General features: G+C 35.6%; 3 protein-coding genes and 1 long non-coding RNA gene across 8 annotated transcripts in view; 2 read left to right on the forward strand and 2 right to left on the reverse strand.

Moving 5' to 3' along the window:
• LOC127842390 (uncharacterized) overlaps positions 1-1,653 on the reverse strand; it is a 48,900-nt gene extending 47,247 nt beyond the window's left edge. For 2 of the 3 annotated variants that reach the window (XR_008031593.1, XM_052371875.1), the window contains exons 1-3: positions 1,328-1,653; positions 542-670; positions 1-104 (exon numbers count right to left, since the gene is read on the reverse strand). The exon at positions 1-104 is cut by the window's left edge and continues 19 nt beyond it. Coding sequence is in view for 2 of the 3 variants with exons in the window: in XM_052371875.1 (XP_052227835.1) it covers positions 1-104; positions 542-670; positions 1,328-1,628 (534 nt within the window). In the remaining variant the exon portion in view is untranslated. The remainder of the gene's footprint in view (positions 105-541; positions 671-1,327) is intronic. The other variant, XM_052371873.1, reaches the window with a different exon arrangement.
• Positions 1,654-32,075: 30,422 nt separating this feature from the next.
• LOC127841777 (poly(A) RNA polymerase, mitochondrial-like) lies at positions 32,076-90,396 on the reverse strand. 3 transcript variants are annotated; one of them, XM_052370845.1, is made up of 10 exons: positions 90,232-90,396; positions 79,818-80,128; positions 70,680-70,850; positions 66,311-66,415; positions 63,921-64,079; positions 47,630-47,763; positions 42,723-42,776; positions 40,844-41,004; positions 34,038-34,124; positions 32,076-32,805 (listed from the first exon to the last, which is right to left on the reverse strand). In XM_052370845.1, exons 1-10 carry the CDS (start codon positions 90,356-90,358, stop codon positions 32,450-32,452), a joined length of 1,665 nt encoding a protein of 554 aa, XP_052226805.1. In that variant the 5' UTR covers positions 90,359-90,396; the 3' UTR covers positions 32,076-32,449. The 3 variants fall into 3 exon arrangements, with proteins under 3 accessions (XP_052226805.1, XP_052226807.1, XP_052226808.1); XM_052370847.1 differs by having other exon boundaries at positions 79,818-80,125; positions 90,232-90,391; XM_052370848.1 differs by lacking the exon at positions 63,921-64,079.
• Positions 90,397-104,078: 13,682 nt separating this feature from the next.
• LOC127842980 (uncharacterized) lies at positions 104,079-107,831 on the forward strand. Its single transcript, XR_008032013.1, has 3 exons — positions 104,079-104,280; positions 105,647-105,775; positions 107,715-107,831. It is a non-coding gene; the product is annotated as an uncharacterized LOC127842980 (long non-coding RNA).
• A 20,328-nt stretch (positions 107,832-128,159) lies between these two features.
• On the forward strand, positions 128,160-130,858 carry LOC127843250 (uncharacterized). Its single transcript, XM_052373114.1, has 4 exons — positions 128,160-129,579; positions 129,805-129,840; positions 130,075-130,177; positions 130,686-130,858. Exons 1-4 carry the CDS (start codon positions 128,166-128,168, stop codon positions 130,816-130,818), a joined length of 1,686 nt encoding a protein of 561 aa, XP_052229074.1. The 5' UTR covers positions 128,160-128,165; the 3' UTR covers positions 130,819-130,858.
• The last annotated feature ends 13,321 nt before the right edge of the window (positions 130,859-144,179 follow it).

Consider the following 144,179-nt stretch of genomic DNA (forward strand, 5'->3'; position numbering starts at 1 on the left):
AGAATTCAATACATATCCATTTGGGCATGTACATCTATATGACCCAGCCGTATTTTCACAGCCATGACTACATCCTGTAGTACCGTCGCGGCATTCGTCGACATCTGTTTAAAATAAGTGTATGTCTAGTGTAAATACATACAAATAGGTACATTTCCGCATTATTTCCTCAGCTCCAATAACGATAATATACGGATGGGTATGATTGAGTTTGTTTGTGCAAAGAAAATTGACCATGAATTATTATTTATGTATTTATAATGTAGATGAAAGTAACAATTTTGAGTTGATGTTCATACTTGTAAATGTCTTAATGCATTTATGTTTGAATTATTCTATGCCTTTCACAAAATCGTGAAATACCTTATCTTGCTATATTGCACACAATTTCCGTATCGGTCGCCAATGTGGCTAGACAATTATATTTCATTTACGCTTTTAGAAAACGTGCCTTTGTACTTGTCCAATGACCATCACATGATGCCAAAAATAAATAAATGTTACGTCAGTAAACATCAAACAATTGCAATCTCAACAATACCTATACAGCCTTTTCCGTAGCCACCAGATGTGTAGCCGTTTTCACACTGTGTGCACCTGACTCCATCTGGGGAACCACCACATTCCTGTCTGCCTGGTAGACACTTTGCGATGTTAATCTGTCTGCATTCTGAAATCATACATGTACAGTTAAGCAATTGTCAGTGAGCGACATATGCTCTTATACTATATATTTAAGCCTTCAATACGTTAGTTTAAATGTGTATTATTTATTCTCTTAAATCTATCATATTTAAATGTCGTGATAAGCTAAAACAGTGTGACACTAATCATTTTTATGAATATCCCTACAACTGAGCGACGTTCAATTATATATTCAAAATAATTCATATATGACATACATTGATTAAACTGTCAAAAAAACACACACACAAAATTTTGCCCGTTGACTGAAATATAGATCTATACATTAATATACATTAAAGATACCACAAAAGTAAACGATTTACTTAAGAATAACATGCGCAAGGGAACGATCATTTATAAGAGCCTTATTATAGCCGCCACGTTAAGGACTATTGTTCAATTCGTCAACTGTTGCTCCTCAAATCGGAAAATGCCTTAAGTGTTCAGATATATTGCAGTACTACATGATCATTATTGTCTAACTTTGTCCGTCCCTAATCGTCACAAATTTCCCAATAGTTTTAATTTAAGAATCCTTTCTAAATACGAAGACAGAAACAGATCATTTTGTTTAATTTATTCATTGCGCTACGCTTATGTTTAAAAAAAACGTTATGCTTAGCCGATGCTGAGTACTCACGCTCACAGCAATCTCCCGATCTCCAAGCTTGGCATTGACAGGATCCGCTTTGATACACGCCATCATTAAAACAAAACTCATTGCACGTTTCGCAGAAAGTTTTGTCAATTTTAAAGACGCACGACTCGCATGTCCTGCACCTTGAACCACCACCACAGCTCTTAGAACAGCTAGGCCAGGACGGACAATCGTCATACTCTCCCCATATACAGGCATCTGTCAGTTCAAAATAATTCTCACAAATTAAATTCGAAATAGAAGCTTCATGGTAAAATGTATGTGAAACCATATGCAGAAACATGAAATTTAAATTACCTTTAACAAAATAATACTCTAACGGTTTACAAGTTTCATCTTTTATGTTACAGTTTATGTTTCTCAGATAGTGACCCGCAAGAAGAGTAAGAAAGCATGTGTCGAACCCATTAACACATAATAAGGACATTGACCTTTGAAGCCAGATTGATAACACGTGTAAAATAATATTGAAAGAACAAGCAATGTATTTAATATCTTACATCTTTTTATTTTAATAAATTCAAATCATTTATTTTTTAAAGGAATATTGAATAGTATAAAAATGAACTTAAATTTCTTTTTGTTCTAATAAAAATATAAACTCGGTCAAAACATACATCCAGATTCCAACAAATTTAAATAACTAAAGTGTAACGTAAGATCATGTTTGTTAATTGATAAATACAACTTATACCAACTTTGTTTCACTTTTTGGAAAAACAAGTTGTGTCAAATTATTAATTTATTATTAAGATAAATTTATTGTTTTCACTTAGAAAAGTCTGCATTGTTTGGAATTTATTGTCTTAAGAATGTTACAATAAAGTATTATATTTCTAATTCTAATCAAATGTTAACACTGCATTTCTAACCCAATAAGATATATGGTTATATTTGAAATAACGACCTAATAAAGATATAAGCTGAAACTTGATATATTATTTTAGTTTTGAGGACTAAATCAGATTTATGGTGCTGTGTAAGATATATATTCTGCTTTGATTCAAAGGCTTTTCTTGTTCTTGTCTACATAAACGCTTTTCTACAAGTGCCATTGTTGTTGTTTGATCGTCTGTCAAATATGACAGGTGGCGCGAGATTCAGCAGGTGCCCGTTTTTGACGTCATTTTGATAGTAGACTGTGAGCGATTATCGCTCATAGCACTAAACTACCGGCAAACTACCGGAAAGAATCTGCGATATGTTTGATGAAACGCTATTTAAAAAATATCGCAATCGCAGGTAAAATATCAGCAATCGGCGATGAGGAAAACGACCGCCATTTACGTTTGTTTACGTTAATTTACGGTTGCCCTTACCCAGTCGTATATTTATGTATCAAATTTATGTAAGATGAATTTACGATTTGCTTGATGAAACGCTATTTCACTGAAACGTCGTAATTTATGTAAATCGTAATATACAAACGTGTGTGAAGTTAGCCTATTTAGCACATTTAGCCTATTTAGCCTATTTAGTACATAGGTTGAAATATACATCCTATTTAGCCTACTTAGCCTATTTAACAGCCTCTTCAGCCTTTCTAACCTATTTAGAAATTTTAGTACATAGGTCAAAACATACATCCTATTTAGCCTATTTAACAGCCTTTTTAGCCTATTTAGCAAGTTTAGTACATACGTAGACATAAACATCCTATTTAGCCTATTTATCCCCTGGAAGCGACGTTGTGCACGTTGACCAGCCGTCGACGGCCTATCGGGCTGAACTAGTTTCGGTCGGGACTTTTAATTAGGGTCGGCCCCGTGCATGCAGCCTATTTATCTATTTCTCGTATGCGTCATTTCCCAGTGAACGGGCATGTCCCTTTAAGGGCCCTTTTCGGACGAACAAGAGTTATCCCCCGGAAGCGACCTAGTGCACGCTGACCAGCCGTCGACTGCTTATCGAACCGAAATAGATTCGATCGGGACTTTGCATTAGGATCGGAGTCAGGTGCAGCCTATTTAGCGTATAACGCGACATTTTGCCTGTGAGTGGGCATGCCCCTTTAAGGGCCCCTTTCGGACGAACAAGAGTTATCCCCCGGAAGCGAGCTAGTGCACGCTGACCAGCCGTCGACTGCCTATCGGGCTGAACTAGTTTCGGCAAGGACTTTTAAATTAGGATCGGAGTCAGGTTCAGCCAATTTAGCGTATTACGCGACATTTTGCTTGTGAGTGGGCATGCCCCTTTAAGGGCCCCTTTTGGACGAACAAGAGTTATCCCCCGGAAGCGACCTAGTGCACATTGACCAGCCGTCGACTGCCTATCTGGCTGAACTAGTTTCGGCCGGGACTTTTAATTAGGATCGGAGTCAGGTGCAGCCTATTTAGCGTATTACGCGACATTTTGCCTTTGAGTGGGCATGCCCCTTTAAGGGTCCCTTTCGGACGAACAAGAGTTATCCCCCGGAAGCGACCTAGTGCACGCTGACTAGGCGTCGACTGCCTATCGGGCTGAACTAGTTTCGGCCGGGACTTTTAATTAGGATCGGAGTCAGGTGCAGCCTATTTAGCGAATTACGCGACATTTTGCCTGTGAGTGGGCATGCCACTTTAAGGGCCCCTTTCGGACAATCAAGAGTTATCCCCCGGAAGCGACCTAGTGCACGCTGACCAGCCGTCGAATGCATATCGGGCTGAACTAGTTTCGGCATGGACTTTTAATTAGGATCGGAGTCAGGTGCAGCCTATTTAGCGTATTACGCGACATTTTGCATGTGAGCGGGCATGCCCCTTTAAGGGCCCCTTTCAGACGAACAAGAGTTATCCCCCGGAAGCGAGCTAGTGCACGCTGACCAGCCGTCGACTGCCTATCGGGCTAAACTAGTTTCGGCCGGGACTTTTGATTAGGATCGGAGTCAGGTGCAGCCTATTTAGCGTATTACGCGACATTTTGCCTGTGAGTGGGCATGCACCTTTAAGGGCCCCTTTCGGACGAACAAGAGTTATTCCCCGAAAGCGACCTAGTGCACGCTGACCAGCCGTCGACTGCATATCGGGCTGAACTAGTTTCGGCCGGGTATTTTAATTAGGATCGGAGTCAGGTGCAGCCTATTTAGCGTATTACGCGACATTTTGCCTGTGAGTGGGAATGCCCCTTTAAGGGCCCCTTTCGGACGAACAAGCCCCCGGAAGCGACCTAGTGCATGCTGACCAGCCGTCGACTGCCTATCGGGCTGAACTAGTTTCGGCCGGGACTTTTAATTAGGATCGGAGTCAGGTGCAGCCTATTTAGCGTATTACGCGACATTTTGCCTCTGAGTGGGCATGCCCCTTTAAGGGTCCCTTTCGGACGAACAAGAGTTATCCCCCGGAAGCGACCTAGTGCACGCTGACCAGCCGTCGACTGCCTATCGGGCTGAAACGTGTGTGAAGTAAGCCTATTTAGCCTATTTATCAAGTTTAGTTCATTGGTTAAAACTGTCATCCTACTTAGCCTATTTAGCCTATTTAACACCCTTTTCAGCATATTTGGACTAATTAACAAGTTAAGTACATACGTTGACACATGCACCCTATTTAGCCTATTTAGCAAGGTCAATACATATGTTATAACATACATCATATTAAGCCTATTTAGCCTATTTAGCACCCTGTTCAGCCTATTTAGCCTATTTAACAAGTTAAGTTCATAGGTTGACACATGAATCCTATTTAGCCTATTTAGCACCCTCTTCAGCATATTTAGCACGTTTAGTACATGGGTTGAAAAATGCATCCTATTTAGCTTATTTAGGACCCTTTTCAGCCTATTTAGCCTAGTTAACAAGTTTAGTACATGTACATAGGTTGACACATGCATCCTATTTAGCCCAATTAGTACCCTTTTCAGCCTTTTTAGCCTATTTAACAAGTTAAGTACATAGGTTGACACATGCATCCTATTTAGCATATTTAGCCTATTTAGCACCCTATTTAGCAAATTAAAAGCCTATTTAGCAAGTTTAGTACATAGGTTAAAACAAACATTCTATTTAGCCTATTAAGCTTATTAAGCACCTTTTTCAGCATATATAGCCTATTTAACAAGTTAAGTAAATAGGTTGACACATGCATCATATTTAGCCTATTTAACACCCTCTCCAGCCTATTTAGCCTATTTAGCAAGTTTAGAACATGGGTTGAACCATGCATCCTATTTAGCCTACATAGCCTATTTAACACCCTTTTCAGCCTATTAAGCCTATTTAACAAGTTAAGTACATAGCATGACACATGCATCCTATTTAGCCTATTTAGCATCCTTTTCTGCCTATTTAGCATATTTAACAAGTTTAGTACATAGATTGACACATGCATCCTATTCAGCCTATCTAGCGTATTTAGCACCCTTTTCAGCCTATTTAGCCTATTTAAAAATTTCAGTACATAGATTTACATATGCATCCTATTTAGGTTTTTTAGCATATTTAGCAGCCTTTTCTTCCTATTCAGCCCTTTTACAAGTCTATTACATAGGTTTAAAACATGCATCCTATTTAGCCTGTTTAGCCTATTTAGCACTATTTTCTGCCTATTTAGTCTTTTTAACAAAACTAGTACATAGCTTGACACAGGCATCCTATTTAGCCTATTTAGTACCATTTTCAGCCTATATAGCCTATTTAGCAAGTTAAGTGCAAAAAAGGTTGACACATGCACCATATTGAGCCTATTTAGCTTATTTGGCATCCTTTTCAGCCTATTTAGCCTATTTAACAAGTTAAGTACATACCGGTAGGTTGGAACATGCATCCTATTTAGCCTATTTAGTGCCCTTTTCAGCATATTTAGCCTATCTAGCAAGTTAAGTACAAAGGTTGACACATGCATCATAATGAGTCTATTTAGCTTATTTGGCACCCTATTCAGCCTATTTAGCCTATTTAACAAGTTTAATACATAGGTTAAAACATGAATCCTATTTAGCCTTTTTAGCCTATTTAACACCATATTCAGCCTATTTGCCTATTTAACAAGTCTAGTACATAGGTTTAAACATGCATCCTATTTAGTCTATATAGCAAATTAAGAGGCGTTCTCAGCCTATATAGACTATTTAACAAGTTCAGTACATTGGTTGGAAAATACATCATACTAAGCATATTTAGCACATTAAGCAGCCTTTTCAGCCTATTAAGCCTATTTAGCAAGTTTGGTACATATAATGAAAAATACGTTCTTATTAGCATATTTAGCAGTATGTTCCGCCTATAAAGCCAATATTGCAAGTTAAGTACATGTATTTATACATACATCCTTTTTAGCCTCTTAAGCCTATTAAGCAGCCTTTCCTGCTAATTTAGTCTATTTAACAATTATATGAAATAGGTTGAAACATACCTCATATTTAGGCTATTTAGAAAACCTATTCAGTCTATTTAGCTTTAAAGAACTTTTATAAAATAGGTGGAGACAAACATCCTATTATTCACTTAAAGCCTATTGAGCAGCCCATTCAGTCTACCTAGCGAGTTAATTAAATAGGTTGAAACATAATTATTTAGCCTTATAAGAAGCCTATTCGCCTTAATACGCCTTTTTCGAAAGTTTATTAAATAGGTTGAAACATATATAAGAGTAAGCCTTTTCAGGCTAAATAGCATCATACTAAATGCTCAACCTATTTTGCATTTTTAGCAAAATTTAAAAAGGATAAAATATACAGCCGAACTTGTTAAAGCTGACCTCCCGTCGGCTGCCTTTCGGACTGATCTAATTTCGGCCCGGGGTTTTAATAAGGGTCGGTGTCATTAGACTATTTAGCGTATTATGCGCTATTTATATAAAGAGTGGGCATGCTCATTTAAGGGCCCTTTGCGGACAAACAAGAGTTTTCCCATGGAAGCGAACTAGCGCACGCTTAACTCACGTCGGCTGCCTTTCTGTCGGGCTGATCTAGTTTCGGCCCGGGGTTTAAATGAGGCGTCACCTGCGGCCAGTTTAGCGTATGTATTATGCTCTAGTTACTTGGCAAGTGGGTATATACCTATAATGGTTCCTTTTGGACAAACAAGAGTTATCCCCCGAAAGCGACCTTGTGCACGCTGAACTCCCGTCGGCTGTCTATGGGGCTGATCTAGTTGCAGCCCGAGGTTTCAGTTAGGGTTTGCGTCACCTTCAGTCTATTTAGTGAATTAGACGCTATTTACATGGAGAGTGGGTATGCACCTAAGCTGAACTCCCGTCGGCTGCATGTCGGGCTGATCTAGTTTCGGCCCTTGATTTTAATTAGGGTCGACGTCACCTGCAGCCTATTTCGCGTATTATGCATTATTTACACGGCGAGTGGGTATGCACCTTTAAGGGCTCCGTTTGGACAAACAAGAGTTATTCCCCGAAAGCGACCTAGTGCTCGCTAAACTCCCGTCGGCTGCCTGTCGGGCTGATCTAGTTTCGGCCCGGGATTTTATTTAGGGACGGCCTCATCTGCAGCCTTTTAGCGTATTTGTTATGCTCTTTTTACATGGCGAGTGGGTATGCACCTTTAAGGGCCCCTTTCGGACAAAAAAGACTTATTTCCCTGAATCGACCTAATGTAAGCTAAACTTCGGTCGGCTGCCTGTGTAGCTGACCTTGTTTTGGCCCGTGGTCTTAATAGGGTCGGCGTCACAAACTGCATATTTAGCGTATTATGCGCTACTTTCATGACGAGTTGTCATGAACCTTTAAGGGCCTTTTTTCGGACAAACATGAGTTATACCCCGGAAGTGACCTAGTGCATGCTGAACTCACGTCGGCTGCCTGTCGGGCTGATCCAGTTTTATAAGAGTCGGCGTCACATACAGGCTTTTTAGCCTATAAGACGTAATTAACATGGCGAGTGGGTATGCACCTTTACGGGCCGCTTTCGGACAAACAAGAGTAATCTCCTGGAGGCGACCTAGTGCCCGGTAAACTCCCGTCGGCTTCCTGTCGGGCTGATCCAGTTTCGGCCCCGGGTTTTAATAAGGGTTGGCGTCGTATAAAATCTACAACGTATACAACGTCGTATTTAGCGCATGAGGCGCTATTTACATGGCGAGTTGGTATGCACCTTTTAAGGGCTGCTTTCGGACAAACAAGAGTTATCCCACCGGAAGCTACCTAGTGCACGCTGAACTCACTTCGGCTGCATGTCGGGCTGATCTATTTTCGGCCCGGGTTTTAATTAAGGTCGGCGTCACAAACAGCCTATTTTGCGGGTTAGGCGCTATGTACATGGTGAGTGTGTATAAGAGCCGCTTTCGGACAAACAAGAGTTATCCCCGGAAAGCGACATAGTGCACGCTGAACTGGCGTCGGCTGCCTGTCGGGCTAACCTAGTTTTGACCCGGGGGTTTAAATAGGGTCGGCGACACATACAGCCTATTTAGCGTATAAGGAGCTATTGAGATGGCGAGCGAATATGAACCTTTAAGGGCCGCTTTCGGACAAAAAAAGAGATATTCACCGGAAACGACCTATTGCACGCTGAACTCTCGACGGCTGCATGTCGGGCCAATGTAGTTGCGGCCGGGGGTTTAATTAGGTCCCGCGTCATCTATAGCCTATTTAGCATATTGTGCGCTATTTACATTGCGAGTGGGTATACAGCTTTAAAGTCAGTGTTCGGACAAGTTATCCCCCGGAAGCGACATAGTGCACGCTGAACTTATGTCGGCTGCCTGTCGGGATAACCTAGTTTCGATCCGAGGTTTTAATTATGGTGTGCGTCACATACAGTCTATTTAGCGTAATAGTCGCTATTTACATTACGAGGTTTAGGGCCGCTTTCGGACTTGGAAGTGTTATCACCCGGAAGCGACATAGTGCACGCTGAACTCCCGTCGGCTGCCTGTCGGGTTGATCTGGTTTCGGCCCGGGGTTTGAGGTTGACTCTTCTTCACATAAGCCTACTTCGCGTAGTATGCTCTATTTACATTTCGAATGGTAATGCACTTTTAAGGGGCGCTTTCGGACAAACAAGAGTTATCCCGAGGAAGCGACCTAGTGCACACTGAAATCCATACGGCTGCCTTCCGGGCTGATCTAGTTTCGGCCCGGGGTTTTAATTATGGTCCGCGTCACCTACAGCCTATATAATGCGCAATTTACATTGCGAGTTGTTTTGCACCTTAAAGGGCCGCTTTAGGACTAACAAGATTTTATATTATCTAAAGGGACTAGCAATCATGATACATCAACTATCTCCGGAATCCACCGTGAGATTAAAGCAATAAATCGTCTTCTGATCCAGAGTGCGGGACTAGTTAGCATATTAACATTTTGACAATAGTCCGAACGCGTGTCACACATTTGAATGGAATGAAAAAAAAAACACAGTGTAAATAAAGAAGAGGATAAAAAACTATCGAAAATAAGTGACAGATAAATGTGGTCATGATTATTCTTATTAATCGTGGCAACACCTTATTCATATAAGACTTTAATTGACTTTTATCATTATAATTGGTGCCACTTGTGGTATTTGGTTACCTATGTTAAGGGTAACTTACTGATGCTCGATTGGTTATTGTCGACTCGGGAACTACTTAAATGTACCCCGGGTACTCTTAAATAAACTTAAATGTATCTCTGGTACGAAAAATATACTGAAAGTAACCCGGAAATTTTTACGCGAAATTGGCCGTTGTCGGAGAATTATTTTGAAATTAAGTATGTTTATATTTATGTCAATATTCTGTAAAATTGCCGCTATATTATCGCAACCCTCACTTAAAAAAGCATGATGAGGCAGGCTTTATTCAAAGAGAATTTTGTTTTGTTTTCCGTAGCGCGTTTTACGTCATCGGATTTTGGGCGGGAATAAAACTCGGTTAAAGTCTAAATTGGCTGGGTACGTAAGTTAATTTTCTGTACCCGGAGTACATTAAGGTTTAAATGTTTTGTTGCGTGATATCTTGTTAAATAGTTAATTAGTTTTTTTTAGTTGAGGCATGCACCGTGTTTGGATCGTGTGCTGTATGTATAATACCTTTAGGGATTGAATCTTGAGTATTGTAAGCAATTAAAAGCAATGAAAAGCAACGGAGATGAAAGATTACATACATAGTGCGGATAAATATGACACGTTTGTTCAGGGTTATGAATGCAAAAGATATAATTCAATACCGTTTCAATTATTCGTAATTCTAAAGACTTCGTGCAATCATGACAAACGTTTTGGTCTTTATTTATGAATCTCAAAATAGTTTTTTGCAAGGCTATTGCAGTCGTAAATAAATACTATACGCAGATCGTTTGTCAATAAGAACGATTAAAAGCTTTATTTGGTTATGATTCTGAGTGCAATTCTATCTGTAGTCGTCTTTATTCAGTGTCAATATTGAGTGGTTGCTAAAAAGCACATAATAGGTCCAATAGAAATACTTTGGTACATTTGATCATTAAATTGAAATGAAATGAAACACTCGTCGCGTTTTAAACAACTTTAACACAAAATTGCAAAACAATATCTGTTCATACAGTACTCGAGCACATGCCGTGTATGACAGTAATTTGGAGAGAACGCCATATCGCTTTGTACTCTTGCTTTTGTGCTTGTTACAATGTTTGGAAATATGTTCAATGTTTTTTTGCCATAGAAGACATATTAAAACCGGGTTTCCCCCTTACTGAATTAAACTGGTTTAAGTAAACCTAGTAACCCATATACCCGAGGGCTTATTGATTTAACTTAAACTGATAAACTTAAACCGCAATGCACATGACTTACACATTTAGTATATAGAATATTAAAAAAAATCTACCGAACTATTTAACATTATGCCCCAGATGTCAAAACTTGCCTAACGCTGGAGGTCACTTGCTTTACATAAACATATAAGGATGATAACCCTTTGTTCTGTCCTGTAAATAACCAATACAAATGAATACAAAATCTGCAATATTCAGATTCAGTAAGACAACCATGTCATATAATTATAAAATGTTGGGTATTTTTAACTGAAATGGAAAGGATTGTAAATCTTCGTATATTGAAAGGCTCCGAAGACGGGAGTTAAGCTTGCACTGGGTCGCTTCTAGGGGATAACTCTTGTTTGTCCGAAAAGGGCCCTTAAAGGTGCATACCAACTTGCAATGTAAATAAAGCCCCATTCGCTAAATAGGCTGTAGATGACGCAGACCCTAATTAAAACACCGGGCCGAAACTACATCAGCCCGACAGAAAGCCAACGGGAGTTCAGCTTGCGCTAGGTCGCTTCCGGGGGATAACTCTTGTTTGTCCAAAAAGGACCCTTTAAGGTGCATACACACTCGCCATGTAAATAAAGCCTAATATATACGCTTGAAAGGCTGAAGGTGACGCCGACCCTAATTAAAACCCAGGGTCGAAACTAGATCAGCCCGATAGGCAGCCAACGGGAGTTCAGCGTGCACTAGCTCACTTCTGGGGGGAAACTCATTGTCCGAAAGAGGTTGCATACCCGCTCGCCATGTAAATAGAGCCTAATTCGCTTAAAAGGCTGTAGGTGACGACGACCCTAATTTAAACCCCGGGCCGAAACAAGATCAGCCCAGCAGGCAGCCAACTGGAGTTTAGCTTGCACTAGGTCGCCTCCGGGCATTACTCTTTTTGTACGAAAGGGGCCCGAAAAGGTGCATACACAGTCGCCATGTAAATAGAGCATAATACATACGCTAAATAGGCTGTATGTGACCCCGACCCTAATGAAAACCCCGGGCCGAAACTAGATAAGCCCGACAGGAAGCTGACTGGAGTTCAGCGTGCACTAGGCCGCTACAGGGGGATAACTCTTGTTTGTCCAAAAGGGCCCTTAAAAGTGCATACCCACTCGCCATGTACATAGAGCCTTATTCGCGAAATAGGCTGTAGGTTACGCAGACCCTAATTAAAACCCCGGGCCGAAGCTAGATAAGCCCGACAGGCAGCCAACGGGAGTTTAGCTTGCACTACGTCGCTTCCGGGGGATAACTCTTGGTTTTCCGTAAAGGGCCCTTAAAGATGCATTCCCACTCGACATTTAATAGAGCATAATACATACGCTTAATAGGCTGTAGGTGACGCCGACCCTAATAAAAAAACCTGGGCCGAATCTAGATCAGCCCGACAGGCACACGACGGGATTCCAGTGTGCACTAAGTCGGGAATAACTCTTAATTGTCCGGAAGGGGCCCTTAAAAGTGCATTCCCACTCGCATGTAAAGAAAGCCTAATTCGCTAAATAGAGCATAATTCATACGCAAAAATAGGCTGTAAGTGATGCCGACCCAAATTAAAACCCCGGGTCGAAACTAGATCAGCCCGACAAGCAGCTGACGGGAGTTCAGCATGCACTAGGTCGTTTCCGGAGGATAACTCTTGTTTGTCCCAAATGGGCCCTTAAAGGTGCATACCCACTCTTTATGACAATAGAGCATAATACGCTAAATAGGCAGTACGTGACGCCGACCCAAATTAAAACCCTGGGCCTAAACTAGATCAGCCCGACAGGCAACCGACGGCAGTTCAGCGTGCACTAGGTCGCTTACGGGGGATTACTCTTGTTTGTTCGAAATGGGCCCTTAAAGGTGCATACCCATTCTATATGACAATAGAATATAATACGCTAAATAGGCTGTACGTGACGCCGACCCAAATAAAAAAAAAACGGGCCGAAACTAGATCAGCACGACAGGCAGCCGACGGGAGTTCAGCGTGCACTAGGTCGCTTCCGGGGGATAACTATTGTTTGTCCGAAATGGGCCCTTAAAGGTGCATACCCAGTGCCCACTCTATATGACAATAGAGCATAATAAGTTAAATAGGCTGTACGTGACGCCTACCCTAATTAAAATCCCGGGCCGAAACTAGTTCAGCCCGACAGGCAGCCGACGGGATTTCAGCGTGCGCTAGGTCGTTTCCGGGGGGATAACTCTTGTTTGTCCGAAATGGGCCCTTAAAGGTGCATACCCACTTTATATGACAATAGAGCATAATACGCTAAATAGGCTGTACGTGACGTCGACCCAAATGAAAACCCCGGGCCGAAACTAGATCAGCCCGAGAGGCAGCCGACGGGAGTTTAGCGTGCACTAGGTCGCTTTCGGGGGATAACTCTTGTTTGTACAAAATGGGCCCTTGAAGGTGCAAACCCACTCTATATGACAATAAAGCATAATACGCTAAATAGGCAGTACGTGACGCCTACCCTTATTAAAACCCCTAGCCGAAACTAGATCAGCCCGACAGGCATCCGACGAGAGTTCAGCGTGCACTAGGTCGTTTCCGGGGGATAGCTCTTGTTTGTCCGAAATGGGCCCTTAAATGTGCATATCCACTCTATATTACAATAGAGCATACAACGCTAAATAGGCTGTACGTGACGCTGACCAAAATTAAAACCCCGGGCCAAAACTAGATCAGACCGACAGGCAGCCGACGGGAGTTCAGCGTGCACTAGGTCGTTTCAGGGGGGATAACTCTTGTTTGTCCGAAATGTGCCCTTAAATGTGCATACCCACTCTTAATGACAATAGAGTATAATACGCTAAATAGACTGTACGTGACGCCTACACTTATTAAAACCCCGGGCCGAAACTGGATCAGCCCGACAAACAGCCGACGGGAGTTCAACGTGCACTATGTCCTTTCCGAGGGATAACTCTTGTTTGTCCGAAATGGGCCCTTAAAGGTGCATACCGACTCTATATGACAATAGAGCATAATACGCTAAGTAGGCTGTACCTGACGCCGACCCACATTAAAAACCTTGGCCGAAACTAGATCAGCCCGACAGGCAGCCGACGGGAGTTCAGCGTGCACTAGGTCGCTTCCGGGGGATAACTCTTGTTTGTCCGAAATGGGCCCTTAAAGGTTCATACTCACTCTATATGACAATTGAGCATAATACGCTAAATAGGCTGCACGTTACGCCGACCCAAATGAAAACCCCGGGCCGAAACAAGATCAGCCCGACAGGCAGCCGACGGGAGTTCAGCGTGCACTATGTCCTTTCCGGGGGATAACTCTTGTTTGTCCGAAATGGGCCCTTAAAGGTGCATACCCACTCTATAAGACAATAAAGCATATTACCCTAAATAGGCTGTACGTGACGCCTACCCTAATTAAAACCCCGGGCCGAAACTAGATCAGCCCGACAGGAACACGACGGGAGTTTAGTGTGCACTAGGTCGTTTCCGGGGCATAACTTTTGTTTGTCCGAAATGGGCCCTTAAAGGTGCATACCCACTCTTTATGATAATAGAACATAATACGCTAAATAGGCTGTACGTGACGCCTACTCTAATTAAAACCCCGGGCCGTAAATAGATCGGCCCGACAGGCAGCCGACGGGAGTTCAGCGTGCACTAGGTCGCTTCCGGGGGATAACTCTTGTTAGTCCGAAATGTGCCCTTAAAGGTGCATACCCACTCAAAATGACAATATAGCATAATACGCTAAATAGGCTGTACGTGACGCCTACCCTAATTAAAACCCCGGGCCGAAGCTAGATCAGCCCGACAGGCAGCCGACAGGAGTTCAGCGTGCACTAGGTCGCTTATGGGGATAACTCTTGTTTGTCCGAAACGGGCCCTTAAAGGTGCATACCCACTTTATATGACAATAGAGCATAATACGCTAAATAGGCTGTACGTGACTCCGACCCAAATTAAAACCCCGGGCCGAAACTAGATCAGCCCTACATGCAACCGACGGGAGTTCAGCGTGCACTTGACCGCTTCCGGGGGATAACTCTTGTTTGTCCGAAATGTGCCCTTAAAGGTGCATACCCACTTTATATGACAATAGAGCACAATACGCTAAATAGACTGTACGTGACGCCTACCCTAATTAAAACCCCGGGCCGAAGCTAGATCAGCCCGACTGGCAGCCGACGGGAGTTCAGCGTGCACTAGGTCGTTTCCGGGGGAAAACTCTTTTTTGTCCGAAATGGGCCCTTAAAGGTGCATACCCACTCGCCATGGGAATAATTCACAATCATATTCATTTTGTGTAATATATTCTGAAAGTATGTACCAAACCTGCTAAATAGGCTTACAAAACTTAATATGTCAGCTTAATAGGCTAAATTGTCTAAAAATGATGTATGTATCAACCTTTTTTACTTTACCGGCTAAATAGGCTAAATAGGCTGAATAGGTTAAATTGGCTAACTTCACACACGTTATGAATATTCGCTAATCAAATTTAGCCCAGTTGTTGTAAACGCAACATAATGAATATTTCGTTAAAGCGTATATATTTAAGATTCCACATACGTGCCATTTTATATTAAAAATGTTCTGAATTAGTTAAAGAACGCTACGGTTTTTTATCCACTAAATAAATCGCTCGGCATGGTTTACAGGCGCTCGAGCGGTTCAAAATTATGTTTCTGTCCAATACATTTTAGTTAACCGTCCCGTTACTAAAATTATCGTAATATAACATGTTTACAAGGTCAGCCTTTTAAAAAATATATAGAAAGATACAGGTTATCTATACTATACGAGTGATGATGACGATGACGATGACGATGACGGTGATGGTGACGGTGATGATGATGATGATGATGATGATGATGATGATGATGATGATGATGATGATGATGATGATGATGATGATGATGATGATGATCATGATCATGATGATCATGATGATGATGATGATCATGATGATGATCATGATGATGAAGATCATGATGATGATGAGGAGGAGGAGAAGGAGGAGGAGGAGTATTTGGATGATGAGGAGGATTTAGTATATTAGAGTAATATGATCGTATTCTGAAGTAACTTACAATTGTAGATTAATACGGGTGACAAATCGGTTATATATAAACGTTATGTAGATATGTTGTTATTAACGGGACCTTGGTTCTCCTTTATTTTTAAATGGTATTGATGGCATACTGAGATAAACAGATTTGTGATTTGTGGTTGTGTGTGATACCCAGACAGGTTTATGTAGCACGTTGTATGGTATATAACGTTAATTTTGTATAAGTGTATAATTATATAAATTAAGTTATTAAACTAATTGGAAACCGATTTTGGATCTTATTCGGCATACAGACTAATAGCGTTCGAATTGATCCAATAATTTCTTTTTTCAAAGTCTCAATACAATTTTGTATTTACAATTACGGGCTTCACTAAAAAAATTATAATGTAATGATTGTGTATTATGTGTTTGTCATAAGGCACTAGTGAATTAGCAAAAATTGTATTTCGTAATATAATGACACAGTTTCAACTGTAATAAACTCGCCTTGAGAGATTTACACTGAGTTGTAATAGGGCTTACTCTCATTATTATCCCAATTTATGAAAATAACTTGTTTATTTCAAAACACATTTCAAACGCTTTTCACAGCGCCAATAAATCAGATAATCAAAAAAACCGATCAACATCTCCCAACAAATTGCGGGTTCATCGGTTTTTAATAGTACATATCTTTAGTAAAAGAAATAATCGAGCCGGCACGTCGATAATGCATTTAACGCAATGATGTTGGTGACACTTAGTTTACAAAGTTACGATGTGTTGGTCACATGGTAAACAACTATGTAACTTTTGCTGTTTGGAGATTAAATTTTTGAAAAATATGGTCTTTTATGTTTAGTTGATTTCCGATGATAATGTAAATTGTAAGAACCATGTGATTGATTGCATACTTAACATGAACAATTTAACGACACTTTATTGATAACGATATTATAATGTATAAATACGTGTAAAGTATATTGTATAGTGTTATATTTATACAATACATAGAATAAAGTGAGATTAAGATTTTCGGTAATGAATTGTTTTTCGTACCCAACTATTGTATCATCAAGAAGGGGCTTCCTACAATTGGCGTTTTCGGCGCATCCCACAACGTGCACTAGGTTTCTTCCGGGGGATAACTCTTGTTCGTCCGAAAGGCATACCCGCTCACTGGGAAATGACGCATACGAGAAATAGGCTAAATAGGCTGCATGCACAGGGCCGACCGTAATTAAAACTCCCGGCCGAAACTAGTTTAGCCCGATAGACAGTCGACGGCTGGTCAGCGTGCACTAGGTCTCTTCCGGGGGATAACTCTTGTTCGTCCGAAAGGGGCCCTTAATAGGGCATACCCACTCACAGGCAAAAATGGCGCGTAATTGGCTAAATAGGTTGCACCTGGCTCCGATACTTATTAAAACTCCCGGCCGAAACTAGGTCAGCCCGACAGGCAGTCGACGGCTGGTCAGCGTGCACTAGGTCTCTTCCGGGGGATAACTCTTGTTCGTTGTATGTTTCAACCTATGTATTAAATAGGCTAAATAGGCTAAATAGGCTGAAAATGTTGTTAAATATGCTAAATAGGCTAATTAGGATGTACCGTATGTTTCAACCTATGTTCTAAACTTTCTAAATAGGCTGAAAAGGCTGTTAAATAGGATAAATAGGCTAAATACGAGGTATGTTTCAAGCTATGGCTAAATAGGCTGAAAAGGCTGTTAAATAGGCTAAGCAGGCTAAATACGATGTATGTTTCAACCTATGTTCTAAACTTTCTAAATAGGTTGAAAAGGCTGTTAAATATGCTAAATAGGCTAAATAGGATGTATGTTTCAACCTATATACTAAATAGGCTAAATAGGCTGAAAAGGCTGTTAAATATGCTGAATAGGCTAAATAAGATGTATGTTTCAGCCTATATACTAAATAGGCTAAATAGGCTGTTAAATAGGCTAAATCGGCTAAATAGGATGCATGTTTCAACCTATGTACTAAATAGGCTAAATAGGCTTAATAGGCTGTTAAATAGGCTAAATAGGCTAAATAGGCTGAAAATGCTGTTAACTATGTACTTAATATGCTAAATAGGCTGAAAATGCTGTTAAATAGGCTAAATAGGCTAAATAGGATGTATGTTTCAACCTTTGTACTAAATAGTCTAAATAGGCTTAATAGGCTGAAAAGGCTGTTAAATAGGCTAAATAGGCTAAATAGGATGTAGTACTTAATAGGCTAAATAGGCTGAAAATGCTGTTAAATAGGCTAAATAGGCAAAATAGGATTATCTTTCAACCTATATACTAAATAGGCTAAATAGGCTGTTAAATAGGTTAAATCGGCTAAATAGGATGCATGTTTCAACCTATGTACTAAATAGGCTAAATAGGCTTTAATGCTTTTAAATAGGCTAAATAGGCTAAATAGAATGTATGTTACAACCTATATACTGAATAGGCTAAATCGGCTGAAAATGCTGTTAAATAGGCTAAATAGGATGTATGTTTCAACCTATTTACTAAATAGGCTAAATAGGCTGAAATAGGCTAAAAAGGCTGAAGAGGCTGTAAAATTGGCTAAATAGGCTAAATAGGATGTTTGTTTCAACCTATGTACTAAATAGGCTAAATAGGCTAAATAGGCTAACTTCACACACGTAATATACAACTAGTCGTAAATCGTTGATGAAACGGCCTCCAGAAACGAAAAGAATCTGACTCGTATCTTAAGTTTAAAATGGAGACATATTTTTTTGTTCTTTTTATATTTTTTAATTGATTGGCAACTGGGACACTTCGGTAAGTTTAGATAAAATATATATATGACAAAGAAATTAATAAGAAAACAATATTTTATATAACATTTGGGTATTTAAATATGAGATATTCCTAAATGGTATTCCTGTTCAATTTACCAAAAAAATAAGTCACCAAAGTGCATCTGCTTGCAATGATGGGCAGCCGAACGTTTGTCATACCAGTAAATCTATTGAGCGAAATATAGTTTTCAACCGTTTTAACACATTTTGTAATTAAGTGGAATATTTTATGTCTCCCAAACATCGAATATTTAGTGTTTTGTCAATGCCTATAACAGCACAGCCATGCATTGTATTTCATTTACTTCTTAGCCAAAGATGGCCTTATAAAACTAGTATTAAGTTCAATTCTTTTGTATAATTTAAACGTAATTGAATACATGTCAAGGAATGTATATTTGAAGACTATTAATATAATTTTATTTTATACAGTAACATGAAAATGTAAATAAACACCACTGGTGACCTATTTGTGTTTCTCTTCTTTTTATTATTATATTTTAACTTTATAGAACATGTGGGTTAGTTTTGATAAAAAACATGTATGAAAAGGAAAGCCATAGAATATATTGTTTAATATGAATTGCATTAATATTGCTATAAGTAATTCAGAAATTGTATATGTGTTGATTTTCACACAAAGTAATCAGTCAATTTTATCGATATGATATGCTCATGATATAAGGTTTAATGTTAATCCAACAAGTAAATAATATAGAGAGAGATATAGATTGTTTTCAAAACTGTGTTGTGTTTGATAAATGTTTATTGAATTGGCATATGCTTGGGGTTTATTAAATGTAGAAATAGTAATGCTGTTCATGGCACAATAATAAGATTCATATAAGTAACACTTTTTTCTTACAATGAAATATGGCCAAAATATACTCTCAACACATTTCCAATTAAGTGTATGCACAATACAACCACAACAATTAAATGCCATAAACACATGTCGATTACTGTAACCTTTAAGACACCGCATTGGTCTGTATAACCTTAATTTGATTAATATTCAAATTTAAGTTCAGCAGTTATTTTAAATGACAAATACTAAAAAATGAAATAAAGATATGTATTGACTAGCAATATTGAACTTTTGGAAAAACTTTTAAAAGTATGAATAACCTAACTCCTTTGATAACATTTTAAATGTAATTTGTTTCACGGGAAATATATAAGATATTCATAACGTTCATTTATATACAGCCCTGCCGTAACGACTGTCTGATGACATGCCACGATTTACAAAAAACGATTCCCATTGTCAATGTCGATTATAATATGGCTGAAGAACCTTATATCTTGTACATCATGCCAAACATGCTTATTCAATACACTTTGAAAGAACGCCTTATGGCCATTGTGTTAATAAATGATATCGCACATTGTAGGTTTGCTAATATCAATTACTAGTATCCATATGAAAAGACTTTGTGTAGGTTTGTAACATTCAATATGACTTAAACCTATTCAAAATATTACCCAACCAATTCAATTCTACCGAAAGACAAATAATGTTGCGTCCTACGCTGTCAGCTTACAATAGTCAAGTGTTAAATCATCCGTTTTGCTTCGATAGAGTTTATATATATATATATATATATATATATATATATATATATATATATATATATATATATATATATATATATATATATAGTATCTGTCTCTAAAAACCGTTCGACTAATTTTTAATTTCGCAATACATCGTGTAACTAGTTACTTTTAACAGACAGACCGACAGTTTATTCAGACTTATGCAGAAGTACATCGTCTATATACTAAAGTATACACATTATTGTAACGCATAAACACTAATGCATATTTCGAATGTAGCATATACTTACGTGATAAGATAGGTAACGTAAATATGAGTCCGATTTTTAAGAACTTAAACGGTTCTTTATTACGCTTTAACATTTTGACAGCTATATAGATATATATATATATATAGATTTGTATTTATTAGCTATGGTAAATGTAAGTATTAAAATATGTGATCCACCTTAAACCAGCTACGTCCGTATTAATGAAATATCAATAAATTAAATTTCAAACGGAACAAGCAGGTATAACCGTAATCTGATACCCACCGCAGTATTTTGAATGTGTATCGACAACTGTGTGTTTTAAACTATTCATTTATTTCCCCTTCCTTTAAGTTACCCTAAAAATAAAAAAACTTTCTGTACAATCTATTTATTTCTACGACACTGCGTTGGATGTATATTAAAACTACGATAATATCGTTGAATATAATATTTAATCAAACGCAAATGTCTAGTGAACATCTTATATACTGATTATACAATTGTTAGCAATAAACTCACACCAACAGATTTCCTAAACGTCCGTTTAATAAAATTTGATAGCGGGGTACCTATTGTAAATTTCTGTCTGAAATGTAAGCATGTAGTGTTTAACATCTTTATCGTTAGATTCAATTATGATAATATGCTATTAACGGCAAGGGTAGGGAAAGAGGCACGAAACACACGTGCACAGAATTAACAACGTTCAATTGCATTTGTTATTACAATATGTTGTTTATAGGCTAGGTTGAATGTAAAGTAAAAAAGAAACGGCGAGAATGAGCAGAACGAATAACAGGTAGGCTTTCGGAATGCCTGAATTTTGGACTTCCGGTCGCAAGGAGTATTATAACTATTTTAAAGATCCTATGTTAGCTAAGAGTCTTCTATGTATGAAACTTGTCTGCATTTAATTATCATTCATTATTATTGTATCGGTTTTGTCAAGTCAACATAAGAAGGCTTTATTCTGAGTAAAATATTGCGGAATTCACGCGAAGTAGCGTTTGGATGTGTATAATTGACCTATAAAGAAGCCTTTATCCCAGTGGAAAACCATTATAGGTGGATTACATCACCGCTTACTTCACTTACTCAAAATTAGTCAAACAAATCAATGAAATAAGCTTATCGTATATTGCATTACAATGTATTGATATTTTACACATGTTTTCTGGGACAACAGAATAGGCAAAAGCTATATATTTACCATATAAATATAATTTGTAGCAGTACAGTTCACCATTTACATAAGAAATACATTTTAATGTCACAATATGTTGCGTACAGACTATTTGTTCACTTTACAAATGAAGAAGTGTTCACAAGCAATTTATTTGATGCCCGTGGTTGTCGAAATCGGCATAAGGCGCTTTTGTCCACAACAAATAAATTTAACAGCATTTCTGTTCAAAGAGAGTCTGGGAGAACACGCTACTGACGGAGAAGACCAAGACCTGTATCCTCAGCACCCTGCGGTTCGCTAGCGAAACTTATACGACCAATATGAGACATGAACGCCGCCCAAACACCTTACACGTGAGACGCCTGAAGCGCATTCAGTAGATTACATTGGAAGATCTTGTCTTGCAGAACGCGCTGGGATCCAAAACATGTTCGCCCTTCTCACCTTACGTCGCCTCCGCTGGTATGTTTCGTGAGCCAAGTCAAGTCAAGTAAATTTTATTTACAAAGTCGGATACACAAACAGGTAACATGAGCTCTAATGAGCTTTTTAAACCGACTTACGGGTACATCTAAATTCATACACATAAAGCATGTTAAGATCACTGTTAAGATTATGTAAAGACAAACAAACTAATTTATGCATGCATTATTACATACGCTATTATATATATATATGTTAATATAATGCTATTGTAGTACATCAAAGACGTAAGGTACTAGGTAGGATATAGATACATTTAACATATATAACCTGACCTATAAACACTATACAAGTATTACAGAGTTAAAGTTTGTGATGTAGCTGCTGATCTTGACTAAATGTTTAAAAACCGCCATAAACAAAGAGAGTTAAAACACTGATAGACGAATATGGACACAATAGTGCGACAAGTAAAAAATGTAGACTATCCCCTCAAATTAGATTTGTGAGTAACTAATCAGCAGGTACCTCACAAGACAGAGAATACATATAATTAAATGTATGCACTTTAAGCAAGGATAGCACATTGTTAAAACCGGACATTCAAAATAGACACAGACTAGTACAAGTATGACTTAGCGCATATGTTAGACTAGTATTTAGCACATGTAATCAAGCACATGTAAAGCATTTAAAGCATTTCCGACTAATAAAGCTATTATGAGCATGCAACTAATCGTTCTAGACTTTGCTAAGCTATCTATGAACTATAAACTAGAGCAGCAGAGAACAATATACAAAATAACGAAATGACAGAAGTCCAGGTATATCGCTGCCAAGGCTATTGAACAGACAATTATGTGACATCGCACGAGGAACAAGAGCAGTTTTCTCCATGCCAAGTATTTACTAGAGATCGGAAATGGTTAAAAGGGGAGACGGAAAACTACAACGGGCGAGGCATGGTATGGTATTGCGCAAGGGGGGGTTAGAGGGTTAGGGTTTGGGTTAGTGTTAGGGGTCGGGTTAGGGTTTGGGTTAGCCTAAACCCAACCCTAACCCTAACCCGACCCCTAACCCTTACCCTTTTTTGGGGTTATCACCCCTGACCATGCCTCGCCCGTTGTAGTTTTCCGTCTCCCGGTTAAAAGAGGATGCTTTCCTGAAGTTTTCCGGAAGGTCATTCCATAGTTTTGCAGCAGCATACATAAACTATTTCTTACCATATCTTTCTGTCCTTGGTAGGGGTATCTCAACAGTATTAGAGTGCCTAAAATTATAATTAACGTTTTTTTGATGCAGTAAATCATGCAAATACTCTGGGGAAATTTTATTAAGAATTCTGTATGTTTCTAAGGCAATAGATCTTAACCTTCTAACTTTCAGTGAGATAAGACCAGATTTTTCAAGTAATTCCTCACAGAAATCATCATTTATGAATCTCAGAGCTCTTTCCTGTGTTTTCTCTATCTTTCTAGTATTATATTCGTTGGTAAAGTGCCAAGTCAGAGGATAATTGTTAAAGTTTGACTTAACAAATAAGTAGTAATATATAGTGAGTCTGTTTAATCTATTCAGATGTCTTCCAATCCGTGTCAATACATTCAGCTGTCTAGAAGCTTTTCTTACAAATACTTGATACATGACAATTGAAATTTAACATAAAATCTAGATTTACACCAAGTTATTTCACATGAACTTCACATTTTATTTCTATATTATTAAATTTTAAGTTAATTTTCTGCTGGTGGGTTTTCTCCCAAGGGCTATTGCCTGAAATTTCTCTGGGTCTGCGAGCATATGATTTTTTGAGAACCTGTTTCTAATGTACTAATTAAATCTGTAACACAGGAGCTAGAGTAAGAAAGAGTATTGTCATCTGCATAGTTGTATAATTGGCTTTTGTTAATAAAATAAAACATGTCATTAATGAATATGTTGAAAAGAATAGGTCCAAGTATGGAACCTTGTGGAACACCTTTTATGATACCTTGATAGTTACTACATATATTTCCTATCTTAACACAATGTTTCCTATCAGATATCGTCTGTTTTAATAAATGATAAGTCTAAATTTGTAAAATCATTAAAAAAATTGTCTACATCAAATTTCTTAAAACTTCTATAGCTAATCCACCTATCTTTATATGTTGGGACAGTTAAATTTAAAATAAAACCAATCATATTGTGGCAGTCACTAATACTGCAATTAAAATTCAATATGTTTGAACATTTATTCGGCAAGTTAGTAAGTATAACATCAAGAAGACTAGGCTCATGATTTGAAGTATAACATGTAGGTGATTTCACTATATTTGTAAGGTCAAAACTGTCACATAGTTCAGTAATATGTGTACATTTCTCTTTAATAAGGCAATAATAGTTCAGATCTCAAAGAAAGATATAGTTATCATAGTGTGTAGTGATTTTATCTATACACGTATAGAGGTCTTCAAATGAGTCAGTGTCTTTCAAGCTGGGCGGGCGATACAAGCCCGATATCAGCCATTTTGAACGTTCGAGTATTACTTCAATGCAGATGGATTCTACGGCCTTGAATTCAAAGGGTTGCTTTCTTTCCTACAGCCAGGTCTGATCTGAGATAGGCTGCTACACCTCCACCATGTGCATTTCTGTCCGCCCTCCAGAAGTGGTAGTTATCAACTTGAAACTGTGCATCAACAAAACTATCGTCAAGTTTGGTTTAAGATATAAACAATAGAGTCAACAGTATTTTTCAATAGAAGTTCTTTTATGTGACAAAATTTGTTCCGCAAACTGTAAATGTTCAAATATGTTGACAGAAATGTGTTTGGCTGTTTCATTCGGAAATGTCATTCACGTTAAGATCATCGTCAGGGGTCGCATCAGAGGTAAAAGAAACCGACGACCCTGTAGATATGCTGAAGTTACTTGTATCTAGAAAAAAGGAGTCCGAGAAATGACAATTGTCACATGTATTACACGTCCAATGTTCAGGGCTGTTCCCAAGCCTTTTATACTCTTTAATGGTAACGTTAGCACAGCGGATGTGAATCCATTTGTAGCAAGCCTCACATTGTAGCGCTCTTGCGTTAGAAGCCACTATTTTGTTGCATTGACCACATAAGTCTTTTGTGGGACCCGGGTTGAGTGCAATATCCCCACTTAACCAAGAAGATTGGATGAGCGTTGAAGGTAACAATAAATTAATGTCAACAAAGTCCACAAATTTTTATCCTCTAAAATGTAAACAAGCCTATCCTGTTTTCAACGCCGCGACACAGTTATGATCAAAGTTAAAGAAAATTCTCGGTAAAAAGTATCCAGTTCACACCACACGCGGATACTACAGCTTTTAGTTATGATTTCAATTAAAATTTCCTTTTAAAAACACTTTAAAAATTTATAAAACATAAATTTTTTATCCCTTTGAAATATGTAAGGTGTGCTCCTTGACGCATGCGCACGATATCCGAATAGAGAATCTACGCCTACCAAAAGACGTAATGTACGACCAGCTTGCCACTGACCCAGCTCTGATGTACACGGATGCCTGCAAGTGATACTCGAAAACATAAAGATTCGCTAAAGACAACTGGGAGACTGCAAGCGTCTAATTGTGCGTTGCGTGCAACAAGAGCTGCCATTCCCGCATTGGCCTGCTTAGCCACAGAAGCCGTTTCACCCAGAAGTGACAACTCAAGAGCGCATCAGCATACCTCCGACACTCTGCCAACAACAATATTATGTGCATATATAACGATCGTCAACGTCAATAAGGGTGAAATAAGATACAGTTATACATTTTAAAATTAAAATGATGTTTTAAGACAAGACAAGACAAGAAAAGCGTTTAATTCGAGATCAGCACACATTACATAATATAAAAACTAATGTGATAAAATAAAACAAATCAGTGGTCAGTTTTTTTCAGAAGTAAGAAGTAAGCAGCTTTACACACTTTTGAAAAAATATTATTGTTAAAAAAAATTCAATTTATTGCATGATAATTTAATGACTTTTATACATGCATTCAAGGCATTATACCATCTACTATTTAAACAAGGGCTGTTTGTAAAACATGCATGCCCCCCTATATGGGCTGTCCGTTGTACTGGCAGCCATTGTGTGAATACGACTTTTGTCATTGTGACCTTGACCTTTGACCTAGTGACCTGAAAATCAATAGGGGTCATCTGCAAGTCACGATCAATGTACCTATGAAGTGTCATGATCCTAGGCAAAAGCGTTCTTGAGTTATCATCCGAAAATCATTTTACTATTTCGGGTCACCGTGACCTTGACCTTTGACCTTGTGACCTCAAAATCAATAGGGGTCATCTGCGAGTCATGATCAATCTACCTATGAAGTTTCATGATCCTAGGCATATGCGTTCTTGAGTTATCATCCGAAAATCATTTTACTATTTCGGGTCACCGTGACCTTGACCTTTGACCTAGTGACCTGAAAATCAATAGGGGTCATCTGCGAGTCATGATCAATCTACCTATAAAGTTTCATGATCCTAGGCATATGCGTTCTTGAATTATCATCCGAAAATCATTTTACTATTTCGGGTCACCGTGACCTTGACCTTTGACCTAGTGACCTCAAAATCAAAAGGGGTCATCTGCGAGTCATGATCAATCTACCCATGAAGTTTCATGATCCTAGGCCCAAGCGTTCTTGAGTTATCGTCTGACAACCACCTGGTGGACGGACGGACGGACCGACCGACCGACCGACCGACATGAGCAAAGCAATATACCCCCTCTTTTTCGAAGGGGGCATAAATATTTTTGAAGGTTTTCATACACACAGATGGGTTAAAATGTTGTGTTTAATTATAATTGTTGTTGTTTTTTCTTGGATTTAATTTAAATGAATATCGATTATCATTTATTTTTTTCAAAAGGTACAGTTGAGAATGCTGCTTAAATTAGGCAGGGTGAACATTTAAAGCATGCAAAAATAAGCTAAAACAACAAACAGTTGAAACAAAGTAATTTAGAAAATTAATTCAAGAAGGAATGTTAGCGGCAAAATGATTAGTACGGTAAAGACGTGTGCAAGAAAAAGCAAGTATCAGAAAAGATACGTCAATGCCAACTATTGCGATCATGTGACATAGGTTTTCAATATTTCGCAAAACAATTCGAAAATAACAAACGTTAATACTTATCAGACGAGTGAAAAAAAAACTTATCTGTTTTTGAAATTGTGTATGAATAAAAAACTGATATATTTGAGCTTCACTATGTTTTTGATATATATCATTATTCGCACCATTGTCTTACTAACAGTAAGGCAATGCCAACACAATTTACGAATAAGCAGGTTTTGTATAAACAAGACCTCCAACCACTGAGAAAATATGAAACTGATTTTTAAAATGCAACAAAATAATAGTTGTTTTTCGGAGCTAAAAATAAACAATAACTCTTCGATACGCGTGTCTAATTTTCCTTTCGCAATAATTTGTTTCCGCTAAAGCCTAAACATGAAATAGTTGTTGACCGGAATAAACTTGCAACGCGGTCTCGTTTATGGTACCATAATATTGTCCCGTATATAACCTTTCACAAAAACTTGCTTATCGAGAAAACAGCGTTCTTCTTTTGGCAAAATTAGGGCAATTGCAATATTGCGAAATGTACAAATGATATAAATTATTATTGCTCATATTCAAACAATAAATCACTCTGTGTTATATTTTAAATCATACATATATTTCAATTGATAAATATATATGTAGTTTTCATGTACATATAATTTTTATGAATGTCAATTTAGACCGATTTTCGCACGAATTATTTCAATCAATAAAACAAAATAGAACAGTAATACAAACACTGTACAATATTGAACAATATGAAACATTTAACATGTTGAAATAAATATATACTGGGATTTTCATATCACTTTAAAAGCAGTTCGTTTTACAAAAAGTAGGGATTATATATTATATTAACAGAATTGCCGCAATATTTTTAGGAAAGACTAGTGAAGAACATGCCAAGTATAAACCAAAGTAATGCACACAAATTGTTAATCAAAGCGCTGAAGGCACTGACGTTGTTCGCTATTGCATAATTTAAGACGCAACTCATTTTTTCAAAATTAATCTCAAGTTTGAAATGAACACACGCTTTTCAAATTTATAAAGAGTGTTTCATAACGCACGGGTCGAGATGTGTGTGCACTTTCTTTTTATCATCCTATTTATTTCATAGAGATAACTTAGACAAAATAACAACGTCCTTTTTGGACGTTCTGAAAGCATAAAAAGTAATATTATGAAAATGGTAATGAACACAGAATATAAAGACAATTTGCAATCGCCGTCATATTAAATGAATATTGTTGGAATATCGAATACCTGTCTCACTAAGAATATAATTTCATGATGAAAATACGCTGAACAAAACTATTGATTTTTGTTACCATATGCGAATTCAAAATATACAATAAGATAATTGATGACAATTAATAAAAACTAATCTGCGATTAATACTTTTTACTCACGAATGAGGTAGTCATAAAGACAGCCCTGTTGACCCGTACTTTGTTGTTTATGTATTACCTGTTACCCTAGCAGTTCGCACGGTGTCAACAACTCTGACCTAAACATAGGTATAAAGCACTAATGCGCTTTTTCGCCGTAGCTGTAGTACCCAGCTTTTCACCTTTAATGACTTTAACATAACGCCAGCAGACAAGCATGACTATTTTCGAATATGTCATAGGCTCAAACCTCTGAACCTTGGCTACATCATTGTGTCTGTGCTCAGCGCAAAGGATTTTGCACTGTTCAGTGTAAGGAATTCCAGAGTACTCTCTGTATGTTCAAACGACACAAATTGTGACCCAGTTACAATTAAGCGTTACAATCCATCTCAAAGAATTTCAGGGTCAGTACTCGTTCACTAAATCGTTCGGGGAATATATAATTAACTATATATAAACACAGTTTTTGCTTTCAAGATGAGAAAACAAACATTACCGAAATAGTATAGTGACACGATAAGAGGAAAATCGTTCAATTATCCAACCACAATGTTTGCCGTACTCGGTCAGCCCGTCTGGAAATCGATCCTGAACGCCTGGATAGGCTGCCCTTATTTACAAATTTGCTATTTTGAATTCAATTTTGTATCGAAACCCATTGTGCTAAAATGTGCCGTTAACAATTCGCAACGAGATTTTTAATGAACCTCGTCATGCGAAAATGGGTCTTATTCCATATGTGCCATCATATTTATAGCCCACTAAGCCTGCACATTGCTCAGTCTGGTCAGGAGATACATAATAAAACCAAAACACATCGAGTGATTTTATAGCAAACAGCATCGTCTCTGACCAGACTACGCAAATGCACATGTTGGGTTTAAGATACGCTAGCCGAAACGCATAAGACCCATTTTCGCATGACGAGGCTATGAAAGTGTGATTTAAATGTGTCGAAAGAAAACTGCGTTCAAATGAAATATAAATGATTATTTAAATATTTAGTCAAAAGGCATTAAAATGCAGTGAACATATAATTTCCATTGTTTTGATAAAGGCATTATGCCGAAACGTCAATTAAAGGAGTATAGTCAGAGACAAATATTAACATACGATATATTTTGATAGTGAAGAAATATACTCATAATAAAAAATGTGATGACACATATGATGTGCACTCCCTTATTATTTTTTTTATCTACTTACACTTCTGTGTGGTTTGACAATGCTAACACACATTTCATGTGGTGAATATGCGACACAGATGTTTAATACCATCTTGAAAATTAAAATTATTTGCTGTTTAGCATTTCGTTAAGATGAGTTTCTGGTTCAACCATTAGTATAAGCAACGCATGCCTACTATCTATACATGCAACAAGTATAGCAAATTGTAGTTGTCCACATTAACTCATATTGTAACGCACTCTAGTACAGTTTGGCGTAATCTGCAGTTTAGCTTACAATTTGATAGTGCTGAACGGTGCATGTGTTGTAATCAGTGAACAATCATACGCTATGCGAAATCATAATTCTGGGAAACTGGGTCTTACAATTATATTGCATATTCATCAGTGCAGAATTGCTGTGTGCTTGGCAGATTAAATGAAGTGGATTTGCGTAATGAATGGGTGAATTGATGCATTAGAGGGGTAGGGGTTCTTTGCAGCAGTTAATCGAAAAAAGAATCACATTGGGTCATAATCAAGTGGTTACCAAACAAACGGGATAAATTGGTCAAGCTCATCGCATCGGTCACCCATTTACCAGATAACGGTGTGTTGGAAGGTAATAATCGCTTAGCTTACACATTTATCAGACAAATGTCTGATGGAGTGTAATAGTCGCTTAGCTTACACATTTATCAGACAAATGTCTGATGGAGTGTAATAGTCGCTTAGCTTACACATTTATCAGATAACGGTGGGATGGATGGTAATAGTTGCTATGAGATAACGGTTGAATTGACGTGGTAAAGTCGCAATGGTTACAGATTTATACGGTGGTATGTTCGGTGAAAGTCGCATCTGTTACCATCGGCTACACTTTATCAAATAACGATGGTATTAATGGTGATAGTCGTATTGGTTAACAAGAGCTGTCAGAGGACAGCGCGCTCAACTATTCGAGTGATTGACTGTATAACGTAAGCCATCATGGGGAAATTGTTCATATTCAATAATTTATTAGACGATCTTTCAAAAATAAAAAAAGGAAAAAACAAAATTTTTTTTTGGGGGGGGGGAAGGGGGGGGGGTAGGGGGGTGAGAGGGGGTATAATGTGGGGTGTGGTAATTTATTAGATGATGTTTAAAAAAAAAATTGGGGGGGGGGTGAGGTTGGGGGGGGGGGGGAAGGGATTCTGGTAGGGGCGTGGGGTATTGTTTGGGTGGAATCCATTGTGGTATTCAGGTAAGTGTTGTTTTGTCAAAGTTATAATAAAATGTGATCATAAATAAAGAAGTTATGGCAATTTAAGCAAAATGTTCAATTATCTAAAGTGTAAAAGGGGCCATAATTATGTAAAAATGCTTGATACAGTGGTCTGCTCTTGTTTATAGGTTGGGGTCATGTTGGTAAACAAGTATGCAACATATAAAATCAATATGTCAAAGGATATAGGAAATATTTGGGGTAGTACGCAAACTTTAACATAGATTTATCAATAATATGCATATTCTAAGTATAAAAGGGGCAATAATTATGACAAAATGCTTGATAGAGTTGTCTGCTCTTGTTTATAGGTTGGGGTGATGTTGGTAAACAAGTATGCAAAATATAAAAGCAATATGTCAAGGGACAATGAAAATAAATGGGGTAGTACAAAAACTTAAACATTTGCTGCATATTCTAAGTGGAAAAGGGGCCAAAATTATGACAAAATGCTTGATAGAGTTGTCTGCTCTTGTTTATAGGTTGGGGTCATGTTGGTAAACAAGTATGCAAAATATGAAAGCAATATTAGAAGGGAGAAAGAAAATATTTGGGGTAGTACGAAAACTTTAACATTTGCACGCAGACGCTAACGCTAACACAGACGTGAGTAGGATAGCTTCACTATATATATTTCATATATAATAGTCGTGCTAAAAATGTATCAAATAACAGAGGTATGTAGGGTGATTATTGTTTGTTTACTCAGTAATCAGATAATGGTGTTATTGAGGGCGATAGTCACATTGGTCACCCTTAATCAGATATTGCTGGGATGGGGGGTCATTGTAGCTTAGGTTACCCATTTAAAATATAATGTTTAGATGAAGGGGGATATTCGCTTTTGATGCCCATTTATCAGATCATTCTGGAATGGAGTGTGTCAGTCGAATTGGTTATACATTTATTTATACATTTATTAGATAATGGTGGGGTTATGCATGGTATAAAATTCTGCCCAGCGCTTGTATCTTGATCGGATATAACGGGTACGGGGATAAAAGTCAAACTAATGCTTATAAATCTATCTGACAAGTGTAAAACTATATAAATAATGGCATTTTGCTAATTGTTAGATAATGTCTCTAAACTTGTCTGGCTTTACAAAATGTCCTTGTTTAGCAGCGCCAAGCACCTTCACGCATTAATTACTTACTTAACAGCTTACCAATGTTTGGGTCATAAGTTATAATAACTGACACTTTCCAGTAGGCTATTTGATGTGCATGCATGGATTCCTTAATAGTTTTAATAACTGCCGTCAATTCTTGATAGCCTTAGAATTCTCAACTGGACTATGAACTGGCAGATTAACTTCCGTGTTTAACAGTGGTAACAAGGTCTGTATTCCCCAGTGCTTATCCTGTATCACCAGTTTATTTTGCGTCAATGCCATGTGACTAAGCTTACACAGATTTTGCAAGCGTTCTAGGCCGTCTTGTGTCACGTACATGCACACATTGTGGAGTTCCTTGTGCGGGTTGCACACGCAGATGAAGAAGGTGTGCGTCTGACTAACAGTGACGCCGTTGTGAACGTCTATCACATGAGACCGGAAGTCGAACTCACCATAGTATTTGAAGAAACTACAGAGTATGTCGAACATGCTGGTCGAATCTGGAAAAGCAGGGATGTATATCTAACAGAGATTATAATTGAGCCGCCTTCTGAGAAAACTGGGCTTAATGCATGTGCATAAAGTGTCACTCAGATTAGCACAGGCTAATCAGGGACGACACTTTCCGCTTTTATGACATTTTTCGTTAAAATGAAGACTCTTCTCAGCAAAAATCCAATTTAGGCGGAAAGTGTCATCCCTAATTAGCCTGTGCGGACTGCACAGGCTAATCTGGGACGACACTTAACGCACATGCATCAAGCCCAGTTTTCTCAGAACGCGGCTCAATTGTTCTTACATTGATAGCATGTCAATATTTCTTTACATTGTATATACATGTATATGATATAGCTTGCCAACTTAAATACAAAACAGTTTGTTATGCATGATGGTTTAAAAATTGTTTTGTGGTTAAAGTATTAGCAAAGTAAACTAAAATAAAAAATTCCCCACTGATTAACTGTCATGGCGTTCTTTTACTAGTGAAACATGTGGGTAAATTAAACTCAGTGTGCATACGGGATACAAGTCAATTGTGTAATTTATTATAAGACAGTTCACGAGTATCATTAAATGTTCGCAATCATCGATCCTAAAATTGAATGTCCCAAACCACATACAATGACACTGATCAAAACAAAAATAATAATTACACGCGAGTCCATATTCACCAACCCATTCTTAGACCTAAGATTCAAGAATAGACTTAGAACCAAGAAAAGTACATCCAGCATTTATATATATGAGCCTTGTTTTGAGAAAACTGGGCTTAATGCATGTGCGTAAAGTGTCGTCCCAGATTAGCCTGTGCAGTCCGCACAGGCTTATCAGGGACGACACTTTCCGCTGTTATGGTAATTTTAGTTTCAAGGAAGTTTCTCCTTACTGAAAATCAAGTTTAGGTGGAAAGTGTCGTCCCTGATTAGCCTGTGCGGACTGCACAGGCTAATCTGGGATGACACTTTACTCACATGCATTAAACCCAGTTTTCTCAGAACAAGGCTCATATAATATATAATATATATATATATATATATATATATATATATACAGGCTACCACAGGTGATAATGTCTGTAACAGAATGTTCTACCTATGATGTAAACTGAGGCATTGAATGCAAAGTTAGACTTAAATTACAGCAATTCTTGAATATCCAAGTTGAAAGAACATTCTTCATTTGTAGACCTTATTCTAAGAATTGTTTGGTAGATACGGGCCAGCAAACATACCCTGCCAGTTCTTAGAGATTGTGGGTAGCGGCTTGAACCGAATCTTCTCCAGACTGTCGAAATCACCCGAAGCACTTCCCGGTTCAACTGGACAACAAACAACAGGTGTATTTATAAGCTGGCAGACTATAACATTCACTAAATAAAGACATTAACAAGCAAATTCGTTGAATCGATATCCCCCGCAAATATGCTTCTGGACACAAAAGTGTTATATTTGACACTCAAAAAAGCATTTTCTTCAAGATACAACGGGCCATAACTCCGTTATTAACAGATGGTGTACAATGCCATTTGGCGTGCATCATCCTTTTATTGATATACATACCCATACCAAGTTTTAATGAAATCCGCCAAAGCACTTCCAAGATATGGCTCCGGACACACAAAAAAGCATTTTTTCAAGATACAAAGGGCCATAACTCCGTTATTAACAGATGGTGTACAATGCCATTTGGCGTTCATTATTCTCTTATCCATATATATACTTATACCAAGTTTCAATGAAATCCGCCAAAGCACTTCCAAGATATGGCTCCGGACGGACGGACGGACGGACAGACGGACAGAAAGACGGACAACGCCAAAACAATATCCCTACGCCTATGGCGGAGGATAATAACTAGAGCTTTGTCATAGACGTGACGTATACACCCACATGATGCATTGACACACACTATTTTGCGTGCTGTCTTCACAAAACAAGAGAATCTAATTTATGGCGATATTTAAGAATTATTATGCCATTATCATTTATGGCCATTTTTGACCTTTGAACTCAAAGTGTGACTTTGACCTCGGAGATATCAAAATAATTCTTTCGTGCGACACACCGTCCAATGATAGTGAACAAATGATTTTAAAATCTCACAATAAACGACATAGTTATGGCCCGGACAAGCTCATTTATGGCCATTTTTGACCTTTGAACTCAAAGTGTGACCTTGACCTTGGAGATATCAACGTAATTCTTTCGCGCAACACACTGTCCAGTGATGGTGAACAAATGTGCCATATGATTTGAAAATCTCACAATGAACGACATATTTATGGCCCAGACATGCTAATTTATGGCCATTTTTTATCTTTGAACTCAAAGTGTGACCTTAACCTTGGAGATATCGACATAACTCTTTTTGAGCGACACACCGGACAATGATGGTGAACAAATGTGCCAAACGATTTTAAAATCTCACAATGAACGACATAGTTATTGCCACGACAAACTCATGTATGGCCATGTTTTACCTTTGAACTCAAAGTGTGACCTTGACTTTGGAGATATCGACATGATTCTTTCGCGCAACACGTCGTAAAATTATGGTGAACAAATGTGCCAAATGATTTTAAAATTTCACAATAAATAACAAAGTTATGGCCCGGACAAGCTCATTTATGGACATTTTTTACCTTTGAACTCAAAGTGTGACCTTTGAGATATCGACGTAATTCTTTCGCACAACACACCTTCAAATGATGGTGAACAAATGTGTCAAATGATATTAAAATCTCACAATGAACAACAAAGTTATTGCCCAGACAAGATTTCGGAATAGACCGACAGACCTACCGACCGACAGTCAGAGCGACAAAGTGACTCCTATATAGCCCCCAAATACCAATGGTAATGGGGGTATAATAATTGTATAAGAATGTATGTGAATGAACAATTGAACTAATTTGAACTTCCTATCTTTCAAGTGATGTTGTGATTAGTTGGCACTCCCTCTCAATTTGTTACAAGAGCACAATCGCATATATATATAAATATATATATATATATATATATATATATATATATATATATATATATATTATTAATCATATTTAAACAATTGTCATAAGTTTTAAAATGGACGATTCTTAAGAAATATTCAACGTTGGATACTGTACATGCAAATACTTAAAGGATACATGCATGCAATATGAAGATTTTACATTGAAAAGCCTAGATATACTTTTTCGGACAAGTTGTTGACTACAGACAAACAGTCACACAAACAGTAAGACAACCATGGTGAATCCTATATACTTCCGTCGCCTTAGTTGCAAAGTTGTAGGTATGGGCACCACCAAAAAGGTCAAAGACATAACATTCACTTGTTATAGTATAGCTTGGTTTTTAAAGGCATATATGATATATACACTTGTTCTTCTAAAGCTTGTTTTTTTAAAGGCACAAAGGTTACATACATTTGGTCTTGTATAGTTTGGTTTATAAAGGCACAAAGGTTATGTACATTTGGTCTTGTAAAATTGGGTTTCTAAAGGCACACTGGTTACATATACTTGGTCTTGTATAGCTTGGTTTATAAGGGCACAAAGGTTACATATATTTGGTATTGTATAATTTGGCTTATAAAGGCACACAGATTACATATGTTTGATATTGTATAGTTTTGTATTTAAAAGCACACAAGTTACATACAGTTGGTCTTGTATATTTTGTTTTATAAAGACACACAGGTTACATACATTTGGTCTTGTATATTTTGTTTTATAAAGACACACAGGTTACATAGATTTGGTCTTGTATATTTTGTTTTATAAAGACACACAGGTTACATACATTTGGTCTTGTATATTTTGTTTTATAAAGACACACAGGTTACATAGATTTGGTCTTGTATATTTTGTTTTATAAAGACACACAGGTTACATACATTTGGTCTTGTATAGTTTGGTTCATAAAGGCACACAGGTTACATACATTTGGTCTTGTATAGTTTGGTTCATAAAGGCACATAGGTAACATAGATTTGGTCTTGTATAGTTTGGTTCATAAAGGCACATAGGTTACATATTTTGGTCTTGTATAGTTTGGTTCATAAAGGCACATAGGTTACATATTTTGGTCTTGTATAGTTTGGTTCATAAAGGCACACAGGTAACATAGATTTGGTCTTGTATAGTTTGGTTCATAAAGGCACATAGGTTACATATTTTGGTCTTGTATAGTTTGGTTCATAAAGGCACACAGGTTACATACATTTGGTCTTGTATAGTTTGGTTCATAAAGGCACATAGGTAACATAGATTTGGTCTTGTATAGTTTGGTTCATAAAGGCACATAGGTTACATATTTTGGTCTTGTATAGTTTGGTTCATAAAGGCACATAGGTTACATATTTTGGTCTTGTATAGTTTGGTTCATATACGCACAAACGTTACACACATTTGGAATTATATAGTTTGGTTTATAAAGGCACAGGGGGTTACATACATTTAGTCTTGTACAGTTAGGTTAATAAAGGCACACAGGTTACATAGATTTGGTCTTGTATAGTTTGATCTAAAAAGGCACAAAGATAACATACATTTAGTCTTATATAGTTTGGTTTATAAAGGCACAAAGATAACATACATTTGATCTTGTATAGTTTGGTTTATATAGGCTCAAAAATTACACACATTTGGTCTTGTATAGTTTGGTTTATAAAGGTTCAAATGTTACATACAATTGGTCTTTCATGGTTTATAAAGACACAGTGATTACATAGATTTGAGCGTGTATAGTTTGGTTTATAAAGGCTCAAATGTTACATACAATTGGTCTTGCATGGTTTATAAAGACACAGTGATTACATAGATTTGAGCGTGTATAGTTTGGTTTATAAAGGCTCAAATGTTACATACAATTGGTCTTGCATGGTTTATAAAGACACAGTGATTACATAGATTTGAGCGTGTATAGTTTGGTTTATAAAGGCTCAAATGTTACATACAATTGGTCTTGCATGGTTTATAAAGACACAGTGATTACATAGATTTGAGCGTGTATAGTTTGGTTTATAAAGGCTCAAATGTTACATACAATTGGTCTTGCATGGTTTATAAAGACACAGTGATTACATAGATTTGAGCGTGTATAGTTTGGTTTATAAAGGCTCAAATGTTACATACAATTGGTCTTTCATGGTTTATAAAGACACAGTGATTACATAGATTTGAGCGTGTATAGTTTGGTTTATAAAGGCTCAAATGTTACATACAATTGGTCTTGCATGGTTTATAAAGACACAGTGATTACATAGATTTGAGCGTGTATAGTTTGGTTTATAAAGGCTCAAATGTTACATACAATTGGTCTTGCATGGTTTATAAAGACACAGTGATTACATAGATTTGAGCGTGTATAGTTTGGTTTATAAAGGCTCAAATGTTACATACAATTGGTCTTGCATGGTTTATAAAGACACAGTGATTACATAGATTTGAGCGTGTATAGTTTGGTTTATAAAGGCTCAAATGTTACATACAATTGGTCTTGCATGGTTTATAAAGACACAGTGATTACATAGATTTGAGCGTGTATAGTTTGGTTTATAAAGGCTCAAATGTTACATACAATTGGTCTTGCATGGTTTATAAAGACACAGTGATTACATAGATTTGAGCGTGTATAGTTCGGTTTATAAAGGCTCAAATGTTACATACAATTGGTCTTGCATGGTTTATAAAGACACAGTGATTACATAGATTTGAGCGTGTATAGTTTGGTTTATAAAGGCTCAAATGTTACATACAATTGGTCTTGCATGGTTTATAAAGACACAGTGATTACATAGATTTGAGCGTGTATAGTTTGGTTTATAAAGGTTCAAATGTTACATACAATTGGTCTTGCATGGTTTATAAAGACACAGTGATTACATAGATTTGAGCGTGTATAGTTTGGTTTATAAAGGTTCAAATGTTACATACAATTGGTCTTGCATGGTTTATAAAGACACAGTGATTACATAGATTTGAGCGTGTATAGTTTGGTTTATAAAGGCACAAACATTACATACATTTTGTCTTGTATGGTTTCTAAAGGCAAAAAGGTTACATACACTTGGTTTTTAATACTTTTGTTTATTAAGGCACACTGGTTACATATATTTGGTATTGTTTAGTTTTGTTTCTAAAGGCACACAGATTACATACAGTTGGCCTTGTGTAATTTTGTTTATAAAGGCACACAGATTACATACACTTGGTTTTGTATAGTTTAGTTTATAAAGGCACACAGGTTACATAGATTTGGTCATGTGTAGTTTAGTTTATTATGGCACACATATTAAATACACTTGGTATTGTATAATTTGGTTTATAAAGGCACACAAGTTACATACATTTGGTCGTGTATACTTTGGTTTATAATGGCACACACAAGGTACATACATTTGGTCGTGTATACTTTGGTTTATAATGGCACACACAAGATACATACATTTGGTCGTGTATACTTTGGTTTATAAAGGCACACACAAGGTACATACATTTGGTCTTGTATACTTTGGTTAATAATGGCACACACAAGTTACATACATTTGGTCGTGTATACTTTGGTTAATAACGGCACACACAAGTTACATACATTTGGTCGTGTATACTTTGGTTAATAATGGCACACACAAGTTACATACATTTGGTCGTGTATACTTTGGTTAATAAAATCACACACAAGTTACATACATTTGGTCGTGTATACTTTGGTTTATAATGGCACACACAAGTTACATGTACATACATTTGGTCTTGTATACTTTGGTTTATAATGGCACACACAAGTTACCTACATTTGGTCGTGTATACTTTGGTTTATAAAGGCACACACAAGGTACATACATTTGGTCTTGTATACTTTGGTTTATAATGGCACACACAAGTTACATACATTTGGTTGTGTATACTTTGGTTTATAAAGGCACACACAAGGTACATACATTTGGCAGGGGTGGCGAAATCAAATGTCCGAGTTGCCCGAGTCGTACATTTGCTTGTCTGGGCAACTGATTTTTTTCAATTAAGTTGTCCGTGGACAACAAGTTTTTTAAAAGTCGGGTCCAGGTATACAAAAAAATACATTGTATTAAAGCCGTAATTAAGTTTTACAAAACCGGATGTTGACATGCGATTATATTGCCAGTGCTATTTACGGAGCAATCAAGCTAAAATACGGGCACTCTCCTACGCAGTGATCTCCCTTATTCTATAAGAGACCAGGAGCATGCCACATTTTAAACATTTGGCCCGACTGTTAGACAGTGTACAGACTGGTTTCTTTTTTTTTACAATCAGACGGAAATAAAAAGTACCAAAGTAAGATAATCAAAACACGGTCTACCTTGTTATTTAAGACGACTTTAATGGTAAAAATGGAATACTTAATTTGTTTAAATCTTCAACAACGGAGCAGAAACCCGAAGCTTTGAGCAGTCCACCTCCAAAAAAATTAGGAAAGATTATGATAAAAAATATGATCTAAGTAAACGCACCAGAACTTTTCAAGAAACTTGGCTCACAGATTTTCAATGGTTACCAGTTGATGATAATCAAATTGCTACCAGTAGCGGCGCAGAGCCTCAGTCTGATGAGGTCGACATATTGGACTAGTTTAATTTGTTAAGATTACAATGTACTTATGTTCAACACATGTTTTAATAACACTAGCATTGCAAGATCTAAAGTTTTAGAAAGTCTTTTTATTGTTTATAATATACTGCTATAATGAATGTACTATTGAAATACAACTATAAACAAAACTAGCAAATCATACTCATTTTGGTATATTCCACATTGTTTTACATTAATCAATAAATGCGTTAATAATTTATATAAACATTAACGGACGGACAAGTGTAGTTCAGCAACGGACAAGTTAAATTTCCTAAATGGTTGTCCGTGGACAAGTATAGTTTTTTGAGATTTCTCCACCCCTGCATTTGGTCGTGTATACTTTGGTTAATAAAGGCACACACAAGGTACATACATTTGGTCTTGTATACTTTGGTTTATAATGGCACACACAAGTTACATACATTTTGTTTCGTACAGGTCCTTCAGTGGAGGAAGCTGCCTAAGCTGCTGAAGGTGAGATATGAGAAGCATGGACAGCTGGTAGCTGGAGACATACTTGTAACCCTGGGCCAGGTCATTCACAAGGGCCCAGTGCTTGAGGAATACAACCAAGGGCAGGAAACTGCAATGGGAAACTAGAGTTTTGTCACAGACGTGACGAATACCCCCACATGCCGCATTGACACAGAATATTATGCATGTTGTCTTAAAAAAAAACAGCGGACACCATGCTCAATGTTAAATACGCACTAAGTGACCCCGTGACCGAGTTTTTGACCGGGCATTGCCCATCTTCCAACCTGGCCTAGACATCATCTAGATACAACTTCTGACCAAGTTTGGTGAAGCTTGGATGAAAACTACTTGAATTAGAGAGCAGACACCATGCTAAATGTTTAAATAGCACATAGTGACCCCGTGAACTAGTTTTTGACCCGGCATGACACATATTTGAACTTGACCTAGATGTCATCTAGATACAACATCTGACTAAGTTTGGTGAAGATCGGATGAAAACAATTTGAAATAGAGAGCGGACACTTCATACGGACCGACAGACAGACAAGCTCACTACTATATACCCCCTTAAACTTCGTTTGTGGGGGTATAATAAAGAAATATTTCAAGTCAATTACAAAATAAACAAGATGTGTTTGTGAAACACTGTGTCACCCACATATATTTGACCTTTGACCTTGAAGGATGACCTTGACCTTTCACCACTCAAAATTTGCAGCTCCATGAGATACACATGCATGCCAATTATCAAGCTGCTATCTTCAATATTGCAAAAGATATGGCCAATGTTAAAGTTTGACACAAACAAACCGACAGAAACAGCAGAAACCAATATGTTCCCCAGTGTAGACTGGGGGACATAAACATAATCACGGTCTTTATATTTGCTTTCAATGAAAAGTTTCATTCCAGATGCTAACTTTTTAACATGTTTTTGATCGGAAACAATTTTACTACATTTATTGTGACCTTTATTACCAAATCAACCCAATTGGTAAAGTTAAATATGGTCTTTGCATAAGGTTTCTATAAATAAAGTTTCATTATTATAGCTCATGTTTTACAGATTTATTGCGCAGAAACCATTTTGCTATTTCCAGTAACAGTGCCCTTTACCCAACCCCTCCAACATATATTTCCAAGCAAGGTCTTGATATAATTGACTTTCACCAAACATAAGCATTTAATTGTTGACCCTTACCTTCCTAACTTCCTACTCTAATGAAATTAACAGCTCAACAACAATGACATTTTAACGTTCTGAGAGGCGTACTTTAATATAATATTTGGGAATGAAATGGCATGGCAGGCAAGACCGCAGGGGTAATAATGTGCAATATTACCTGTTATAAATTGTACATGATATAAATGCGTGGTTACAAGTTTGAAGCTTAAATATTTTTATAAAGTAAAGTCATCTGTTAAATCCAGGCAAATAAGTAGATATTGTCATATAACAAAAATTAAGATGGTAGTTTAAGTTTATATGATGCCACTTGTGTCCACCTTATAAATAACATAGAGGGAAGTAATGTTTTCCTGCACAAACTTATTTTCAAATGTGTCTAAAATTAGAAACAAACATAATTAGATTTTTGCCCAGTCTGTACACAGCAAATGGAAAGAGATGTGGATCTATGATTGTATAAGATGTGGATCTATGATTGTATATCATGTAGATATATGATTGTATAGTGGATCTATGATTGTATAGTGGATCTATGATTGTATAGTGGATCTATGATTGTATATGATGTGGATCTATGATTGTATACCATGTGGATCTATGATTGTATACGATGTGGAGCTATGATTGTATACCTGGCGTGAAGCTTCCCAAGCAGAAAAAACATATTGCTCATCAGTACACCACTTCTGAAATGCAAGAAGAAAAGAATGTAAGATGACCACATTGCTGTTGAGTATATCACTTGTGAAATGCAAGAAGCATTGGATATTAGATGACCACATTGCTCATCAGAAAACCACTTCTTAAATACAAGAAGCATAGGATGTTAGATGACCACATTGCTGTTGAGTATATCACTGGTGGAATGCAAGAAGCATTGGATGTTAGAGGACCACATTGCTGTTGAGTATATCACTTTTGAAATGCAAGAAGCATTGGATGTTAGATGACCACATTGCTCTTGAGTATATAACTTCTGAAAATGCAAGAAGCATTGGATGTTAGATGACCACATTGCTGTAAGTATATCACGTGTGAAATGCAAGAAACACTGTATGTAAGATGACCACAATGCTGTTGAGTATACAACATCTGAAATGCAATAAGCATAGAATGTTAGATGACCACAGTGCTGTTGAGTATATCACTTCTGAAATGCAAGAAGCAAAGAATGTTAGATGACCACAGTGCTGTTGAGTATATAACTTCTGAAATGCAAGAAGCATAGAATGTTAGATGACAACAGTTATGTTGAGTATATCACGTCTGAAATACAAGAAGCATAGAATGTTAGATGACCACATTGCTGTTGAGTATACCACTTCTGAAATGCAAGAAGAATAGAATGTTAGATGACCACATTGCTGTTGAGTATATCACTTGTGAAATGCAAGAAGCATTGGATGTGAGATGACCACATTGCTCATCAGAACACCACTTCTAAAATACAAGAAGCATAGGATGTTAGATGACAACATTGCTGTTGAGAATATCACTTGTGGAATGCAAGAAGCATTGGATGTTAGAGGACCACATTGCTGTTGAGTATATCACTTTTGAAATGCAAGAAGCATTGGATGTTAGATGACCACATTGCTGTTGAGTATAAAACTTCTGAAATACAAGAAGCATTGGATGTTAGATAACCACATTGCTGTTGAGTAGATCACTTCTGAAATGCAAGAAGCATTGGATGTTAGATGACCACATTGCTGTTGAATATATCACTTGTGAAATGAAAAAAACATAGAATGTTAGATGACCACATTGCTGTTGAGTATATGGCTTCTGAAAGCAGTCTGCGAAATAAGCGCACGCCTGTTGGCCTGGGCGTGTAAATTATAGCTCGGGCCTATTAAAATTGCCATATTGTACGCCCGTCGGGCCAGTAGAAATTCCGTGTATCAATATTGTTTCATTTTTAAGTGTGATAAAAGTCATTATTTTGTGAGTACTTCGCGAAGCTTTCCGACAGAACTTCGTTCAACTTCGCCTAAAATACAAGATTTAAACGCGTTCCGATTGGTCCATACATTCAACGGTCATTTTCGAGTCGTAACACAGGCCACGTGGTGAACAATTTATACTGGTTATTCACTATTGGCACACTTCATGCTGATGTGTTTTCTGCTGAAGTAAACTTATAGACGTACCCGGCTTGCATTTCCGGAATAAACATCGTTTTACTTTGTAACCTTGTTTGTGTGTTTATTTTCAAAGTTGTAAGTCCCTACGCGCATAAGGCTGCATAATGCTTAAATACGTAGCTGGAGCGAAGCCTGGCAAGAAACTGCCCACTTCTGATCGTAAGTCAACAAATGACTATGAAAAATCACGGAAACGTGAATTTCAAGAAAAGTGGTAAAAAATCAGTGATGAAGGAGAAGCTACTTCTGTAAGACAGAGTTTAATAACCTACGCTTAAAAACACAGCATAAGAAAAAAGTCAACGTGTATGATAAAAGTATGCCATCTATGCCTTCACTTGTCAAGTAAACTTCTGGAAAATAACTATCAGGTTGCTTGTTTTACAGGATATGGTTTCTGACTAAGAGGATCTCCAGGATTGCAGTGATGATTAGATGAATAAAGAAGTTGTTTATCACATGTTAAATACTTATAATTAATAAAGGACATAATTACATTGACTTGATATATTGTGTTGCAATTGTTTTTGCAATAGGCTTTACAGTTAACATACCCTGGATACAATTTTACTTTTAATAGATTAACTGCTATAGAAAGATGAAACCCTTTAACAGGGTGTATATTTTAACAAATTTACTTTGGGCTAGTAACTTTGCTGCTGGGCTACTTGTCTTTACCATTCCAGTAGCCCGAATGGCTAGTGGATAAAATGAACTATCGTGAAGACTGTGAAATGCAAGAAGCATTGGATGTTAGATGACCACATTGCTGTTGAGTATATCACTTCTGAAATGCAAGAAGCATTGGATGTTAGATAACCACATTGCTGTCCAGTACAACACATCTGAAATAGAAGAAGCATTGGATGTTAGATGACCACATTGCTGTTTAGTTTATCACTTCCGAAATGCAAGAAGCATTGAATGTTAGATAACCACATTGCTGTTGAGTATATCACTTGCAAAATGCAAAAAGAATAGAATGTAAGATGACCACATTGCTGTTGAGTATATCACTTGTGACATGCAAGAAGCATAGAATGTTAGATGACCACATTGCTGTTGAGTATATCACTTCTGAAGTGCAAGAAGCACTGGATGTTAGATGACCACATTGCTGTTGAGTATATCAGTTGTGAAATGCAAGAAGCATAGAATGTTAGATGACCACATTGCTGTTGAGAATATCACTTGTGGAATGCAAGAAGCATTGGATGTTAGATGACCACATTGCCGTTGAGTATACCACTTCTAAAATGCAAGAAGCATAGAATGTTAGATGACCATATTGCAGTTGAGTATATCACTTCTGAAATACAAGAAGCATAGAATGTTAGTTGACCACATTGCTGTTGAGTATATCACTTCTGAAAATGGAAAAAGCATTGAATGTAAGATGACAACATTGCTGTTCAGTAGAACACTTCTGAAATGCAAGAAGCATAGAATGTTAGATGAACACAGTGCTGTTGAGTATATCACTTCTGAAATGCAAGAAGCATAGAATATTAGATGACCACATTGCTGTTGAGTATACCACTTCTGAAATGCAAGAAGCATTGGATGTTAGATGACCACATTGCTGTTGAGTATATAACTTCTAAAATGCAAGAAGCATTGGATGTTAGATGACCATAGTGCTGTTGAGTATACCACTTCTGAAACGCAAGAAGCATAGAATGTTAGATGACCACATTGCTGTTGAGTATATCACTTGTGATATGCAAGAAGCATTGGATGTTAGATGACCACATTGCTGTTGAGTATATCACTTCTGAAATACAAGAAGCATAGAATGTTAAATGACCACAGTGCTGTTGAGTATATTACTTCTGAAATGCAAGAAGTAGAGAATGTTAGATGACCACATTGCTGTTGAGTATATCACTTGTGATATGCAAGAAGCATAGAATGTTAGATGCCCACAATGCTGTTAAGTATACCACTTCTGAAATGCAAGAAGCATAGAATGTTAGATGACCACATTGCTATTGAATATATCACTTGTGAAATGCAAGAAGCATTGGATGTTAGATGATCACCATGCTGTTGAGTATATCACTTATGGAATGCAAGAAGCATAGAATGTTAGATGACCACAGTTCTGTTGAGTATATCACTTCGGAAATACAAGAAGCATTGAATGTTAGATGACTACAATTCTGTTGAGTATAACACTTCTGAAATGCAAGAAGCATAAAATGTGAAGATCACATTACTATTCAGCATTCAACTTCTGAAATGCAAAAATCATAAGACATTAAATCAACCCATAATTTTGTAATATTTACATTATATTATTCTTCACCTTTAAGCATTAGGCAATGCTGCAGTTTGTGTTGAAAGTGTATAATCATATGACATTTACATTCTTATGAAATGGTTTTAATCCCATGAATAAATTTAAATGTTTTTTCATTTTTTTTTTCAAACACTGTTCTACTATAATCCTGATTAAATCAATTTAATATAAAATGGCAGCCTTGTCTTTTTTAAAACATGAGTGTACGCCTGCTATTGAAGAAAAATTACCTGTCTACATAAATTGTTGCCATATAACTTATTGTTGAGAAAAATTATATAATGATTCTAATATGATCTAAGTCTGTATTCGTCAAAACTTATCAACGCAAACTACATTTAGCTAAATATGTACTACATACAAAATTGAATGATTACGAAGTGTCATATCAACATATAACTTATTGGAGGTCAACAGTTATATTGATGAGCCACAAAATACCATAAGACATCCTTCATAATACGTGGTTTGTCAAGGACAATGCAAGGATCTGGCCTTTCCTTCGCAGGTTTGAAACATAAAAACAATCCCAATATGACTGAATTTTCGGCTCTGAGGTGACACAGTACTACCAAATTGATACAGAAACAAGAGATGTGTTTTTCAGAAACACAATGCCCGCTACTGTGCCGCTTTGATACGTTTTCTTGATATTTGACCTTGAAGGAAGACCTTGACCTTTCACCACTCAAAATGTGCAGCTCCATGAGATACACATGCATGCCAAATATCAAGTTGCTATGTGAAGGGACATAGAAGTTATGAGCATTTTTGAAACCTAAACGCGAAACCTAAACGCAAAGTGACGGAAAGACAGACAGATGAACGGACAGTCCAATCACTATGCCCTCCTTCGGGGGCATAAAAATATGCCCTCCTTTGGAGGCATTAAAACAAGACTAAGACAGCTTTTTTGTTATTGACCTTTTTTTATACTAATCTCTTATTAGCTGCAGACATACTATCATAAATATCCTCACTACAATCATGAGCATACTTTCTGCAAAGTACGACAAATAGGATACTTTTTGGACCATTTCAACATTACCACTTACAGGTTCTTGACTGTTATGTCTAAATTACCACCCACTTGTTATTCACTGAGATGTCCAAGGGAAGATTGAGTAATTCTGAATCCATATGGGCAATGGAGCTGCGAACGTGCGGTGATTTTTTTTTGGCAAAGGGGGTTTTCCGCAGTCTGCGTTTCACTATCTTCCGTAACTGAAAAATTGAAGATATTAAACAAACTCCATTATTATATTCAAAGGGGAATATCAAGCTATGCATGTTCAGTTTAAACTTATGTATCTTAGCTTTACAAAATTGAAAGATTATTATCTTTTAAAAGCTTCTCTCAAGTCCATTTTCTGGAACAAACCAGTACTTTGTGTCTTTGGAAGCCTTGAAAATGCTCCACAAATGATGATTGAAACCTGAACCTATCTGTCAATAGGCAGACATTATATCCATCACACCAATTGGAGTGGGATATAAGAGTGCTCAAAAAAAGAAAGACAAAAAAGAAAGTAAGGATAGGGTTCTTCAACCCTCCATTTCATGATGCTAGTTAAAGAGTTGTAGAAAAATTGGCTGAAAATAACACTATTATGGATGTGCTCAAGGCTTTCAAACTCCTTCATATTTTGTTAAGACCTGTGATTGCGAGCAAAAGAACCTGCATTAAATACTTAAAACAGTTGCAGACCCATGATTTTCTGAAACTGTGTTCATTGTTGAAATCAAAATTAAAACAAGAGGTTGGCGATCGGAGATATATGCTCCCCACCAAACAGGGCTTTTAACAAGTGACCCCAATTTCAATAGCGGTCATCTACTATCCAAGGCCAATGGGCATGTGAAGTATCAAGCCAATCAGTCAATTTGTAGACGAGTTATTGATCGGAAACAATTTTCACACTTATTGTGCCAGTGACCATGACTTTTGACCCAGTGACCCAAATTTAAATAGAGGTCATCTACTGTCCAAGGCCAATGCACATGAGAAGTTTAGGAATATCCGTGAATCATTTGACAAGTTATTGATCGGAATCGATTTCATCCTTAGTGTATAACAGTGACCTTGACCATTGACTTAATGACCCCGATTTCAAGAGTGGTCATCAACTGTCCCAAGGCCAATACACATGGGAAGTATCAAGCCAAATGGTGAGTTATTGATTGGAAACGATTTCACACTTAGTGTGTTACAGTGACCTTGACCTTTGACCTAGTGACCCCAATTTAAATAGGGGTCATCTTCTGCCCAAGGCCAATGCTTATGGAAAGTATCAAGTCAATCGGTGAATCAGTTGAAGAGTTATTGATCACAAACAATTTTACTCTTAATGTGTAACAGTGACCTTGACCTTTGACATTCACATACCAATTTCAATAGGGGTAATCTACTGTCCAAGGCCAATGCACATGTGAAGTATCAAGCCAATCGGTCCATTCATTGACGAGTTATTGATCGGAAATGATTTTCACTCTTAGTGTGATAGTGACCTTGACCTTTGACCTACGTGTAGTGACCCCAATTTCAATAGGGATCATCTACTGTCCAAGGCCAATGCACGTGTGATATATTAAGCTAATCGGTCAATTAATTGACAAGTTATTGATCGGAAACGATTTTCACACTTATTGTGATAGTGACCTTTGACCTAGTGACCCTTATTTCAATTAATGTCATCTACTGTCCAAGGCCAATGCACATGTAAAGTATCAAGCCGATTGGTCAATTGGTTGACTTGTGATTGATCGGAAACAATTTTCACACTTAGTGATAGTGACCTTGCCCTTTGACCTAGTGACCCCAATTTCAATAGGGGTCATCTACTATCCAAGGCCAATGCACATGTGAATTGTCAAGCCAATAGGTCAATTCATTTACGGGTTTTTGATCGGAAACAAACTGGTCTACAGACACTGACAGACAGACAGACTGACAGACAGACAGACTGACAGACATCCAGCAAAACAATATACCCCTTCTACTTCGAAGAGGGGCATAATAATAAAAAAACAGTGGACACCATGCTCAATATTTAAAACGCACTAAGTGACCCCGTTACCTAGTTTTTGACCCGGCATGGCCCATGTTCGAACTTGACCTACACATCATCTAGATACAACTTCTGACCAGGTGTGGTGAAGATCAGATGAAAACTACTTGAATTAGAGAGCGGACACCGTGCGCAATGTTTAAAACGCACTAATTGACCCCGTGACCTAGTTTTTGACCTGCCATGACCCATGTTCGAACTTGCCCTAGACATCATCTAGATCAAACATCTGACAAAGTTTGGTGAAACTCGGATGAAAACTACATTAATTATAGAGCGGACAGCATGCTCAACGTTTATAACACATTAAGTGACCCCGTGACCTAGTTTTTGACCCGGCATGACCCATATTCGAACTTGACCTAGACATCATATAGATACAACATCTGACCAAGTTTGGTGAAGATCGGATGAAAACAACTTGAATTAGAGAGCAGACACTTAAAACGGACCGACCCACCGACAAGCTCACTCCTATATACCCCCCTAAACTTTGTTTGTGGGGGTATAATTAATATTCACTAGCTGGCCTTGAATTTTTTCCAGAGCCACTCACCCTGTAGGGCAAGTAGGCATGACAATCCACTCGCCCTTCACTTTAATCTTCTTTCCCTGCAGATATTTTAAAATAGAACCCTTTTCCATGCTGAGTGTTAATACAGGCAAAAGCCCGCCACGCAGCGTGCATTGACCGCTATTTGTTTTCTGGTAAAACTATATAGCCATAAGATCAGGGGATCAGACTCGAAAATTTACTTCCCGCGTCTTATATTTTTGGCGATGCAATCCATTTGAGCTAAAAAGACACTTCGACAAATGCTATATCACACGCATCTGCAAACCTCTGGAAAAATACGCGATGAGTCACTTTTTTGTAGCGCATTGTTCTTGATGTTCTTGCATTATAGGTTTTTCAGCCCCAAAATATAGCTTTTTGCTCTTATTTGATTTGCTTCCTGTTTTCTGTATCCCAGCCTTAAGGGACTGAGCCATAGTTCCAGACTGGTTTACCACAAATCGTAATAACTTTTTTGAAACACAATTTTGGTAAATATAACCCGCCTAAAATGTATAGCACGAGTTTTTGCTTCAATAAATTCGAGATTGATTTTTTTATTATTCTCATAAATAAGTTAACGCTTGAGAAATGTGAATGCTAGAGTGTTTACGGACGGCGGAAAAAGACCAATCCTAAAACCTCACCTGAGCAATCAGGTGAGCTAAAAAGTGTGTTCCACCGCTCTGAGCAATTTTCCAACTTGTCCGAGAAATAAAACAAAAGTGTTCAATCACAAGGTTTCTCTCTAGTCACATAAGGAAAACTGCCCCACCCCCTGGCGGCCATGTTTTTTTATCGGGACCATTTGCGAACTCATCTGAGATATATATAAAACCAATCTTTTCACCAAGTTTCATGATGATTGGGCAAATAATGTGAGTTCTAGGGTGTTCACAAGCATTTTTTACTATATAAATATAAGAAAACTGCCCACCCCCCCTACTCCCCCCAGCAGCAATGTTATTCAACTGACCGGAACCATTTTCAAACTCAACTCTTGTATCAACGAAACAAATGTTCTGACCAAATTTCATTAAAATTGGGCCAAAAATGTGACTTCTAGAGTTTTCACATGTTTTCACTAAATACATATAGAGAAAAATGCCCCGACCACTGGCGGCCATGTTTTATCACCAATCTGGACCATTTTCGAACTCGTCCGAGATATCAATAAAACCAATGTTTTAACCAACTTTCATGATGATTGGGAAAAAATTGTGACTTCTAGTGTGTTAACAAGGTTTCTCTATAGCCAAATAAGGAAAACTGCCCCACCCACTGGCGGCCATGTTTTTCAATGGACCTGAACCACTTTTTAACTCAACCAACATATCATTAAGGCAAACATTTTGTCACAGTTACATGTACATGAAGATTGGGCATGAAATGTGATTTCTACAGTGTTTACAATGTTTTTCTTTTTTTGACCTAGTGACCTAGTTTTTGACCCAGCATGACCCAGTTTCGAACTCGATCCCAAGTTTCATGAAGATCGGACAATAAATGTGGCCTCTAGAGTGTTTACGAACAAATGTGGACGGACGACAGACAAAGACCGGTCACAAAAGCTCACCTGAGCAATCAGGTGAGCTAAAAATGATCTGAAAAAACATTAAAGTTTGCATCTGCATTCGCGGGTATCGCACTTCATGCGGTTTTGCAATTATGCCACCCTACTGTACGGGCTGTTTACATGTCAGGTTATGTGACCCAAATTCAATTCGCTCTAAGATCATGAGCGATTTAATAATTTGTGGTTTAAATCCATCAGAAACACGTTTATTCACAAAATTTATCGTTATTCCGAATTAATTTTTCAGTATTTTAGCTTATTTTTAACTTGTTTACACTTCGTCTGCTCGCATATTGCCGATTTGCTGTGATGTTAAATATCACTATACAAAGATTAAGCCTTTAAAACAGCTAAATTCAATACTTTTGGATTTTCGTACCAAAATCTTCCAGACTGTTCAAAATCAACAAAAAACAGTACATTTACAAAACTAATTCATCATTTATCGAATTTTAAATTTTTTGTTTGTTTTCCTTGTTAAGAAGCTGCTCTGCATAGTGCTGGGCACCATATCGAGACTGCTCTGCATAGTGCTGGGCACCATACCAAGACTGCTCTGCATAGTGCTGGGCACTATACCGAGACTGCTCTGCATAGTGCTGGGCACCATACCGAGACTGCTCTGCATAGTGCTGGGCACCATACCGAGATTGCTCTGCATAGTGCTGGGCACCATACCGAGACTGCTCTGCATAGTGCTGGGCACCATACCGAGACTGCTCTGCATAGTGCTGGGCACCATATCGAGACTGCTCTGCATAGTGCTGGGCACCATACAGAGACTGCTCTGCATAGTGCTGGGCACCATACCAAGACTGCTCTGCATAGTGCTGGGCACCATACCGAGACTGCTCTGCATAGTGCTGGGCATCACACAAGCCATACCGAGACTCTTGAGCAAAACCGACCGATTTGGTTTCCATAAACCAACAAAGGAGGGATTCCTTAACTATCAAAGTTTCCAAGGAATAAAGATATTAGCCATGGTAATCTTAATTATTGGTTCTGTTGGTAAACTTTGATGGAATATTTGTGAACTTGCATGGATTTTTAGAGAGCGTATATGTGTCTGCCTGTCAACAAAATCAGCTATGGAATTATAAAGATCAGATGTTTAAACATTGTCAACGGGTTGTTTAATTAACGATTTGGGGGACAAAAAAACGATTGTTCCCATGCAAAATTTTGTTTGAATGTCTACCAGTGCCTGCAAATTAATGAACTGTTTAAAGACTATTGTCAAGCAATATCGTCCCCTACCGGTGAACCACCACCATTTTCAGCAATATTTCTAGTCTATTTGTTGTCATAGCAACCAGAATTCTTGCTATGGGCTGTCAGTTGTAGTGGCAGCCATTGTGTGAATACGTTTTTTGTCACTGTGACCTTGACCTTTGACCTAGTGACCTGAAAATCAATAAGGGTCATCTGCCAGTCATGATCAATGTACCTATGAAGTTTCATGATCTTAGGCTTAAGAATTATTGAGTTATCATCCGGAAACCATTTTCTTTTTCGAGTCACTGTGACCTTGACTTTTAACCTAGTGACCTGAAAATCATTAGGGGTCTTCTGACAGTCATGATCAATGTACCTATGAAGTTTCATGATCCTAGGCGTAAGCATTCTTGAGTTATCATCCGGAAACCATTTTACTATTTCGAGTTTCTGTGACCTTGACCTTTGACCTAGTGACCTGAAAATCAATAGGGGTCATCTGCCAGTCATGATCAATGTACCTATGAAGTTTCATGATCATAGGCCCAAGCACTCTTGATTTATCATCCGGAAACCATTTTACTACCGGTATTTTTAGTCACTGTGACCTTGACCTTTGACCTAGTGACCTGAAAATCAAAAGGGGTCATCTGCCAGTCATGATCAATGTACCTATGAAGTTTCATGATCATAGGCCCAAGCATTCTTGATTTATCGTCCGGAAACCATTTTACTACCGGTATTTCGAGTCACTGTGACCTTGACCTTTGACCTAGTGACCTGAAAATCAAAAGGGGTCATCTGCCAGTCATGATCAATGTACCTATGAAGTTTCATGATCCTAGGCCTAAGTGTTATTGAGTTATCATCCGGAAACCATCTGATGGACGGACCGACCAACATTTGCAAAACAATATACCCCCTCTTCTTCGAAGGGGGGCATAAAAATATATGGAAGTTATTGTAAACAAAACATTACAAAACTTTTAATAAACAAGGGCTGTTTGTAAACCATGCATGCCCCCAATATGGACTGTCAGTTGTTGTGGCAGCCATTAAGTGAATACGTTTTGTGTCACTGTGACCTTGATCTTTGACCTAGTGACCTGAAAATCATTAGGGGACATCTGCCAGTCATATTCAATGTACCTATGAAGTTTCATGATCCTTGGCATAATTATTTTTGAGTAATCATTTGGAAACCATTTTACTGTTTTGAGTCACTGTGAACTTGACCTTTGACTTAGTGACCGGAAAATTAATAGGGGTCATCTGCCAGTCATGATCAATGTACCCATGAAGTTTCATAATCCTAGCCGTAAGCATTCTTGGGCTATCATCCGGAAACCATTTTACTATTTCAAGTCACTGTGACCTTGACCTTTGACCTAGTGACCTGAAAATCAATAGGGGTCATCTGCCAGTCATTATCAATGTACCTATGAAGTTTCATGATCCTAGGCGTAAGCATTCTTGAGTTATCATCCGAAAACCATTTTACTGTTTCGATTCACTGTGACCTTGACCTTTGACCTAGTGACCTGACAATCAATAGGTGTCATCTGCCAGTCATGATCAATGTACCTATGAAGTTTCATGATCTTAGGCTTAAGCATTCTTGAGTAATCATCCGGAAACCATTTAACTATTTCGAGTCAATGTGACCTTGACCTTTAACCTAGTGACCTGAAAATCAATAGGGGTCATTTGCCAGTCATGATCAATGTACCTATGAAATTTCATGATCCTAGGCGTAAGCATTCTTGAGTTATCATCCAGAAACCATTTTACTATTTCGAGTCACTGTGACCTTGACATTTGACCTAGTGACCTGATAATCAATAGGGGTCATCTGCGAGTCATGATCAATGTACCTATGAAGTTTCATGATCCTAGGCGTAAGCATTCTTGAGTTATCATCCGGAAACCATTTTACTATTTCGAGTCACTGTGACCTTGACCTTTGACCTGAAAATCAATAGGAGTCATCTGCCAGTCATGATCAATGTACCTATGAAGTTTCATGATCCTAGGCCTAAGGGTTCTTGAGTTATCATCCAGAAACCATCTGGTGGACGGACGGAACGACATGTGCAAAACAATATACCCGCTCTTCTTCGAAGGGGGGCATAAAATGTAATGCATCCAAAAAATTATTTTTATTTTCCTTGATAAAAAAGTGTTTTATATCATCCAAGCTTGAATATATTATATTTTATAATAAATTGTGTGTTTATTGGCGTCGCTCTGGACAGCGGCGACTAGTATGTATTGCATCTTTTTTCGCTTATGGGAGGAGAAGTTATTTTATGGATCAATGTATATATTTTTGTTTTAAGAATATCTTACATAGTGGTGATTTTTTCGTGTAAATTAGTGTAAATAAGTACTGCATTTGCGCCTATTACATTTATTACAACATTTATTGCCAATAATGCAAAGCTGAATGTTTTAATTAAAAACTGATCCACAACTGATCACAGGGGAAGGATCACAGGGACTGGGCAAATACGCGAAACTTTCTGGTTTTGTATAAAAACAAAACATAATCAAAATATATTTATTTTGTGATTTTTCTAATTGCTTATTTAGTGGAGAATAAAGGTTGTACGATATTTGACGACCTATCAAGCAAGCAAGTTTATTGGAAGGCGTAGTGGTACGAAAACGTACAATGTATTATTTTATTAATAGACATATAATAACCATCGCTATACACAACTTCACCAAATAGCAGTACATAAATGATGTCAGCCAGAATAGCTCAGTTGGAAGAGCGTTAGACTGAAGTTGTTTACGCAACAATCATCTTAAGGCCCTTGGTTCGATCCCGGGTTCCAGCACGAACGGAACAGTTCGGCGGCTGACAATATTTTTCAGTCAGGTTAATAAATATAATAAAGCTTTATTTTATGTAGACATTTTAAAATCCATTTTACAACAATTAGACATTTTTATTAAAATTAATGGATGCCGCGTGGTTACGTTATTTAAAATTTCTTACATCACTTAAATATCTTATAAAAAATACACTTGTTTTTATATTAACAAATAAATGCAAACAACACATCTATTATCCATGTATTTTTATGGTTGTCTATCATAGGCCCTCAGTACTATCCCTACCACATATAGAGCGCGAAGCGCGACACGTATTATTGATTGTAACAATGAGTTGTGATAAGAAAGCAGCCGCTTATCAAGGAAGAGCTGTGTCCCAGCAACCCGTTTCCCTAGAGTCAAGCACTCCTTGGAGGTTTTTTTTAAGAACCGCATATAGAGCGCGAAGCGCGACATGTATAACTTTCCAGGTGGTATGGGCCCTTTAGCATTATCCGACCATTACGTCCATAGTTATCTTCCTTAGAATTTGAGAAATTTTGAAATCGTTGTTCGAAGTCCAAAATTTTCATCCCATTGTTCCCAAACTTGCACAGGTTTTTTTTATCAACGAGGACCCAACCCAAACTCTCTATATGAGCAATATCGGACCATAAGTCCAGAATTATGTCTCTTTGAATTTAAAAATAAAAGTGAAAAACTGCTCGGTCATGTGATTATGTCAACATTTTTCATCGGATTCTTTCCAAACTTACAGTGCCTTCATATCAATGAACATGTTTACCTCATTAAAAATAAGAAACATCGGGACAATAAGTCCAGATTTGTTTTCTATTAAATTTGACAAAATCAACAATTTCCACTTGTTTAAAAGATTTCACAACTTTCGTCTGAATATTTCCAAACTTGTTAAGTGTTTTTATATCAGTATTATACGAACCCTATTGAAAATGATGAATATCGGAGCAATAAATCTATTATGATCTTTAAATGAATTTCAAAGTATTGTGCTTCTTTATGCAATTTACAGTTTTCATTAAAAAAAATTCAAACTTTTACAGTGTTTTCATATCAATGAGTACTCAACCCCTATCGTTAATGAGCAAGGTAAGAATAAGTTCAGAATCATCTCCCCTTGAAGTTGAGAAAAAAATGAAATTATGCTTACAAGATGAAGCAGATTATGTAAAACCTACACAGTTCTGATCAATAAAAGAAAACTGCACAGGGATGCCAGTAAAAAAAGGAAACCAATGTAAAAACAAGGGCTGTTTGTAAAACATGCATGCCCCCATATGGGCTGTCCGTTGTAGTGGCAGCCATTGTGTGAATACGTTTTTTGTCACTGTGACCTTGACCTTTGACCTAGTGACCTGAAAATCAATAGGGGTCATCTGCGAGTCACGATCAATGTACCTATGAAGTGTCATGATCCTAGGCGCATGCATTCTTGAGTAATCATCCAGAAACCATCAGGGGTTTTTCTGCCTATTTTGGGAAAAGGAGTCTAACCAAATTGGGAATTTTTTATCGACAAAATTGGTCATTTTGGGAATTTTTGCTTCGATGAAACGGCTCATTTGGGAAAAAATTGTGAATTAATCATGCTTAAATAATTCAGTGGTTTAACAAATAAATTTGTTTTTATTTGGTTATTTTGTCTTCTTTATGTAAACAGATGCAATATTGGGCATGTTCAACGTTAATTCAATTACTGCAGTTTTATTTTTCAGTTACAGTTACACTCTGTGATAAGAACTGAACAGTCAAAACCTTATAGCAAATATTTTTGACCAAAACAAACACTGGTTAGTCACATAAGTTATAAGACACTTCATTCTTAAAAAAAAAAAAAAAAAAAAATTTTTTTTTTTTTTTTTTTTTTTTGAAATTGGGAAAAAAATTATAATTTCGGTTTGGGATCGGGTCCGTTTGCTTTGCGAGTGCCTCCGTTGTCCGGAGGCGCAGACAGTGCTGAAAAACCCCTGACCATTTTACTATTTCGGGTCACTGTGACCTTGACCTTTGACCTTGTGACCTCAAAATCAATAGGGGTCATCTGCGAGTCATGATCAATCTACCTATGAAGTTTCATGATCCTAGGCGTATGCGTTCTTGAGTTATCATCCGAAAACCATTTTACTATTTCGGGTCACCGTGACCTTGACCTTTGACCTAGTGACCTCAAAATCAATAGGGGTCATCTGCGAGTCATAGTCAATCAACCCATGAAGTTTCATGATCCTAGGCGTATGCATTCTTGAGTTATCATCCAGAAACCATTTTACTATTTCGGGTCACCGTGACCTTGACCTTTGACCTAGTGACCTCAAAATCAATAGGGGTCATCTGCGAGTCATGATCAATCATACCCATGAAGTTTCATGATCCTAGGCGTATGCGTTCTTGAGTTATTCAAAAACCATTTTACTATTTCGGGTCACTGTGACCTTGACCTTTGAGCTAGTGACCTCAAAATCAATAGGGGTCATCTGCAAGTCATGATCAATCTACCTATGAAGTTTCATGATCCTAGGCCCAAGGGTTCTTGAGTTATCGTCTGACAACCATCTGGTGGACGGACCGACAGACAGACCGACATGAGCAAAGAAATATACCCTCTCTTCTTCGAAGGGGGGGCATAAAAATGAACTATGAAATATTTGGGGGTTACAACACAAAATCATAGATAATGGTTATTTGGGGGTTATAAAACAACATCATAAATAATGGTGATTTGGGAGTTATAACACAAAATTATAGATAATGGTTATACCAGTATCTTTTTCTATTTTGTTTAAAATAATCGGCCAATATATTAATATTTACAGTGAACAAAAATCGTTCCATGTAACTTCATTGAGTGCCTTTACACTGAAATTTGTGGCGCTCTTTGATGCTTTGCATCAATACTTATCTTGTTTAGCCTCTGTCATTCCAAGCAGGGCTCGAAATTAACACTCGCACACTTGCAAAATGCGAGTGAAAAATACCGATTGCGAGTTAAGTTTTAAGCCACCAGAATTTTTTTGCGAGTGAAGAAATAGTGAAAAAAAAGAGTTATATTGCTAAATGCGCTCGATGTTGTGAATGCTAAACCGCAGGTCAATTAATAGAACGTCTGAATACCCATATGCGGAAGCTCAATCTCCACGCAGAGTTGTCGTTCCTTGCTCTCACATACAACTCTGCGAAAGGCTCAGTCCTCCATTTTGTCTATAAAATAGATAAAACCGAACAAACACATTCAACGTATAATGCATGCATTAAATTAAGAAATATGACTTTTAAATGTACGATAAATCGTGCAAAAAACTTGCGAGTTTTAATGCAACTCTTTGGAACTAATTTATTGCCCATTTACGCAGATGGAATCATTCCACGCACTTCACAAATGTAAACAATTGAACATATTTTTTTTGAGTGACGTTAGGAATTGCTTCGACGTGTGTATGTATGTTGGTTTCTTAACATAAAAAAAACCATATCAATTTTATAATAATGAATTAAGACTGATATTAGATATCATGGTATGAGATGGTTTTCTTTAATGCAGTGAATGCAATGTAACCGTCGTGCAAGAGATTGTTTAGTATTCTGTAACCTCAATGATGAACGCTTGGAATGATCATGACATAAATGAGACGCTTTCATAACAATAGTCTGTTCTGAGCCCAACACAGAGGTGAATGTAATGTAACCGTTGTGCAAGAGATTGGCGGAAGCTCGCACCTTGTATGTAGACTGGTATACTTATAGTACATATATGCGGATGGTATTGGTACAAAGAACATGAAACAGTTGATTATCCACACATGTTCACTATGAAAGACCAAAAACCTGAACAGTCATGTCGTCGAAGCGAAAAATAACTAGTTTCTTTTTGCCCATAGATTGAAATAACAATACGAAATATAAAGCAAAGTTAACGGTTGAGTTGAGAGAGAAAAAAAAACGGAAATTAAATTCTTCCACAAAAACAGTGAAAGTGGGAAAAAGAACTTTATATATAACACCAAAACTTGTGGTTGATGTCATATTTTATTTAGTTTTAATAGTACAAAACTAATGTCCAAACTTGCTTTTATTTATGTTTCCAGCAAAATTTGCGAGAATGTTTTTGATTTTGCGAGCTGGTATTTAAGCTGCTCGCAATGTTTTGCTAGTAGAAAGAAAAGTTAAATTCGAGCCCTGCAAAGCTGGTTCAGTGGCTTCAGCGTAGTGGATATGGTGTCCACTTAGCGACTGTGGGGTCTCAGTATTGATCCCTTTAGTGGGAGTGTTCTTTAGATGACCCTTACGACGCCAAGTACTGGTCCTACCCAGGAAACAGGTTGTTTCATTAAATATCTCAATTCAAATAAATCTTGCTAAATTACTTGATTCTAGAATAAACTGATTAAACATAAAAGAATGTGATTTTTCAAATCAATTTAAATTATCAACATATAATAATGTAGAACTGAAGGACAAAGTACTTGTTTTGCCATTGAAGTACACATGTATGTCAAATATACAGGCATCTCAAAGGATTTTAATTTCCTTTGGCAAAAAAGTGTCAATTAGTTGAAATTATGTTGCCACTAAAAAACTAGCCAAGTGTAGCAATTCATAAATAACAGTATAAACTGCATACAATTATTGGTAAGCAAACAAACAAAATGTTATACATGTATCACCCATATTTTTTTATTTATACATTTTAGTATCACATAAAACAAACATAGCTGTATCAGTAATCATATAAGCTTATTTAATTGTCAATGATTGTCTTTCTGTGCTACGCAACTAGCAGAAAAATGTTAAAATGTTAATATATTTAGTACATATATATTCAAAGGTATATGGTGATGTTTGGCGATTAAAAACACTTCAATCACTTATTTGCATGTATAAGAATAGTTTTTAAATAAATTAATACTAAACACTTGTCATTAACTTACGAGAATATTTACGTACATGTACTAACAAAGTGATGTTATCTTTTGAAGAACTGTGAATCAATGGCTTATGTATCATAAACCATTTAATACAGGCACGAAAAATATGTATAATACAGCACAGTATTCAGTTCACATAATATTAACTGTCTTTTTCACTATTTATTGATTAGGTAAGAGCATTGACATCTACAAAACGAGCGCGGCCAATTTTGAGAATTATTTTTACTGCGCCCTTGACGTCAGTTACATTGTAAAATCAAAAGTTCAGTTTATTTGTGTACAAAACCTAATTTTTGTTTGTTTGAAAAAAAAAAGTTTTTTGTATCAATGTGGTAGGAGATCTGGAACTGAATTTTAATTTCTCAACAGGAAAAACAGCACTTGCCCCGGTCGGTCAAGTATTTAACAAATTTTACTCGCCCGACCGTCAACTTCACGGGCAAATATGAGCGGTCGAGTGGATTTTACAAGGCCTAAATAGTTATTTTAGTCCCATCGTTAACGTTCTTTAGACCATTAACTCTTCCAGTGCTGGAAACCTAATTGAAGGCCTTTGCAAACAGTTTGGATCCAGATGAGATGCCACAGAATGTGGCGTCTCATCAGGATCCAAACTGTTTGCTATTCTGATAGTATTTTTTTTTTAAATCAAAGAAAATGCTAATTTTAGAAATTCATTAGACAACATTTTTGCAGACAACAAATTTCCCAGCATGCAATGGGTTAACTGTAACTTGGCATCAACTGCTGAAGACTTACCCGGTAGTGGGTGCCCAAAAAAAATTGGGAGCACCCAAAACGGCAGTATGATAAGTGCAAATATATAACACATGTACAATCACCTGCATGTTTCAGATTCCGGGTTAATGATTTGACAACAAGAGCTTTGCTAGATAAAAATATGTTTATGTGGTTATTAGCAACTGTTAATAGTACAGGTCTAATGATTTACTATATATTGTTTATGCACCATTTGCATGCAAGTTATGATAATCACCAGGGGATCTAAGAGGGGTCAGCCAATAAGGTATGCAGATTTCATACAAGGGGATCTAAGAGGGGTCAGCCAATAAGGTATGCAGATTTCATACAAGGGGATCTAAGACGGTCAGCCAATAAGGTATGCAGATTTCATACAAGGGGATCTAAGAGGGGTCAGCCAATAAGGTATGCAGATTTCATACAAGGGGATCTAAGAGGGGTCAGCCAATAAGGTATGCAGATTTCATACAAGGGGATCTAAGAGGGGTCAGCCAATAAGGTATGCAGATTTCATACAAGGGGATCTAAGAGGGGTCAGCCAATAAGGTATGCAGATTTCATACAAGGGGATCTAAGAGGGGTCAGCCAATAAGGTATGCAGATTTCATACAAGGGGATCTAAGAGGGGTCAGCCAATAAGGTATGCAGATTTCATACAAGGGGATCTAAGAGGGGTCAGCCAATAAGGTATGCAGATTTCATACAAGGGGATCTAAGAGGGGTCAGCCAATAAGGTATGCAGATTTCATACAAGGGGATCTAAGAGGGGTCAGCCAATAAGGTATGCAGATTTCATACAAGGGGATCTAAGAGGGGTCAGCCAATAAGGTATGATAATCACCAGGGGATCTAAGAGGGAACAGCCAATAAGGTATGATAATCACCAGGGGATCTAAGAGGGGTCAGCCAATAAGGTATGCAGATTTCATACAAGGGGATCTAAGAGGGGTCAGCCAATAAGGTATGCAGATTTCAAACAAGGGGATCTAAGAGGGGTCAGCCAATAAGGTATGCAGATTTCATACAAGGGATCTAAGAGGGGTCAGCCAATAAGGTATGCAGATTTCATGCAAGGGGATCTAAGAGGGGTCAGCCAATAAGGTATGCAGATTTCATACAAGGGGATCTAAGAGGGGTCAGCCAATAAGGTATGCAGATTTCATACAAGGGGATCTAAGAGGGGTCAGCCAATAAGGTATGCAGATTTCATACAAGGGGATCTAAGAGGGGTCAGCCAATAAAGTATGCAGATTTCATACAAGGGGATCTAAGAGGGGTCAGCCAATAAGGTATGCAGATTTCATACAAGGGGATCTAAGAGAGGTCAGCCAATAAGGTATGATAATCACCAGGGGATCTAAGAGGGGTCAGCCAATAAGGTATGCAGATTTCATACAAGGGAATCTAAGAGGGGTCAGCCAATAAGGTATGCAGATTTCATACAAGGGGATCTAAGAGGGGTCAGCCAATAAGGTATGCAGATTTCATACAAGGGGATCTAAGAGGGGTCAGACAATAAGGTATGCAGATTTCATACAAGGGGATCTAAGAGGGGTCAGCCAATAAGGTATGCAGATTTCATACAAGGGGATCTAAGAGGGGTCAGCCAATAAGGTATGCAGATTTCATACAAGGGGATCTAAGAGGGGTCAGCCAATAAGGTATGCGGATTTCATACAAGGGGATCTAAGAGGGGTCAGACAATAAGGTATGCAGATTTCATACAAGGGGATCTAAGGAGGTCAGCCAATAAGGTATGCAGATTTCATACAAGGGGATCTAAGAGGGGTCAGCCAATGAGGTATGCAGATTTCATACAAGGGGATCTAAGAGGGGTCAGCCAATAAGGTATGCAGATTTCATACAAGGGGATCTAAGAGGGGTCAGCCAATAAGGTATGCAGATTTCATACAAGGGGATCTAAGAGGGGTCAGCCAATAAGGTATGCAGATTTCATACAAGGGGATCTAAGAGGGGTCAGCCAATAAGGTATGCAGATTTCATACAAGGGGATCTAAGAGGGGTCAGCCAATAAGGTATGCAGATTTCATACAAGGGGATCTAAGAGGGGTCAGCCAATAAGGTATGCAGATTTCATACAAGGGGATCTAAGAGGGGCCAGCCAATAAGGTATGCAGATTTCATAGACTCGCGCACTATTGTTAAATTTTAATCTGTAATATTTAATGTTAACCAACTTCTTTTAAAAAATACTTTTTCTCTTTTTGCCTATATTTTTGCTCCATACCTTTTTGCATGCATCTGGTAACCATATAAATTGGATTCACTTAAAATTTCACTTTCAACAGATCCAGCAAAGTTAAGAACTATGTGTACAACTAGTAAGGCATTGAACAGAAGAGAATAAGCTGAAAGGAAAAATGTATAGCATGTGATAAAGAGAAGTTTGAACACACCTGTTTGCTCGAAACAGGCTTCACGTTGCTCAAAGCAGGCTTCACGTTGCTCGAAGCAGGTACAAACACTGCAAGATCCAAATCGGCTGAGCGCCTCAGAGCTGTTCCAGATGGGGAAGAGCCAAAACACTCGACCACTGCATGCTTCAGATGGGAATTCTGCAGCAATAATGCTATGCTGTTGTTTATTTTTCTTAAGTTTGCATAATTTCCAACACTATGTCAGTCAAATTACGCGAGTCAGTAAATCAACATGCATTTAACATGAATTACTTCATTAACTAGAATGAAGTACACATACTTATTCAAGTAACTGACAACAGCCCTACTTAACCCATTTATACCTAGTGGACTCTCCCATCCTTCTCAATTGGATCAATTTTTTTCCAAAAAGAGGGATGTCTAGTATATTCATTTCTATATTAAGAATATTTCTTATTCATGTGGCGTCTCATCTGGGTCTACGCTGTTTGCCAACGCCTTTTTTCTAGACACTAGGCATAAATGGGTTAAATGAGAGGTGAGGGGAAAAAAGGCCAAATAAAGGATTGGTTGACCGATCCTAACTCAAGAAAAAAGGCTGAGTTTGGAATCAAAGCCATGATACTCATTTTTACACCAACACTCAACGAACTGAGGAAGCTGTCAGGACTAAGAATACCAATAGAAAACACTTTGATAAGGACATATACTTTTCCGAGCTCAGTGTTTTTTTTTCAGTTTTGGGGGAAATGGGTCTGGTCCTCTGAGGGGGGGGGGGGGGGGAAATTCAGGCGTAAAAGGGGAAAAAGGGGAAAATTCAATGCTTAGCAAGTAACAGTACAAAATCAAGTTTTAACTATAATTCACCATACAGAGAGAGAAAAACATTATTCCAACTATTTTTTTCATCAACATATTATGTTCCTGTTCCAAGTTCAACATTTCTTGGCTTTTCTGCAAATTTGTCAATTATTCTGGTGACCTCTTCACCAAGTCTCTCCATGTGCAGACAAAGTCTTATCAGGGACTCAAGTGTATCTTCCCCAAGCCTGTTTCTGTGTGGTGTGCAAAGCAGGTTGAGCAAACTAAACAGTCTTTCAATACTGCCGGCATTTAAATAAGACTGACTAAGTTGTGCTTGTTGAAACAGAATATCAATGCCGTAAAGTGAAAGTCGTGATAGTGAACTACGTACGGTTTGCGGTAAAGGAGGCTAAAAGAAAGTAAACAAGCGGATGCGGCAGTTCAGGAAAATTATAATAAATAAATTTGTAACGAAAGACGTATTTAAATGAGGTATTGATAAAAATTGAATAACACTTCCGAGAGAGGAATTTTTCAAATAATTGGGGGAAAAATATATACTCTAGAGATGGAAGAATGGGGCCGAATAACGCCGAATATTTCATAAAAAAACAACACTGGAGCTAATATTTGATGGGCCACTAAATGTTCTAAGAAAACGCATATGTTATCTAAAAAGAATCACTCAAAGAACAGAAGGGGCAACTCTAGTCAAAATGTAAGTATATACGAGTCGTGTTCTGAGAAAACTGGGCATAATGCATGTGCGTTAAGTGTCGTCCCAGATTAGCCTATGCAGTCTGCACAGGCTAATCAGGGACGACACTTTTGGCCTAAATTGGATTTTTGCTAAGAAGGAATTTTAATCGAAAAATGTCACAAAAGCGGAAAGTGTCGTCCCTGATAAGCCTGTGCAGACTGCACAGGCTTATCTGGGATGACACTTAAGCACAAGCATTATGCCCAGTTTTATCAGAACGTGACTCATATGCCTGCTTTGTAAGAAGTGAATTTAGAGTTTAATATCCAATCAGGCTCTCTGGCATGATTGCTTTGAGAAAGGTTTCTTTAACTTCTCTTTATTAGACACTAATCGATAGTATTACATAAACATTTTGTACTATTTTAGAATGTTTTACATTGTTTTTGTTATTTCTGTGACCAAATGGAAATTTTTTATACATACAATCAGTTAAATATTATAAATAAGGTTTACAAAATATCAAAATCTGTTTTTGTTGTGACACAATTCCAAAAGTAATGAAACCAATATCAATACTAAACAATTTGGCTTCAGTACACACATCAATATCAATACTAAACAATTTGTCTTCAGTACACACATGTTTGACATATTAACCCTTTCCCACTCAGAGCCAAAGTGGAAATGGCTATGTGCAAACAGCGTAAAAGCAGAACAGCCTGCGTGTAACTCGCAGTCTGTTCAGGTTTTATGCTATTTGCTGCTCATCAGTATTTAAGGTTCGGAGATGAAGCCTTAAAAACTTGAATCTAATAAGATCTTACAACTTTCTGAGGAACTACAAATGCGTAAAAATACGAATCTAAGCGGTAAAGCATTAATAATGAATGGGGTAGCTTACAAATCGTAGGACTCTTTCGACAAACTTGCTGGCAAAGAAGTGGAAGCGCAGGCTGGACTCTGGAAGACTCACAGTCTGGTACAGCAGCTGCAGCTGATCCTCCACCTGGTCAAGGTCATTCATATCAAAAATAGCCTACTACTGCCTTTTCAGCAAAGTTAAAGGGGCCTTTTAACAGATTTTGGCATGTTTTGAAGTTTGTCATTAAATGCTTTATATTGATATTGGATTTAAAAAGCTCCAGTTAAAAATCAAGAATAGAATTTTAAAAAAGAAAAACAAGAGATGTGTTTGTCAGAAACACAATGTCTTCTATTACGCCGCTTTGAAGCCATACAGTCGAAACTGACCTAACGGCCACCTGAATTTACCGGTCACCTGCAGACAACGGTCAGTCTGGAATCCCCCCCGACGAAAAGCATTCTATATTACACTTGAATTTAACGGCCACCTGTCCATAACGACCAACGGCAACTATATTCCAATCCGAAATTCATGTTTGACCTGAAATCAACGGTCGACACGCGTCAGTCGTCTCGAGTCGCGATAATTCAAAACACAGCATATCATTTGTCCGTCTATTTTGCGGTTAAAGCGTCTGAGAGCGGTAATTGTCGTTGATATTATAAAAGCGTTCCGCTGCGAGTTAACAAATCATAAGGTGTTGAGACGGTTTATTTTCCGGGGATAATTGTGGGGGTATCTTCAAAAGAAAATATGTCAGAGTTTGTGACACGTTTAAAGTAATTATTGCTAATTAAATGACCGCTAATTAGTACATTGAACTTACAACATTGAGTATCGATTTGAAAATAACATTTTCAGATCATTCTTTAAAAGAGTCCCACTTTTTAGACTTGTACGGACGTGACGTCAACGGCACGTGACAAGCTTTATTTACTGAATGAACGCGATGCATGAGTAAACAATTAAACCAGCGTTGATAAAGTCATTTCTTTAGTTTAACAATATGAAATTAAATCAATCTATAAGATATTATTCTGTATTATTCAGTGTACAGGGTTCGACATAAACTTTTTTTTACAGCCAGACCATCGGACCAGCTCCTCTTAAAATGTACTAGCCCGAATCTGATGTCTACTAGACCATTAATGACATAGCAAATAAACAGAATTGTGTTGTGTAACTGTTTAATCAGGTTTCATCAGAAAATTAATAGTGAACACAAGAAAGTTATTTGATGCACAGAGTAAAAAATAATATAAAACTATTTAACAACATAAATTGTTTGTTATAATTTCACTGTTTATCACCAGTTAAACAAATGATGTCTGTACAGCAGGTGACATTTATTAAACGTTATCAAATTCTAGCCTCCTTGACCGCTGTGCTCCATGCTACCACAGCTCCAAGGCCCTCTTCCATCATAATCTGTGTCAGTTTTACCGTCTGATTCTTCTTTATTAACTTATTTGTCGGACGAAAATCCAACCTTGAACAAAGCCATTCTTTAAATTACATTCTCTCGTCTGCTACGCGGTCACCAAAATGTTTACATCGACGATAGCGATTTTGGATAGAAGTCGTAAAAACATGATGTAAAGTTCTATGACACTGTAGAAAATCATTAACTCTTTCAGTGCTGAAACGGAATTTTGAAGGTCTTTGCAAACAGTTTGGATCCAGATGAGACGCCACAGAACGTGGCGTCTCATCTGGATCCAAACTGTTTGCTATTCTGATAGTATTCTTTGAAAAAAATTGAAAATGCTAATTTTAAAAATTCAGCAGACAACATTTTAGCAGACTACAAATTTCCCAGCATGCAAAGGGTTAATATTCATGACAACCAATGGAAACAAGCTATTTCTGCGGGAAGCTCTCCTTCGCGTCTATAAATAGCGATGAATCATGTGAATGCTCCGCGTTTATTTATATACGCTAGTTTTGTTCTGATGTAAATAATGGATACAATTGTTATTTTACACATCAAGAGAAAAAGGTTTTCGGTTAGTTATAGTTATATGAATCAGTATAGATTTTGTATGTACGACCAGTCGGACAAGCTAGCCCACAGTTTTACTAGCCCGACCACCGATCTTACTAGACAATGTCTGTCGGACGTGCCTTAGTGTCGAACCCTGGTGTACACACGAAAGTTATTTCTGTTATTTTGCTTAGTTAACGGCAATGAGCCTTTGTTTTACACTGTATGCAAACGACTGGGTGGGGTAACAATGTAGCACTACTACCAACTGACCAACCATCTTATAATTGTGATCCGAATTCAACGGTCACCTGTGGACAACGGTCACTTTGGTCATTTCCCATGACTGACTGCTGAATTCAGGTTTGACTGTATATTTTACCTTTGAACTTGAAGGATAATCTTGACCTTAAACTTTCACCACTCAAAATGTGCAGCTCCATGAGATACACATGCATGCCAAATATCAAGTTGCTATCTTCAATAATGCAAAAGTTATTGCAAAACTTTAACCAAGGTTAAAGTTTTGGGACACGCACGATGAATGAATGAATGACAGACAGACAGGCCAAAAACAATATGCCCCCGATCTTTCGATCCGGGGGCATAAAAAAAGGTAACCCTCAGCAGGGCTCGAACCACTGAACCCTAGAGTCCTGGAGCAAAAAGTCCACCACTTTGACCACTCGGCCTTTCTTCCAGATACAATGCCTGATGTATTTTATACTTAATATAAGCAATTAAGGGTGTCACGTTTAAACGCTCGCGTTTTGTCTTTTGCTGAAAAACGTTTACCAAAACAGTAAACGTTTAAACGACAGTCAATATCAATATAATAAACATTGGGATGCAAATAATGTAGACGACTACCCGTACGAAATATATCGATGAAGAACTGCGAAATCCAGGTACTTGCAGTAAATCCGGGCTACCGAATTCGGCAGTAATTTATTTATGATTGGTTAGCGGATGGCACAGACATGAACGGAAACTAACGGAAAATCTTCTCTACTTTCCAAAAATCTTACAACTTGGCAACAAAAAAGTGCATATGCCGCCATCTTGAAATATTTTAATTGATTGATTAGCAAAGTAAAACACTGCGGTAGCATGTTGAATAACAATATTTTAACCAAATTATATACATTGATTACGTTTTTGCTAGTTAACTGGTTTTTCATTTTCTGCTGTCAAACAATCTGCACATTGTATTTCATGTGCAATATACGTGTCTTTTTCGGAAACAGTATTTTTCATCGATTTTACATTATTTTCGACATTCATTAAATTATTTTAATAGAATGACGAATACACGTGGTGATACGGATGGTCTGTTTTATTATATTTTATGGTTTTAATATGACGTCATTGCGCGAATGGGATATTCACTGAATATTACTCCCGGAAATATCTATTTTAGTTTGGAAATGTGATGGTACTGATGCTTTTTAAACAGACATAGGGATACCGTTTAAACGGTATAGTTCCGTTGATTGCATGACCAATTATGAAGCTACGGTCCAGACATGCCAAATCTAACCTTTAGGTTTGACCTCGACCTTTGAGCAGAAACACTGATTAAACATAAGACAGTTTGTCTTCTCACTGTGTACATTTGTTAAAAGTTATTTTAAAGTTGCATGATGAATAACAAAGTTCCAGTCCATGGTGGACATTTGTTAAAAGTTCTTACACCCATTTATGCCTAGTGGACTCTCCCATCCTTCTTAATTGGATCAATTTATTTCCAAAATGAGGGATGTCTAGAATATTTATTTCTATATTTAGACTATTTTTTACAGAAATTCCTTTTAGCAAACAGCGCAGACCCTGATGAGACGTGGCATTATGCGGCGTCTCATCTGGGTCTACGCTGTTTGCAAAGGCCTTTTTTCAAGACGCTTGGTATAAATTGGTAAAAAATTGCATGAAGAATAACAAAGAGACAGTCAAAAGTCAGGACAAGCTGTTCTTTAGCCAAATTAGACCATTGACGTCTTAGCATGGTTCTTAACAGGCTACATGTTAACAGGTGGCATGTATGAACACATTGTCTAACGTGGTTCTTGGCAGGCTACATGTTAACAGGTGGCATGTATGAACACATTGTCTAACGTGGTTCTTGACAGGCTACATGTTAATAGGTAGCATGTATGAACACATTGTCTAACGTGGTTCTTGACAGGCTACATGTTAACAGGTGGCATGCATGAACACATTGTCTAACGTGGTTCTTGACAGGCTACATGTTAACAGGTGGCATGTATGAACACATGTCTAACGTGGTTCTTGACAGGCTACATGTTAACAGGTGGCAAGTATGAACACATTGTCTAACATGGCTCTTGACAGGCTACATGTTAACAGGTGGCATGTATGAACACATCAATTAAAATTACAAAATAGTAAACATATATTTACATTTTTGCATTGTCCCAGTTTCTTTGGCAGACTGTTTTTTTCTTCCTCAGAGGCTTTGACTGGCCCAAGGTCAAGGTGTGGAGTAGACTCACCCACTCTATAAATAATCCTCTGCTCAGCCAAGGGTGCAAATTTGTTCAACTTATTTTCGTCCACTACCTCCACCAAATACTAGAAAGAATGAAAATCAAATAAAACAAGACTATTGTCAAGCAATATGGTCCCCTACCAGTGAAACTCCACCATTGTCAGATTATTATTTTTTAATTGTTGCCATAGCAAACCAAAATTGTTGACGTAGGAACAAAATGAAATGACGTGCATAATCTTCATATTGCCATCTGTCCATATTTCAATTTTCATTGAAAAATATGAAGAACTTTTAAAGTTATCGCAGTATCCCGAAAAGTGTGACAGACTCACAGACTTTAGGACTCACGGACACACAGAGCGCAAACCATAAGTCCCCTCCGGTTTTACCGGCAGGGGACAATAAAATAACATTATCATTACAAATAAAACAGATTAAACCTTGTTTGATAAACATACATGCAACATCCACATTTGGCTTTTGATGACCTGGGAACTGACATAAGCAATAATCATATAAGAATCCAAATATGGTAATAAGACTGTAATCTTTTATGGCATAGTTGCTAGGTTGGCGCTAAGTAAACAAGAGCACCGCCTTGCGGGTGCAGACCGCTCATCTATTTTCTTTTTAAAGGTAAAGGGACTCTCATTTTCAATCACAAAGGAGGGAGGGTCGGAGTGAAGAGGGGTGTATAGTGTGGGTGTGTGGACATTTATTACATTATTTTCCAAAAATGCGAAAAAAATTATATATATATAAAAAAAAAATGGGGAGGGGGTGGGGGTATGGTGTGAGGGTGTGGTGGTCATTTGTGAGATGATCTAAAAAAAAAAAAAAAAATTGGGGGGGGGGGGATTCGGGTGGGGGGAGGGGGGGGGGGGGGGGGGTGGGGGGATTCTTGGGTGCGATGGTTGGACGGTATTTCAAACATAAAATAATAAAAAAAATATTTGTGTTTTTTAACCGTTTAAAAAAAAATTGGGGGTTGGGGGGTGGGGTGGGGGAGTATAGTGTGAGGGTGTGGTGGTAATTTGTGAGATGATAAAAAAAAAAATAATTTAGGGGGGGATTCGGGGGGGGGGGGGGGGGGGGGGGGGGCACGGGGGATGGTTTGGGTGGAGTCTATTGTGGTATGTCAGGTAAGAGTAGTTTTGTCAAAGTATCAATCAAATCTAATCATAAATAAAGAAGTTATGGCAATTTTAGCAAAATTTAATAATTTGACCTTCAGAGTCAAGGTCATTCAAAGGTCAAGGTAAAATTCAACTTGCCATGTACAGTAACCTCATGATAGCATGAAAGTATTTGAAGTTTGAAAGCAATAGCCTTGATACTTAAGAAGTAAAGTGGATCGAAACACAAAATTTAACCATATATTCAAAGTTACTAAGTCAAAAAAGGGCCATAATTCTGTAAAAATGACAACCAGAGTTATGCAACTAGTCCTTTTACTGTACCCTTATGATAGTTTGCGAGTGTTCCAAGTATGAAAGCAATATCTATGATACTTTAGGGGTAAAGTGGACCAAAACACAAAACTTAACCAAATTTTCAATTTTCTAAGTATAAAGGGCCCATAATTCCGTCCAAATGCCAGTCAGAGTTACATTACTTTGCCTGCACAGTCCCCTTATGATAGTTAATAAGTGTTGCAAGTATGAAAGCAATAGCTTTGATACTGTAGGAATAAAGTGGACGTAAACACAAAACTTAAACAAATTTTCAATTTTCTAAGTATAAAAAGGGCACATAATTCTGTCAAAATGCCAGTCAGAGTTACATTACTTTGCCTGCACAGTACCCTTATGATAGTTAGTAAGTGTTGCAAGTATCAAAGCAATAGCTTTGATACTTACGGAATAAAATGGACCTAAACACACAACCAAAATTTTCAATTTTCTAAGTATAAAAAGGGCACATAATTCTGTCAAAATGCACGCCAGAGTTATCTAACTTTGCCTGCCCAGTCCCCTCATGATAGTAAGTAAGTGTACAAAGTTTGAATGCAATAGCATTGATACTTTCTGAGAAAAGTGGACCTAAACGCAAAACTTAACCAAAATTTTCAATTTTCTAAGTATAAAAAGGGCACATAATTCTGTCAAAATGCACGCCAGAGTTATCTAACTTTGCCTGCCCAGTCCTCTCATGATAGTAAGTAAGTGTACCAAGTTTGAAAGCAATAGCATTGATACTTTCTGAGAAAAGTGGACCTAAACGCAAAACTTAACCGGACGCCAACGCCGACGCCAAGGTGATGACAATAGCTCATAATTTTTTTTCAAAAAATAGTCTACCCCCCCCCCCCTCCCCCGTAAATTTTTTGGATCCTATATATAGATCTTCTATGGTGCGTTTTGGGGCTATTTCCTAATCAAAATCACAGGTTGTTTGTGTGTGGCTATTCTATTAATTAGTGAAAATATCATTCTGAATGATCAATTATCATATCATATCAAAAAATCGACTTTCCTGAAAAAAATCACTATCAAATATTTATACAACAAGGTATCCAACTCAAAATGACCCGAAAACTGAATGCATCACTTTGAACAGAAAAAACTTCGTCAATTGTGCAGCGATTTTCATGAACCCGGTCTTATTCAACGCATTTCATAAAAATAGAAGAAATAAATTCAAAAATATAGTTAACTGTAGAATTTGATACTGTTTTAAACTGTTTATATACACTGGTTAGATAAGACGTTTCCGATTCTGCATTCCCGTCTGCACTATTTGAGACATCCTTCGATCGCGAACCTAACATTTGGTCATTTTCTGAGTTTACATTATTCTGTCCGCCTTCTTTTCTAAAGAATTGTGTTAGCATCTGTTGCTTAGACTTTCCTTTTTCGTTCAAAGCATCCATTTTTCCCGGAATCTGCAACTCCACTTTCTGAATCCGTCTTTCATTTTCAAGTCGCATAGCGACCATCAAGAGAAGTTACTCTTATATACTTTTTTTAGCCAATCAAAATCGCGTATCTTGAGAAATTAGTTGTCAATAATGTCATACCTCCGCCCATCTTATTAAATGACAATTCCGTACTGGTCGATTCGATAACGTTGAAGCAAAACATCTTTAGGTCATTACACCGCACGCTTCAGTGATTCAGTTATTACTTAAATCGCCGAGTAACCCAATGTTCGAAAAAGTCTGATCGCAGTGTGAAGCGTGACAAATTAAGACATTAGCCATGACTGTGGATTATCGACCAAGGCAGTTGTCATTATCCCATGGGGCCTTTCCGGTAATGGTGTTATCTGTGTAATCTTACTGGCGATTTATACGGCCTGAAAACAGACATTTAGATTGTGCATTTGATCACGGACTCAATATACGCTCGGTGATTTGAAAAACATAGGGTCTATTTTTTTCAATCGCCAATTTTATGAAAATCTTCTTTTAATCGCCAGCCAGGAATTGTAATCGCCAATGGCGATTTTGGCGATCGGTAACGCTAACGTAGAGTTGGTGACAGTTAAGTTCAAAGTGAAGTCTGATTTCGATGGGGGATGGTCATAATTTAAAACGTTACATAATTTAAGTACGCTTTAAAGTGTTGCATTGCAGCAAATGGTGTTGTTACTGGAACAAGAGCACCACATAACTGGTGCCACGCTCCACTACAGGTGCAGTTTTGAATAAATGAAAGCTTGTCAGATTTTTTTTTTTAGAGGTCACAGTGACCTTGACCTTTGACCTAGTGACCCCAAAATGGGTGTGACGTGTAGAACTCATCAAGGTGCATCTACATATGAAGTTTCAAAGTTGTAGGTGGAAGCACTTTGATTTTAGACCTAATGTTAAGGTTTTAGCATGATGCGGACAGCGGACATCAGACGTCGGACGACAAGACGAACTGGCTAAGACAAACGAAAACGCCGAGCTAAATAAGAAAGACAACATAGTTAACATAATGAATTTCAATTATTGAAAGTCAAAATTAAGTCAATCAAAAGCCAAATTGATGCTAGGTAATATGGCAGGATAGGGAAGGAGATGTAACAAGACTATTGCCAAGCAATAAAAGTCTCCTAACGGCTCCACTATTGTCAGAAATTTCACTATTGTCAGAATATTTTTTTTATTTGTTGCCATAATTTTTGACGTAGGAACAACATAAAATGATGTGCATAATGTCCATAATGCCATGTATCCATGTTCCAAGTATCATGAAACAAGAGAGCCATGATGGCCCTGAATCGCTCACCTGACTAACCAAATACAATCCCAACCCAGATTTCATCAAGATAAACATTCTGACCAAATTTAATAAAGATTATATGAAAACTGTGACCTCTACTGTATACACAAGGTTTTTTCTATTATTTGACCTAGTTTTTGACCTAGTGACCTAGTTTTTGACCCCAGATGACCCAAATACAATCCCAACCCAGATTTTATTAAGATAAACATTCTGACCAAATTTCATAAAGATTGGATGAAAACTGCGACCTCTATTGTCTACATAAGGTTTTTCTATTATTTTACCTATTATGTGACCTAGTTTTTGACCTAGTGACCTAGTTTTTGACCCAAGATGACCCAAATACAAGCCCAACCCAGATTTTATCTTGATAAACATTCTGACCAAATTTCATAAAGATTGGATGAACACTGTGACCTCTACTGTCTACACAAACAAATTGTTGACGGACGCACACACACACGCACATACGGACGCCAGACATCACACGGTCACATAAGCTCACCATGTCACCTCGTGACAGGTGAGCTAAAAATATAAAGATATTTTAAAGTTATAGCAGGATCCAGAAAACCACCATTTTTAGTAGTATTTCTTGTCTATTTGTTGCCATAGCAACCAGAATTTTGGCGAATGAACAAAATGAAATGACGTGCATAATGTCCATATTGCCATCTATCCATGTTCCAAGTATCATAAAAAAAATATTAAGAAATTTTTAAGTTATCGCAGTTGACGGACGGACGCACACACACACGCACATACGGACGCCGGACATCACACGGTCACATAAGCTCTACATGTCACTTCGTGACAGGTGAGCTAAAAATATAAAGAGTTTTAAAGTTAAAGCAGGATCCAAAAAACCACCATTTTTAGTAGTATTTCTTGTCTATTTGTTGCCATAGCAACCAGAATTTTTGACGTATGAACAAAATGAAATGATGTGCATAATGTCCATATTGCTATCTATCCATGTTCCAAGTTTCATGAAACAAGAGGGCCAAGATGGCCCTAGTTCGCTCACCTGAGAGGAGTCGGTTCATTCAATCTTTACCTAATGTCAAACATGACCTAGATATTGACCAGACAAACATCCTGGTCAAGTTTCATCATTATTGAACCAAAACTCTGGCGTAGAGTGTTTTTGTTTTTGAAGATTTGAAATGGTGACCTATATTTCGAGTTTACCCCCTAAAACATCAAACTTTGCTTACAAGGATTTTGTATAATACAATGAAAATTTGGACAATCTAAGGGCAATAATTATGGCATTAATTATGTGATTTTGCTCATCATCAAACTTGACTGAGATCTTTCAGCAACTTTGATAAAGAATGCTTGAGAAATGTGAATGCTAGAGTGTTAACAAACCAAATGTGGACGGACGGACAGCTGACAAAGACCTATCCTAAAACCTCACCTGAGCAATCAGGTGAGCTAAAAAGTGTGTTTCACCGATCTGAGCCATTTTCCAACTTATCCAAGAAATCAATAAAAGCAATGAATTGACTAAGTTTCACGATGATTAGGCAAAAAATGTGACTTCTATAGTGTTCGATCACAAGGTTTCTCTCTATATAGTCACATAAGGAAAACTGCCCCACCCCCTGGCAGCCATGTTTATTGACCCATCGGGACCATTTGCAAACTCATCTGAGATAGATATAAAACAAATCTTTTCACCAAGTTTCATGATGATTGGGCAAAAAATGTGACTTCTAGAGTGTTCACAAGCTTTTTTTTACTATATAAATATAAGAAAACTGAACCCCCCCCAGGCAGCCATGTTATTCAACTGACCGGAACCATTTTCCAACTCAACTCTCGTATCAAGTAAACAAATGTTCTTACGAAATTTCATGAAAATTGGGCAAAAAATGTGACTTCTAGAGTGTTCACATGTTTTCACTATATACATAGAGAGAAAAATGCCCCGCCCACTAGCGGCCATGTTTTTTCACCGATCTGGACCATTTTCGAACTTGTCCGAGAAATAAAAAAAAACAATGTTTTGATTAACTTTCATGATGATTGGGCAAAAATTGTGACTTCTAGAGTGTTTACAAGATTTCTCTATAGCCATTTAAGGAAAACTGCCTCGCCCACAGGCGGCCATGTTTTTCAATGGACCGGAACCACTTTTTAACTCAACCACCATATCATTAACACAGACATATAGACAAAGTTAAATGAAGATTGGGCATTAAATGTGACTTCTACAGTGTTTAAAAGCTTTGTCTTTTTTTTTACCTAGTGACCTAGTTTTTGACCCAACATGATCCAGTTTCAAACTCAATCGAGATTTCATTGGGACTAATCTTCTGACCAAGTTTCATGAAGATCGGACAATAAATGTGGCCTCTAGAGTGTTTACAAACAAATGTGGACGGATGGACGACAGACAAAGACCAGTCACAAAAGATCACCTGAGCAATCAGGTGAGCTAAAAACAAGAGCTGTCACCATATGATGACATATGCCCCCTATAAACGCTTTTATAGAAGTTATAGTATTTTTCCAAACCTAAACGCAGATTTTGAAACCTAAACGCGGACCCTAAGTTCAATATCAAGGTAACAGGGGTTAAATTTGTGTGCGTATGGAAAGGCCTCGTCCATATAAACATGCATACCAAATATGAAGGTTATATCTCAAGGGACATAGAAGTTATGAGCATTTTTCGAAACCTAAATGCAGATTTCGAAACCTAAACGCGGACCCTAAGTTCAAGGTCAAGGGGTAAAAAATTGTGTGCGTAAGGAAAGGCCTTGTCCATATACACATGCATACCAAATATGAAGGTTATATCTCAAGGGACATAGAAGTTATGAGCATTTTTCAAAACCTAAACACAGATTTTGAAACCTAAACACGGAGCCTAAGTTCAAGGTTTAGGTCACAGGGGTGAAATTTTTTGTGCGTATGGAAAGGCCTCCTCCATATACACATGCATACCAAATATGAAGGTTCTATCTCAAGGGACATAGAAGTTATGAGCATTTTTCAAAACTTAAATGCAGATTTCGAAACCTAAACGCGGACCCTAAGTTCAAGGTTTAGGTCACAGGGCAGGGGTTTTTTTTAAGAAAAAGGGGAAGACGCTGGACGCTGGGTAAAAGGGGAAAATCGAGCGCGAAAGAGACATATTTGGGGAAAAAATAAAAACTGTTCAATTCAATGTCTAAAACTCGCCTACAGACTTCAGGGTGTTTTTTTTAGAAAAAGAGGCATGTCTCTGACCTTTTTGTTCTTTAACACATGAACAAGTATGATATTAAAGTCAAAGTCCTAAATAAAGTTGCAGGGGTAGATCTAAGAATGGGAAATGTTTTCAACTGGGGCCGGGGAACGATGTCAATATTGTGATTTCAATTTCATGATGAATGGGTTGACTATCTAGATCTGCTACAGTATTGGAAGGGAAAGATGCAGCAGCTGCCGATTGTCTACTTTCACAATAATCCAACAGTATTAATCGATGTTGATTACATGTACCTCCAAATCCTGCTGGGTTTCAACAGTTTTTGATGATTCATTCTTAAAAATGCGTCAACGCAATTAATATTTTTCGAGTCCGAACGTTTTATTTTGTTCATGTATGAAGCCAATTGTGAGACTTTTTTCTGTTTTAATGTTTATATCTTGGCTTTCACATAACCCCGATGAAAATTCGACTGTTTTCTGGTAATTAATTGACGAAACACCCTTCTCGCGCAAGACCGGAATCCAGTAAAATAGTCACATGATTAATACATTAGTTGCCCGGTTTCCATGACGTAATTTAAGAGCTATATATAGAATCACTGGGATTCCCAGATTTGAGTGTTCGTCGGGAGAGAGAGAGAGAGAGAGAGAGAGCGAGATCGTTGTACATGGTACAAATTGGAAGTGTCGACTTCCCAAAAGAAAAAAAAACATTTCTTTGAGGGTAAAATATTATATTTTGGTGAAAAATTATATATTTTTGAGGGGAAATGGTAGTTTTAGGTGAAAAATTCTGGTAGGGGAAGACGCCGAATATCCGCATCACTTTCTTAGTGAAAAAAAACCCTGCAGGGGTGAAATTTTTTGTGCGTATGGAAAAGCCTCGTCCATATACACATGCATACCAAATATGAAGGTTATATCTCAAGGGACATAGAAGTTATGAGCATTTTTCGAAACTTAAACGCAGATTTCGAAACCTAAACACGGACCCTAAGTTCAAGGTCAAGGTCACAGGGGTGAAATTTTTTGAGCGTATAGAATGGCCTCGTCTATATACACATGCATACCAAATATGAAGGCTATATCTCAAGGGACATAGAAGTTATGAGCATTTATCGAAACTTTAACGCAGATTTCGAAACCTTAACGCGGACCCTAAGTTCAAGGTCATAGGGGTGAAAAATTTGTGCATATGGAAAGGCCTTGTTCATATACACATGCATATCAAATATGAAGGTTATATCTCAAGGGACATAGAAGTTATGAGCATTTTACGAAACCTAAACGCAAAGTGTGACGGAAAGACAGACGGACAGACAGACAGACGGACGGACAGTCCGATCACTATATGCCCCCTTTTCTTCGAAAGGGGGCATAAAAAATCTTTGAAATCAAAACAGATTTATCTTCTAATTATTAGCCCTAGATCAGTATAACAGCACAGAGTGTTCACAATTAGAAAACATTATTGAATATACCCTATTTACATTTAAAATTATCACCATTTAAGTAAGCCTCATTTTCCCAATTTTGCCAAAAAGGACGCTCAAATTCCCAATCCCACTGGTATAGGTCATATTTTCAAAATGACAAGAAAAAGCCCTGTATATGCCTCGTACTTACAATTTTTGTACTTTGTTCACCAGATAGTTGCACTTCTGAGTAGTTTTTTAGCTCAATCTTCTTGCTGAGTTCCTTGTAGACAGCGTCTATAGAGTGCTGAGAATCAATCTTCACTAGGACACTGGCATTGGCAATTTGGGTATAGTGTTTGATGAAGTCCCTGTAACTTGTGAAGTCAGGTGCCCTCCCTTTGTTACTCGTCAGGTGGCCACTTAATACATCTTTATTTAAAGCAGTCGATTCACCGGGTTCTTTGCTGGAGTCTGTCTGTCCCTGATGTATTTTTGGGTGAGCTTGAACCACTAGACCTGCTAAAAAGGCCAATCCTTGCAGCTGTCACAGAAAGTCTAGAACACATTGTCTATCAATACTAATATGCCCAAATTGGCTTGAACATGTCCAAATGTAAGGCCAAAAAAAATAGGTCCATTTCTGGTCTCATTGGAAAAAAAAGGGTCAGTAGGTAGGGATTGGAAGGTTACGTAAGCTTAAACCGGTAATAAGAAATACATGTATATATATGCTTTGTTTGCTTGATATTACATCTATGATCTTATATGAACAAAAATGAACAAATTTTTTTGCGACCCCAATAAAAATTTGAGGGTTGGCGCCAATTCGGGAGACACGGTCGGGTGACTGGAAACGGACCTTTTTTTTTGGCCTAAGTATTTAATTCCATGAATTTTTGTTAACAGCAGGTGATGACATTAGCATGAATTTTTAAAATAGTTCTCACACTAGGTAATTTCCAATAATGTGTGTGTAAATCGATTTCTATAAAGTTTTCATGTTTTTTATAATTAATATACTTAAGTAAGAGGGGCCTCATTTGTAATGCATTTTTAGTATTTTCCTATTAAGTTAGCAATATGAAATCATATACAAAATCAGAGGAAATATATGTATTTCCCAGTTATGCAATCATTATACAATGTACATGGATTTGCAACTGAGGTTTGTGCTTTGGAGAAAGGGCATGGCTTGATATCAGCAGCATTCCAGCTAGGTCTAAACAGAGGGGCACAGCACCCTGCCTCACCAAGGTCACAACCTTCAAAGGAATCAACTATGCCCCCTTTTTTTTATTTGATCACATTATTATACAGGAAAATATATTTAAATATTCAATTAAGTATTTCTTTGTTTGAAAAAAGTCCACAGGAATTATATGACCCTGAGCGCTTAAGTGCCCTTTTGACAAATTACCACTATTCGCTTTTCATATTGCACAAGAGAACTAGATAAGTACTAGCATACTTACAATATTCAAAAGAAACACAATTTTTTCAAGTACTAGTCATAATTGCTCACAAAAATTGTGAATCAAGAAAATTTTTGTAACTCTTAAAATTTCCATAAAACATTTCAAAAATTGTGCACCTGTTTTAGATCGAGATAATCACACATTAGCTCAAGGTTAGTCTGGTCCAATGTTATCACGTCTCCAACAGGAGTTAGTAATTGAACCAGTTTATATTAATAAATTATTTTTGTTTGCTAAAATTTATTTATTATGTATATTTTATAGTGTAAACTGGTATGTGGTGATACATTTCTGTCTGTTTCATAGTGTGTTTTTGAACTCTTAAGTTCAATTAGCTAAAGAAACTTCGGCATACAGTTTATATAGTATTGACAGACTTGTACGCTGAAGCGAAACCCGTATCGAAATCAACCAGAGTCATTACATATTTATGTCACGCTATAAATCAAAGACAGTTCATTTTCTTGGATACATTTCTTCATGTATTGGTGAATGAATATAAATTACTGCATCGGGGCATATTTTAAGGTTAAAATGTTACAAATGCATCTTACAATAGATGAAAATAACTCTCATCAGCCTGAAATTCACAATATTTTCGCCATTGTCGCTTTGTCACGTGACGAGTTTTCATTTGGATACTTTCGGATCAACCTGAACATTTTTTGCTGAAGTTGTAAACATAACTTTCGTTTTCTAAAATCTATTATTTGTGATTAACAACTTCCGTCTGGTGGATAAAAACACTGATTCAAAGTGAATTTGGTAATTTTAAATAATTTTTACTTTGAGTTTGTATTAACACTACAATTTGTTTACAAAACAAGCAAGAATAATTTAAAATATCGGGAAATGTCATTCTGAATTTGAAAACACTTGAGCACATGGTATGTTACTAAAAATAGTAATAACATCATATGACCGTGAAATCTCGGGAGATTCACATTTCAATCATGTCTGTCGCATCGCTGCTTTTCTCGATATGTTAGAGCAGACAGGGTTTTTTTTGGCCTGATTTTATAGCCGAAATTCGGCTATGTTCCCAATCCCAAAAAGTATACTTTTTTCCCAAAATGTGGCAAAAAATTCCCAATTTCCAAAAAAAAAAAAAAAATTTTTTTTTTTTTTTTAGAAAGAAGTCTTATGTGTATTTTATCTCAATTGTAATTCAATTACATCTAACAAAGTATTATATGATTTTTTTCTTTTAATTTGAATGATTGTAAAGAGTTATATCAAATTTAGTATTTCCCTAATCAGTGGACTTTTCGTGTGGAAAAAAAGGCTAATGAATTTATTTTCCCAATTTCATGAAAATGCCGATAAAATTCCCAATTCCAAAGCCATGGGCTATCTTCCCAAAAAGTGATAAAAAAAACCTGGCAGAAACGATAAATTTTAAATGTTTAAGATAGTATTTTGTGAAAGAATATATCAGTAAAATGTGAAAAATGTCAATCTTTTCGATCAAGTGGCTGATTTAGGCCAATAAATGCATTTAAAAGCTGTTTTGGACTGGTCTTTATTAACGGTCAACTTTTGGGGAATTTCTGGTTGACTTTCCTAATGGGGTTGGTCCATAGCTTTAATAATCATAAAAAGCGACTTTTAAAGGGGTGCCGGTCAACTCGTACCTAAGTCAACTCGCACGATAGTCAACTTGCACGTTTTTTGGTCAACTCGCACGGCATTTCTGGTCAACTCGCAGGGCATTTCTGGTCAACTCGCACTTTTTGAAGTCAACTCGTACCCCCCCCAAAAAATATATATAGAAATAGATGTAATATGATCAGTTTATAAGTAGTTAATAAGTATTAATAATTGAAATTATGTCCTTTTTTTAATAATCTGAGTATTATGGTTGCCACATTTAATGGCTCTTTTACACTTGTGGTCGGTGTTGTTCACGGGTTATATGAATGTGTGCAAGAGGTGTGAAAGGTCTTATATCCTTGTTGTATAAACAAAAATTAAAATCGCAAAACATTAATCAATTAAACTTAATTGGTATGATAATTAATCAGTGATACTTTAATGTTTGTCACAACACATTGTGACGATAATCGAAATCGTGTTAGTGATGTTTTGTATTTTTTATTTCTACATGTAATTTGTTATAAAGTCAAGTAGTTATCTCAATATACCAGCTTCGCTTGAAGTTATTCAATAAACGTTGTTTAATTGTAATGTAGATGAATGTTTGTTTTTATGATATCACTTGATCCAAGTAATTAACCAATAGCGGAATGTATGTAGTTGTCAATTATGAATAGCGGGTATAATGCCGGCAACGATTTGTAGATTTTACTTCATGATATATACTTGCCTGACTGAAATATACATAAGGATATTATTCCCGTATTAATATCAACAATCCGCTAAAAATAGAACCCACGTGATCTTTACCATTATCACGTGGTTTAAAACCTCCTTTATTATATACCATGTGTAAATCCCATTCGTCAGTTTTATTTCCGGCGACAAACAAATCACATGTATCAACTTTCCGTATCGTTTCGGATATTTTTGTCCAGTTTATTGTGTTTATTGTGTTTAGGAATATTTTATTTGGATTTTGGCGAGTGTTTGCGTGATTATGGCTAATGCAGCACTTTCTTAAAACAATGATTCACTTTCTGGTGAGGAAAATGACAACGTCATTTTGGTCAAGAGTGGCCGGTCAAAGTCGACGTCTTCGAAATCAAAACAAGAGGGCCATGATGGCCCTGAATCGCTCACCTGACTAACCGAATACACTCCCAACCCAGATTTCATCAAGATAAACATTCTGACCAAATTTCATAAAGATTAGATGAAAACTGTGACCTCTATTGTCTACACAAGGTTTTTCTATTATCTGACCTAGTGACCTTGTTTTTGACCCCAGGTGACCCAAATACAATCCCAACCTCGATTTCATCCAAATAAACATTCTGATCAAATTTTATAAAGATTGGATGAAAACTGTGACCTCTATTGTCTACACAAGGTTTTTTCTATTATTTGACCTAGTGACCTAGTTTTTGACCCCAGATGACCCAAATACATTTCCAACCCAGATTTTATCAAGATAAACATTCTGACCAAATTTCATAAAGATTGGATGAAAACTGTGACCTCTATTGCCTATACAATGTTTTTCTATTATTTGACCTAGTGACCTAGTTTTTGATCTAGTGACTTAATTTTTGACCTAGTGACCTAGATTTTGACCCCAGATGACTCAAATACAATCCCAACCCAGATTTCATCAAGATAAACATTCTGACCAAATTTCATAAAGATTGGATGAAAACTGTGACCTCTACTGTCTACACAAATAAATTGTTGACGGTTTTTCTATTATTTGATCTAGTGACCTAGTTTTTTACCTCAGATGACCCAAATACAATCCAAACCCAGATTTCATCAATATATACATTCTGACCAAATTTTATAAAGATAAGATGAAAACTGCAACCTCTATTGTCTATACAAGGTTTTTATATTATTTGACCTAGTTTTTGACCTAGTGACCTAGTTTTTGATCCTAGATGACCCAAATACAATCCCAACCCAGATTTTATCAAGATAAACATTCTGACCAAATTTCATAAAGATTGAATGAAAACTGTGACCTCTACTGTCCTGACTAATGGGGTTGTGTACCCTCGGGACTTCGGTTAATAAACCATTGCCCGAGCACACTGCTTAACATATAACACTCTGCATTTAAAAGGTCGAAAACGGCCATAAAATGGACAGCCCGATTTTACTGGGCTGTACCATTGATACAAATATAAATCTTTGCAGTGTTGGTGCAGTGCTTTAATAACAAGGGACAAAATTGTCACAAAACCAGGTTTTCATTGTGAAAAAAAATCTGATAAAGGGAGACAACTCAAACTGAACTTTTGAAATGAACAAACAAAATTAACCCCCTTTGTATGTTTGTTTTAAAATAAATCTATTTTTAGTCGTGGCGACCTTGACATTGGAGATATTGACGTGATTCTTTCGTGCGACACACCGTCCCATGATGGTGAACAAATGTGCCAAATGATTTTAAAATCTCATAATGAATGACATAGTTATAGCCCAGACAAGCTCATTTATGGCTATTTTTTACCTTTGAACTCAAAGTGTGACCTTGACCTTGGAGATATTGACGTAATTTTTTCGCGCGACACACCGTCTAATGATGGTTAACAAATGTGCCAAATGATTTTAAAATCTCACAATGAACGACAAAGTTATGGCCCGGACAAGCTTGTTCCGCCCGCCCGCCTGCATTCGCCAATCTAATAACCAGTTTTTTCCTTCGGAAAACCTGGTTAAAAACCTGGTTAAAAATCTAGTAGTTTAAAGAATAGCTTTACACTGGCTGAGCCTAATGCTGTTAAAAAGCGGCGTTTGTACTGATTAATATACTTTTAAAACGATGGCGCTGATTGGCCGAAATTTCTTATTAAGAATTACAAATAGGTCAATCCGTTTAAAAATAGAAATTTTCCCACGGCGGACGACCTTGATATTGCACTTTACAACTGAGGAGCTGCGCCATGAGCGCATGATACGCCCGTCGTTCGCCAATGAAGTAGTAAGGTAATAAATAACCCTTTGAATCATTTTTTTACTTCAGTTTATTTGTATTTGAATACATGGTTTATTTTATAAGTACATGAGCATGGAGCGCCGTCTCCTTGACATTCATACCATATCTTTTTTTGAGTATATGTATGCATTTCTTTAGAGGATATGGAGTTGAAGTAAACCTGTTATAGATATTTTGACCAATAATAAAAGAGAAATGTAGATGGGTAAGTGGTAGTGTACAATCGGAATAGAAAAAAGCTCACCTTGTTCAATTTTTCAGGGATACTATTTCAATGGAGCATAATGTATCATCTTGCAACATCAATTTAGATATTAAGATTGTGTTGAAATTTGAAAAAAATCCATCGAAGGATATTTGAGCTACAGTAGGACATTCAATGAAATCACGAAATTTTGACGAACAAAGTCCCATAACTCTGGAACGACAATTCAGAATTCCGTCAAAAACGAAAGGGGATCAGGGTTTATCAATATTAAGATTGTGTTGAAATTTGAAAAAAATCCATCGAAGGATATTTGAGCTACAGTAGGACATTCAATGAAATCACGAAATTTTGACGAACAAAGTCCCATAACTCTGGAACGACAATTCAGAATTCCGTCAAAAACGAAAGGGGATCAGGGTTTATCAATATTAAGATTGTGTTGAAATTTGAAAAAAATCCATTGAAGGATATTTGAGCTACAGTAGGACATTCAATGAAATCACGAAATTTTGACGAACAAAGTCCCATAACTCTGGAACGACAATTCAGAATTCCGTCAAAAACGAAAGGGGATCAGGGTTTATCAATATTAAGATTGTGTTGAAATTTGAAAAAAATCCATCGAAGGATATTTGAGCTACAGTAGGACATTCAATGAAATCACGAAATTTTGACGAACAAAGTCCCATAACTCTGGAACGACAATTCAGAATTCCGTCAAAAACGAAAGGGGATCAGGGTTTATCAATATTAAGATTGTGTTAAAATTTGAAGAAAATCTGTCAAAGGATATTTGACGTAGCGTACGACATTAACAGACGGACGGACGGACAGACGGACGGACGGACGGACAGACACGGGGTATACCATAATACGTCCCGTCATAGACGGGCGTATAAAAAGTAAACAGTAATAATTTCTATGCAGGAAATATAGAAATGAAAGAAAAAGGATGAATAAATCGAAAAGAACTTGGACTTGTTTAATAGTAATAAATTACTATGTTTATGTTATGTTACTATACTTCTTATTAATTATTATTATTCATATGATGTTGTTATTGTATGTTGTTGTTTTGTTTTGTTTTTAAGAAGGAGGAAGAGAAAGAATAGCCCAATTTTTATAAGTAAAGATGGTGAAAACACACATACTGTTGTATGTGGCATCATCATTACTAGACCCACTGTTCAGTATATACTGCAATGGGTTTGTTGGAGTCTTTAGACTTTGTGATCTGTGGTTTTATTGTTAAAATTAACATAATAATACTTTTAATTCAATGTTTCTAGGAAGAGAAAAGATTACACGAAAGTGTGATATGTATAATAGATGCAAAAATTATTAATATTTTAGGTTTTTTCAGATCATGCACATAGTGATTCAACATTGCCACTATATATCTACATACATGATAAAACTATAGATAGGTGTAGTTTGGTGTTTGTGTTAAATGTTATACTAGGAGTTCTAAGCGATGGTAAGATATAGAGATTTGTAAACCTTAATTAATAGGGGAAGGTAGAGCCTGTTTTAACAGATCTCATAAGAAAAACGGAAGGGGATATGCATGTAAACATGCAATTATATAGTTTCTAACAAACAATTGAGATTGGTTATGCAATATAGTTATAAATTAAATACGTTACTAGTTTGGATAAGGTACAAGTTGACTTAGGTACGAGTTGACTTCCGTGCGAGTTGACCAAACAACGTGCGAGTTGACAACAGTGATTTTTTTGCTTTAATTTGTTACAGCCTGTGCCTTTTGAATTGGGAAAATTAGCGCGATAAACCGTGAAATTGGGAAAAATAGCGCGATAAACCATGAAATTGGGAAAAATTAAGCATTATAAATAGGATTTTAAGTAACAGAAGTGATATTGTTTTTAAGTGCATGTTCAGGGAGTTTTCTAGAAAAGGAGTCTGGTCAAATTGTTTTTTTTTTAATCAATAAAAGTGGCAAGTTTGGTAATGATTTATGGACAAAAATGACTAAATTCAAGTTATATATATTGTAAGATGTTTAAAAATAAAGTTGAGACCTAGATTTAAGAAATCATAATTAAGTTATATGAGATTTCTTTCTAAAAAAAAAAAAAAAAATTTTTTTTTTTTTTTTTTTTTTTTTTTGGAAGTTTGGCTTTTTTGGGGAAATTTTGGTCAGAATTTTGGGAAAAAACGTGTATTTTTGCGATTGGGAAGCAGCCGAAATTCGGCTGTAAATTTGAGCAAAAAAAATCACTGGACTACCATGCGAGTTGACTTAGGTACGACTTGACTGTAAACCCTTTTAAAGTTATGGTAGCCAGAAATAAAGTTCAATACTCCAATGATTTCATTTGCAATTTGAACAGTTAATGCGGCACACATGTACTAGAATGGGACAAAACAGTAGTAAAGTTTTAACTGTTGATTTGTAAATACTAACGCTACATGAAAAGCGCTACATTTTCCAATGTAGAACCTAGTTTCAGATGTCAGTTAATTTTTAAGTTACTAACTTTTAAAATTGACCTTGATGCAATATTCAAACCATAGTATGAATGTGTTTATGATATGATAAAGAAAGCTGCTTTAGCATAGGCGCTCGATGTCAATGACAATGTTTTTTTTATAATTTATTTATTTTTTAGTTACCCGTTGTTTATTATAATGCATACACATACAAAATTAATCAAAAAAATCTTCTGACAAAATGTCTTCTTAAAAAAAGAAAGTTCTAGTATGTACATAGATATTGACAAGGTAAATCACTCGCCTTTTTCTAAAGCAACGGAAGTGCGTCATTATGCATAATTGAATCGCGGTCACCCCACTCTCTTATTGAAATGCGCGCGCAGGCCGGGAACCTCGCTCTTTCTCTATCTACTTACAGTTTCAACAGAAACATCTCCAGACGATGTGATAAATCCTTGTAACTATTGTTTCACTCAATTAATGGGGCAATCAACAAAAGATATTGTAAATTGCATACACATGAATCATTCCTTACCAATTGTTTAACTTGATTTCGTCTGCCATGGTGATTTCCAGAAAAAAAATCAGCACGTCAAAAATCAAATCTGGCGCCCATTGTGTTTAGCGGCTGTTTTTGTGTATAAAGAGCGAGGTTCCCGGCCTGGGCCCGCATGTCAATAAGAGAGCGGGGTGACAGCGATTTAATTATGCATAATGATGCACTTCTGTTGCTTTTGAAAATGGCAAGTGATTATCTTGTCAATATCTATACATAAATAGTCTAACTATCTTTTTTTAAGAAAAAGTTTTGTCGGAAGATTTTTTTTATTAATTTAGTATGTGTATGCATTATAATGTATTAATTAACAACGGGTAACTTAGTTCTGGCAACCATAACTTTAAATGTCGCTTTTTATGATTTTTGACTGGCGCGACTTTATAGTTATGGACCAACCCCATTAGGAAAGTCAACCAGAAATTCCCGAAAAGTTGACAGTTAACAAAGACCGGTCCAAAACAGCTTTTAAATGCAGTTATTGGCCCAAATCAACCACTTGATCGGAAAGATTGACATTTTCACATTTAACTGATATAATCTTTCACAAAATACTATCTTAAACATTTAAAATTTATCTATTCTACTTTTACATATCCAGAAAAACAGCGATGTGACAGTCTTACTTGAAATGCGAGTCTCACGAGATTTCACGGTCATATGACGTTATTTCTATTTTTAGTAACATACCATGTGCTCAAGTGTTTTCAAATTCAGAATGACATTTCCCGGTATTTTAGATTATTCTGGCTTGTTTTGTAAACAAATTGTAATGTAAATACAAACTCAAAGAAAATATTATTTAAAACTACCTGATTCACACTGAAATCAGTCTTATAATCCACCAGAAGTAAGTTGTTTATCACTAATAAAAGATTTCAAAAAACGAAAGTAATGTTTACAATTTCAGCAAATAATGTAAAGGTCGATCCGAAAGTATCCAAATGAAAACTCGTCACGTGACAAAGCGACAATGGCGTCAAAATTGTGAATTTCAGACTGATGAGAGTTATTTTCATATATTGTAAGATGCATTTGAAACATTTGAACCTTAAAATAATCCCCGATGCAGTAATTTATATTCATTCACCAATATATGTAGAAATGTATCCAAGAAAATGAACTTTCTTTGATTTATAGCGTGGCATAAATATGTTATGACTCTGGTTGACTTTCGATACGGGGTTAGCTTCAGCGTACAGGTCTGTCAATACTATATAAACTGTACGCTGAAGTTTCTTTAGCTACGGGTAACTAAAAAAAAAATTTAAAAAAAATTATTAAAAAAACATTGTCATTGACATCGAGCGCCTATGAAAGAAAGTAGTCTACCTGTCTTTGTCCACTGTTTTGGCCTAAACATGTGCTTTCCAATATGTATTTGGTTCATATACAGCTTGCAACAAGATCTAAATACTAAAATGATCCTCGCATGTGACAACGCCATGGCCCCAGCCATATTGGTTTTCGCCTAAAATGCTATGCCTTATGTTGCAGGCTAAAATACACTGTTTTTAGTCAAACATGGCAGTTGTTCCAGCGGTCAACATTCTACCAAGCTGTTCACATGAAGTGTATTACTGTGTTTTCTGATTCAAGATTTCATCCTTGTTATTACCACTTAGAAATCACGATCATCTTCATCAGCTGCAGCAGCAGTATCATCAGCATTAACTTTAACATAACTTCCCAACTGCGAGTCCAATGCTGGGGGGGGGGGGGACCCGGCCACATAGCTTGTGTGGGGACCGTAAATAAAATCCTTCCGACGGGAAATCCGCCCTACTTTTTATGATCTTTATAATCATTTCAAGATACAGTTATCAGTTACACGGGCGCCACCTATTTTTGCGATGTATTTATAAATGAGCCTATGCTACTCCCGAGGTTGCGCTAGGACCGGATGTTTTGAATTTCACGGATAATTCTTCACGGTGAGTAGGTTTTATATGTTTGTCCAACATATTTCGCAATATTTTAAAAATCGGGCAATGTAGTGCGATTTATCGAAGATTAATTCAGCCACACATGTACAGAAATATGCAATCACAACCCGTTTGGAAACTTAAGGACATTTATAAGTTGTGGCATGGTGGAGTTTTTTTTTTAAAGCAAATCGATGTATTTTACCTGTGTGACGAGCACATTTCCACCCGAATATAGCTCGAATGACAACAAACGATTGCGTAAAACATATACTAGTCACTGCATGAAAAAACACAGTGGCTTCTTGCAGATCTTATATATAATTGTGTATTTTTCCAAAAGAGATGGGGCCAATGCCAAGGAGGTGGAGCAAAGGACATGAGGTGGCACCAATGCATGATATATAACTCATAACATAACTTACATTTGATAGATAATGTTCCTTTTTCGTGTTTATTTTTATTTTTCAACGTAAATACTTAAAAACCAAATCTATACAAAACATATACACATTTTGTAAAAAAAAACGAGATGCAAATATGTAAATTTATAAGAAAGCAACTCAATTAAGAAGTCAATAACCTGAAAATCATAGTGTATGATGAAGATTCAAAATATGTAATATTCAATAAATCCAATAGATTAATTATCAACAATCTCAAAATATTTTTTATTAAACAAATATGTTTATACAATAACCAAATTCACGTAGTAATTGAAAGATGCTACTTCTTCTTGAAATGATGAATTATGTTTCCTTTTCCAGTTGCTTAATTCACTTTAAGCTAAGACCTATAAATATATGTATATTGGTAGATCTTTGACTAAAAAGCAATGGTCAGCGAATCTTAAATAGGCTAACATATGACGTTTCTGCAAACAATTGGGATAGCTTTGGCTTTAATCGTTCTTTTCTCGAGCTTTTTTTGCAGTTTTATAGTATATTCAATAACAGATCTTCAATATATTTTTGCAACACATGTTTCTTTAAAAATATGTAGACTTCACTTTTTTATTATATTTCATTAATATCGAACTTAGAAAACCTGGAATACAACACTGAAAATTAAAATAGCTGAACATGTGTATTGGCGCCACCTCTTGTCATTAGCGCCACCTGCTTTGCATATGCTCCATATCTTTTGGAAAAAACACCAAATTATCTATTAGATCGAAAAGAAGTCAATGCCTTTGTGCATGGAACAACTTATACATGTTCAAAGCAATGATTTGATGTTGTTAGATATTTCATTAGGAGGAAATTTTCTCTTTACACAATCATGCAAAATACATCGAATTTCTGTTAAAATCTTCACCATGCCACAACTTATAGGTCATCACGTTTCCAAATGGTTTGTTCATATATGTTTCTGTACATGTGTGGATGAATAAATTTCGCTGAATCGCAGTACATTGCCAGATTTAAAAATAATACGAAATATGTTGGGAAAAAAAACGTTTAACACTAACTCATTCTGTATAATTATCCGTGACATTTAATATCAAAGCGCTGAAGGCACTGAATTTGTTCGCTGTTGTATAATCTTAGACGCAACTCAGTTTTCAAAATTATGTTATAGCTTTTTATATCGCAAGTTGGAAATGATCACAAACCATTCAAATTTATAAAGAGTGTGTCCTAAACACAGGTCGAGATGTGTGTGTGTGTGTTTTTTTCAAATCATTGATACAGTTAATCAGTGTGCACAGGCTAATCATATTTTACATGCAGTTTTCCCTGAAAGCGGCCAATATGTACAGATTTCAATGATAAACACTAGATTGGCCAACGTTGTCTTACTACAAGTTGTTAAATACACTCTATGTACTGTACCAGTGAGAACAGGTAGATGCGGTGATTAAAGCAAACGCTTTAAGCATTATTGTCTGCTAAAGTTTACTGGAGTTATCCACACAGGCAGTCACGGGTTACGGTTTTCTGCCGTAGAAAAGTCCATACTGATCCATACTGATTTGCAATATTGCGTCTGCAAAATCCGGTCCTAAGCACCACCTAGGAAATAGCATTGGCTCATTTACCAATGCAGCGAAAAAAAGAGATGGCGCCCATGATTAACGGCCTTGAGTTACTGGCGTAAGTATGTGTACTCAGTGTTGCTAAACATGCCTACCCAGGAAAAGTATTCTTGGTTACCTAACCTTCGTTATATGGCTTAAAATCTGCTGAAAACGGCGAAATTAGCAAGATATAAACTTAACAAACAAAACAGCATTATCACAACAACCACCACCAACATCATCAACATCATCATACTCAGGTCATAACATTTTTGTCTCATATTTTTACCATTCACGTCCGAGTTTTCAAATCTCGCCCATCGTGAATCAATCGCTTGTCTGGACGCATCGCAACCACCTGTCTTGTTGCACCCACTCAACCACTCAATCGTGTACAATGTATCTAGTCTTGCATCACATTCACTTTTCACACTAAGTAAATGACCTTCCACACTCACGTCACTCACTCGTTAACTCACTCATTCACTCACTCCCTGGTCTCACTCAATCGTCTATTGATTTTTGCATCGCAACCGCTTGTAAGATCTGTCGACGGCATATAATCTCACTCATGCCATTGGTTGCTCTCGTATGGTCACTTGTTTTGACCCTTATCCCAATCAATTGCATCATGACACTCGTCTCGTTCTTTGTATTTTAACCCGCATCTACCAGATTTATTCTTATTTTTTCCTTTTATCACTGTGTCCAAATAGTATTGCATTTTGCATCTGACCTCACAAACCATTCACACATTACTGGCGTCAGTCAAAATCATCCAAATTAGAGTTTTCTTCTGAGCAAAGTACGCAGCTGTCATTTTACAAACATTATTTGTTCAGCGTAGAGGAGAATTTTTATATGATCATTTAACATCTTTTAGCTTTTCCATATTCGTCATTTAATGCTTTAAATTAAAACATTTAAACATCTGAAACAAAGAGCTCTTGTATAAAACAAAACTGGCATTTAAAAGGAAATTAAAAATAATACAGTTTACCATACCTTTACTCGAACAACTGACCTTTTGATAAAAAGATATCTTTGCGACTCGGCCAATTCGAGTTCCGGGCTGTAACAACGCCATCATGCAAATTGTACGTCATATAATATAAAGAAGTGAAACTCCAGTTGCTGGAGCAGTATTGAATTCTTATTATATACAATTAGTTGGTCCTTTCTTTAAGGCAAGTGACCGATTGCCAAAACAGCACAAAACAGCACATTACAAAACAACATAAACACATATAAAAAGAATAAAGCTGGGGTTACCGCATTGGAACGGTCAATGCAAAGTAATATCAGAGTATTGCAACAAATATAACAAAACAACAGACACAATCTTAATTATTAAATTGTGTAGCTTTTCTTAGGTTCCATACGTCAAGCAATTTCTAATGATTATTACACACAAGCGAACATAAATAGTGTAGAGTTTTTTTATCTTTTAAATATGCCAAAAAAGTATGGAAAACGTCATTACAACTATTACCGAGTCCAATGATCTAATCAAATCAATGGCTAAAATTTATGAATTAACTGTTTTCATTAATTCACCGTAAAATTGTTGTTTTTTTTAATTATATTTTTAATTTAATTGTCCTTTTATAATGTGTATTGATTTTGTACAATTAATGAGCCTGGACATTAGTACCATGATATTCTAATACATTTATGTTCTTTATATGACGTTTTTAGAAATATACTTGTACATTTTGTTTACAAAGAAATATCAAGTATGTTAAAATTTTCAAATTGATTGAATGAGACTCAAAATATATATTCATATGTCTCGAACATTTTCAAAATAAATTTTTACACTAAGGGGCGATAATATATAGATTTATGACAGAAACATCGTCCCAAATTGAAATAATGTATCTAATATCTAACGGCGTAAAATAAAACAATTGCGGATTTTAAACATTCAATAAACTTACTCAATTGTGTTAAAGGGGCTTTTCACTTCTTTGTTAATTGACAATATTGAAATTACGAAGGTTTCAGATTTTTACATTTTTGTTCTAGATATGATATGTGCGAGGAAGCAGTAATACTGAAGGTTTACTATGCTATAAAATGTCCATTATATGCATTTTTGGACAATTTAACCTGAAAATTATAAAGCCTTACAAACGCAAAACGATTGAATAATTTGGAAAGTTCTGTTGTTATTTTGGTATTCTGTGACATTACGAGGATTGCCTTTATAACGTATAAAATAAACCGTTTTCTTAGTGAGCACGGATGGCCGATTGGTTTAAGTGCTAGACATTTAGTTCACAGGTCAGTGGTTCGAGCCTACATGAAGTTGAGTATTCGGTTTTTGTTTCTTATTTTTTTTGTCTAGTTTTTTTTACTGCAGCTATTTCTTTCAAGTGTTAACATTTATCAGTCTAAAGAATATAATGACAATCTTCAATTCATGCCAAAATCTGTGAAAACGTCCCTTTAAAACAGAGGTAGAGTTTTATTAAAATCCTTGAATTCTTACGAAAAGTAATTTTTATTTACATGAAATGTATTAAATCTAATTGTTTTTTTTTACTTCCACATTTTATTTTTCGGTTTTATTATTCTGACGCATTATTATTCACGTTAGCGTTTACGCGTTCATGCATTTAAGCTATTCACGATTTGTTGTTTTTTTCTTTTGTCATAAGCAAATGTCCTGTTTCGTGTTGTTTCATAATTACGTATCTAGTGGTATACACCTTTCTTAAAGTAAAATATTGGGACAAAAGGTATATAATACTATAAAATGTATTAATTCTATTTAATTCATCTGACAAAAACACATTAAATTTTATGCATTGATGGTAACAGTACATTATTTTTAACACAATTCAATATAAATAGCCTTGTCTGATATTAAATAGCATTCATCTACTCTCTTTATTATTGTTTTTTTAGACAATTATACTAAATTTCAATTTGCCTAAATATTCATGAACCAATTATGTTGATGAAAATTACCGTCGAATTGAGAATACTTTCATTGAAAAAAATCCGAAGCTGTATCTGACAGCTTCATGGTAAAAGTATAAAAATGATTCAGCAAATCTTAAATTAATTATGGTTACCGATGTCACAAAAGCACACATTTGAGAAACCTTGTTAATAGCGAACGAGATAACAATTCTCTTATTTCGGCTATTGTATAGTTATATATGTAGGACATCAGTATTCATTTCCATGTAAGTCGTATTTTAAATCATTAAATGTCTCTTAAAAAAAATTGACTCAAACATATTATAGCAATTAGGAGTTTTTATTAACTAAAATTATACACAAATAGAGATCTTGTTATAATAAGTTTGTTTTTATAATGAAAAGAAAGATTGGCATTGAAAACCAAATTTGTCTTTTGACCATTAGCGTGCAATATGTGTTAAATATGAACTGTCAGTCATCAAGGGTTATTCATTTGAGACCCAGCTACAATTGAAATACGTATTAGTATAATTTTAATGATTCTTCCGTCAGCAACTGAACATTGACGCGTGTTTGGTAACGAAATATCCCGTGACATAATTTGCAACAACTTCCTGATGCTTCAGTTAGTATTGTTTACAATTTATAAAGTGGATTATTGTTAGGCCTGTTGTGCAAACCAATATTCAGCACGAAGTACAAGATTCACGCAACGAATTGTTCGGATTGCCTGTAAGTACATCTGGCTTGTCAAGTTTGCATATAAACACATCACACCTTTATTATGAAAGGATGTTTGTTTGATAGTTATCAAGAATAGTTTCCTTGTTGTTTTGTTTCATTGATATTACGCGACTTCCTTGTATGTTTTGTCATTGCTATCAGGATAGCACATCGCATTACGTATTGTGTAAGATGCTTAAGTATAAAGAGCTTTTTTGGCAAAGTTTGATGTGTGTTAAAGATAAAACAAATGTAGATTGTTTGATGAAAAGAACACTGCTTTTTCAAAATGGGAAGATAAACAACTATATCGTGGATATCTGCATTGCGTGCTACATATCTGGAAGATCGGACTTTTGATAACAGATCGGTTGCAACTGCGCAGTCTACGGTTGAATAATATAAATAGTTAAAAGTACTAAGGCTTACATTGTACTGTAGAAGTTTACTTTTCTTGCTTATATACTAGTTATATTATATTTAATATCAGCGTAACTGTCTGAACAATGTTGATAATGACAGGTTAAAGGTGTTAAACCATAATAATTTGTGGTTAATATTTGAAAGATAATACTATTTTATATATGAGCAAATGTGCACTTATGTTGTGTGCAATTAAAAGCATAACACAGAGTAGAAGCGTCTTCTTCTAATCTAAAGCTAATAGATAAAAGAAAAAAATCAAAGATTTGCAAACTTGCTAATAGTGTTCCCACGTGATCACCATTTTACTTGACAAATACATTGTATGAAGTTACAGTTTACTGATAAATTATCTTTTTTTGAATAATATATATATATATATATATATATATATATATATATATATATATATATATAATAAGATTACGAATTGTTTCAGTATTTGCAAAATTAATTATTATGCATTTACCAACAAATTTCTTCTAAGTGTTTAAACAAATGTCAGTTCATTAGTTAGCATTGTTTTTGTTCACATTACTGATCATCATTATTTATAAATAGAAATAAGTAGTGATGATGTGTTACATTACCTTATATTCTGCTTAATTACTGAAAGTGACACAATTTTATGCATCCTGGATTGAACAATCTGTACGAAATCTTATTGTATCGTGCCTCTGTCTGTTCCTTAACATGTACTTGCTATTGTTTTTCCTGTTTTCCATGTACTCCGATAATCTTTCCAAACCCTTGTGAACCAATCACAATTATTTTCCATTCGAAGAAGCGAAGTGTCAATTAATTGTTATACGATGGATATCTTCACTACCGTTTTATTATTTTTTAATTGTGTGGCCTTGAAGAGAAACATTTTGGTGGATAAATATCCAAAATAGCTATATATTTGTGATGAAATACATGTAGTACTTATTCATTATAAACTTAACACAAATGCCCAATGAACATGAGTGTATTGAAGACATCAAGGGCACTGCGAGATAGTCGATATACTCCACAATGTTATGATGCACATTTCTCGATCATATAATGAGAATTTACTTGAAAGCGTGCAATGATTTAAAATCATTAACTCAATAAAATTTTGTTTTAAGTATAACACTTAAATAATTGATGATAGTATAAAGCAGTTTATTACGGAATCGGCTTTTGATATCAATTATGATTTTCCGCGATATGTAAACGCATCTTTGAATATCGAAAAATTGTTACACATTTGCACTAATTTCGCGTTCTCAATGCTACATGTAAAAATATCACAATAGTTATGCTTCATCGATATCAACATGTTGACGATTCAATCCTTTATGTGCACTACTTTCAAGGCGACGCGTGTTGGCGATCCAGAAATCATTGTTGTTGTTAAAAAGACACTTTGTTTTTCGCATATAAACGATATTGATAACAATATGTTTCCAGAAAATGTATCGCTGGAGAACTTCTTGTATTCTAATTATTTTTCTGATTCACTACTTTTATAACAGAACACAAATTATAAACATAAAATAATCAAAAATGGGATCATTGCACGGGAAGAGTCAATGCTCTAAACGAGTTACCCAGAGGCAATGAAAGACCGCGCATCTAAAACCGTTTTATACAGATGTACACATGCAAATAGACAATCAAAATATGTATACAAAAACGTGACGTCCGAATCGACTATTACCATTTAAGTGCCCTTGTGTCGTAAGTTTCGGTAAACGATTAGGGGGTAGGTTTTAGACTGATGAGATATTACATTATCGAAAAGCGATGTATGTGCATAGTTTTCGTTAATAAATTAAGTGTATTGAAAATCATAAATATGTGTTTTATCTGAATAATACAAACAGAAAGAAATCATACGTTCATGTGTTGTTTTCATTGCACGTAAATAAACAAAAAAAAATGTCACTCAAAATACAAGGACACGTTACTTTTTTAAAACAAATGTTCCAAACAGTTAGATAATACAAGTAACATATGTTAACGTTTTAACAATGTGGTGTTACGTGATTGTGCTTATACATTAATTGGAAATAACGGCGATGAAGCTCTAAAACGAATCAGATACACATGGACAAACTAATCTTACATACAAAAATTACATTTTATCTTTTGTTTTAGTGCTTTTATGAAAAAAGTAAATATTGTCATTTTGATTTTAACCATATTAAAATAATAGAGTAGTAAGCCGTATGAAGATTTCTGCCATTAGGTCTGGCATGTTTGCGGGTTTGAAGAATATCTATTAAAATTATTTTTCTGCTTACTAAATGATTTATTTTGATGTATTTTAAAATCTATTCGTTTACATGTAATGTTTGATATGTATAGATATATTTAACGTTGTTTTTACCTAAAACGGATTTTTTTTTAATCATCGATAAACAAAATATATTACAACAACATGCATGTAATATTATGTGATATAATTTCACGATCCCGCCGTGTGCAGGAAGTTATTTTTAATCTACGCACTCGTTTGTCGACCTACATTCAACAGACGCCGAATCATATAACATTTCTGTATTAGGCCTGAAAATTTGTTTATTCATACTTACCCGACTCAAGCTTTTTCTTTAGTTTACCATCTTGAATTTTCGACCTTGTTTGTCGACATTCACCCATTATTTATTACAATCGCAAAATTAACGTTTACATATTAAAAAGATATGCTGCCATGAGAATTTCAAGATTATCTTTAATCGAACATCCTCATCAAACCGGAAAATGACATGAGTTTACAATTAATACTTTACCGACCAACCTTTTTGTGGAGATATTAGTGGAAACGAACTTTTTATTTTTTGGCCTAAGTCGCCTGTTTGGCTACGATTTTGGTGTTATTTATTGCATAAGCAATCCGGATGCAACTTATTTCAGGTGTACGCATTCGATTTTAACCATATCCTTTCTTTACTTTTAAATGACTATCAAAGGCTGTCAACATGTTGAAATTTGGGACTGAAAGATCAGAGTTCTGGACATTTGGGTTCATCATATTGTCGTTAACTATTACAGCATGTAAGTATTTTTTGTGCAATGTATCTACATACATTTTTTTCATTTGTTTATGTGTTCACAGTAACTACTCTTGGTTTATTCCAGTCTGAAATACCTCAATTTTCTTTTTTGATGTTTAACACCCCATTGATGAATTTTTAAGCGTGTATCTCATAATTTTCCTCCTTTAATTGTTTCAATTTTATGATGGACAATCACACAATGTTCTTTGACATTTTATGATGTGATTATATCAGCTTTTTATACACATTATGTGTTTCATGCATTAAACGCTTTTAATGTCGCATACAAAACATTAAAACACGTATACAGCTGTTAATAAATATTCACTTTGATTATATTTGACAAGCGCTAATATGCGCAAAAAATACAAACCGTCGGCTGAAAGGCACTGACAGCCAGATGTTCCCACTAATACACAGTTAAATTAATTATGTAAACTTCACCCAGTTAATACTTTAAGTATTGCTATATATAATTTGTGTGCATTTCAGAGAAAAGATTTGTATAAAGCTACACAATAAAAACGTATTTGCACGCAAAACTTATCAAGTTTATTTTGATATTCTGCAAAGTATGTCCTAATGAACTTTATTAGGAAACACGAGGCATATTGATTATTTTATTAGATAATGTTTCATATTGTTCAGAATTGGTTTGCAATTCAATACTTTTCATGTATGTACATGTATTAATACGGATAAAATAATCACACAAATAAAAAATCTGCCAAACCTGCTGAAAAATGCTCTGATGTTTCGGAGAAGATTGTTAAACACAACGAAGGCGTGCGACGAACGGCGACTAAACAGAATTGCCTTGACATGAACGCTTTTTCTAATTTTAGCTGACAAAGTAGGGCGCAGCAACCAGCAACCTTGTACAAGCAATTCTTTGTTTAAATGACGAACGGTATCTTTCAGAAATTTTGCATAGGGATAAGGAATTTATGAAATGCTATAATATGCTTTTTATCGTAAAATGGCCTCAATTGTTAATCCAAACTGCAGTCGATCTTATCAAAATAACGCCATTTATACAATTATATAATTACGTGTTACGTGTATGTTTGAATGGTAAATAGTAAATCGGACACCCAAGCAATAGACTTCGACATTAAAAAAATGTTGCATTACTTTTTGTTCATACTTTGTATGTAATTGAACAGCCTTTGACATTCATATTGAGAGGTTACTGTCAATCAAGTCATGAATACAATGCCTATTTTTTGTAAACAGTTGCATTTTAATGATATAAAATCCCAGGATATATACTTTTTACAATGTTATATATTGTTAATATAATTCAACACTATGTGTTGGTATTGCTGGTATTGCTGTTTTATTTCAATCGATTGATCCTACTCATTATTACGGAAATCGCATTTGAGTGCAAAACAAATTATACAAATTTGCATCATATGTATGAATTATTATTTATATATTTATCAATTAAAAGATATTTACAGATGATTCCAAATATCAGGCACAGTGAGGGACTTCATGTTTGTGTCAATTATTATGGATATAACCTATATTTTAAGTATATGTTTTCTAAATTTTTGTCACATGAGTGAGGAGAATACTTAAAAAATAAAGCTTCCTGCCGACAAACATTTAAAGTTCATAAACTAAACTAAAATGAAGGGTTCAGTTTTAAACGACAGCTACATATACATCATGGAATCGGGGTAACAGGGTTAGTATGTAAAAAAATGTTATAAGCAAATAATATATGCATATTCAGATGACAAATGTATATAAAATAATATTAGGTACATGGAAATTAATATAATTATTAGTTATTATACTTAGGACCTACATTTAATTTCTTTTATGATTATTTATTAGTTCTTTAAGTTAACAAGTAATATTTGTACAAAGTTGAATAATCATTTCATTTAAATACTTAGTTGATCTTAGAATCCTTTTAGACAATTCCTATTCACTGTTAAAGAATTCTTAATTATTTTTTGAAATTGATATATAAGTTTACCCATTCATACTCAAATACTTTAATCAAATAACGCTTGATTTATCTGACATTCCAAGAATATATGTTCTGAATTGCCCTTACTTTGTATGCAAAAAGAAAAAATGATCATCGGTCATTTTCAATTTGTTCAAAAGACTATTTGTTCCAAGTATCCTTTGAATTATTCTGTATTGGATGCAGTGAACCTTTACATCATTTGTTATTGAAAAGTGTCTCATAAAATCAGTTTCATTCATTTTTATTAATTATGGTATTAAGTTGTATACCTCATTTCGCTTTAACGGAAGGTTGTTTGTTGTTTTTGTTTGCAATATTGTACAGTCTTTTTGAACCAGATTCCTTTTTCAATTAGTTGCATTAATGGGGGCAAAAAGGGTTTGCTTATTTGTTGGGTAGGATAAGGTATACAATATTTTTTCACATATATATATATATATATATATATATATATTTCTCTTGTCATCCCTATATAATTAATGAATTGTTTTCAAATTGTACATTGTAATGTAATTTATTAACAGAAATAAAGGTCCAATATATATATATATATATATATATATATATATATATATATATATATATATATATATATATATATATATATATATATATATATATATATATATATATATATATATTACATGTTCAGTGAATTCCAACATCAAACCATGACTTGAAGAAAAAACTGTTCCTATCAATATATTTGGATTATAAAAAGTGGATACTACAATAATTCTTCTGCGTTTACTTTTTATTTACTACAATATATTGAGAATCTTTTTAAAACCTCCACCCAACAAGGGTTTGAAACGTTGTTAGATATATTTAAAGCATAATGATATCTGCCGTTAAAAAGTTTATAAGTATCCAAATACAGTTGTGTAATATCTTTCCTATTTCCTCTAAAAGGATTAAACTTGTTGTAACCAGGTAAGTTTCAATGCCGGAAAATGCATCCAGATTTATCATTTTAAAACCTTATTCACTTTATTATTTTACTATTGTTGTAACCTCTATTTAACTATGCCCGTCGTAGATAAAAGTTAGAATAGAAGATTTATTGAATTTAACAAGGTGTTTCGTGGGTTAGGCAGTGATATGAACAAGTGATTGAACATTGACACAATAACACTCTTTCAATTGATTTTGATTTTAAGATTTTTTGTGAAGGTTTTTGTGAAGCATTCATTAAACATTTCAGGAAAATATACAAACTTGAAATTGTATGATTAATACAATCTTTGACGGCTATAAAACGTGAACATATTTTAACAAGCCATAGCTAGACATGCAGTTCATAAAATGAAGTTTCAAGCATATGTGGTATCAGGAAAATTTCATATAAAAATAAAAACAAGTACAACATCTTACTCTTAAATCCATAAATTATATAAATAATCAATATATTTAATTTGTGCACTCAATTATATACGTGAGATAACCCTCCGCCAACGAACTGTGCTACTCTTATCATGCACAACGATTCATACGTCGATAAAGACTTATTCCACAGCAAATTAATATTTGCTCGTTAATATATTTTAACACACTAATTTTATTACATTTCATATATCAAATTCATTGTTTCAAAAATTCAGGTTCTTTTTTATCTGGGCCACTCTTTAAAAACAATAGACTTATACATATCCGAAACTTCTAAACTGTAAAACACTTAAAACGAACAATAACAGATAAACAAGTATAATAAATAATGTATGTGTTGCAGTTGTGAGATTGGTTTCCGCACCTATTTATAATTTGCCTCACATACCTACACTTTTGTTTTATTTAAAGTTTAAATCGAAAGTAATAGTTTCTGACTTATATGAAACAGACTTTATTGAGTGCATAATTTTAAAGTAGCAAAACGGTACAAACTTTTTTTGTATTTAAATTAAGTGTAACAAAACACATCAGGGTAGCGCTTGCTGTAAATATGACGTTGGAAGAGTTAACGACGAAAATATCGTACTTAGACGCTTTAATATGAAACATTGTACTGTTGTTCGGTTAAAACCTTTTTTAATTTAATATTGGGTATTCCTTCTGACAAAAGTCACCAATTGGTTTCGAGGTTTTCAAACTTAATATGCAACAATGTTTTTTTGGTGTTGACAGACGCGTGCACATGGGGCAATTATGATGATTGCTCGTCATGGCCTGGCTGTGATAGAAGCTGTGGGGGAGGCTCCAGGTGCAGGGTTTGCGAATCGTGTTTCTGGAAAATCGACAAAACTTTCTGCGAAAACTGCAATACCTTTTGTTTTAATGGTGGCTCGTTCGTGAATGGCGCATGCACGTGCACGTCTTGGCGATCAGGAGTTTGCTGCGAGCGTGAGTACCATTTAATAGCGGGTTCGGCATTGAAATGACTTTGTATAAAAAACACAACTTCGAAACATTCTACACAAACGAGTCTGTTTTCCTTGTTAATAAGCATTCATATATTTGGATTTTTTTCTGAATAACACGAATCTTAATTTAACGTCTTTACCAACTTAAGAAATGATGCGTAAGTGAATTTGCAGGTTTTGGTCGATATGTGGCCAGAATACGTCGGAAAGTACTACCGAATGTATTTAATTAACTTACCCAATCCCCTACCAGCACAAGTTAATTGTCTAAGAAATAAAACGACTATTTGTAACATCATATGAAGCTTGAAAATTGCATGTACATGCGTTTGTTGGGTAGTGACCGTTCCGGGGCACATTGCAATTAGTCAAGTTTAGCTTCCTTGTTGGGTTGTGACCGTGCCGGGCCAGATTGTATTTAGTAACGTCTATCTTCCTTGTTGGGTAGTGACCGTGCCGGGCCAGATCGTATTTAGTAAAGTCTAGCTTCCTTGTTGGGTAGTGACCGTGCCGGGCCAGATCGTATTTAGTAACGTCTAGCTTCCTTGTTGGGTTGTGACCGTGCTGGGTAGGATTTTAGTTAGTAACATCTATCTTCCTTGTTGTGTAATGACTGTTCCGGGGCGGATTGTAGTTAGTAAAGTCTAGCTTCCTTGTTGGGTAGTGACCGTGCCGGGGCAGATTGTATTTAGTAAAGTCTAGCTTCCTTGTTGGGTAGTGACCGTGCCGGGTCTGATTGTAGTTAGTAACATCTATCTTCCTTGTTGTGTAGTGACCGTCGCGGGGTAGATTGTAGTTAGTAAAGTCTAGCTTCCTTGTTGGGTAGTAACCGTGCCGGGGCAGATTGTATTTAGTAAAGTCTAGCTTCCTTGTTGGGTAGTGACCGTGCCGGGTCAGATTGTAGTTAGTAAAGTCTAGCTTCCTTGTTGGGTAATGACTGTGCCGGGGCAGATTGTAGTTAGTAAAGTCTAGCTTCCTTGTTGGGTAGTGACCGTGCCGGGGCAAATTGTATTTAGTAAAGTCTTTAGTAAGTTATTTTGTTTAAACATATTTATTTCAAACAATGCACTTTTGTTTACATATAATTACAACAAGTAATTTTAGAGATATTCATAAGCATGGAATTATCTTATAATGTTTTGAGCTCATTACCTAATGTATAGAATAACGAAACGATATATTTAAGATACTCCTAATTTTACATTTAAAATATATCAATCCCCAACTGTATACGCAATAAAAAAAGTATTGTTCTCATATTGTACTTCACTTAAGGATTTTGACCGATTGCCAATATTTTACGGAACAAAATGCACAAATAATAACAATGATCATATAACATTCAGAATGCAAGCATGTTACCATCGCAAACTGTCTACCCGGAAGGCAGGAATGCGGTGGTTCCCCAGATGGAATCAGGTGCACACAGTGTGAAAACGGCTACACATCGGGTGGCTACGGAAAAGGCTGTATAGGTATATAGAATAGTTTCGTGTTAACTGAATCAAGTTTCTGTTTTCCTAATTCAATTGCCATTTTTGTAACCTCTATACGTTAATTAAATTCAAATAACTGCTTTTAGTTTAAGTTGTCTGAGTACAATGTTTACAATATTATTTTCCTTTTCGAGTTACCGGAACATGTTCACCGCAATTCGACTTGTTACGCTATAACACTGTATATTTTGTTAAAACACGGTCCGATGGAGTTCATGAGAATATAAGTTAAAGAGTGTATGGCATTTTGTAATTAACTGTAGTGAAAACTAACAATCGGATAATTCAAATCTTTCAAAACGGTTCCTAATGTAAACTAGAAATGACGCGGCAGAGGCCGAAGCGTATCCCCACGCCGCATGTTTGACCAAGGGCGCGCCCAGGGTTGGTAATGAGACCATGCATAGTTGAGATTGATCGTATTGTCATAAGAGATTTTCAGTATCAATTCAAGGTAAATCGGTGTAGGAATGAAGAAGATAATGTAAAAAAAATAAAACAAGAGATGTGTTTGTCAGAAACACAATGCCCCCTACTTCGCCGATTTGATGTATTAAAAACATTATCATTTGGCAATTTCATTAATTACCTCCCTTTAAAGCTTATTACTTCCCTTGGATTTGATTTTTTATTTTTGCCCTTGAAGGATGACCTTGACCAAAAAATGTGCAGCTCCATGAGAAACACATGCATGCCAAATATCAAGTTGCTATCTTCAATATTGCTAAAGTTATGGCCAATGTTAAAGTACATAACATAAAAAAATGAGTGAAAATCTCTGACCCGGCCCCACCCCAAACCCCCATTTCTTTTGACCCAGGGGACAGATCAAAATTCCAAATAGTGCAGGGTCGAACACATGCTCACAGCTACCATGTGTGTAAGACGGACGGACGGACAGACGGCGGAGATAACCACAATATCCCAACGCTTTTCAAAAAGCGTCGGGATAGAAAACATCGGCTGCCATAATATTTTTACTCAAAACTTAGAAAAAGGTAGTATTATTATGTCGTCATGACTTTATGTTTCCGTAGATAAATATTCTGGAAATATTAATCGTCATTACACTATGGCATATAAATCGGTAGCTATATAAAAGTGTATGAAACAATGTTAAACATTGAAACGCCATTATAAAAATATTACGATTAAAAAAGATCATTAACAAGTATTGACTTGAAACACAAGCATCACGACGCGTCAAATTAACGCGCTAATGTCGACAAGATGGATGTCAATATCTGGACAACAGTCGTGTTGTTGTTTTATTTGAAATATTTTGTTTTTGAGGGGGGTGGGGGGTGGATGTGATATGGCTCAAAACTAGAATCTGTAATCACCCTTTGTAATTTACATTGACGTGCCAAAGGTATTGATATTGTTGACTTGCATTACGTCCTTAACGTGTTTGAGTATATATGATATTTGTAGACATGTTATAATGGCAATATCGATTGAAGGTATTTCACAAATTATTTGATTATAAATGTCGTACTATCCATAGTTGATTGAAATGATTCACATTAATGCCGATTCTATACATAGATGGTGACGTCACTACGCTATTGTCACCTCTATACAAAGACTTATCACATTCCCCTTGTTTCGGGAATTATGCTTCCGCCAAAGTAGTTCTGCGTAGGAATGAAAATGTAAATAATGAAAGAAAAATCGTTTTTTATTGTGTGTTTAAAACGGAATGTTTTTTTTAAAGAAATGTTATTTAATTATGTTTAAATGTGATTTTGAATTTCTATTAAGACTGATAGAGATTATCAGAAGCACGATTACCTGACCTACTTACGCTTTCACTTTTCACTCGTAAAAGACGTGCTACCCACAATTCCTTTCGCGTTAGTACACAGGTCAGTAAGACCGGTGTGTACACAATTCATTAATGCCTTGTTACTTTCAGATATCAATGAATGTTCATCGTACCCCTGCAGAAATGGCGCCACATGCACTAACCTTTTGAACCAATTTTCATGTAGATGTACGCCAGGCTACACGGGACCTACTTGTGCGTCAGGTAAAGACCTTTGGAATGATTCTTACTGAATTAAAACACGTTCTTTAGATGATGTACATAACAGAAAATGGTGAGAAATTATATTAATCACAAACGGTACTTTAATTGTATGTATTGATGGCATCAACGAATTTATATTAAAGTATTTACATTCACTTTTAATGTTCTTTAGAAAAATTAACGAGTTCATTTTGCATAACCCGTAAGCCGGCGATACCTCCTTTGAAGGCGGAGTTTCTAAAATCGGACCAATGGTTACAAGACGCTGACGCGTAGTTATACAGTGACCAGTACCGCGACCGCACTACATTTGTAAATATAGTAGCAAACATGAGTAAACATTACCCGTTTGTTTACTTTTGTTTCTTTCATGTTTCATTTACAACAAAAGCAAACTTTAAGAAAAAAATAAAATTATAAACAACGACATTAAATAAAACCTATAAATACATAAAAACCGCAACTTGTATATATAGCTATATACAAATAAAACATTTAAAATATACGTCATTTTTAGTATCGTTGTATGATACTTTATCTGATTCAAATAATGCATATTTGGCAACAATTGATCTTGGCGATTTGTTGATAAACTCGCTTGAAAATAACATTGTAAAATTTGAAGAAACCAGCAAATCAGAGACAGCGGTACATGTACATGAACAGGGCAATTAGTGTGTCAAAATGAGTTTGAATATAATTATGAAACTCAGCAAAAAGGTTCAATGTCTGGCAGAGTAGTATTGAAAGTTTAGAGACAAAGCACCAGTCTACAGCTACTAAGAATAAGACACAATGGGGCATTAAGTTGTTTCAAGGTATGATATAACAAGTTTTTATAATTTTAAAATAAAAATCACACTTACCTGAAACCGTCCGTTCAGTGTCAATCCGTTTCACAAAGGAATTTGGTGATTATAGTTATGCACCAATATTATTATCAACATGTCTACTCAATAGTTTTACAAAAAGACAAGTCAACATCATACAAGTGCATACAGTACCTTTTAAAGTCCCTTTTTTCAATTACAGCTATTAAAATAAATATTTTACAGAATATTCATAAAAACGAGGTTTGTGATATAAGAACTCATCTAATAAGTTGTTTACAATATATAAATTTGTTTCTGAAAATAAAATACCGTTCTAAAGATAACATCAATGTGACTCTTTAATCTGACAGTAATTGATTCAGTATGAAATTGAGCATTGTGTTAAAAATCCCCCAATTCAAAGATAAAAAATAACTTTTAAGACCTGTTGGGAATGCAACCACAGTGTGTGTTTTAAAGGAATAATATCCTAAATTTATATACAATCAATACTTATATAGTGTCTCTTTTTTCAAAATGGCATCAGGAGGTATATTGCGGGAACTTAGATCTCGAAACAGTTGGAAGGGAGATTTGGCTGAAAATCTGCGCAAGTTTTATTGCGAGGCCATGCCTAAACACAACGAAAAAAATAGCAGTCACTGCCAGAGCACCACAGAACTGAATACCACAGGAACACATTGGTCAATATCATGAGCGCCATTAACAGGTATCTTAAGGATATCTGCAGGCATATTGACATAGTTCGAGATATTGAGTTTGTACGGAGCAACCGCACTCTTGATTGGTTCTCAAAAGCAGGACAGAAGCTGGGCTGTCAAGGCCTACACAGCATAAAGAAATCCCTACAAAAGAAGACGTGAAGAAAACAGCAAAATATCTTCAGAACTTTGAAAACTCTCCAAGTATACTACGAGAAGCAGCATGGTACGTGATCGCAGTTCATTTTGTTACTATGTGCATGGAATGTCACCATCAACTGAGGAAAAATAGCATTGACTGCAAAGGGGATTCAGACTCGCAGTATATAGTCTTAAACCAAGCAATAAAACAGAAACAAACACCAAGGGGGAGCAAGCTCAACAAATCTTATGTCTGAAAAGCGAATCTTTGCTACAGGTGAATGATTGTGTCCAGTGAAGATTCTGAAATGATTTGTTAGAAAACAAAGTTCTTATGCAACCATGCTCTTCAATCAATTTGACAACAACGCTATTCTTCACCCAGAATCATCAAATACATGGTACACAAAGATGCCATTATAAAAAAACGGTCTTAAGACAACTTTATGAAGAATATAAGCACCACTGCCAAGCTCTCCCAATGTTACACTGGTCACTGCTTGCGAGCGACAGCGATCCAAGCCATGAATGATGCTGGCTATGAAGCTCGTCACATCATGTTCATTAGTGGTCACCGAAACGAGGCCTCCATTTGTTCATACAACCGTGGCTGCAATATAACACAGAAGAAGTCGATGAGCAACACCCTGTCAGCTCTAACAGAACCTACGTGTACATCAGAAAAACAGCTCGTCAAGTGTCATCACATCTTCGAGCGAGCAAACCGTGAGACCAGTCCTAAAATTGCAGATACAGGACTTGCAAAACGGGGATGAAATGTCTGCAAATTCTCAATAAGTGCAAAGCAACGAACAAAATATTTGCAGCATGGAACTCTTTAGGGGAGCTTCATTGTGCAATTGCACTATTAACATTAAAAAACCACATTAGAATAAACGCAATATGTTTTCCCTAGAAAATGTTGCATATTAGATCTAGTAGTTGAATATTTAAACAATTAGATTTAAGAAAAATTTAAAAATGAACAATTTAAGTTTTTGAACTTGACAGTTACTATCAAGTTAAAACTTGAATTAACTTGTTCCTAGCAAGCTAAAAGTTGAATAACCTTGTTCAAATGTTTAAAACTTTAAAATGAGTTCCTTAAACGTGTTTTATGTGTTTAATAAAAATACAACTGTAATTCATTGCAGATGAAATAATTAACTTCCTTGGCTTGAGTTACTTTTTATCAACGCTCCAATTGTCACCTAAATTCGCGAATAAACAATGATTGGATTATGCTTTATAATGTAAGATATCAACCTTAAAATACTTGAACATAGATATAAAAACAATAGATTATCCTAGTTTTACCTATGGAAAAGTAAAATCCGTATTAATATACATTAAAATTAATCCAGAACACACTATCTTCCCACTCAACTTCTCAAGCTGATGTAAAGTGACCGTGACATTCTTGTCGCGTGTTTGCTGCTCGACTATTATTTAAAGTAAAAATTATTAATGAAATCGTTGAATTCCATTTTATTTGTGTTACGAACTACAGTGAAAAATAACATTTATCTATAGACAGCTCGATATTATACGTTCAAAGAAACATTTAAATAGTAAAACTTCAGAACTGCTTTTCTTCGCGCAGGTATAATGAATAACACAACCTAAAGGGGCGGGTAGTAGCTGTTACCGAAACTAATATTACAACAGGTGTTGCCTCCCTTAAAGCATACAATTCTGAGTTGTTTTTTATGCTCTTATTGTTTCAAATCAAAGGAAAAAAATAAATATAAGGATTGATTCTTATTTTTCGAGCGTTTATGCAGTATGAACGATAAGGACAAGTTTTGAAAATTAAACGAGAAATTAAATTTTCAAAACTCGCCCTGAGCGTTCATACTGCATAAACGCCCGAAAAATAATAATCAATCCTTAAATAAATAATTATATATATATTCAACATATTTTTAAATAAAAAGCGTTGATCTTTATATCGAGGTTTATTTGTATTAATAATAACGCTTCAGAACTTTAAATCAGATCAAAACAAATAATGATAAGTTTGTTCCCTCTACTCAATCAGTGCAAAATAGGTATAGGTAATACGACAAACGAAATTACAAGTGCTGTTACCTGAGGATATACAGAAAATGATCTACATGTGTGAAATATAAAAACAACAATCTCAAAATAATTCATTCACTTATAACACATTGAGTAAATTTACTCAAGACTAGATACTAAAATGAACTAGATCGTCAAATATATATATAACTAAACTATTATGACATGTCAGAATGAATAAACAACTATACTTTAGATGAATGAACTAAACATCAAGTTATATTCTTTCTTGAAGTTCTTGATATATTAAATGCGTCATCGTAAATAACCCCCTAAATAATAACTCCGTGTGTCAAATTAGAGCTCACTTTAAGAATTTGGTTTTCATCTGTGTCGATTGAGATGATGAATCACATTTCTCTTTTAACTCTAACGGACGTAAGATAATAAAGTCCGCACGATGTTGAAAATCACTCAGATGGTTGGTAAAACTGTAAGAAGACTTATTATTTATAAAACTAGCCCTGTAAAGTTTGAACACTATTCTACTTATACTTAATACTAAGTACACATGTTTATTAATTAAATTAAAAAATTAAATAGTCCGGTGTTGTCAAATCCACCAAAACTAGTTCTTATATGCAGCATTAAATCTACCAAAATACGAACTGTGATAGGCTTAAGTTTTTTGCATTTGACGTGGTCTAATGAAAATGCAATCGATCATTATTCACTGATGGTCATGTTACGTTTTTGTTATATAATTCAATTATTAGAATAAATCATATAAAGCTGAAGTTAATTAATGTATATGTAAATAATAATATTACCTTTAATCCACACAAGTACGGAAACGTTTCCAATTATTTCCATTCAACAACTAAAGCAGTATCCCATGCTTACCAGGGACAAATACCCATATTCTTATGTCAACCATCTTGGATACAGTTATCTTCGCTACTGTTTAACAATGAGGTAAAAATAAGTCGAGAATGTTGTACATTCCAACACATCTCACTTTAATCAACTCAGATTCCGAAACAAAACGGGCTTCGGCAATTTCGGTGGTCGGTCTGAAATGGGGAAGCAAACATAGTTTTATTTATGGCTTAAAGTATTGCCCAAAGTCGAACTGAATCCAAAAAAGTTTAAAATGCACACACTTGAATGGTTTAAGAATAAAAGAAAGATTTTAAGAATGCAAACTTAAAACAATGCTTATAATTAAAAATTAAGTTTATCAAACCATTATCAATCTAAAAACTACATAATACAAGTTTGGCCTTATACAAGATCTTTAAAAGTATTGACTTGAACCATAATCAACAATGTTTAATTAACGAGATACTTTTGACAAAATCAAGTAAGTACCTGTATACAATTTGTTATGGGGGATATAGCTCAGAAATCGAACACTGTTATAATCCTCTGTAATTAATGTGAATTTAATTTGCCAAACATCATTATATAAATTACTTTGATGAGGTATAACCGTTTATAGGTGTTTACTATATTTTTTTCTCAGTGTTCTCAGTGTTATATCAGCAAATTAAATATAATATTATTAAATATTTTGCACGTGAAGGTATTATATCAGGCATACTATGCAGATTTGATAGAACTTACCCACGCAATTACGTTGTTATTTCCGATATCAATGAATGTGCTTTTTACCCCTGTAAAAATGGCGCCACATGTAATAACCTTGTGAATCAATTTACATGTAGCTGTGCACCTGGGTACACAGGGCTTACATGTGCGACAGGTAAAACACATTTTGAAGGATGCCAATGAAAGTACAAAAAGTTGTTAAATATAACATTAATTCGTGTGCGATTCTAATAGACACACACATACTTGAAATTAATATAATGATAGTAATGTTTCTTATGACAGACCATTGAAAAAGCATTGACTTGAGCCAGAAGTAACAAGATGAAATTAATGGAATTATGTTGAACAATGAAGTAATTGCGTGCATACATTCTTTGGACAGGATTTACGTCGGAACTCGAACTTTATTATCATTCTCTGTAATTTATATTGACTTTATTTGAAACAAACATTGTGCCATCAATAACTCTGACTGGAATGTGTATGTGTGTTAACTATATATTGTCAATTTTCAAATATTTTCTCCATTTCCTTTATTTTATCATTCAAACTATCCTGAACTGATTGAAACGGTTCACATACATGTATGGTTACTTTCAGATATCAATGAATGCGCATCGAACCCTTGCAGAAATGGCGCAACATGCAATGACCTCGTGAATCAATTTACATGTAGATGTGCCCCTGGGTACACAGGGCCTACTTGTGCGTCAGGTAAATCACACTTTAGACGATTGTAACAAAATTAACATACGTTCTTCAAATTTGTTAAATAGCACAAAATTCGTTCGTTACTCTATAATCCACAGACATTCATTAAATTGATGCAATATTTTATTGTGAATTTGTATAAGTTATATTCTGTTGACGATATTGTTGACCGGCGTGGCCGTTAGGGGGAATGGGAGAAAACGACACAGTGATCTCTCGCCATTCAGGTTTTTTGTGAGCTGCTCGGGGTAGCTCATCCATGGGGAAGAACGTCCACTCTTTTACATTATCCAACTAGATTTTGTTCTGACGGCATCGACGGTGACATCCTTCTAGCATGCCCTGGAGCACAGTCTTGCACAGAAAATCTTGTTTGCAAACAAGTGCTGTGGTAATGTTCCGGACATACTCGTTGGTTTTGTACTTTATGTAAAAGATGCGGTGCAGTCTTCACAGCCCTTTGTCTGCGCCCGCTTGAAGTGACCATGTTTCGCAGCTGTACATAAGGAGAGATAATACGAGAGAATTGCCTATGCTTGGTGCGGAAACTAATGGATCTGCTTATCCACAACCTGCTCAGTCTGGACATCGTTGCGGTCGACACGCAGTTCTAATCCGGACTTCAGCGGTACTGGTACCATCCTCGGACAAGTTTGCTCCCAAGTACTTGAAGCTGGTCACTTCTTCCCAATTCTTGGCGATGTCTGCTCTGGTGTCCTTCGTGTGAGCACCATGATCTTCAATTTCTCGACCTCCCTCCGTATGCTCCTGCTATTTCACAGGGGTTTTAAGGTCTTGGAATTCAATGCTGGTGTCTACCATGAGGACAATATCATCAGCGAACCGAAAGTTGCAGATCGGTCTCCCACCGATGAAGATAGAGGTATGGTGGTCTTGGATTATCTTATCAAGGAAAAGGTTGAACATGACGGGAGAGCGTAGACATCTCTATCAGACGCCCACTTGTGTCATATGGAAGCTGGGGTCTGGTTGAAGCGGGTAGTTATAGAGGTCGCTGCAGTATTCGGTCCACGTGTTCAGGACTGTGGCGAGGGTTTTCAACACTGCAAATAAAATCTTGACATAACAATCGCGCTTATAATTCAAAAACTGTGTTACATTTCATCAAACCAATATTAATATAAAAGGACTGACTTGAACCACAAGCAACAATGTCAAGTTAGCGAGCTAGTGTTGACACAATGAAGCAATTACCTTTTAAGAAACAACCTGACATTTATTACTTTGATTAAGTCTTCTACATGTATGAGTTTTTACTATATTTTCCAAAGTTAAATCAGTAATATAAAATATTTTAAACTTTATTTTATTGTATCAGCCAATTTATCCAGAACTGATTCAAAATACCCATATAATTATGTTTTTGCTTTCAGATGTCAATGAATGTGCATCGAGCCCCTGCAGAAATGGCGCTACATGCACTGATCTTGTGAACCATTTTACATGTAGTTGTGCGCCAGGTTACACAGGGCCAACCTGTGCATCAGGTTAATCAGATTTTGAACGATCCAAACAAAAACGATGAAAACGTTTTTCAAATGAGTTAAATAGCAAAACTTCGTTCCTTATAGCCACAAAAAATACTTTAAATTGCTGATTTGATATCAATATTATATTTCTTAATTTATAATGATTATTTTCTTTTAAAGATATTGTTTACACAATGTTTTTAAAGGGCGCGCATAGATCTGTATAAAAAGAGCAGCATAGGCTCTCTTGTTAATTTCACTAATATTATTACAATTTTGTTACAATCAGAATACTTGTCCTGTTTTAAGCGGCTATGTATTCTTGAGCGCGGCTTTAAAACATTTGGACTTATGCACTCGTGATTAAATACGAATTTTTCGAAATCTATATCTGAGATATATTTACCGAAATGGTTGGTTCATAGTGTGATAGCGCGGATTAATGGGCTCAACAAAATAGTTTTCCGTGAAAATAATAATCTTGCCAAGACAACTTTTCTTACAATTCAAACACTGTATAAAATTGTATCAAATAGTTGTAAATCTAAACACGACACAATATACGTTTGCACTTACACACATCTCTAAAAAGTATTGACTTAAACCTCAAGCAACAAGGTACAATTTACACGCTAATGTTGACAAAATGAAGTTAGGACTGGTAAAATATTTCTTTGGGTGGATATAGCTCTGAACTCGAGTTATGTCATAATCCTCTCTAATCTATACGCACTTGACTCTTAACAAACTTCCTGCCATTAATGACGTTGATGATGTCTTGAGCGTGTATTGGTGTGTATTATATTGTTTCAAGGTTTATAACAGCAACTTTATGTACAAATATTTCACACATTATTTAAATACATCATTCATATTTTAAGAACTGATTGGAATTTCACACATACATTTGTGTTTACTTCCAGATATCCCTGAATGTGCATCGAACCCTTGTAGAAATGGCGCAACATGCACTGACCTCGTGAACCAATTTACATGTAGATGTGCTCCTGGCTACACAGGGCCTACATGTACGACAGGTAAATCACACTTTGAACGATCCTAACAAAAATAAAGCACTTTCTTCAGATTAGCTATATAACCGCAATTCGTTTCTGATTCTATTAGCAACAGATAACCGTTCAAATAATGTATAAAATATAACGGTTCAATTGTTAATTTATATAAGTATTTGTGTTCATGATGTTGTTTACTTGAATGTGTAAATGGCAGGAGATGACCTCCATATTGACAACAATCAGTTTGCGTTTTAAATTGTAAAAATATAAAAACAATTCAGTTAGAATCACACTAATCGTCATGTTTTTGACCGCTTAATAACTATTCATTGTAGGATCTGTTATTAAAAAACAATTCACTCGATATTCAATACTAACGTTTCAGAAATTGAATTCTGACATGTAATGATCGACCATTACATGTGTATTTACAATTTTGTAATGTACATATTTAATTGGTTAAGACTCAACAAAAAACCTGTTCAGTGAAAGTATCAATCTGGTCATTAAAATGAAGCTATTATCAACCTAAACATGGCAGAACACAATTTTGAGCTGAAAAAAGGTCTTTAAAACGTATTAATTTTAAGCACAAGCAAGCATATCAAATTAACAGGCTATTGTTCACACCGTGATTTTATTACTTGTTAAACACTCTTTTAAACGGAAATAATTAGCTCAGAATTCGAAGTTCGGTTTTCATTGTTTTTTTATTTAATTTTGACATTCTTCTTAACAAACATTACCATTACTAACTTCAATGAGGTATCTTGATGCATGAGGTGCATGGGTGTTTTGATATATTTTTCCAAGTTACAAATCAGAAATATCACGGTGAATATCCCACACATTATTTTATAATATCAGTCATACTTGTTAATAGAACTGTTTGAAATAACTCACATAGATGGGTCGTTACTTTCAAATATCAATGAATGTGCATCGAACCCCTGTAAAAATTGGGCCACTTGCACTAACCTTTTGAACCAATTTACATGTAGATGTCTCCCCGGCTACAAAGGGGCTACATGTGCGTCAGGTAAAAACGTTCTAAACGATTCTAACAAAACTAAACGACGTTTGTTAAAATAGCTTTATCACATAGATGCTGATGTGATTCTATTAGTAAAAAAACAATGTCGAAATGATGTATCAATTTGAATGTCAATATCTTTAAAACAAACAATGTTAAGGATATCTTTTGCTACCAAACTACTCTTTGTTCTTTTGCTCGGGTATCAAACATTTGGACTAAGCATTTGTGATTAATACGAACGTTTCAGAACTCAAAATCTGACTTATACAGAACAAAAAAACAACGGTATATGAGACATATTTCTAATCAACATATATAATTTATTTAATACTAAAAGTAAATGCTTTTATAATGCAAACATAAATCGTGTCATTAACACTTGGTATATATTAAATACTATATTACATTTTAGTTAACATTTAAAATCCTAAAAACAATGCATAACAATTTTGCACATGGAGAAGTTTTCAAAAAGTATTTACTTGTACCACAATCAACAAGGTCAACTCAACTGTATCAAATATGTTGTTGATGAAGCAAAGAGATCGAATTACGTTATCATCTTCTGGAATTTGTATTTGTACTCAAGAAATTTTCAGAAATTTATGTCTTAAATAATTGTTTTTCCAAGTATGGGTCTTAAATTATTTTTCCCCAGATGTATATCAGCAATATCCACTGCAAATATGTCACACATTGTTTTAGTTTAAACCTATTTATTTTAGCTCGATTGCATCGAAAGCCTTAGGCTTATATAAACGCTCTCGAGTCCGTTTCCTGGGCCTAGAACCAGTTTTGGTGTCTTTGGGGGAGATCTAAAGAACGCTCCCGCGGTGGGGATCGAACCCGTGACCTCCCGGTCGCTAGGCGGACACCATATCCATTACACCACGGCGACCTTCACATTGTTTTGTTATATCAATCAAACTTTTCATAACAGAATGTAATGACTCACATACATACGTTGTTACTTTCAGATATCAATGAATGTGCATCGAACCCATGTAAAAATGGCGCCGCATGTAACAATCTTGTGAACGGATTTTCATGTAGCTGTTCGCTTGGGTACGCAGGGGTTACTTGTGCGACAGGTAAAATACATTTTTAGGATTCTTACAAAACTAAAGCACGTTCTTCAAATGACTTATTTAACAAAAGTTGTTTGCGATTCTATTTGTTACAATTAATACGTCACTCGGATGTTTTGCTATATTTTATGTTTTATTGTTAATTTATACAAAAATATATATTAACGACATGTTTAAAACATATTTTGATGTAACGCGTTGATATTCATGCCGAAAAAATATCAAATAAGTGTCCTTTTATTACAATTTAAATACATTGTGGTTACTCAAAATAATCGTCCTGTTTTTTTGCCATTAAACACGTCATCGTTCTTATAAACGATTGCGCCTTAAATCATGATGATTAAATATGAACGTTTAAGCACTCTAAATCAGGCCAAAAATAAAATGAAACATTATACCGCTTTCCTTATCTAGACATTTTGTCATCTTGTCATATCTTGTTTTGTTTGCGAGTCAATAAAAGAGTCGATTACCTTTTCAAATATTCTCTTCAAGATTTGTCTGATGTGACGTTCTCCGTGTCAAACCAGGTATGTGTATTAGTACGTTAATACACATACCTGGTCAAACTGATAACGCGGCCCGTATCAGCGTTGATTGCGCAATGCAATACACATACTCTAAGAAAGGCCCCGAACTGTTGTTTGTCAATAGGATTCCAATTAACGGCTTCATTTGAATGGCGAATAATAATTATTATTATTATTATTTATAATCTATTTTTTAAATACAAGGGAATACTATGTTTTTACCTAAGAAAAGGTCATTGTGTTTTTCTTTTTAAAAATTCAGTATGAATCAATGACATGTTTAGTATGTAGAGGCTAGAAGAATAATTTTGCAAGACAAATTTCCTTCCTTTTCAATGTTAACTTATAGACATTCACGACTGTGCATGCTCCCCCTGTCAAAATGGAGGTACCTGTGTAGACGGCATTGCCAAGTATACGTGCACTTGTGCTGAGGGTTACGGCGGCACGAACTGTGAAACGAGTAAGGGATTATGATAACAATTAATTTACAATACGCATAATTGTTCACCAAAAGTTATAATTCATGTGATGAGGAAGAGCTGTCAAAGAATTAAATAATAATTCAAATAGCAGAATATCTGAGACTTCCAGAATTTGCATTCGCATGTAACGGTTTTAATACACTTTTCCCGGGCAAAATTTAATACTTTAATGGCTGTGTAAACGACAGCAACAAGCGCTGTGTGATGTCAGTTATGAAACACCACAGCAACAAACGAAAACTATATACACTATGGTTTCAGTATAAATGTACGTTATATGTGTTAGTGAGATAAATATACACAACGCTTCCTTCATGACATTGATAATCGTGTTAAACATTACATTATTCTTGTAGTGGTAGGTTTGTTCTTTTTTTATAAGTTTAGTACATTTTTAATGGTATAATTCATAATTTTACAAAGAAACGTGATATTAACGTTTTAATTAACTTTACGTAACATTGTCATGTCGAGCTTGTATAAAGACAAACCTAAACTAAACAATGTTATGATGATCGAATTACAATTTTAATGAAGTAAACAAATACTGTTTAATGTTAATGTGTATTTCTATTTAGATATAAATGAATGTTCATCTAATCCGTGCACAAATAGCGCAACTTGCCAAGACCAAGTGGCCGGGTACACGTGTACTTGTCTGGCCGGATATACGGGCACTTTGTGTGAGACAGGTAATTATATTACAAGCCTGTTCAAAAGGTCCAGTTATAAACATTTGATATTATTACTGATTATTACACGAACAATTGCTACGTGTTACTATAAAATGTAAAGAAAAACGAAAACAAACAACCGTCCTGTCTTTGAGTAATATATCAGTTAATGCTTAGAATAAAAGAATTGCTTTATTTTAGCCGAGCCTTATAAATTACTAAAAGATTTAGCAGTATACGGTTGATGTTTATAATACATCAATGTCCACCTTTGTTTAAAAGAAATAATGATATATACCATCCCTGCCATGCTTTTTTTATCGGGAATGAATATGTCGTAAAAAGCATTACAAGTTAATCATGACGTCATGCGCACATGCGCTTAATATATATTTATATATATATATAACTTGCTGTTTCTTTTAGTGAAATATATGACATATTGGTATCATATTGTTTGTCTTGCTAAATTGGGGTTTATTTTACAAAAAAATATGATTTTATAGCTTATCCCGTGTAATACTACATACTTCCGAGCATTGGCTGATACAAAAAACCTTATGTCGTATTATTAATGGCACAGTTATACCGGGTGGATATAAATGTAGTCACATGAGAAAGTATTTGTCATCATATAAAAATGTCCCTTAACGATTATGAGAATTGTTCCAAAATCCAATACTTTGCAAAGCTCTATTATTTTGCTGAAGTCGTTTACGTGTGTGGGTGTTTTATTTATTTCACCATTTTTATATAATAAGTTGTATGTAGTATACACATTATTGCATGCTGTCAGTCATACTGCACATAACTAATTAAAATGACCCATATTAAGGCGTTGTTTCTTTCAGATATCAATGAATGCGCATCCAACCCCTGTAAAAATGGCGCTACATGTAATAATCTCGTGAACCAATTGACCTGTAGCTGTGCGCCTGGTTACACAGGGTCTACTTGTGTGTCAGGTAAAACATGTTTTTATAAATGCTAAATAAATTAAAATTAATTACGCACTTCAAATGAGCTTTATGACTCAATTCGTTTGTTATTCTATTAGTCACGAAGAATACTTCAAATTGATGTTTTGATTCAATTGGTTTATAAACGTACATTATTTTCTATCAATCTTATTGTTTCAAACATATTTTGAAAAACAAATTTGCTCGGTAATTAAACACATTTTAATTTCGATATCAAAATAATCGCCTTGCTCTTTGCCAAAGTATTACTAGTTGTTTTTATGCGCAGCAGTTGAACCCTTTAGTAGAGCCCTCATGATTCAATACCATCGATTATGTTAAGTTTTAATTATAGAATTCAATTATTATAATAAATCACATACTATTGGGGCGAATAACTATTTGCTTATAAATTATTTTTACTTAGGTAAATACTCTGCGTTATTTAATAGCATTGTTGTAAAGATTAGTAGGACTACATTCTTGAGCTTGCTGCAGTGCACATTAAATCTCAACAAGCGGGATATATCGGCTGTTTTTATCCCGTCATTAGATATATTATTGCCGTTAAAACCACACGATTAAAAAAGTAGTTTAAGGGACATGAATTGTTAAAATATTTTTTCTTGTCTTCGAGATACTTTATTTCTTCTTGTTTTCCCTTAAAGTATATCATTCCCTTTTTAAAATCGAATATCGGAAATATTTTGGCTGTAAAACGTCTTCGACGTACTAAAAACTAAATGCGAGATGATTATGTATTTAAATACAATCGAACACGACACAAACTTAATGTATGCCGAGTCGTACAAGAACAGGAAAATTGATAACCTACAAGCTATTAACCTTAGAAACCTGCCAGCAATGAGTTAATTACAACGAAAAAATCAAACAACCCAAGCAGAAAGCACCAAACCTGCAAATTATTTTCAGGCGATGTTGGCAGCGGGGAAACGTACCTTAAACAAACACAAGTGATTTTAATGGTTACCTTACAATAATCAAGATTTAATCGAGTGTTCAAATTAAAATAACTGAAAACCCCGCGTGCGTGCTATTTTTTGAGCACGTATTCTTGAATATATATGTTTAAGTTGTAATGAGCACAAGTAAGCATGCAGCTCGACATCAAGTATTTACATGTTGAGTTCTGTTTGATTCTGGTTTAAGAAACATGGGAAAACCCACAACGATTTGCATAACCACGTCAACATGATTTAAATTTAGTTTAAACATATTTATTTCTTTTGTCAAGTACAATATATCAAAATACACAATACAATAGATATCAGAAAAAGGATTGAAACGAAAGAAATAATTCTTATATGGTTTCTCTCCTTGGGATTATGTTTACACATTATTTGCAGTGTATGAGGAACAATATAATAATGATTTAAATTTGCATTTGATAGTATTGTTTATGACCATTTTTTCCAGATATCAATGAGTGTGCAGACATTCTGAATGGTGGATGTGATGACATGTGTATTAACACAATTGGGTCGTTTAAATGCGCATGTACCGGAAACAGCACTCTAGAAACCGATGGCTTTTCTTGTTTTGGCAAGTTTACCCCTTAATATCAATTAATTAATCAGGGTATACACGTATGTTTTATCAGTGGATGATACAAAGAGTGTTGACATATAGTAGAGTAACAGTAGAGAACACTAACGAAAAACTGTATAATTCAGGTTCTAATGTCATCGATATTATTATGTTTTTCTTTGTTATGCTTATCATCAAAATGTATGCATGGCTTCAATGTCAACAATGCTATACAAAATTATGAGGAAATGTTCTGGTCATTACAGGTGTAAATGTGGACCCCTTAAATTTCTTTTCAACTAACGGAGTTCTTAACCAATTGCTACTAAAAGGATGCCATTACGTGCTGGTGCCGACATGTAATGGAAACTCTGAGAAAATTATTCTGTCGTCGACATCAATATGGTACAAAGATCGAAGCAACGACAATGTATTGTTCACTTTTGGAATAGCTTTTGTAGAAACCCAGACAATTGCCCTTCCGTTGTCAATTTCCGGTTTACATGTAAATCTTAAAACATCGAGAATTTCGCCTGGATCTCTTCATTACTCGTCCGCTAAAGGAATCAAAACCGGGGATAAAAGAACACAGGGTTGTTAGACATTCGATATCATGCAAAATGACATTAATGATATCATTCAATCGTTTGCGTTTTTAAAAACATTATTTAATAATATTCAGGCCATTCTGCCTTTGTGGCTGCAATTTAGACAAACGGGCAACGTGATTTTGAGTGCCACTGAACTGAAAACCGAATTACAAAATGGCGACGAAATTAACAAAGGAGTGTGTAAGGGTGCACCGTTGAATTCCAGTAGATTTTATAACGTTTTTCAGCTAGGGTATGAGTTTTCAGTTGACATCTATGGTCAAAATATTACCCTTCCCCGCCCCTCCGCAAACAATAAATACTGCATAATAACGGATATATGTGATGACCTGGGGAAAACAATATTTATTATTTTACCTGAAGGCTCCCGAGATGTATTTGATAATACAAGCTTGTTTACGTCAATGAAACAAAACATGGGATTAATAATTCGTCCAATTGGTATAGGCTTATCGTTAGATCAAAGTATTCAAAACGATTGGGAAAGAACAGAAACAAACGTTTGGAACGGTGGCGACGAACGCTTTACATATCCGTAAGTACTATTTTTGAATTAAGATACATGTATGTTTTTCATTTATCAAATGAAATGTATTTATAGAAAATGTTGTTTTATTGACTAGTTTGTTACAAAAATCTCGTATATAAGAATAAAACAGCTAAAAAACATCTACATCCCAGAATAAAACGGCCCGCCAATGTCTGGATCGAAGGCCAGGCATCATTGGCCTACGGATATCTACGCATTGAAAGTAGAGCAGACGCACGTCTATCTTTGCCAAATCTTCAAATGGTGAGACATGCATTGGTTTAATTTTACATAAAATAATTTAGAGAAATGTTTTCACATCCTGTCGCCTCAGTATCAAAGTAGATTTGCATCACTTTAATTTCAATAAATACAGTACTTTGAGTAGCATGTAAGGCATTATATTTTTATGAATGTAAACGTTTCAAATACCTGTTTAAAATATTGTTAATTGTAGATTCTCAATAGTATCTTTATGGACGAGTGGCGTTTAGGAATTCATTTCACAGCGATTGCTTCACTTAATTTTAACTTTGATTACTTTGGAAATAACATCAACATCAATCTTCGGCCTACAAATGGCGATGCCATTCTATACGGATCTTTGGGAGGTATGAAGATAATGTAATATGTATATTTCATAAGTACATTTAAATACGTAATAATGTTCCATATCTAATGCACTATTTTTATTAAAAAATAATATATCAAATACGGTGTTTTATAAAGCTAAAGAACACCAAAAATACCTGTCTTGTCTTAAAATTACGTCTGTTCATGACAGAAAATTGACGTTTATTTTAATGAAGTCTATTTCCTTTTTAAAAGTATTTTTTTGTGCGTTTGAAAGCGTGTGGCAAAATTAATATGTGTTTTGTTGCGCGCTTGGTCTCAATATAATAACTTGCTCGATTAGCTCACTTGTAAAGAAACTAGATTAGGCTAAACATTTATTTTATCAATTATTAAATATTAAGGATAGTCGATTCAACGTGTTTTTATATAGATTTTTTGTAGAAATGGAAATGTCCATGGCAAATGATGTCTGTAAACATGTGTTTGTTTAATATTTCGAGAGTAATACTTAAACTATCAGAATGATACCAAATACTAGTGATGTACAAAAAAGCCCGTTTTTAACCGAAAGTTTTTTCTCTTGCAACTGCTTGTGAATTTTTTTTAAATTGTTGTTATCAATCCAAGACGAATTTAATAGTTGTCACAGGGCTACTTGTTAAGGTTACTAAACATGCACATGGTCGCCAGAGGTGGGGATTGGCTGTTGTTCGTTACATAAATTCGTGATAATACACATAACGTTTATGTTTTAGCCATGCAGATTCAAATTTCTTTAATCGAACACGAAATATCAGCTTTTACTGCATGCTTGAATATAACCAGTTGACTATAATTCTGACCAGTGCGTCAATACAAAATAGTTAATTTAATCTTCCCCTAATCAGATTTCGCCCATCATTCGAACAAGTCCGTAAGGAAAAAAATAAGTATTGGTATTATTGCAGTTTATAGTTTATTGCGTTTGTTAAACAATTGACAATTGTTGGAAACATTATTGCTTATATCATTTCATATAAGCCTTCGTAAGAAATAATTTTCAAAATGTAAATAGATTTGCGTTTGAATATCTTGTCAAAATCATCATACCGAATCAGGTAAACGAAGTTAATATATATATAGCAATTAATGTTAATAGTGCCATTAAAACTCGCACAATAACACTTGTATGTAAAAATAAATTAAAACACGCTGCATTCAATTATGTTTAAATCCCATCCTTCTTTTAAAATACTCGACTTTGCCTTGTCATTCGTATTGAGCCAATACTATTAGATAATGTTTCGAAGACGCTTATGTAAACCCAACAGGCGTTCGAACTGACCACCTGGATACAAACGTAATGTGAAAACAATGAATATTTTAAATGCGAATGTTTGTTTTTCGGAGTTCAACATCGTGTGTTCTGGCCACTTTTCTAAGTTTAGTTACTTTTACATTCCGGAAAAAACAGAAATTAAATTTAAACCTCTTGATCTTCGACAGTTTATTTATTTTTATTCGACATTTAATTAAAACATCTTGTGAACACTTTGCCTAAACCTATACCATCTCGTTCTATTAGTAGGGCTACCATACTTGCGGGTATACATTATAAATAGTCATAAAAGTTTTGAATAAACGAAGAATTAATCTCTTTAAATAAAGAAAACAATGCTTTCGGGTTAATACCGTGAATACTTTTTCTAAATAAAACAATCTTCTATGAGTAATAACTTGATGTAATGTAATGGTCAGATTATAATTCTATGACTGGCAACATAACATAAAATACAGGGACACGACTTACAAACATTTATTGTTTTTTTTGTGTGTACGATAATAGACAAACTTAAGCACATTCTTATAAAAAATCATATATAGAAAACAATGCAGAAGATTTTAAGCTCTGAGATATCACAACTCATGTCTTCTTGTCTAAGCTAATGAAATATCACGTTACAGCACAGAACTCTCACGTTATTTTAAATTTGTAAACGTCATTTAATCGATGCTATTGGCATTTTTCAGGAATTGAGAATCGAAATGGGTGCGGACTCTCGTCAAATCCATCGGGACTCTTTCTTGATACTAAAGTGGGAATTAATGCTTTTCGAGAAATACCCCTACTAAGCTTCATCGAAATAAACATGAGTGTGAGCGTTCGCGCCTTTATGTTAAGCGTTCCTACGATGAACATAAGCGATTTTGACAGGGACATACTAGTTGGCGACCTGATGCGTGTCGTTAACATAACAAAACCACTTGTAAAGAATTTAAAGAATGCTGCAGTGATCTACGCATCTAGACTATCTAACCAGTCGCTTATATTCTTGCAGAAACTGAGCAAGACGGCTGAAAACACGATGATTGCTTCAACCGATGTGCTAAACAATGTTAGAGAACGTAATGTGGATAAAAGTCTTTTACCGTATATGGCCAATGAGCTGGATCAGATTTGGCATACAGAAATTAAAAATCTTAAAAATGATGCCCGTGTGTTTTTTGAATCTATCGTCAACAACAGCAAAAGTTTAAAGAACACTGTCTCCAAAATATTATTTGATGCAATTAACGATATTCAAGTACAGTACGGGGAGATTACAAACATAATTCTCAATCCAGTCGGCCACGTATTCACAGAACATGAAGGCTTTGGAATTAAAGTTTATGGCGATCTAACATTGTTTGGACTGCACTTCCAAACACTAGACATAACATTTGTGTATTCTACAAGCACACAATCATCATCCTGTGATCAGTACAAATTCGCCGAGAATTTACTGAAAACTGAAAAAGCTATTCGAATATTTGCCACCTTAAAACGCGTCAAACCGATCGGTCGATTTCTTAAAGCAAATGCCGGTCTAGGATATGCGATAAGTCTTGAACATGAAGGTAATTTTTCTTTAATTGTTCAAGGTGAAACAGCATTTCTTGGACTTCAGAATCGTGTAGACATGTACATTTCGCAAACGGGTTTGCGATTCGTTTTGGAAGGAAAGATATGGTCTGCATTTAAGGCACGGTTGGATGTTTCGTTCAATACACAACTTGATGTAATGAAGCATAATATACCGGTCTTGCTAAATATATCATTAAATATAAAGGGTCGTTTTATTGCGGATTCGGACGGTGATGGAGATTTTGCAGACAGTTACCTTACAGCGCTCATTCGGTTTACCAAACATATCGCTGACGAGGCAAACGATCGTTTAAAAGGAGTACATGACACATTTATGGCGGCTCAACAGGATTTAACTGCTGCACAAAATGTGTTTGAAGCTACACAATCTGTTTTTAGTTCAGCAAATACCAGCTTTGATCACGCAGTGAGAGCATTAGACGTTGCGAAATCAAATCTTGAGGAGGCGAAACAACCCTTTCAAAACGAAAGTAATACTTGGAGAGATGCACAACGAAAGGTTGATCGGCTTTGTAAAATTAAAACTTGCGACCAAATATGTGTTCCAGGTTTGAAGTGCATTGTGTGCTCAAAGATAGTGGGGTTTGTTAGAATTTGGTATCCTTGCTGTTTTTTTATACACTGTATGTATTCTTTTCCTGACCCGACATGTGAAATAGCAAATGCTTATTGTCGTGTACTGCGTGGAATAGCCTGTGCAACTCTAGACGTTTCTAACCCTGCATTGGGTCGATCAATTATTGAACTAGATGCAGCAGAGGTGGCTGTGTCGGTTGCAGAGATAATTGTTGATAAATCCCGTGTTGTTCGCGATATTGCTGAGGTTGCTCATGATATGGCAAACGTTGCTTTGGAAGGTACAAATATGATGCTAGATGTTGCAAAATCGGCACTTGAAGCTGTTAAACGAGTTATTAAACAAGGACTTGTGTCATTACATTTCGTATCAAGATACGGCTTACAAACGTTGATTGACGTAAGGAATTGCCACTTTGAAATTCAGCTTTCAACAAGTGATTTGTCAATATTTGATGTCAAATGCGAAGTGAATGCCTTCAAGACTGGTTTAATAACCGTTGCCATAAAAATTAATTTCAACGATCCGATCCAAAGTATTTGGAACGCTGCGAAAGGAACAATAGAGCTGATCCTTAACAAAATCGACAACGTTTTATCTGACAGAAAACGGCGTGATTTACGAGATAAATCATTAACCGGTCTTTACACGGCGATGAGATTTGCCCGCAGTGCAGATGCAGAAGATGTAAACTTTGAAATGTTTGCAAATCAGACATTAAATGTTACTTTCATTGCATTTCCAAGGTCTAATACTGGCCAACCGGATGAGTATACTTATCGGAAGCAAATGTTCGCTGACAAATGCCTGCTGTTCACGCGTATTCATTTACTGTTTTATAATACGACGAGTACACTATTGGATTTGGTGCATGACACTGCAACTAAGATACAGAATATTACTTCTCTACAAGTATCACTGCCGACTTTCAATATTCACAATATGGCAAGCAATTTATCCTTTGCAACTTTAGGCGTTGACCCAAACGTTGCCAAAGATGAATTCAACATAAGTACTTCTGAACTAAACAACGCAATTGACGACGCTAGAGAAAACTTTTCTACAGATCCGCTTTTAGTAAACCTAGTATCATTTGCTGAGGATGCTAGTACGTTTTTGGACACTGCAGCTGAGGGAGCAAACAAAATAATGATCGTACACCAATGGATTGCTGCAATAAATAATGTTACGATCGATTATTTTGATAACGACACCTGTGTTTCCTTTCTGGATTGTGCTCACTACGCCATCGCCGCCTTGTACGAACAGTATATGGCTGTAAATATTACAAACCAGACTGAAATCCTGGACAGTGTATCGCAATTTGAAGATACCTTTCTACTGTTAGTTGGCAACGGTTCCCATACCATCGAGGCCGTTGATTTGATGGCGATATCTTTAGTAGTAACATTACAGAAAATGAAACAGCACTACGTATTTTGTTCCAAAGCTCCGGAAATGCTTCAGCCTCTTCAAAACCTAACTTTGAACAAAGGGTCAAATGTTTCACTCGTCTGCAACGCAACTGGCGACCCAACACCGAATTTCTGGTGGTACAAAGATGGGCAACTTATTTTGGGTGAAAACAAGATGCTATTATATATTTTAAACGCGGAGGGAAAGGATTCTGCCGTATACCACTGCATTGCCGGAAATTTAGTTGCAAATTACACGTTTGATGCGGCATATGTGAACGTTCTGGGTAAATTATTAAATGAACTATGGTACATTTGTGTTCCATTTGTCGCGAATGTTTTGACCAAAACATTGTTTCTTTCCTATTTTTTTTGATGTTATTGCTTGTTGATTTACAAAAGGCGTGCTAACACTTAAATTATTGTATTTGTTGTTATTGCTGTATATGCAATCAATCTGTGATACAAGGTTTCATTATTTGTGATGTTTTTACTTATGTTCTTTATTGCAGACACGAGAGATGTGGTTCATACTAAAGAAGTCATCGGTAAGGGTAGTTTCAAAGTTATTTTTCAGAGAATAACTTTAAAATAAAACAAAATAAAAATAAATAAAAATAAAATATATTATTTTTTTAAGTTTAGTCATCTGTCAGCAATAATAAAATATATGGTGATTCAATGCATAAATTATACTTCCATCTATTCCGAATAATGATGTTTCTTTAAAATAATTACAATTTATAAATATATGTTAACCAATTTACTGGTGCGTTATTTAGATAGAGAAAACGGTGTGGACCTAAAAGCAGTATTGATACCGATATTTCTTCTGCTGCCTTGCGCAGTTATCACAGGCGTTTTGATTTGGAGACATCGTAACAGGTAGTAACTATTGCCAAGAAGGAAAAATACTATATATATTTGCTTAATGTGTTTTATCAAATACACATGTATACTTCAGTGCTGAACACGTACCGTCAACACATTTTATTAGTGTACCCTACGTGAATGCAACATACATGTATACAGTAATTCCTCCTTACTGGAACTCCAACTGCAGTTATATTTTTCTTGAATATCAGATTCAACACAAATGTAATATGTTTGAATGTAATGTTTGAAAATCTTAGAACCATCACTACCGTCCAACATAACACATTCAAAACGTCCATCTAAATATTGTTCTGATAGTGTGTTCAACGCAAACTAATATTAAACGTTTGTAGATTAGTTCGGCTCTTTGTCCTTTACACAAGTACATATCCCATGATTGACTTTTAATATGTTTATACAAGATTTATGAGTTACTGCAAAGGTTTTGTGAGACACTTTAAGAGAGTTTTGCATTAATAAGATTTTGTCAATATTTCAATATAATCCTCGATTCTAGAATATTGGTCACAAAGACGGGGCATGTGATGAGCTTCGAAAACAGTACATATGATACGATCGGGGGTTCGCAAAGCGACATTGGACTCCAAGACTCGATCGGAAAGGAGAGCAACTCATTAATAGGCAAATAAGATGGCAAATAATTTGAATACAACGATTTCATTGGTCTATTAAAACATGGGTCTATTTTAAAAGTTCAGAATAACTCATGTCAACATAAGTCCTAAGTTTTGAATATTTTGAAAACAGCGCATACACTCACGAATTGTGATCTTACGACGATCTAACGTAGTTTCATTTATATCGGCAAATATCTTTTTGCGATAATATTAGGCATCGTAAGCATCATTAATTGTTCATATAGTGGACTCTTTCATAAATTGTCAAATGACCATTTTCAAAAAGATTATATTATGTTTAAAGTTAAAAGAAAATTTAGTTTTATTCAAAAATTGCAAACAATACCTCTGACGTAGAAAATTGTTAAACGTATCTTTTCATTTATTGATAATCAATCGAAGTCAATAAAATTAAACAGTGTTTTTCACGATTTTCATTGATGATTTCAAAAATACATTGATTATTAACTTAGCATTCATTATATATATATATTTTGTTGTTGATTTTTTCTTGTCAATAATATCAGTTGATTTTTTTTAACTATTTTATGTTTGTTATTCTAATGAACCTTAGATGAATTATGTTCTTACAAATGTTATGTTCTTTAAGCATTTGGCACCTCTTATTCTAGATCGGTATCAAGATCAATATGTAAATGATATGTATATTAACCTTTGGTATTTGGGGACTAAGTGGATGGAATTTGGTCATGGGGCCTCGTGTTTTGTGTATATATTGTATAAAACTTAGTGCATATAATCAGCGTATTAACTGAACTTTAGGGCGATACCCAATTATTATTTGAGTGTATTCATCGACTTTATAACAGTGGACACTATTCATTTACCTGCCTATAAAACTAAAAATAAAACTCAACACTCCGCCATTTGGGACGACAGTGTTTCGAGTGACGAATTGGACAAACGAAATCCAGGCAAAAACGCGACCAAGAAAACACAGAGTGGCAGATTCACTTAAGTGTAATTTATGTTTTTTCTGATACGAATGTTTTGATATTATTCTTACATCGGCTGCAAAGCAATAAAGAAAGAGCATTAGTGAACGTTTTCTCCGTCTACCCGGCGAGACTATCTTGACCTTTTCAAGATAAAAAAAAACATTTATTGGCGGTTAAATTGAAAACAATATTTTTGAATATTTTACTTGATGCTATGTACACTATTATATGTTGTAAATTATTGTACAGTGAATCAATAAAGTTATCATTAATTATTTGAAATCACAGTGGCCTTGTTTCGCGGGTTTCGTACGGTCATATAAGCTTACGGCTTCTGTATAGGGCCGTTGTATTTAGCTTGATAACAAAGAAAATCAGATTTCAATTAATTAATTGCATCATACACTTTAATGTCAGTTCGACGTTTATCAAAGAAGATATTAAATGTCCTGCAATATCCTATTTTTATTTAGCAAAATTATCGTATTGTTTATGTTTTATTCTGTAAAAGATATATTGAAATTGACTCAATTGGAATCGTTTGTGGAATCTGTATGTTCGGCCGAATTCATCGCATTGAGTGTTTGTTTTGCTTACTACTCAACTACATATTTTTATCAAGCTAACCATCTGGCTAAAACGCGCCAAAACAATTTTTGTATGCTAAGGTTTGTTCGGCCAAATGTATCAAAATGGCCTTTATGTTTTTTCTTAAGTAATAATGCTCTTTTAGTTTATGAATGTGTATATTTAGCAAAATTTAGCAAAATTATTTATACACTCACTTTTTTAAATGTGTACATAGCATATGGAAGCAATAGCATTGCCAACTTAATATTTCATCACTTCAAACCTTGAATAACGGGCTTGTAGTTATTTGTTTTAATAAACCAATATTCAATTGTTCATATGCAATACAAGTAATAATTCTGTTTATTGTACATGTTAAAATTGTATGCAAGTAATACCAGATGTGTACTTAACTTATAACTTCTTTTTTTTATTATTACCTCTATGTATAAACATTTATAATAAAAATGGTGACGGTTTATGATGTTGTTTTTTAATATGTATTTGTCAGTTTTTGCTTTTTGCTGCAGAGAAATAAAAATGTTCACCCAACAGTTTGTTTGTTATGCAATTTAAACATTCTGAAGAATATCTCTTGTAGTCGTATATATAACTGTACAGGAAATATGGTACGGTAGTCAAATTTTATTGTTCAATGTTACTAGTAATGCAGCGATATGTGTTAGCCTATGTCAACACTCTATATAGAAGGCAAGGAAGGTATACTTATAAGGCACCTTAACTGATGAGCATGTTTACTCCCGATTTATATTCTATATAACGGGCGCTTTATAGGAATGTAATCGGTAATACTCGGTTAAACGAGTTGCTGGTTAGTTACGTTGCTCGAATCTTCGACTTCACGCTTCGTAAGCGACAGCACTAATTACTGTGCCACAAAGGCAAATATAAGAAATACAATATAGGGCTTGTCATCATAACAATCGTAAAATACCGCTATCACAATGATTGAACTGTCGTGTTATCATAATCCAACTTTCTCGTTTTCGCCAGTGTACTGTCGCGTTGTCGCCACTGTAATGTTGCATTATGATTGTTTTACTGTTGCGGTATATTACGAACTACAGACTTAAAGTGGGTATATACGATCTCGTCAAATATTTATTAATTAATATAAAATGTGTAAAAATCTTATTATACATATATTTCAATATAAACTAAAATAAAAGTTAAGAAGAACTTGTGTCGAAAAGTGCTAAATAAGCCAGATATTTAACTCTGAAATCGAAAAAGGCTGTACAGCCGAATTCGCCAGCATGTATATCATGCATGTACGATGTGAATCTAAATTTAGTTTAACGGTTCATTTGAAATTCCTGCAGCGATATCGATTCATACGACACACGAACACTTACTAAAAAGACGAATGCATCGGTTATTGTAGGAAAATATGTACGCATTATCTTCGTCACAATCGGCCCGGGACGCTAATTTGTCTTTGCTGCATTTAATGAAATTAGTCTTAAATGTATTATTGTTCTTGCATATTGTGTGTTATTATAACATATTTGTATCAATATATTACAATTCAACACATATAAAAATCGTATAATCTCGCTTTAAGAAATAAGTGCGATTGTGGTGTATTGCAACCAAATGCATGTTTCCCGAATAATAATATATACCATCCCAAATAGATTGCGAAAGTAAGATCTAATGAAAAATAAATGCCTAGTAACGACTATTGGCATTTAATCATAAACAGGCCCTATTGAATGCCTTCATATGTTCTTGACTTCATGACAAGTTGAAATTAATCAAATGCATTTTGTTTCCGGCAGAATGAATTAAAAATATATGATTACATACGATCGCAGTTAAAACTGAACCCGTTTCATTTCTTAACATGGTTCAAATCTTTCGTTATTTTCTAGTTTTAAACAAATACCATAAACACTAGTTATAATGCATTAGTAGTGTATGATAGACCCTAGCGGTCAATCCGAGATGCAATCAATAAAGTATTCCATTCCAATCTATTCTTGTTTTTTGAAGTTGGTATTTTACATGCACTGTTTCCAAATTAAGAATTAAGAAGCAACAATAAAACAAGAACTCCAAAAATATTTCAATAAACAATAAAACATCGTAATAAATTCGAAAACTCAGGTGATATTGTCGAGTATGTGTATAGTTTGTTTCAGTAAATAACAAAAGCAACACAATATCGTGTATATGCTATTGTATTAAAACACTCGCATTATAGCATTATTTAAAAGGTTGCCTTCATAAAATGTTTATTTGATGAAAACATCCCTGTCCATCACGTGCAGTCTATATATCTATAAGGGTACTACCGGTACTAAGCTCTGAGGATATTTATTGATATTTTTTTTCTCTACCGACGAACATTAGTCATGACTGTACGATTCCAGAATGAAGTTATATAACACTTGACCACATTGCCGGCAACAAGATAATATTGGGCAAACAAAGGTTGTCAGATTAATATATTTAGATTTACCGTCTCCAATTTCCGGAGCGTGTGTTTTTAACACCACTTGACAAACTTGAAACTGTATGCATGTGAAGAAAGACATTTTAGCTGCTACGAGTGTAGGTACAATTATGGCCCTTTGTCTGTTTCCCTCTATAGAATATATAATCCCAAAGGGATTATATCATCTTTAACAACCGTATGGATCTCGTAATGCAAAGATAGGAATGTTTGATGGGAATTATGGCCCGTTGTCTTTTTTCACTATAGAATATATGGCTCAAAATGCTGTTTTTCAACTCTTTAAGCTTAACAAATAGATTGCTCTCGCTCAAACTTTGATAATTTAATGATCTCAGCTGATTGTATAAAGGGAATTCTGGCTTCAACGAGAGTCGTCAGAATTATAGCTTTTTGTCAACTGTGAAATAAAGAGCCCCGAAATGTTGGGTTACATATGTTCTAACTGCCTTTCGGATTTCGCTCAAACTTATAGGGAAAGGAATTTTTTTAATTATGGCGTTTTATCGTTGTGTTCACTGTATCAAATACAAAGGATCTTCCTGTGTGCAAACATGAATTTTAGGGCCATAAGTGTCTTCGTACATTCCTAATTCTATCACGTTCGCAACGATTTATGGATTGGTAATATTACGTTGAACAGGGCGAGTATTCATTCATTTTCAATCGCAATTTCCATAATCAATTTGATATTCATCGAACATTCGTGATACCAATTCACTCGTCGAGTAACACATTATCGCAAAAGTTAGTATACCGAATGCCAAACATTGCCTTCATCCCAAAAGACAGTACGCACACGTTTTTTTTCCATAAGATGATTCATTGACATGTCCGTTTAAAGAAAGAAAACGATGGTACTGTGTGACCATTGAGTATTTTGATATATTCAAGATGGTGGCAAGGATGGAAAACATAACGTAAAAAGCAGGGACATTTATTGCCAAATGAAAAGGCAATGAAATCTCGTTTGCAAATGAAAATGCTAGTTGAACAGGTTGTATCGAGATCATAATAACTTGATTCTATATTTGTGATGATATAGGCGTTTTTTGTGTGTGTTGAGGAGGTCTATCGTCATAGCAAAGAGTTCAAGGCGACGGTCTAAAGCCAACTACAACTGTAATGTATTCACTACTTATTAATGTTATTACATAGGACCATGTTATCATGATTTCAGCCATGTTTGAAACACATAGGCTAACACTTAGGTGTGATAAGAAATGTACAGTGGTTACTGCTGGTATACAGCTGTAAGGCGTCATGATCAACGTCATGTAGGTGCATTTGAATTTGTTTTAGAATTGATGTCATTGCCCATAGGGAATGCGAATTTTAATGAACTGTGTGTTATCGTTTAGAGTGGTGTTGAAAAGGTCATTAAATTATGCAACCGAATTGTTACCCAAAAAAAAGTTCCCAAAGAATGTGAGAACATTGCGAATAATTTGTGAGGAAGTTGTACTAGTTTTATTTTCAGCAATCTGCAAAAAAGAAGCTGAACAACAACCTTTGGATAGAGTGTGTAATCAAACAAGTCGTGATAATGATGTTGTTCATTCGAATAGATAAGTAATGAGATTAGGCATTGTGTCTGTATGCAGTGATATTGATGATTACGTACTACGTTGCTGCTCGACCTATACATTTTGCAGTTATGCACTGTATTTTTGTGCGCTTGATAAATAACCAGTTTCAGATAAGATTCAGAAATGGCGACCATGCGATGATATATTGCACAGGATTCTCTAATGCAATATCGTAACATATGTTACCAAAACAACATTTACATCCAGTTGGGTGAGTTGTTGGGTATTTCGCTCGGTGAATTGATTCGGAAGCACTTGGCCAAAGATTAACACATAATGCTGTCTAATCATTGGCCTGAAAGGCTTCATGAATTAGCAATGGCAATCAGATAACACACAATAAAGAGGAGGCAATTATGCGCAATCAGATTTACTCCTTCTTGAAAAGATCCGTTTCAAGTTGGATACATGCATCAAATCACTTTATACAAAATAGCATGTTAACATTTTGACTCGTATAATCAGTCCTGATAATGACCATGTTCGTGAAGTTGTGAGCATTGGTCGAAATCATACGTATGTTTATAAAGAGTTATAACCTCGAGGAGCATTATCATTGTGATTTACATTTACAGCAGAAGGAACAGTGTAAGGCGCGGGCTGGTTCTGACACTTATCTAATAAATGCAAGGGCAAGGGGCTTGACTTTAACAAAATTAATATACTTAATGGATGTTTTAGCCTTGTGTTAGCACCCTACCATTTACATGGTAAACTTAAAGCGTTAAGATGAAAATAGCCTCATCTAAATAGTTTCTGAAAGAACAACACACACTTCAGGTCACAATTTTAGTCATGAAAACAATACCACCCCATGTGATAGATGTGCACTCCGCGTGTTAATACACTGGTCTTCAAAGGTACTGTGCGCACGGTCGTTAACACCTTCTGACAATTGTAATTTGTGGATGAACAAATAGTGTAATTTTTACCTTTACTATAAATACAACATCACGAGCTGCACACAAAACATAAGAGGTAGCAAGAAGTCTGCAATCGAGCATAAACTGAATCATTCAATACCATCCCAAATTACTGTCCTGGTACATACAGTAAAGCCCAACTGATTTGTAAAATTATTACTTTCGAAATAAATGTGCTTTTTTAAATTAAAATACGATACTCAACTGTTTAACCTATTTAAATTCACAATGCTTCTGCATTTATCATGCAATTGCCTAACTTTCATCTTTTGTCTATTTAATGTTATTTTACTATTGTACTTTTATATAAAGGAATGGCGGATGGTAAACACAAGTTTTTCTTTATTATATGTCCGGTGTTTCCTTATTCTTATATTGATTATGTACACATACATATGTAGGGGTATGAAGGGTATATACAGCTAAGGTTTACACGACCAAAATCTCTGCTTTGACAGAATAAATAATTTAAGTAGTACTGAGAATAAGATTACATAACGGTCCACATAGCTTGTTATAACCTGCCGGTTGATAAGGCGGATAACACTCGGTGCAGCGGTTGCCGTCTGGACTTTCGCCACATTCCTGCTTTCCCGGTACGTTATAAGCAATCAAAATATTGCGACAATCTTCATAATAATTGTAAAATTTTGTTTATGACCTGTGCACAACAATACTGCAATACGTGTATACATGTTAAAATTGTTTGTATTACATTTTTGCGAAGAACACATGTTGTACTATGCCCCGACATTTAAAGTGATAACTGGAATTCCTGCATGGTATTCCTACTTACCATTCATATACGTTCTATAATTTAAATCGTTCAAATAAAACATTCAATAAAATGAATATTATCATAATTATGATAGGCGTGTATTTTTGCGCGTTTCAATATATCAATTATTATTTATTGATTGGAAAACGGCGCATATGTATCATTAACTATTTTTATTATTTTGTCTTTAACCACAATCACTCCCGTTCGCAACAAGTTTCGCTTCTCCACGCCGAGTAATAAACTAATTGTTTCCGTAGGAGCCGCCGTTATAACAGAACTTATTGGAGTTTCATGTTTCTTAACTTGCTTCGCAATTCCAAAAGCCACCGTGGCAGGTTCGAAATTTTCTACCGCCGGCACAGGACCGTGAACAACTGACCCAATCCCCATAATCGTCTACAGGTAAACACACTAAATTTTTGTATTTAAAAACATCTTAAAAAATATTCCTTTTATCGGCTTATTTATAGCTAATTTAATGTTTCGATCCCGTTATACGTCGCGGTAGATTAGTCTTAAGGGCATATACAATGCGTTTAGTCAAATTATAATGCCATTTAAATGACATATAATTAATAACACACGAAACAACTTATAAACTGACAGTATCCATGTACTTTGCATTTCTCGAATTCATTTGTTTTTGAATATTTTTAAGATAATTACAAATATCAGTTTTATGGTTTACAAAACGATATAATGTTAATGATTGTCAGTTGTTGAAAACTTGTCTGTAGAAGCAATCTTAATGGCATTATGAGTTAAGATAATGAGTTCTGTACACATGGTTTCATATTTGCTTTTATACTTTTCTTATAGTTTAATATATGTTACTGTTTTATATGACTCTCGTTGACTTTTATAATAGAATAAAAATTGAAGACTTGAATCTGAGGACAGGACACTGAAATTTCAATCTCATTTCCATTTTGCAAAAATATAATTTTACATCATCAAGAAATCAAAGGAATCTCTGCATTGCCGCAACAATTCGTTGAATTAACAAGTGTTAGTCATGCTGATGATTGGCTACTAAACAAATTGAACTCAAGCCGTTCATCAACTGCCTACGAGAAAAAACGTTGACTCGACTTTTTTTAATATGCAAGCTTGATGTAAACAATGCACACAACAGCATAAAATTATGTTGCGTTTGTTCAAATAATTACAAATAGGTGTGTTGTGTTGTAATAATGCACAGTTTTTATCCGAATGTTAAAATCGGTTTTGAATATCCTAACGTGAATAGTGTATTGTTATAACGTCATGAAAACGCAATTAATATGTAGTTTACGTATCGTATACTTACTTGTAACACTGCGTCACAGAAATGAGGAGTCCAAATGCCCAGAGTATCCACGTAAGTCTCAAACAGGATAACATGCTTGACTTCTATCTTTCGTTAATTACCAATACATGATGAAATATTTTAATTACATATGTCCACTTTATGTTCGATAGCAGGCAACACATGTCTTATATAGCTAGAAATCCAACCTTTGATCACAAGTTTTTGAACGTGATTCACTGCGATTTATTTTGTTTTTAAAGTACAAGTGCGGATCATTCCGTACTTTTTCAAGCTTTTTTGGCATTTGATTTTCTTATTAGCGAATTTCAATATACCATCATAAATACACTTTAACATATAAGACGAATTTCTCGCTAGTTTGCATACCCGTTTCAGCATAATCCTCGACGATAAATAAGAAAATCGACAAATTTGGAATAAAATGCAGCCAGTGTGATATTCTACCAATCATAAGTCACAATAAGCTTGGCCAATTCGAGATGACATTTTAGAATGCTTATTTTAAACTTTGTTTCTAAAACCTTTAAGTTCAACTTTATCAACAGCACAACATACAGATGTTGTGATTATAGTTAATTCATCGGCTAAGTGAATGTGATGAAAATTACTTTCCCTTCAGTGTGTATTAGCCAATAAGGGGCGCTGTAGAAGCACGAGGATATTCGTACATGAGTGAAAAATGGTCAGTTTTTGTCATTCAGCTTTGTGAGCTCGCATGGTGTACATGTTTTTTTATAGTAACTTGTGAATATTTCCTATTATGTAAATGATATATGGAATTGAACAGTTGATAAATGTATCGAACTACATTGACATTGGATAATACTGTATGATGACTGAGGAAAGATTGTATCGTCATGCGCGCTATTATGCAATGTATATTTTGTGATGGTTGTTAGAATGTAAAGTTTAATAATAAACGGACAGCCGGTATGTGAGTCCAAGCGGATAGTATAGAAAACAGAGATGTGTTTGTTATAAAGCCTAAGGATGTATGTAAGGGAACTTATATGTATGTTGAAGTATTATTGTTTGTGAACACATTCCGATCAATACTGACATGTGACAAAAGCTAGATGTTCGTGTGTATAAACAGTACATTTTGTAATAAAATATTACAGACGAGGCCAGTTACGTTTGCCACAATTAGGGAACTTGCTCGAAGGGTTTTGGAGGAGCTAAACTACTATGCAAAACTTGATAATGCACTTATGAAAGATGGTGATTTTCATACAGAATTGAATTGTGCAAAAGAACATTTAATTTACAACGAAGCTAAATTTATAAACGGAACATAGTGACATAATTGGAGGATGGCGGATTGCTTTGAGGATTTGTACAAAACAATATTGTTTCATCTTTTTCCGACTCCGATCATACATGTTTATGTTAAGCTCAATAAATTAACTGTAAGATGTTGACAAAATCTATTATTAAGTAAGAAATGTCTTGATTTATGAGACGCGAGTTAATTGGTTCTCATTATCCGCAGCTGGGTCGGCATCACAAACTATTATTTAAAAGCAGATTGAATTCAGATTTTTCTTACAGTTGGTTATATAGTGCTCTGTAAACTTTTTCAGATATTAAGAATACCTTTGTACGGAAAAGTAGCGGTAGAAAATAATTTAACGAGTTTTTAACTAAATTAACAACGTTATCGTGAAACTTAGGTAATTTAATTTTAGTAAAATATTACTCTACATGTACTGTCGTCCATACAATATCTAGAAAATATCACACGGTTATTTACTAGGGGTAAATTGCAAATAATTGGATCATTAAAGTATTGTTTTCAAAAACTGTAAAGGGTATTCTCCAATTGATGTAAATTGTAACTGCGAGAACGATGTTTTTGTAAGAAAAATAATGTATTTTGTTATATATTTAAACTCAATTGCTAATATATAATTCTATATTTACAAACTCATTTTTACTCTCTCAAATGCAGTAAATAAATAGGTTAAAACTAAATGCATTTTTTATTTCAATTTTGGTATGCATTAAAAAACTATCGTAATTAAAATGAACTTCTAAAGTTACAGTCTCTGTCTATCCTGTGCATTTTTGTTAAAACAATATGTCTGTCATTGGTCTTACAGTATTTAGCTCTAATTATATTTCTTGATATTGAGGTAACGTACTATAAATTAGCTCCACCGAAAACATTTTACACCCTTTCACTGGTCCAGAATGCACTCACATAATAATCGACCGTTCCCGGGCAACACGATTGCAGTTCATAGACGGAACCCGGTGTACCCAGTGCGAAAGCGATGATATTTTTCTACGGGAAAGGGCGGTCTGCAAATGGATAGCAGATATATAATGTATATGACAAGCAAGCATACATATTTCATTGACTTTTCATATTTATATACTGGCTTAAAATGTCACAAATATTGAGAAAATGGTATAAATTACACCGGAATATCATCTTTACATTCCTTATGTTCTTCTATTAAATGTTTTCCGAATGTGTTAAAATTCCGTAAATGAGCGCAATTAAGTTGTATAAGTATTCCTCTTTAAGATGAAAGTTGTGAAACGATTTCTATAAGTGATCTATTATGGCAAGAAATTTGTGTCAAGTGAAAGTTGCGTACTTTACCAGTCGTTATTTCTGGTCGTGTTCTGTGATAACAACGGCAACCAAAAATATAAAAACAAACTTAAGCGAATTGGTGTGAAAGCCCCGTTCAACTCTGAAGTGTAATAATTATGTCTCACATATATTGCAACTACGTTTAAATCGTGGAAGACATGTTTACAGGTCAATATATTAGTTATGCTATTGCTGTCTTAATCTGTGTGCAGATGAAATTGTTGTCTTGCCTAAACTTGAAGGTTTTACATTGAAGTAACTAAAGAATTAGATTGTGACCTAAATAAAAAAATGTTTCTGATTGAAAATGGTCAATTTTACATGAATCACATTTAAACTGTATTTATGTGTTGCGTTTATAGCGTTTATTCACTTGGAAAAAGGCGATTTGAATTAAACGTTGTGTATTTGGTTTGTTTGTTTTTTATCTGCGGAAATCGCCTTTTTGCATATGAATTATTAATAGGTAGATTTGCTTTTTGCATGAACTGTTGTTGTATCCAAAAAATAAACATCTTAAAGAAGAATATATGTCTACGTAAAGTATGTTGATATACATGTTTGTTGGTATTTTAACTAATATCTGTTAGATTCATCTTCGACTGAAAATCAAAGCACCGAACAAACCGGAAGACACTCCTGCTTTTCATTTGACAGTCGACATTCAAAAAGAAGTGTCGACGCCTTCTAAGCGTGCGGATTAGTCTGAAAATTGCATACGCAGCAAAAATATGCTCAATTTGACAATACTTGAGCTGTTTGTTTCCGACGTCTAAATATATCAATATAAAGCTTTAATTAAGTGTTTAAAAAAAGGGAAAAAATCATGAAAAAGTTCCTTTAAAGATTCTCCTTTACGCTGACAAAATAATGTTTGTAAAATGAAAGCCGCGTGCTATGTTTAAAATAAAACTAGCAGTTGGATGATTTTGATTGACACCAGTAATGTATTGATGGCTGGGGAAGTTGGTTACAAAATGCAATACTTCTTTGACACAATGGTACAATAAAATATAAACTCCGAAACTTATCTGCTTACATGAGACATGTAGGAAAAACTACATCTCAAGTCTAACTAGTTTTTTTCTTTCATATCTTCAAAACGTTACCTCGCACGCATTAGCTCATTGGATGATGGGCATACCGTAAGAGTAGTTTGAGGAAGGTCATTTATCCGGAAATGAGTGTATAAAAGAAGACGCTTAAAACTAAGACATTGTAATAACTAGTATAAGTTGCTTAGCAAATGGTGGATCAATTGATGCAGATGGAGATAACCTAAATGACAATTAGACAACATGTAGCATATTAAATGCCAAGATATTTGATTGGTTCCAAGCATGTTTGCAATGCGTTAATCAAAGGGAGCTCAAAACCTTCACAAGGTTGCTATTAGTCCTCACAGTGGTCTCCGTTACTGCTTATTTGCAACTTAAGCTACAATTGGCTCCTCAATATTTATCAAAGATTTAAAAATTGTTTGAAAGTCATTGTCTACTTATACTCATTGTTTTAATTTTGCAATAAAATGCTTAAAAAAGAACGAATTTGTTTTTCAAAATAGATCACTTGAGTATTTCAGCAGTAAAACAAAACAGTTTGAAATACATATCTTAAATTCAAATTATTAGTATTTAAGCCCTTATCCCAGCTATATTCACCTTATCCCAATTTTTAAGGAGAAAACACTATGGAGATCAACCGCCGCGACAAATTTGTACACGCAGCAGGTGTGAACAACAACAGTGCTATTACTTTAGGTCAATATCGAAACGTATACATCTTGTACACTTAAATGAGAACGATTTCTCCGTTAATTCATTTCTGTGGCGTTTTGATGGTATATAATAATGCTCTGTGAATACTCGGTCGTGTTAAGTATCGATCGTGGGTTTATTTAACTGTGAACGATTTAAGAAACTCGGGAAAATGCCTAACGTGAGTCCACGGGTTATTCTTTCAGTGTTAAGCTCAATTCTCTTGCAATTCGTAACGTTTTCAATATGCAAATAAACCTGTGTATGCTCTTTTTGTCAATATAAACACCGGTTTCTTTATTATTAATCTCGGGATTATTGAATTACGTTTACATTATGGCTCTCGAAAAGTCTGAACATTAATGGCCCGGATCCTCTGCCGTGAGGTTAAAGAAAAA

This window comes from Dreissena polymorpha, chromosome 8 (genome assembly GCF_020536995.1).
Source record: "Dreissena polymorpha isolate Duluth1 chromosome 8, UMN_Dpol_1.0, whole genome shotgun sequence".
NCBI lineage: Eukaryota > Metazoa > Mollusca > Bivalvia > Myida > Dreissenidae > Dreissena > Dreissena polymorpha.

What these genes read in the sequence shown, in the direction of transcription:
- LOC127841777 (XM_052370845.1), bottom strand. Translation starts at nt 90,358, where the DNA reads ATGGCTGGGGCCATGGCGTTGTCACATGCGAGGATCATTTTAGTATTT. An exon ending in AGCCTGTTTCGAGCAAACAG is followed by an intron (nt 47,764 to 63,920) that starts GTGTGTTCAAAC and finishes TCAATTTTTCAG; the next exon opens with TTACGGAAGATAGTGAAACG. An exon ending in CTTGGGAAGCTTCACGCCAG is followed by an intron (nt 41,005 to 42,722) that starts GTATACAATCAT and finishes TTCCCATTGCAG; the next exon opens with TTTCCTGCCCTTGGTTGTAT.
- LOC127843250 (XM_052373114.1), top strand. Translation starts at nt 128,166, where the DNA reads ATGATGCTAGATGTTGCAAAATCGGCACTTGAAGCTGTTAAACGAGTT. An exon ending in GGCATATGTGAACGTTCTGG is followed by an intron (nt 129,580 to 129,804) that starts GTAAATTATTAA and finishes TCTTTATTGCAG; the next exon opens with ACACGAGAGATGTGGTTCAT. An exon ending in ATTTGGAGACATCGTAACAG is followed by an intron (nt 130,178 to 130,685) that starts GTAGTAACTATT and finishes CCTCGATTCTAG; the next exon opens with AATATTGGTCACAAAGACGG.